The sequence below is a fragment of the Leopardus geoffroyi genome, chromosome C1 (assembly GCF_018350155.1).
Source record: "Leopardus geoffroyi isolate Oge1 chromosome C1, O.geoffroyi_Oge1_pat1.0, whole genome shotgun sequence".
Taxonomy (NCBI): domain Eukaryota; kingdom Metazoa; phylum Chordata; class Mammalia; order Carnivora; family Felidae; genus Leopardus; species Leopardus geoffroyi.
In genome coordinates this window covers 19,369,829-19,480,247 of record NC_059328.1, presented here as the reverse complement: position 1 = coordinate 19,480,247, position 110,419 = coordinate 19,369,829, and the positions used below count along the sequence as shown (strand labels likewise).

At 46.6% G+C, this 110,419-nt stretch overlaps 2 protein-coding genes across 11 annotated transcripts; both read left to right on the top strand.

Moving 5' to 3' along the window:
- Nucleotides 1-3,784: 3,784 nt before the first annotated feature.
- On the top strand, nt 3,785-70,475 carry PAFAH2 (platelet activating factor acetylhydrolase 2). Of its 8 annotated transcripts, XM_045476139.1 has the most exons (12): nt 3,785-3,900; nt 11,047-11,187; nt 12,138-12,291; nt 12,857-12,953; nt 18,931-18,999; nt 19,641-19,782; nt 20,765-20,878; nt 25,127-25,218; nt 27,060-27,230; nt 28,953-29,107; nt 51,529-51,647; nt 70,311-70,475. In XM_045476139.1, exons 2-12 carry the CDS (start codon nt 11,098-11,100, stop codon nt 70,458-70,460), a joined length of 1,353 nt encoding a protein of 450 aa, XP_045332095.1. In that variant the 5' UTR covers nt 3,785-3,900; nt 11,047-11,097; the 3' UTR covers nt 70,461-70,475. The 8 variants fall into 8 exon arrangements, with proteins under 8 accessions (XP_045332095.1, XP_045332102.1, XP_045332098.1 ...); XM_045476142.1 differs by lacking the exons at nt 51,529-51,647; nt 70,311-70,475 and adding an exon at nt 36,323-38,462 and having other exon boundaries at nt 3,789-3,900; XM_045476138.1 differs by lacking the exon at nt 3,785-3,900 and having other exon boundaries at nt 11,028-11,187.
- A 10,774-nt stretch (nt 70,476-81,249) lies between these two features.
- On the top strand, nt 81,250-87,084 carry STMN1 (stathmin 1). 3 transcript variants are annotated; one of them, XM_045476147.1, is made up of 5 exons: nt 81,250-81,322; nt 83,009-83,081; nt 83,571-83,743; nt 85,840-86,031; nt 86,568-87,084. In XM_045476147.1, exons 2-5 carry the CDS (start codon nt 83,069-83,071, stop codon nt 86,637-86,639), a joined length of 450 nt encoding a protein of 149 aa, XP_045332103.1. In that variant the 5' UTR covers nt 81,250-81,322; nt 83,009-83,068; the 3' UTR covers nt 86,640-87,084. The 3 variants fall into 3 exon arrangements, with proteins under 3 accessions (XP_045332103.1, XP_045332104.1, XP_045332105.1); XM_045476148.1 differs by lacking the exon at nt 81,250-81,322 and adding an exon at nt 82,258-82,580; XM_045476149.1 differs by lacking the exon at nt 81,250-81,322 and adding an exon at nt 82,296-82,319.
- The last annotated feature ends 23,335 nt before the right edge of the window (nt 87,085-110,419 follow it).

The window sequence follows — 110,419 nt, the reverse complement described above, 5'->3', positions numbered from 1 at the left end:
AACAGAAACAATTTCATAGAATGTCAATATCAGACAAGGCCACTCTGTGTCCATGAGGGACTAAGATACAAACAGGACCACTCCATACTCATGTCTGAACAAAATATGGACATTGTCCAAGCCACAAAAAACACCAACCATCCCCCTATTCTGGCTAATAAAAGGGACTATTGCTTCTTACTAATGACAGCTTTTACCTTACTGAACTCTTGCCCTCCTTCTAGATAAAATTAAGATCGCTGGTCATAGAATTACCCCTACTTTCGAACAGCATCCAATCCAGAGCAAAGCCCTCCTTCCTTCAAGCCTCCTTGAAATTATCTAGCAAAAGTCCCGATTCTAAGTCTTTCCTGATACCCCTCTTTCTGAGAGGGCCCACAGTTCCTTTTCATGTATTCTCTCTCTCATTGCAAGGAGTAACCAATTTATTCAATTACAGGTGTGTTTCTGGTGGTCTTTGACCGCAATGGCATTAACACAGGTATCATCCAATGATGGATCATTGAGCATAAAATATCACTGTCGGGATGCCTGGGTGGGTGGCTCAGTCGGTTAAGCATCCGACTCGATTTCAGCTCAGGTCATTTCTCACAGTTTGTGGGTTCAAGCCCCGCAGTGGGCTGTGCACTGACAGCAGGGAGCCTGCTTGGGATTCACTCTCTCCCTCTCTCTCTGCCTCTCTCTCTCTCTCAAAATATATAAACAAACTGAAAAAAGAATATCATTGTCAAAAGTTACAAAATGTTGCTCACCCCAAACTAGTTGATGAAGATAGAACGAAAAATAGTGGTTCCCTTTGGGGGATAAGTGGTTATAAACTGGGAAGGGACATGAGGCAACCATTCAGGGTATTGGAAATGTTCCACATTTCAAACTAAGTGAGGGTTACGCCAATTTTTTTAAAAAAAATTAAGCTGGACCCTTAGTATTAGTGCGCTTTACGCACTTTATTGTATACATATTATAGTTTGATTTTAAAAAGTGTTGTCCAACAACTTCAGCGGGGGAGGGGGGCAGGAAATCCAAACTAGTCACCTAAATATCAGTTTAGTAACTTAGCAACAAGGAGAAGGCTAGAGTGGGATGGTGGCCAGCTGGAAGGAAAACATGAGCCGTTGGAGGACAGGAACTAGGATAAAAGCCTAGAAAGTCAAATGCTTGCTAAAAACTTAAAGCATTTGGGTTGTTTACCCCCGAAAAGACTAGATTGGAAGGAAATGCAATGGAACTCAAGTACTTTATTTTGCAACAGGAGTTTGGGCCCAAGACAGATCTTCCTAACAGTGACCAAAGAGGTAAAGGAGGCTGTGACGTCCCTGTCCCTGGGAAGTCTAAAAGTCAGTTGCCCAGCAAATACACCCTCCGTGGCCTGGTCTGGGAGTAGGAGACATAGGAGGTGTGAGCTGCCCGTCTCATGATTAGGGACTCTGGTTAGTCATGGCTGTGCTGGGCCAGCTGAAGAGCACTGATTAATGCCAAAGAGAGCATTCTCGGATCTACACTAAGCTTTCAATACTCTGCTGTCAGTGCCACCAACCACAGCTTTAATTAAATCCAGGGCTTAATTACCACGGTGCGAGACTACCATTACTCTTTCCTGATGAGTTTATCTTGGCTCCTGGAAGGATGGTGATGGCGACAGTGTGTCAGGAGCAGAGGTGAGCCTCTGAATAGAAGAATTGAACAGGGACTCTGGACCCTGGTGACTAGAGGGTATGTGAGATGGGAGCCGGGGCGGGTTGGGGTGGTGGTGGGGGTGCGGAGGGTCACCTGTAGGACTCAGCACCTGACCTCAGAGAGCTCACAATTTCTTGGAGCGTTAAGACCTCCCACCTAGGAGATGGCACCAGGCAGTGTGAGGTAAGCCCCCAAATGAGAGGCGCACACGAATGTCCCAGCAACTGAGAATGGGCAGAGGTCCTTTGGGGCTGGAGGAATCAGGGAAGCTTCGTGGGGAGGAGAACCTAGCGGGCCATTAAAAGAACGGGATTAGACAAGCCACCAGACAGGGCAGCACCCAGTGGAGGGAAGAGCACGACTTGAAGTGTGGAGGTAACAACAAAAGCCTGGGACATCTGAAGAATGGCGAGGGGGTGCACATAGCACATAGCGGGAGGCAGAGCAGAAGAGAGGAGAGCCCTGCCAGAGAAGCATGGGCAACACTTCTGGGGAAGTAGTGGGGAGCCAGGTCGGGGAGGGTCTCCAATGCCAAGCTGAGACAGGGAAACCGAAGGGACCCCTTCAGACAAAAAGCTGTTTTTTAAATTTTGCCTCTTTTGGGCTTCTATTCTCGCTAGGACCGGTACCCCTGCCCTGCACAGGCCTTATTGTATGTCCTCCTTGTAGGGACAAAGAGGTAATGATATCTTTGGAGTCCTCTAGCACAAAAGATAATACCTAAGGCACTACTGGAAAAGCCATCATGTGCATATTTCAGACCACTGGCACTAGGCATCTCGACACCAAGACCCCTGGCTCTAAGGACTGAGTGACTTATGATGGACATCTGGACCCTGTCCTTTTTCTGACCAGTTCTTAGAGGTCTGAGAGGACACGGGTATCAGACCACAATTGTCGATAAATCCCCAGACCCCAAGCAAACACAAGACTCATGCTCCTTTCCTTTCCGAGTCTCCCAGATGCTCTGTATCTGTTCTTCCTATATCTTCAATCAACTGCTTTTACCTCCTGCTGGCTGGAGGTTGATTTCCATCCTGCATGGAGCCAAGGATCCTCTTGGCTAGTCCTGCGGGACCCTCTTGAGGTCTTCAGACCCTGCCTGCCTGCATCAAAGCTAAGAAGCTGGGACCTCGTTCAGAAAGTAGTCTGAAGCCGTTGAAAGTTTTTAAAGTTGCTTGAATGATCCAAATTTCTTACAGAAATTTACAAGACTCAAGGATGTGGCATCCCTCACACTCTTGTGTTACTGAGTGTAAAACATTCTTCACAATCCCTGTGCTCCTGGCTAAGTCCTGTTCCCTCAGTTCTTAATTTTAACATAGATCTCTAAGAAGCCTTGCTGACACCATCCCATTTCCTCCAAGCCTGGACAGGTGCCCCTTTCGGGGTTCCCACACCCCCCATTGTGTCCCCCATCAGAGCCCATATCGCGGTGTTGTAAATTGATTTGTCAGACTCTTCCACTAGACTGTGATTTCACTGGAGGCTAGGGACAGTATCTTATTCACGAGTGTGTCCCTAAGAACCAGCACGAGAGCAGCAAAGCGATGACGGATGGAAGGGCTGGGCTGAGGGTGGGGAGTATCCGTGATCACTCAAGTTCGCCCCTATTCCATGTCAGTGAGTTTCTGGAGGACAATGGAAAAATCACAATTGTCAACAGGTTATGGATTTGGAGCCAATGTGCACTTAATTTGAACGAGCAGTCTCATACTCTCACGGGAAACAGAATTGGGGGGGAGGGGGGAAAGAACCAGAAAAAGCTCCGACCCTTCTCCTCCCCTCCTCCTTCCTTGAGAATAAAACGGAAGCCATTGCAATTTCTAGGCACGCCCGGGAATTATTTGAAGAATGGTGAGGCGGAGGGTTACTAACCGGGACTACAAGCAGTAACCCTCCGCGCGGGTCTTGTAATCGTGGTGGCGACGCCTCAGACCACCAGGGGGAGGAATCGGACCGCATCCCGGACCTTGGGAGGTTTCATCCAACGAGGCGGGGGCTGCATAGAACTCTGGGGATTGTAGTTCTAGAGTCGTAATGCACAATCTCGCGCGGTGCACCTCGGGAGTTGTAGTTCCGGACAGAGAAGCGGGGAACGCTTTAAAGCGCCAGTGGTGAGTTCTGGAAACTACAATTACCAAAGGGCTACGAGCTCCAGAGTAGTTTTTAGTTCCCGTCAGTTGACCTTCTGGGCTACTTCTGAGGGGTCAACTTGACTGGGTAAGTTGGATTGGAGAAAGCTCTTGTTCTGAACTGAGATGTGAGCCAACTTTTCCATCCTCCAGCCGGTTTTGGGGGCTGCTCGTCCCAATCTGAGGAAGTCCGCATTAATCCCTCATCCTTTTCTGTTTCCTGTTCAGACACCTCCAGTATCCACCCGCACTCTTCACCCTCCCACTGTCATCCTGTTCCTTCACTCCCAACGGCCCTGGAGTCCCACCCTGAGCTCTGGTGCTAGGACCCCCCCCCCCCCCCCCCCCCACGACCCCTCTCTGAGCACACAATGTGACCTCCCTGAAACCTGGGCTTCTTTATGCTCCACACCTCCTGTGTGCTTTCTCTCTTACACTCACTTTCCGGTTTTGCATGGTAGTGGAAGGAGGGTCGCCATTCCTTCTTCCTAGTGGAAGAGCCCTGGACTCCCCCGACCCGGGGTCTGGTCCACCTCGGCAGCTCACTCGCTGTGTGACCTTGGGCACATCAAGCAATCTCTCTGGGGCTCCGCTCTTCATTGACACAGTGAAGATGGCAATCGCTCTGTCGGTCTTAGGGTGAGGCTGTGTTGTGGAGCCAATAAGCTAATGTGTGTGAAAGGGCTTTTTAAACCGTAAAGCCTCCACAAGCGAGAGAGGTTATTTTTATTATAATTGTTAATGCTCTGGACCCCTCTTATCTTGGCTCCTTTTCTATCTCTGCCCCCTTGTTGCTCAAGCCTGCCTCTTGAGCACTTGGTGTCTCCATTCTCTAAGAGCAGGATGTTTCCTCACTTCCTCCAGAGCCCAAAGGCCTTTAAGGAGCTTAGAGCTTTGTCTGAAAGGAAGCCCCAGAGAAGTGTTTCTCGTGGACTGTGTCCTGAAATAGCCAGTGATGAAAAGTCCACACAGCTGGCAAAAGGGTGGTTGATTTCTGCTCACTGGAAACAGGGCCCCAGCAGATGGACAGCTGCATTGTAGGCACTGTCCATTCCTTCTGGGCTCTTGTGGGCCTTTTTAGTACACTGTGGTTTGGGCTTGGGTGTTTCTGACCCCAAAAAGCTGGGAGGAAAGAATCCATTTTGCCAAAGGGCTTAATCCAGAAAAAATTTCTGAAAGAGACCTCGGTTGGGTATGGCGAAAGAGAGACATGGCATTATTCATTCATTTTTAACATTTTTATGGGCACTTGAAACGTACCAAGCCATAGGCAATTATCAACTTTCTTATTTTAATCTAACTAGAAGTGACTTCATTTTACTTATAAAGAACTTAGGCTCAGAGGTACCATCTCTGGTTCTAGTGCCTTGTACATTTCAGGTGCTTTGTATACATTATTATAATATACATTATTTCATTTAATTCTCGTCAACAACTTCATGACTACTATTATTTCTATCCTATGGGATAAATTATCAGAGGCTTAGAACTTAAGGAACTTGCTCAAGATCACAGCCAATTAAGAATTGGAATTCAGACGGTCGCCAAAGCCTTTTTTACACTATACCATATAGCCTTGTTTTTAGGTAGAAAAGACAGATTAAAGAATTGAGGGAGTTTAAATCAAAGCCAAATAAAGAGGCATTTATTGGGTCCTTACTACATAGAGGAAGCCTGATGATAGATGGTTTGGCCTACAAAGAAGTATAAAACACAGCCTTTATCTCTAGTATATCCAAAGAAATGAGGCCTAAGTGTGTAAAAAACTAAATCAGATTCATTGGATAAATTAATTCTTGCGAGTAGTTATATGCAAGGCGCTACATTAAGCCTTGTAACCAGCAAGAACATGCTTCTAGGTGGCCATGGGGATTCAACTAAGTGAAATCTTAGTCATTTTCATTTCATTAATATACAGTGGTGGGCTGGAACACTGTATACACTTAGTAAATATTTGTTGCATGCATACATCTCTGAATAAAAAGTCCTGTGTTCCCTCTGGACCAGAGGTTCTCACACCTTGCTGATGAGAAACATGGGCAGCTTTTAAAAACTGACCTCTGGGAATAAGGACCTTAAAATCTATATTTTTGAACGTTTCCCAGGTGATTGTGATGATAGGTTCAGGAACCTCTGAACTAAGTTCTACCTGAACTGTTCATAGGCAAGTCACTGATCGGAAACTGCTAGAATAGGCGGTAATCCAAGAGCTGTCCTAAAGCAGCCCATGATTGGTTACCAGGTGAGGGATGTGGACAGTGCTTAGATTTGAGAGGAGGGAAGGTGGAAGGACTTGGGAAAGCACAGAGAACCGGGGATTTCTCTGGGCCTTGATGGATGGAACAGGTTTGCATGGGTAGAGAGGCTTCTAGACAGGTTCCACCTTGAATTGTTTGGATGAGCTAAGCAAAGCAAATTAGAGACACCTGGACTAATTTCCTTGGAAAATTATATGGCATTTATTGGAAATGACTCTGGATACTTTGTGTGGATGTCTTGTAGGCAAAATTGGATTTTCCCATCCCCCCCCCCCCCCCTTCCTTGGACATCAGTTAATGTGAGCCCAGGGGATGCAGATTCATTTTTGGGTATGCCTCACTCTGGCCAATTAGCTTTCATTTGTATTTATTTCCAAACTTAATGACCCCCCCCCCAGAAACTTTCCAGGACTACCAGTGAGTTCTACTCCCCCATCTGTTTAGCAGTCTAACTCCGCTTATCCTGATTTCCAATCCCAAGCACTGTTCTTTACATGCAGAAAGACCAACATCTTTTCCCGTAAGAAGCTAGTATCATTCTGGTCACCCAGTCCTGAAACCTGACTCATCTTTGGCTCTTCTCCCTCCCTTGCCTCCACAAATCCACTCCGTTGCCAAATCCTGTTGTTTCTACATTTCACTCAATCAACACATATTTCCTAGATACTTCATAAGAGCCAGATACTATACTGGGCGCTTTAAATACATTATTTCATTTGACCTCCCTAGCAACCCTATGAGGATGGATAGCATCCATGGGGAATCAGGCTTAGTGAGATCAGATGCTCCACCCGAGGTAAGAAAGCTAGGCAGCAAAGGAGCTGGGCTCAAACTTGGCTCTTTCAGACTTAATATTGGTGATTTCCACAACTTCATTTCCAGAGTGGATTCCAACTCTTTAGCCTAGCACTTGAGAGACTGCTACCCTCCATATCTGTCACACGTTTCTTTTGTCACCTCGCATCCGTCACTAATGACTAGCTGTTTCTCACGTGTGCTTTCTTACCTCTGTGTTTTAGCTCAGGCACTTTCTCCTCCTTGAAAATTAACTTTTACCACCTTCTCCCGCCCGCCACTGGCAAGCTACCAGAGTGTGTTTTCTTCTCAGAACTCCTATGTCTATCTGATCTTCTTATCTGACCTTCTTTGATGGCAGTTAGAACTTGGAGCTGCTTCATTGTCATGTGGGTGACATGTGCCCTGTTTCCCTGCAGAGGCCCACCATTGGTTACACCCTTAACGACCAGGGGAAAAGCTCAGGGTATGAGACATGCTCATGCACATGCTCAGTTTCACTCTGGCTAACTGGTGCACTGACTACATCAGGAGCTCAGTTTCTTTCTTTCTTTTTTTTTTTTTTTTTTTTAATTTTTTTTTTCCCCAATGTTTATTTATTTTTGGGACAGAGAGAGACAGAGCATGAACGGGGGAGGGGCAGAGAGAGAGGGAGACACAGAATCGGAAACAGGCTCCAGGCTCTGAGCCATCAGCCCAGAGCCCGACGCGGGGCTCGAACTCACGGACCGCGAGATCGTGACCTGGCTGAAGTCGGACGCTTAACCGACTGCGCCACCCAGGCGCCCCAAGAGCTCAGTTTCTTTTTAAAAAGAATTGGATTCTGGGGTGCCTGGGTGGCTCAGTCGGTTGAGTGTCCGACTCTGATTTTGGTTCAGGTCATGAGCTCGCGGTTTGGGAGTTCAGCCTTATGTTAAGTTCTCTGCAAATAGCACGGAGCCTGCTTTAGATTCTCTGTCTCTGTCCCTCTCTCTCTCTGTCCCTCACCTACTCGCACTCTCTCTCTCAAAAGTAAACATTTGGGGGCGCCTGGGTGGTTCAGTCGGTTAAGCGGCTGACTTCGGCTCAGGTCTTGATCTCGCGGTCCGTGAGTTCGAGCCCCGCATCGGGCTCTGTGCTGACAGCTCAGAGCCTGGAGCCTGTTTCGGATTCTGTGTCTCCCTCTCTCTGACCCTCCCCCGTTCATGCTCTGTCTCTCTCTGTCTCAAAAATAAATAAACGTTAAAAAAAAGTAAACATTTAATAATAAGTAAATAAAAAGAACTGGATTCTACTACTACAGAGTAGTAGAAAGAAAATGACTTATTATATTCCAAAGGTAAATAGAATGACGTTAGGATTATCGGTTATTGAGTTTTCCACTGGACCAGACAGTTGGAAGTTGGCAACCAGGAGATCTGTGTGTAGTAATAGATACACTTGTGATGTTGAACAGTTCAGTTAACCTCTTAGGACCTTGATTTCTTCTTCAGCAGCACATGTATATACTGGGGAGGGTGGGGGAGGATTGATGGGAATGGTCTCTAAGGTCTCTTCTTGCCTAGACATGCTTGGACTTGAACTTTCTTTTTTTTATAATTTTCTTTTTAACATTTACTTATTTTTGAGAGACAGCACGAGTGGGGAAGGGGCAGAGAGAGGGGGGGTTACACAGAATCCAAAGTAGGCTTCAGGCTCTGAGCTGTCAGCACAGAGCCCGATGCGGGGCTCGACCTCACGGACCGTGAGATCATGACCTGAGCCAAAGTCAGCTGCCCAACCGACTAAGCCACCCAGGTGCCCCAGGACTTGAACTTTCTGATCCATCCCAGAGTGTCTTAAAGAAAACAGAATAGTGTAATGACCAAAAATCTGGGGCTGGGACTTAGCGTATCGGTTTAGATGCTTTTGGTTCAGGCATTAGAAATCTAAAGTCAGTTTAAACAAAAAGGGGATTTACTGACTCATGTAACTAGAAAATCTAGGAGTGAGTGGGTCAGGCCTTTCGTGTATAGTCTAGAGGGTTTTTTTTAGCAACTGATAATTTATTAAAGAGGTTGATTTAAGCGTCTGCAATGGTGACTTCAGCCTCAACTCCTGGCTCAATACTGATGGAAGTAATCCGCTTAACAGTCTCAGAAGGACTGTGCAAATCAGTGAGTCGTTTGTGTATCCTCATCTGAAAATGATCCCAAGTCTTAGAACCTTCACCACAAGTTTTTGTTGTAGTGATTCTCAGAGTCTTGGTAGACATCCAAACTGGTCCTTTCACTTTGAGATTCTTTTCCTTTGCGCCTCTGATCAAGTCAGCACATACCTTCTCCAAAGACTTTATGTTGCGGCTGGTTAGAGTCATTCTCATTTGGTGAATCGCCACCTCTGGTTCCACGGGTGTCTTCCCAGCGTCTTTAAAAGCCATGGCTGCAGTGCGGCTTCCTGAGCAACTTGGTGAGTCAGGAGCAGGAGCAGGGCCTCCAAAGCTCTGCTGTAGCTGCGGCCATGTCTTCCTCAAAGGGTGAGATTCTTTTTTTTTTTTTTTAAGTTGATTTATTTATTTTGAGAGAGAGAGCGTGCGCACATGTGCACATGAAAGCTCATGTGAGCAGGGGGTGGATGGAGGCAGAGAGAGAAGGAGAGAGAGAATCCCAAGCAGGCTCCACGTGTGAATGCAGAGCCCCGCACCGGGCTCCGTGTCACGCACCTCACGAACCACAAGATCACGACCTAAGCCGAAATCAGGAGTCGGATGTTTGACTGACTGAGCTGCCCCTCATTTTAAGATAAAGATTAAGAGAGTCTTAATGTCTTCACAAATAGGACTCGCGTTTCTCCGATTTGCTCAACTCTGCTATCCATCCTCCTTGGGTAGCTTCGTCCTTGAAGTAGCAAAGCAGCTCCCACATTCCAAGGCTTTGTATCTGCACATCACTCTCACTCAAAACAAGAAAGAACTTTTCCGTCCTCAGGGATCAAAAGTCCGGAGCTTTGCTCTGAATGGACCAACTATGTCATGTGCCCACTTTTCATCCAGATACCGACCAGGGGACACCAAGGGCTGATCGGGCAGCCCCGCCCAAGTCACACAGGAAGGCAAGATAGAATGCATGTTGAGAAGCTTGACCATATTCTCCACTGTTAGAGCCACACTGCTCATGATCAAATTCTGGCTCTGTTAGCTGTATGTTCTTGGGTAATCTACCTAACTGGCAAACTCATCAGTTTCTTCATCTCAATTTTTCAATTAGTAATATAGCAAAGCACTTGGTGTCATTCCTGGCATTCCGTAGGTGTAATGATGACGATGTTGCTGGTGATGATGAGGTTGCAGAGGGACAGAAGCCATGGCATTAGCTCCTGTTTAGGGAGCAGCCAAGCTCCTGGAATGTGGGCTAGTCCGAAGCACGCACACCTGCCCCGTTCAAGGCTCCTGTTTGATCTCCTGCCACATCATACTCTTCCCCTAGCGCTGTCCTTTCTTGCTCTGTGTAGAAATGCTTTCCTTCCTCTCCCCTGCCTCCAGATCTTGCTCATACCTCAAGGCCCAGCCTAAGTGCCTCCTTCATAGTCAGTAGTGTAGGTCCGTGCTTTTGCAAACCTGCAACTGAGTCTCCGCACAAGCAGGATCAGTAGGGGTTAAGAGCTCGGGTCTGCATTAGACAGACCTGGGTTTGCTGCCTGGAAGCAGTATAACTTGGGAAAGCTATTCAACCTCCCTGTGCCTTAGTTTCCTTATCTGTAAACGGGGTCTTCATAGGACCTTCCTCAGAGATTTGTGGAGAGAATGAAGTGACGTACTGTATGTAAAGAGCTTAGTTCAGTGCTGACACAGAGCCAATAATACATCTTAGTCGTCGTTATTCCTAGCCTCATGAGGACACAGCCTGGGTTACATTCTACGCAGAAGTTACTGCTGTGCTGGGCACATAGTAGGTGCTGAGTGAGCCCTTGGCAGTGGGTTTTGAGAAGCATGGAAGCTCTCTTTCCTTTCCCCAACCATCTCTTCACCCTGCCCCCAACAACAAAGCAGCCCTTAAACCCTGGCAAAGTCAGGGTAGCACAGTGGTTGGTGTGGAAGACTGAACGAGTCCCTGACAAGGAGATGGGGTGATAAGGAGCAGTGGACACGGGTGGCAGATGACACATAGAATCAACAGGAAGCTAAGAGGAAACCAGCAAGAGGCTCTTCTATGTTCCACCCTCAGCCATCAAGTTCAGCGCTGCCCAGGTCGTTGTTTGTCTCAGCTGGTGATGAAATGGGGGTCAACCAGTCCGTGGGCTTTCCCCCTGTCACAGGACCCCACCTCGTAGGCTGCGGGGATGTGATGGAAGGTCAGAGTCTCCAGGTAAGCGTCTCCGGCTCTGTCCGCACACACCCCTGCTGCTTTTTCCTGCACCATGACTTAATAGCCATTCCGAAGAAATAGAGAGCTGGTCTGGACTTGGTGATAGAGCCCCCAAGTCTGTCTTCCCTGACCTTTTTCTTCATCTCTCCAGTTAGAAACCTCTCGGTAGCCAGAGATGGGTTCTTTTGCAAGGCTAGCAGGAAAGGGGGTGCGGGCTCTGGCTCCAAGGGCAGCTCTCGGGCTTGCGGCCTTATCTTTAGAGCAGATGCCTGATGCTGGGAAGGTCTTCAGTCTCCTGCTAACCTGAAGGTATGGGAGGAGGAGCCGTGGGCCATGTGCTGTTGGCCTTTGACTCCCTGACCTGGGTTGGAAGACATGCTCCTCTCTCTTCTCTCCTGCCTTCATCCATTTTCCCTCCTGCTTTGGTTCCAGGCTTTCCCTCCAACAGTTCCTAGGTGCTTCTCTGCTGGCCCTTAGACTCCCCCTCTCTCTTGAGAGAGGCACGTACTTCCTGTTAAGCCCTCACCTATTCCTGTGTAAAATGAGTGTGTTGCCGCTTCCAGAGAACTGCCCTGGGTGATGCCCCCCCCACCCCCACCCCATCCAGCACGAGGGCTAATCTCACTCCTGGGGCTCCTCCAGGCCTGGGCTCAGGGCCAGAATTGAAATCTTTCTGATCCAAGCACTGAAAATATTTTGGTGCTCCCAGATGTAACTCAAAGTATAGTCAGCTAATTGAAATCACATAAGCCTTACATGTACGCTAAAAATAAATTTGCTCCTTTCTGGATTTTCTGGGTGCGAAATTCAGGTGTATGAATTAGAGCTTAAGTTCCCCATTTTGGTGCCCTGCCCCGCTGGCACCTCAGATACCCTCTGAGTGTGTCTGGTGGGAAGTCTAGCAGAGTCAGGCTTCTTGCTCTGAGCAGTTGCTCTCTTCTTTCCTACAGGGGAGCTTCTTTCGACTCTTCTATCCCTGCCAGGAGTCAGAGGAGACCACGGAGCAGCCCCTGTGGATCCCCCGCTATGAGTATTGCACTGGCCTGGCCGATTACCTGCGGTTTAATAAGCGCTGGGGGGGTTTGCTGTTCAACCTGGCTGTGGGTAAGGGCTGGCCTCCCCGCCCCGCCCAGATGCTTTCCCAGCTTCTTGGTTATGTTTCTAGGAGAGATCCCTAGGCGCCCACAGTACCATTAGTTTGCATTTTCCAGCCCTTTTGTCGTGGGGCGTGCGTCAGCCATCGCAGTGTGGAGAATTGGGAGAGGATTATATACATAAGAGCTTTGGTTATAGAGTTAGATTGTCGTGGATTTGAATCCAGACTTTCTCGTTTACAGTTCTTCCTTAGCTCTCCTCTCTCTGGGGAAAGTCACACTGAGTCATCTACTTCCCCCAAAGGCCCCACCGTTAAGAAGTCTACCCACCGCCTTGGCACCTCAGGGGTTGTTCAGTATTTGTTGCATTTATCTTCCCATTTTCTATTATATTTGTGCTTGCTAGGGAAGAAAAGGGGAAAGAAAAGGTGACTGTTTGCCCTGGACTGCTCAGGGGCAAAAGGTGGTTCTCCAGTGAGGAGAGGCATGTGTCCCCACGCATGCCTGTGCCCAGGCTGCCCTTGGGAATACAGATCTGGGGCAGCCAGAGATTCTATAGCCCATGTCTCTGCCAGGATCTTGTCGCCTGCCTGTTAGCTGGAATGGCCCCTTTAAGACAAAGGATTCTGGATACCCCTTGGTCATCTTCTCCCATGGCATGGGAGCCTTCAGGTAAGAGCTTCTGTCCCCCAGAACTTGTCATATTCCTCAACCAGTGACAGCAGCTGAGTCTGAACTTCTTCTCAAAGGGCAGAGAAACAGACATTTCCACCTGCCAGCTGTCTTATCTCCCATCTGCTTCCTTCCACCTTCCCTTAAAGGCCTTTCCCAAGCCCCTTCCACCTGGTGGAGTCTTTCAGCAGGCTTCTCATGTTCAGCATTTATAATGAAATAAACAACTTATTTTCTGTTCATATTTATTTAAACAGAAACATTTATAAATAAACACTTTTAGTCCTCTTTCTATATAACAGCACGGAAGTATTAGGAAGGAGCTTAAGCCTTACAGAGTAATTTCTTCACTGTATATGGAGGGACAGCTCTGCCATGGCACTGATGTAACAGTAAGACGGGCTCACTCCCTGCACGCCTGGAGCTCAGAGCCTCACCTGTGAATCTCCGCCACACCGCCGCCGCCCCCCCACCCCCCACCCCGTGGGAGCCTGGGACAGTGGTAGAACTCTCTGAGCCCAGATTTCATCATCTGTCGGATGGGGATGCTGCTCCCACAGCGTGGTTTGTGAGGATTCAGTTAGACTGGCACCTGGAAGTGTCCACACACGCAGTTCTCTGTTTCCCTATGTCGAGGAACCATGGGATGGTGAATGGTAAGATCTCTCCTACCAGACTTGGGTAGGCTCTGCCTGAGTTTTATAAGTCAGTATCCATTCAGAATTCTTCCTAGGAACCCTGATTTCTACATCTTGCTGTGTTACATAGCTTAATAACTATAGTCTGTGTGTTCCTGTGTAAGTTTGTGAAGATTCTGTCTATAGGTTCATTATCAACATATAAGTCTGGCTTATGTCCTAGAAGGTTACACATCTCAAAGGCATCTGTTTTTGCCTCTCCATTCCCTAAACCATTGTCGACACGGTAGCCAGGGAGATCTGTTTTAAAAGCAGATAGGACCGAGTCATTTCAGCACCTAGAGCAGTGCCTGGCAGATGGTGGGTGCTCAGTGAATATTGTTAAATAAATGAACAACTGTCGCTTCTGTATTTAGACTTTTTAATAGTCCTTTGAACTTAATTCAGTTCTTGCCATGGCCTTACGTGGATGCAGGTCCCAGACAAAGTTTCCAGCCTCAGTTCTAACTACTTGCCTCACTCTGGCTCTTGAGACAAACTGATCTTTCACTTCTATAAAAGCACTGTGTTGTTTTCCGCCTCAGAGCCTTTATCTGTGCTGTGCTTTGTGGCTGTTTCCGTTGCCTGAAATATTTGCTGTTCTGCTTCTCTCTTCCTCCTCTGGCCCCCCAACCCCTTCATCTTTGCCTGGCTAATTCCAAATTAACCTCAATGTCTAGTTTGGATGTCACTTTTAGGGGCACCCATCCTAACCCCTGCCTTATATTAGTTTAATTTTTTCAGTAATGTACTTTCATAAGGCAATATCTAGTGCTTCTCAGTACTTATCATAATTATAATGAATTAACTACATGTGATTTTTTTTTTTAATTTTTTTTTTAACCTTTTTTATTTTTATTTTTGAGACAGAGAGAGACAGAGCATGAACGGGGGAGGGGCAGAGAGAGAGGGAGACACAGAATCGGAAGCCGGCTCCAGGCCCCGAGCCATCAGCCCAGAGCCCGACGCGGGGCTCGAACCCACGGACCGCGAGATCGTGACCTGAGCTGAAGTCGGACGCTTAACCGACTGAGCCACCCAGGCGCCCCACGTGATTTTTTTTTTTATTAAAAATTAAAAAAAATTTTTTTAAATTTATTTTTGGGAGAGAGAGAGAGACAGAGTGTGAGCAGGGGAGGGGCAGAGAGATAGAAACACAGAATCCAAAACAGGCTCCAGGCTCTGAGCTGTTAGCACAGAGCCTGACGTGAGGCTCAAACTCGCAAAGTGTGAGATAGTGACCTGAGCTGAAGTCGGACACTTAACCGACTGAGCCACCCAGGTGCCCATGTGTGATTATTCTTTAAGGTCTGTCTTTTCTACTAGATTGTAATTTCCCTGAAGGCAGAGACCATGTCTGTCTTCTATCTCTTCCAGTGCCTAGGACAATACTTGGAAAGTAGTAGTTTCCCAACAAATATTCACTAAGTGAATACAAGGGCTATGTTTTGCTAGGTTCTCATTCATTTAGCAAATATCTGTTGAGCATCTGTTCTGTGCCAGCCCCTTGGCATGAGAAGGTGAGTCCTATGGAGATAAACATCAAGGAATTGCATCTACTAGGGGAGCCTAAACGTGGACTCTCACAGCTAGCCCATGGCAGGAAGTGGAGAGTAAATTTGGAGATGCGGCTCAAAAGGCAAATAGATGGTTTTCAATGTTGCTTTTTTTTTCAAAACTTTTTAAAAACATTTTTATTTATTTTTGAGAGACAGAGAGAGACAGAGCATGAGTGGGGGAGGGGCAGAAAGAGAGAGAGACACAGAATCCGAAGCAGGCTCCAGGCTCTGAGCTGTCAGCACAGAGCCCGACGTGGGGCTCGAACGCACGGACTGCGAGATCATGACCTGAGCTGAAGTCGGACGTTTAACCGACGGAGCCACCCAGGTGCCCTCAATGTTGCTTTCTTATTCAGTAAATTCAGTACCTGCCATATGCCGGGGCTTGTGCTGAGTTTGAGTATTCAGTAGTGAATAAGATAGAGTCCTTGCCTTCAGAAAGACTGTAGTCTAGCAGGGAAAAAAGTAAGAAACATCCTCATTAGCTCACAGGTATTTTATACAGACAGCAGGTGAGCACATGACTTTGGAGAGTGGTCTTTTTGGTCTAAGAATGTGTATTGAGACTTCACCCCTCAGTTGACCTGGGTGAGCCAATTATAAATACTCATCAATAACCAGAATGAAATTCCTAGAAAAAGGTCGCCTGGGTGGCTCAGTCAGTTAAGTGTCTGACTTCGGCTCAGGTCATGACCTCATGGTTTGTGAGTTCGGGCCCCACATTGGGCTCTGTGCTGACCACTCAGAGCCTGGACCCTGCTTCAGATTCTGTGTCTCCCTCTCTCTCTGCCCCTCCCCCACCCACGTTCTGTCTCTATCTCTCTCAAAAATAAATAAACATTAAAAAAATTCCTAGAAAGGGGCGCCTGGGTGGCTCAGTCGGTTAAGCATCCGACTTCGGCTCAGGTCATGATCTCATGGTCCATGGGTTCAAGCCCCGCGTCGGGCTCTGTGCTGACAGCTCAGAGCCTGGACCCTGCTTCAGATTCTGTGTCTCCCTCTCTCTCAAACCCTCCCCCGTTCATGCTCTGTTTCTCTCTGTCTCAAAAATAAATTAAAAAAAAAAAAAAACATTAAAAAAAAATTCCTAGAAAAAAGGCAGGGAGGGAAAGGGACGTGGTTTCCTTTTGTTGCCTGTGTGGTTAAATTCAGGATTGGAAATCCTTGCAGACCTATGGCTTCCCATCACAGGGAGGAGTATGTGTATTTAAATGTTACCTGTTTATTGGGGTGCAGTTGGTTAAGCATCTGACCCCATTTTAGCTCTGGTCGTGATCTCACAGTCATAAGATGGAGCCTCACATTGGGCTCTGCTGAGCCTAGAGCCTGCTTGAGATATATTCTCTCTCCCTCTCTCTCTCTCTGTCTCTCTGTGTCTCTGTTTCTGTCTCTCACCTCCCTGCCCCTCCTCCCTCATATGCTCACACGTGCTCTCTAAATAAATAAACACACAAATACATAATGATGTGCCATTGTTCCTTTGGTTTCCACACAGTCCTGTGAGGTAGGTGGGGGGTGGCTGGGGGGGCGGGATGCGTATTTTACACATGACCAGGCAGGCTCTGAAAGGCAGACTTGCCCAAGGTTACACAGTTTGAACTGGGAAAGGATCAGAAATCTCTCTGGCTCTGACGTCCAATGCACTGCCTCCCTTGGAGAAGTGAGAGAAGGTGAAAGTCGATTTAATGTCTGTCCTTCCTGACCTTTCTGAATCAGTTAGGATCCAAACAAGTTGTATTAACAGAAAAACTCCAAATAACAGTGACCTAAGCAATATGAAGTTTTTTTTTTTTCTTGCTCAGATAAAACAAAGCTAGAGGTAGACAGAGATGATACGGTACTTCCACAGTTAAGCAGAGAGACTTCTTTTATCATCTTGCTCGGCCATGTGTGGCTTCCATTTCTAAGGCTATCTGATGACCTCAGGTGGCTGCTTTTGCTCCTACCGTTGCACCCACATTCCCAGCAATAGGAAGGGAGAACTTGCCTGAGAGTTCTGTACAACACACTGTCTAGTCCCATTGACTAGATCTACTCTGTCCATTATAGTAGCTTTTAGCTGCATGTGGCTATTGAACATTACAAATATGGCTGGTCTAAACTGAGATGTGAAGTGTAAGGTACACACTGGATTTCAAAGACTTCATATGGAAAAAAAAAAAGAACTTAATAGAATATTTCATTAATTCAGACATTCTTTTTATTTAAAGTAATCCCGGGGAGCCTGGGTGGCTCAGTCTGTTAAGCATTTGACTTTGGGTCAGGTCATGATCTCGCGGTTTGTGGGTTTGAGCCCCATGTCAGGCTCTGAGCAGCCCGGAGCCTGCTTGGGATTCTGTGTCTCCCTCTCTCTCTGCCCCTCCCCGACTCGCACTCTGTCTCTGAAAAATGAATAAATCTTAAAAAAAAAAAAAAAAAAAAAATTAAAGTAATCTCTACACCCAGCGTGGGGCTCAAAGGTTCAAACTCATGACCCCAAGATCAAGAGTAGGATGCTCTACCAACTGAGCCAGCCAGGTGTCCCTAATTCAGACATTTTGATTATATGTCAAAATGATAATGTCTTGGCTCTATTGAGTTAAATATAACATATTATTAAAATTAATTCCACCTGGGTATTTTGTGTTTTTTTTGTTGTTGTTGAGTTTAAAACATATATCAGGGGGCGCCTGGGTGGCGCAGTCGGTTAAGCGTCCGACTTCAGCCAGGTCACGATCTCGCGGTCCGTGAGTTCGAGCCCCGCGTCAGGCTATGGGCTGATGGCTCAGAGCCTGGAGCCTGTTTCCGATTCTGTGTCTCCCTCTCTCTCTGCCCCTCCCCCGTTCATGCTCTGTCTCTCTCTGTCCCAAAAATAAATAAACATTGAAAAAAAAAAATTTAAAACATATATCAGGGTGCCTGGGTGGTTCAATCAGTTGAGCTGAAATCAGTCTGTTGATTTCAGCTCAGGTCATGATCTCACAGTTCATGAGTTTGAGCCCTGCATCGGGCTCTGCACTATCAGTACGGAGCCTACTTGGGCTTCTCTTTCTCTCTCTCTGCCTCTCTCTCTGTCTCTCAGAAATAAGTAAGTACACATTAAAATATATATCTACTAGAGAATTTTAATTATTTATGAGGGTAGTATTATATTTCTATTGCTGGGCTAGAACTTAATTCACACAGTTAAACCTGGCTGCAGGGGAGGCTGAGAAATGTCATAATTGATGGCATAACTATCTTGAGCTGAAAATCAGATTCTGTTACTAAGGCGGAGGGAAAAGTAAGTCTTTAGAGTAGGCAGTGAACAGTGTCTGCCATATTGCTTTTTTTCTGGGAAGTTGGAGGACAGACCAAAAAAATCACATGCTAACTGACAGGGGCAGATTTGCATATTACAGAAATAGCCAGAGTGTCTGTCTTCGAGGATCTGACCAACAAATTTGGGAGACATACAACATATAGACAATAAAAATGCAATTGTCAAAGTAGCCAAACTGTATTGGGGGGTGCTGGAGGAGATAAGTCAAGGTTCATATGGGGTTGAAAACGTCATGGATGGATTTCCACATGCTTCTTGGAATCTTGGGGAGACAAGTGGTATGCTGGCCGGAGAAAGTACCTTGAGGAGGGCTATTCCAAAGGAAGCTTCCTCCCATTCAATCTTTTGAGATGGTCACTAGCCAAGTATGGTTGGATTGGGGGCTGCAGGTGGGCAATTCTTTTGACCACTTCTCTCTTTCTTCCTTCCTGCGTCTCTAGGACACTGTATTCAGCCTTCTGCATGGAGCTGGCCTCCCATGGCTTTGTGGTGGCTGTTCCAGAACACAGGTGAGGGGACGGTAGTCATAACGAAGTATAATAGATTGGATGCCTGCCTTGGGCTAGGATATAGGCTAGACCCATATTGAGATGGTATTTTTAGTCTTCACAACAACCACGCAAAGCAGGTATTATACTCATTTAAAAAAATTTTCTTTTAATGTTTTATTGTTTCATTTATTTTTGAGAGGGAGGGAGAGAGAGAGAGAGAGAGCGCGAGCGCGCGTGTGCTCATGGGGAAGGGGCAGAGAGAGAGGAAGACACAGAATCCAAAGCAGGCTCCAGGCTCTGGGCTGTCAGCACCGAGCCCGATGCGGGGCATGAGCCCACGAACTGGGAGATCATGACTTGAGCTGGAGTCGGTCACTTAACCGACTGAGCCCCCCAGGCGCCCTTATACTCATTTTAAAGGTGAGGAAACCACGGTTCAGAGGTTCACTTGCTGAAGGTGACACTGCTAAATTGGGGTTCAAACCTATCAGTCTTCAATTTCAGGGTTTTTCTCCTCTCCTGTGTATGCCCCCAGATCTTTTTTCCCTCCTGGCCAAAGGATGATCCAGGGTATCTTGGCAGAAATGGAGGATTTGGTAAAGGGGAGAAATAAGCTGAAGAGTGTCTTCTTGGTGTCTCTGGTGGCGTGTGTATTTCAGGGACGGGTCAGCTGCGACCACCTGTTTCTGCAAGCAGGCCCCAGAGGAGAACCAGCTCACTAATGAGTTGCTGGAAGAGGAATGGATCCCTCACCGTCAGATTGAAGAAGGGGAGAAGGAATTCCATGTCCGAAATTACCAGGTAGGCTTGTGCCAGTTGGGGAAGGGAGAGTTTACCTGTCTTCCTCCTACTATAGTCACTAAGAAGACTTTTCACTAACCTTCTGTCCTGAAATCTCAGCCATAGTGGGTCTGAGCTTGCCACATCAGAGAAATGGGGTATTAATCAAGACTTTTACAATTGCAGGTGACAGAAAGTCCATTTAATCTCGTTAGGCCAAATGGAGACTTGATTGGCTTATCCAGGCAGTTGTAAGTGGGGCAGGACCACGGGAGCCAGACAAATACGGTCAAGACCTTTCTTTCTTTCTCATCTCTGCTCTGCTGGTTGGTCTTGTCTGCAAACTGGCTTACCTTGTGAGGTTAGAACCATAGCTCGTGACAGTCTGAGCTTGCGTATGTTTCAGCTCCCCATCTGAGAGAATTAGGCTCTTTGGGGGTTGTCTCCCAGTCGTCATACCTGCCTCAAGCTGCAGGTTGAAAATGAAAAACCCTGGAGGGAGGCTCCTAGACTGGGGAGAGATACCCAAATGGGAAATTCCCATCAGAAGTACATTGACAGGTTTGAGGGGAGTACAGTCCTCAAAGGTCAGGGTTAGCCGGCAAAGTAGGAGCAGATAAGTGCTAGACAGACAAAAGCAATAGATGTATGTTGTTAATAGGCAAGTAGAATCCAGTACTAGGTTGATTCAAAAACACTCTTGCTCCTTTTGTGTTCAAGGTGCTTTCATATGTGTTGTCTTATTCGGTCCTCTTGACACCCCTGTGGGGAGGTGGGTAGAGAGTTTGTATGGCAGTGCTGACTGCAGTGAACTGTTAGGTGGCGCTTATGTGAGCTGCTAGGAGGTTGCTGAGCCTTTCTCAGGATGTGGAACCCACAGTGCTTGCTGACATGTGGGTGGGCAAGCTATCCCTGCATTCTTCCTTGGCTCTGTCGGAGAGTGAGATCCTTGCTGGATGATTGTGCGGCGTTCCAGCTCCCACCAGGACTGTCTGTGTTGCAGGTGCATCAGAGGGTAAGTGAGTGTGCACGGGTGTTGAAGATCCTGCAGGAGGTCACTGCTGGGCAGATCGTCCTCAACATCTTGCCTGGCGGGTTGGATCTGATGACTTTGAAGGTATGGCAGCCATCGGTATGACCCTGAGCACACATATTCATCAGGACTTTTTTGGTTACAAATAACAGAAACCTAACTCATTAGCTTAAACCGAAAGAGAATTTATTGACTCAAGTGAGTGGGAAGATCCAAGGCAGACAGGCTTCAGGCCAGTGTAGCTAGATCCAGGGTCTCAGACATTGTCATCAAAGCCCCGGCACTCTCTCTACCTTCTCCTGGCTCAGTTCCACTCTGTGTATGTGAGCTCCATTCTCACTGCACACCCCCCCCATTAGACAAGAAAGATGTTGCTGGCAGCCTGAACCTGTGTTTTTTTTTAAGTTTGCTTATTTATTTTGAGACAGAGAAAGCACAAGCAAGGAAGGGGCAGAGAGAGAGGAGGACAGAGGATCCGAAGCAGGCCCTGCGCTGACAGTAGAAAGTCTGACACGGGGCTCAAACTCACGAACCACGAGATCATGACCTGAGCCGAAATCAGATGCTTAACCTACTGAGCCACCCAGGCGCCCCACCCCAAGCGTTTTTTCAATTCAGCTCCAGATTTAACAGGAAGAGAGATTCTGTTGCCTCCACTATTCTGGGAAGGCCGTGGCCCTGCTTAGGTTACTTGTCCCTTCTAGATCTATCACTGTACCAGAAGGACAGTTGTTAAGTGGGGCAGATAGGTTGGCCTGCCTCGGTTCTACCCCCACTTCTGGGTCAGGGGAACCTGAGCACCAGGACTGGCAGCCCTACAGGGCCACACGGATAAGGAAGAAATGTTTCGGTCCCCAGAGGAAGGGCTGTCGAGCCACAAACAACCTGCGTCCACAGCAGGCTAATTCCTTCCCTCAAGGGGATCTCAGAAATCCTCCCAGGAGGATAGAAACTGTCTTGGCTATGGAATTTGCAGCCTATGAAGATACATTCCCAACCCCCCTATCTTTCCCACCTGATTTCAAAAATAGCTCAGGCTCTATTTAGACCACCAAGAAATCACACAAAAGCATGAAGAAAAAAATAGTTTTTCTACATTTTGATGTCTGTCCTTCCAGTTCTTTTATTTATCTATTTATTTACTTATTTATTTTGAGAGAGAGGAAGCCTGCAAGCAGGGGGAGGGGCAGAGGTAGAATCTTAAGCAGGCTGGTGCTCAGCACAGTCTCCATCTCACAATCCTAGGATCATGACCTGAGCTGAAATCAAGAGTCGGACACTCAACTCACTGAGCCACCCAGGTGCCCCAGGCTTTCTAGTTCTTTTTGAATGCATAACATATACGTATACATTTTTAAAAGCAATAATGTTATCATTTAATACAAGCTTTTGTATGGCCTTTTTTTTTTTTCACTTAGCAAAATAGTCTGAATGTTGTCTTATGCCAGTGAATATTTTCTAGGGCATGATTTTTAGTAGCTGTGTAATATTCCATTGCATAAGTGAGAATGGTGTATGTATATATATAAAAAAATAACAATTACTGCCTATGAGTACTTACCGCGATGAGAGCCCTTCGCACAAACTTACGCGGGAAGTATTATCTCTTTGCATAGAACGAAACCAAAGATCAAAGAGACTATCTACCCAAGGTGACACAGCTAAGTAAGTGGTAGGCTCAGGCTTCAAACTGGGGCTTTTGGATCCCAAAGCCTGTGCTGTGTGCCCCAAAACCTTACTACAAAGTACCTTTTAGGGGCACCTGGGTGGCTCGGTCAGTTGAACATTCGACTCGATTTCAGCTCAGGTCGTGATCCCAAGGTCATGGGATTGAGCCCCACCTCGGGCTCTGCACTGAGCATAGAGCCCTGCATGAGAGTCTCTCTCTCTCTTTCTGTCTCTCCCCTCCCCCACCCCTCTCCCCCCCACCACTCTGGCTCTCTGTATAATAAAAATAAATGAAAAGAAAATACCTCGTAAAGGCTCTAGTAGCATCTTCCAGGGCAGAGTATCTGCCTGGATGCGTTGGCAAGGCAGAGATATGAAGCGCTTTACCAACTATTTGATGTATGTCATCAACCCCCACTAGACAAGCAGGGTCCTGGGCACTGAAGTGCAGGGCTGCACGCCTGTGCAAAAATACAACAATCGAACTAAACTCCAGCCTGCCTAATGTTGGTCTTAGGCTCCTAAGACCAACATTAGGCAGGCTGGAGTTTAGTTCGATCGTTGTATTTTAGAGAAATACAGAATGAGAAAAGCTAAGAACGTTTTCGTCTATCAGATTACGATCTGAAAATTGATTACTCACTCTTGGCCAAACTGTGGGGAAGTAGAGACTACAGATTGCCCCATGCAGGAGAGTTTGGCGATACTTATCAAAAGCACAAATGCACATATTATTTGACCCAGCAGCGTCCACTTCTTGGAATTTATTCTATAGATACTTGTACCCATGCAACATGATGTACGTACAAGGTTAATCATTCCACTGTTGTTTGTAATAGCGAAAGCTTGATAGTATCCTAAGTGTTCTCCAGTAAGGGAAGTGGTTTAATAGATTATGGAACAATGGATGTATTAGTTTTGGGAATGTTAATTGCCGTAACTTGTAAGTCCCAAATCTCAGCAGCTTAACACAATGGAAATTTAATTCTCTCCCACGTAAAGTCAAAAATGGGTGCTCCTGTGCACGAGCTATCTCAGGGATCCAGGCTCCTTTCAGCTCATAGCTCTACCCTCTTCCACTTGTGAAACCCAACTCCACTGTGTGCAGTAGTTCAGGAATTGGAAAGGGTGTAGAGGTTTGTATGAAACACTTTTTATGGGCCAAGCTTGGAAGTGGAGATATCGCTTTCGTGCTCATTCCGTCGGCTAGAACTTGGTCCCAAGGCCACATCCAACTGCTGGGCAATAGAGTCTAGCTGTCTGTCCAGGAAGAAGACAGATTTGGGGATCAGCCAACTGTCTATGCCATGGTGAAACCCATTGTAGTTGTAAAAAGGATAAGGAAGGTCTTTATGTACTAATATTATTATGTACAAAGGTAAGACACAATGCCACTTGTATAAAAAGGGGGGGGAAGTATAGAGTCACATTTACCTGTATGCATGTAAGTAAGCTCTGCAAAGACACTGAAGAGACTTACCCGTGTAGGGATAGGTGTTGGGCAGCTGTGGGAAAAGGGAACGTGGTACGCGGGTGACTTTGCTATATACTCCTGATTTTAGGGATTTATAAATATATTAACCTATTAAAAAAAGCTGAAGTGGCCACCAGCCAAGTTGTTGGTCGGAAGGTACTGAGCAAGGGGGGAGAATTTGGATACAGAGCCTTGGGTTAGAAATTGGGGAGAGCAGGGGAGAGCATGGGAGCTGGGCAGAGGCTGGACAGCAAAGGCTAGAGAGATTTTCCGAGCCCCTTAGCAGGCAGCTGCAGTGGCTTTTTATATAACCAAGCCCTGCAGGCTTCTGTGGACAACCAGAAATAGATACTTGCGGAGCATGTTCGAGCAACCAGACTCACTGCTAGAGAAACGTCAGGACAGATGCCCAGAGGAAGGAGAACCTGAGTCTGTTTCTGGATGAGCACGCCTCACTTCAGAGGAAAATGACAGGTGGCAGGAGCTTTCTGTTCTGTCCTCGGCTTGGTGCACGTGTCAGCCTGTTGGACTGGCTGTAAGGCAGGGGTCTACAGGCCAGAGACAGTTCTTGTTCTTAACGTGCTCTTACACTGATGGGTCAGCGTGGAATCACATCATTTATGCCCATTCATTTATGCGTGTGTGTGTGTGTGTGTGTGTGTGTGTGTGTGTGTGTGTATATATATATTTTTTTTTAATGTTTATTTTTGAGAGAGAGTGAGAGACAGAGCGTGAGCAGGGAAGGGGCAGAGAGAGAGGGAGACACAGAATCCGAAGCAGGCTCCAGGCTCTGAGCTGTCAGCACAGAGCCTGACATGGCACTCGAACTCACAAACCACGAGATCATGACCTGAGCTGAGGTTGGATGCTTAACTGACTGAGCCACCCAGGCGCCCCTGTTGGTATATATTTGAATGTCTCCTCTGGTCCGGGTGTTACAGGCAGTATGATTACAAAAACAAAGGTGGAAAACATAGTTTTCAGAATTCCTGACTACAGAAAGCTGTTCAGCCTGGGGATTGCCTGACTGGCTGCTCTCCGCTGAGCAAGAGGTTCTTAACGTGCAGGTGGGAGCTCACCCACTGTACTGTGCCTCCACATCACTCTCACTCTTTGCCTCTTGCCTCTGAAGAATTCCCGGAAAAGCAACCCCGCGTTTCTGATTTGGCTCAGTTCTCTGCTTTCCTCAGGGCAGCATCAACATGAGCCGCGTGGCTGTGATGGGACATTCATTTGGTGGGGCCACGGCGATACTGGCTTTGGCCAAGGAGACCCAGTTTCGGTGAGTTTCCCAGCGATGCTTCTGTGAGCACACAGTATTCATTCAGCGTGTGTTTGTCACACAAGAGTTATATACTAGGCACTGTTTTGGGAGCTGAGGGTTCAGTGGCGAACAAGAAAACAGGGTCTCAGATTTCATGGACTTATGTTATTGTGGGAGGAGATGGACTAATAAACAGTCAAATCCCCAGTCCCCAAGTGTAGTGAAGCAAATAAGAGGCCGATATGCCAGAGTAATTGGAGGTTTTTTGGAGAAAGTGACATAAACCAAGACTTAACAAAGAAACTAACCATATAAAGGTCTAGGGGATCATTCTAGGAAGAGGGAACAGCTAATGCAAAGGCCCTGAGGTAGAAAGAAGCTTGCTGTGTCAGTGTGGGGGAGGCACAGTGAGTGAGGGGAAGTGGCTCAAGATGTGATCAGAGAGATAAACAGGGGCTAGATCACAGGGCCTTTTGGCCACAGTGAGGGTGTTCGATTTTATTCCAGGTATGATGGGAAACCGTTGAAGGATTTTAAGAAGAAAAAAAATCTTTATTTATTTATTTACTTATTATTTCATTTTATTATTTATTTATGTATTAAACTAATTGCTACACTCCACATGGGCTCAAACTCATGACCCCAAGATCAAGAGTCACATGCTCTTCCTGCTGAGCCAGCACCACCCCCCTCAACCCCGCCCCGAGAAAAGTCTTATTTGCACTTGTAAAGATCCCTCTGGCTACTGTGTGAAGAATGGACTGTAGCAGGACAAGACTGAAAACCAGGAGGCTAGTTAGAGGAAAGCTATTTCAGAGTCAAGGTCAGAGGTGGTGGGTTTTCATTAGGACAGAGGTGGCAGGATGGAGAGATGTGAATTGAGTCAGGATATTCTATTTTAGAATTTTCAGGACTTGGTGATGTATGAGGTGAAGGAAAGAGGAGTCAGGTTTTTCATTTTTGTATACATCATCTGAGTGGGAGATGAATGTCCTTCCTTGATATGGAGAAGACCGGAGGAACTTTGGCGGTGGGGTGCTAATCTTGGGGCCTTAGTTTTGCCCCAGGTGACAGATTACTGCTTGCCACACTGGCCATGTCTTTGAGTTGTGGCATCGAGGAACCTTTTCCTGACCTCCCATGCCGTACATGCTGTGGGCTCACATAGCTCCTTGTGCCGTCAGGGCACTGAGCTGCATTTCGTTACCTTGTCTGTTCTGTCTCCCTTTCTAGACTGGGAGCTCCATGAGAGCAAGAACTGTGTCATTTATCTCTGTATCCACAGCACAGAGCTAAGCACATAGTAGGTACTCAGTGAATGTTGAATGAATGAAGTACCTTCTTTTTTTTTTTTTTTAATTTTTTTTTTCAACGTTTTTATTTATTTTTGGGACAGAGAGAGACAGAGCATGAACGGGGGAGGGGCAGAGAGAGAGGGAGACACAGAATCGGAAACAGGCTCCAGGCTCTGAGCCATCAGCCCAGAGCCCGACGCGGGGCTTGAACTCACGGACCACGAGATCGTGACCTGGCTGAAGTCGGACGCTTAACCGACTGCGCCACCCAGGCGCCCCGAATGAAGTACCTTCTGAGTAACCCAGGTCAACAACCTGAGTAGATCCAGGAGAAGGTCTGACCCTTGCTCTCAGTGAGTTTAAAATCTAGAAGAGTCTTTGGTGACAGGTAAAACTGATCTCTACCCAAGATCCCAACTGAAGTGTCTGGGCCCTGGTACCCCCTTCCTGGCTTTCTGAGCTTTTGTCCCCCTGAAGGGAAGAACCCTGCCCCTTCCCCCTCTACCCTAACTACTCTTACCTGGGTTTCCGCATGGCTATTCCAAATGTCTGGTTCCATGACAGGTGTGCTGTGGCTCTGGATGCTTGGATGTTTCCTCTGGAACATGACTTTTACCCCAAGGCCCGAGGCCCTGTGTTCTTTATCAATGCTGAGAAATTCCAGACAGTGGAGAGTATCAACTTGATGAAGAAGATATGTGCTCAGCACGAGCAATCCAGGATCATAACTGTCCTGTGAGTAAGCCCCAGGGTCATGATCCCCAGTGTCCTCGCCATTTGCTACCTAGCTGTGGCTCTCTTAGTTTCTTCTACGTTATCCGTAAGTTCTACCCATCAATACAGCACCTGGGTACTTCCTGAAGTGCAAAGCCTTATTCATTCCTTTAGGATTTCCTATCTGTCCCTTTCCACTTAGCTCTATCTACAGCAATTCCTTTATTAGTTTATATGACTTGATGACAGGATTTACCTGTTGCTTTCTGGAACAGAAAGCAACTCTTTCCCTGGAGAGGAAAAGTGTGGGTCGGGGTGGACTCCAGAGATCTCGAACCTCATTTGGGAATTTTACCGAGTCTTTTGAAGACTAAACGTAGTAGCCCTTTGACGTTCAGGAGATAGGCCTCAGGAGACCTTGAATACCTAAATTCGGATACCTTCCGTAAACCATCTATCTTCTGCCCAGGAGAAACCATACTCTTCACTTCCATTGCTAGCACTATCAGATGGTTTTCTTTCAGGGGCCATTTTTCACAGAAAGAAAATTTTTTGAGTGACTTTCACATACGTACCGTAGCTCGTAAGTGGCACACAGTTCAGGTGCAGGGCTGAAGGCTCACTGACAGATCTCTGACTTGCTTCCACCCTGCACTCAAGCCTGACAGAGCCTAATAGCGCAGGCGTCAAGGATCCCACGTTCTGTCTTGGCAAGACGACAAGTAACTACGTGTCACGGGCCTTTGGAATCACTCAGGTAGTTGAAACGCTAAGTCCGAAGCGCTGGAATGCTAGGAGTCTGCCACCCTGGCTCATCTTGGCGGGGCTGTCTCCCCGAGGGCCAGCCCTCCCTTTGGCTGTTGATCTCATGGCAGCGTGACAGTTTCCCCAAGCCAGTCAGATTGAGGGTAATGGTGGGAAGGGAGGTGAGAGCAGTCGGGAAGGGGATGATTTAACTTTTGGCAGTGTATCTCTTCTTAAACCGAGTGCTGGGTATCCATTATGTTTATTCGTTACACTTTTTCGTGTGCCTTAAGTAACACATTTTTTTTTTTAAGTCAGCTTTTCTGCATGATACCAACCAAAGTTTGGCATTTAGGTTTTCTTCCCTCATTGAATTGATTAGGAAATTGAGTTGGGAGCAATAGCCCAAAATGAACCTACCGAGAACTTTTCACCTTCGAATTAAATGTATTTGATATCAAAGAACTTAAATTCTAATCCAGAAACCCTCTTTTATAAGCATTTGTCCTCACTTGTCTGATTACTTAAATAAAGACAGGGGATTCCTTTTCCTGTTTACTTTGTGGTACATTTCTGAAGAAAGAGGAGCTGACATGTTTTGTGAATGTTCAGGAGTCACGTGAAAGCCATGGTGTGGTGGTTTGTAATGACATAGGAATGGCCGGTGTGGCAGACCTCGCTTCCTCACCCCTGCGCCTGCCCGCTCCAGCTAACTCCACCCTTCCCTGCACTGTCAGATGTTGTGTTCTAGGGGCCGAGGCAGCTTTGAAGCCAGGCACCCCTGTGTTCAAATCCTAACCCTGTCCCTTGCTAGCTGTGTGACCTCAGGCAGTTCCTTTCCTCGGATTCCGTCAAAGGGGAAATGCTTCTCGTACGAGACTCTTGTGAAAATTGAGATAATGCACATAAAACAGCTCGCACATGGTGAATGCTTAACAAATACTAGTTATGCCTTAGCCTCCAGACCCATACCGGTTCCTTGTTCCTCTTTTCCTCTAGTGGTTCTGTTCATCGGAGTCAAACTGACTTTGCCTTTGTGGCTGGTAACTGGATTGGTAAATTCTTCTCCACTCAAACCCGTGGGAGCTTGGACCCCTATGAAGGTCAAGAGATTATGGTGAGGGCCATGTTGGCCTTCCTGCAGAAGCACCTTGGTAAGGAGAGAACTGGGGTTTATGGGGAAGCCATGGGGTCCCTTAGATTTCCCTGCGCAGTGGTCTATACCGACATGTCCCAGATCAGGACGATTTATGGCACAAGGAAAACCTGAGCGAAGGAGAGGGTTATGTAGAATTACAGAAAGAACACTTAGCTGAAAGTTCGGAGACCCTGACTCTGTCTCTTACTACCTGAATGAACTTGGCCTCATCATTGAACTCCTGAGCCTTGGTTTCCTCACTGTAAATCGAACATTCACCTCTCTCTACTCCATTACTTGGGTCCTAACTCATTATCACTCACCTCATGTGGATCGTGGAGGTTATAATGATAAATGGGCTAAATTCGTGGAAGTGCTTTAAACAAAACAAAGCACGGAAGGCCTATGACCAGTGTCATATATCACAGACCAGCTAAATGGCAAGGCCTGTAGAGGTCATCGGTCCATCCTCCCACCCAGAGGAGATGGCCCCTTCCCTGCCATGTGGAGAGTGCTTCTCTGAGGGTCAGCCCTCTCCGCCTCTCCATTTTAAGACTGATACTCTAGTTAGGCTTGTTTTGGTTACAAGGACTAGATATTGACTCAGTTACCTCAAGAAGAAAAGGGGAGTTTATTGATGAGAGTACACCCAGCCAGGTGGGAAGCAAAAAGTTACAGGAACCCAAGTAGGACTGGCCTCTCTCTCTCTCATCTCTCTCATGGGCTTAGCCTCATTTCCTCTCATGACCTCTCTCTTTCTCTTGGCTCCAGTCTGTATTTTTCTTATATTCTACTCTAGTTTTTCTCTTGCCAATAGCCTCTGCTTGTTCAGTTGCTGGTCCCTCATAGCTCCAGTCAGCTCGAACCACTCATGGCCGCAAAGATGCGGCCTCCTCCCATCTTTGGCTCCCGCTGCTCGCTGCCATGTTTCCCCGCATTTCCCAGACCAGATTCCCAAGAGAGACAGCTTGATTCTACCAGCTCATCTTTACCTAGCAACATATCGTAGGCCACTGTCCAGCTTAGGCCCAGAGCTCTCTGGATCAGATGTCCCTCTCTGATCCACCAACTGTTGTGCTAGCACAGTGTCCTTCAGAAGGGGGTCAGGCTGGCCTGGGTTTCCAAGGTTCCGCCTCACCCCAGCCGAAGACCAAAATGTCCTACTTTGTGACTCCTCCCACTTGCCCTGATCATCCCCTCAAGGGCTACCCAGAGGGGCCCCCGGCCCCTTGCACATGGCAGGTCTTCAGATACTTTAAGTCCCCTATGGTGTCCTCTCTGAGTTTCCCGGTCAGTAAGCTAAATGTCCCCGGTACCTGCGCCTGTTCCCTGTGCAGCTCCCCGTGTGGCCATTATTATCCCCTTCGGATGCACTGTTTGTCACCACACCTGGGTGGTGCCCCGACTTGAGCAGCTGGTTGCGGTACAGCAGCACCGTCACCTCTGTGCTCTGGACACTAGACTTCTAGTTGCGTGGCCTGAGTGCGTTCACAATTCCAACCGTTGCCTAACAAATTCGGCTTGGATTGAGTTTGCTTTTAAAACACATCTGTTCTATTATGAGTTTATTGACTTTTTGAACCTCCGTTTGCATTTCAAAATTTATGCCTGTTCATTTTCTCTTGCTCATTGTGTGAGCCATTATGCCTGCCTGGGTTTAGAGACTTCCAGGGTTAATAGAGACCTTGGAGCACCACCTGTCACCTCGTAGGAGAAGAATGGGTCCATGAGTCTCGACTTTAATGGAGACTGAGTACATGGTCCTCAGTCCACTTTCCCCATTTCCTACTGGCACCATGTCATTAGGTAAGAGCTAAATATGACAGGGGAGCCTACCATGGCGTGATTGGTATTTCCGCCTTTAATACCAATGTCTGTTGAGCTAAGGTACTTATTACGGAGACCACCAGAAGAGGAGACGGAAGGGAGGCAAGCCTTACACTGAAGGGAGATTACTGAGGATTTGCATTATGCCAGGCTTTCCACTGAGTACTATAGATTCAGTATGAGGTATAATCCTGAAGATGACCCTCTCCGGCAGGTACTTTTATTATTAACTCCATTTTATAGATGAAGATAGGAAGCTTAGAAAATTTAATTTGTCCAAGGTTATCTGGTTATTGAGTGGCAAGGCCAGAATGCAGCCTAACTTGTCTGATTCCCAAGCCCACGTACTTAGTTGATGCACTGTTCTGCCAGTGACTGATGACCACGATATATGTGCTCAGTCTTGAGGAGATGCAGAGGGCAGGCGCCTGGCTGATGGAAGGGAACAGACAGCCGAGGAAGGAGGCTCCCCAGACAAAGTGATGCTTGTCTTGAATCTTTTTTTTTAATTTTTAAAAATGTTCTTACTTGTTTTTGAGACAGAGACACACACACACACAGAGCACGGGTGGGGGAAGGGCAGAGAGAGAGGGAGACACGGAATCTGAAGCAGGCTGCGGGGTCCGAGCTATCAGCACAGAGCCTGATACGGGGCTCAAAGTCACAAACCACAAGATCATGACCTGAGCCGGAGTCAGAGGCTTAACTGACGGAGCCACCCAAGCACCCCTGCTTGTCTTTAATCTTAACCGATGAGTACAATTCTCCAGGCAAGAAAGGGGCAAGGATCTTCTAAACAGAAGGCGCAGACGCTTGTATGGTCAGTTTTGAGAAACTGTGTTTAGAGTGTCTGGCTCTCGGGGGCACCTGGGTGGCTCAGTCGGTTGAGTGTCCGACTTTGGCCTGGGTCGTGATCTCACGGCTTGTGAGTTCGATCCCCACGTCAGGCTGTGTGCTGACAGCTCGGAGCCTGGAGCCTGCTTCGGATTCTGTGTCTCCCTCTTTCTCTGCCCCTCCCCCCGCTCACACTCTGTTTCTCTCTCTCTCAAAAATAAACATTAAAAAAAAAAAAAGTATCTGGCGCTCAGGATAGTGAGTTGGTGGAACATACAGGCAGAGAAGTGGGCAGAAGCCAGAGGAGAAGCCATGTACTTGCTGAAATGAGAGTGGATTTTATTCCCCTGGCAGGGGACTGTCATGATCAGACTTGTGTGTGCGAGCTGGCTGCATCATGGAGGACGGGCGATGGGCCTGTCTGAAGCTCTGGCTTAAGCAGACGAGAAGAGATGACACAGGGTCCGAAAACACAAAGGCTCTCACTTGGAACAATTAGCTTTGCAGCGGGAGAAAAGCATTTTGGTGGCCACACAATACATTGGCACACGGGAAACTAAGCTGAGTTGTAGTGAGCTGACCCTCTTCTGGCTCCTACAGAATACCTCTGGGAGGGCATATGCCACTGATCCGGGGATATTCTTTCTCTTTATTAAAAAGATTGGTGCTTCTGGGGCACCTGGGTGGCTCAGTCATTTAAACGTCTGACTCCCGATTTCGGCTTGGGTCATGATCTCACGCTGACAGTGTGGAGCCTGCTTGGGATTCTCTCCCTCCCTCCCGCTCGCTCGCTCGCGTGCGCGCGCGCGTGCACAAGATAAATAAATAAACTTGGGGCGCCTGGGCGGCTCAGTCGGTTAAGCGTCCGACTTCGGCTCAGGTCATGGTCTCACGGTTTGTGAGTTCGAGCCCCGCGTCGGGCTCTGTGCTGATAGCTTGGAGCCTGGAGCCTGCTTCGGGTTCTGTGTCTCCCTCCGTCTCTGTCCCTCCCCTGCTCATGCTCGCTCTGTTTCTCAAAAATAAACATTAAAGAAAATTTTAAAAATAATAATAAATAAACTTTTAGGAAGATTGGTGCTTCTTTCCAATGAACTACAGGTAGCTTCTGTCTCCACCTAGTGCCCCTCTCTACCGCTCTCCCAGAAGACTATTTCACATCTTCTCCTTTGCGAACCTCTGACACCCTCCCCTACCCTGTCTCTCAGCTGATTAACTTCGCCTCCCACCTCACTGAGAAAATGGAAGTAGTCAGGACTTCCTCGAAATCCCAGCACCTCGTCTACCCACCTTCATGCCTATACTCAGCTCTGCAGCCGGTTCCTAGAGATTCCCAGTCAGTTGTCTAAGGCCACCCCTCCACTCACGTACCAGATTCCCTCCTTTTCCATATGCCGGCAGTTTGTTCCTCTTTATCTTCCATCATCAGTTTTTCCCTCTCTTGCTTCATTTCACCCTGAAATTTCTCTTTAAAGATACCTCTCTGGGAGGTGCCTGGGTGGCTCAGTCGGTTGAGCTGCGAGTCTTGATTTCACCTCAGGTCATGATCCTAGGGTCATGGGATCGAGCCCTGCGTCAGGCTTTGCCCTGAGCATGGAGCCTGCTTAAGATTCTCTCTCTCTTCTCCCCTCTCTCTCCCTCTGCCCCACTTGTGCTCTCTTTCTCTTTAAAAACTAAAAAAATTTTTTTTTTTAAATTAAAGATCTCTCTTTTGACCCCATTTTCTCCCCTCTTTTCACCCCTTTTCCCTGTTCCTCCTAACAGCAAAACTCGCTTTCTCTGGTTCTTGTGTTCGCATTCTCTCTTTTTTATGTATTTATTTAGTTTAAAACATTTTTTGCTTATTTATTTTGAGAGAGAGAGAGAGAATGGGGGAGGGGCAAGGAGAGGGGGAGACACAGAATCCAAAGCAGGCTGCAGGGCCCGAGCTGTCAGCACAGAGCCCGACGTGGGGCTCGAACCCACGAACCGTGAGATCATGACCTGAGCCGAAGTCGGCCGCTCAACCGACTGAGCCACCCAGGCGCCCCTCACATTCTCTCTTGAACCCATTCCAGTCAGGCTTTTGCATCCCAGTTCCCCATGAAAACTGCTTTTGTCAGTGTGGCCAGTGACCCTCACAGCCTCCCATCCGGTGGTGAACTCCATTCCTCGTCCCCTGGCATGCTCAGCAGCTTCTGACAGAGTCGGGGACGCCCACCTCTGTGGACCCTGGAGTTTGCTGCCAGGACACCCCATGGTGGGGTTTTTCCCCTGCCTCGACGTCTGTTCCTCTTCGGTCTACTTTGCTGCTTCCAGGGCTCAGGGCTTGGACCTCTTCTCTACTTGTGTCCCCTGATGTCATCCAGTCTTGCAGCTTTAAGCGCCATCTCCATGCTGGCAAGTCCCACCTTTCTGTCGCCAGTTTAATGTCTTCCATGAATGTCGCCATTTGTCTAAACCCACCACTCAACGTTTCTACTCTCTCGCCAGCCAAACCTGATTTCGGCTGCGGTCTTGCCCTTTGAGTTACTCAAGCTGTAGTCCTCCCTCTTGTCTCTGCTCTCACATCCCCCTTTCCAATCTTTCAAGAATCCCCTTGGCTCTGCCTTCAAATTACATGTGGAATCTCATCACTTGTCCTCACCCCCACGACCGCCATCCTGTCCAAGTCGTCTCTCACTGAAATCCCTGTGAGAGTTTCCTGAGTGGCCTCCCTACTGCCACCCGTCCTCCCCACACGGTCTTAATCGAACAGCCAGAGTGATCCTGATAGAAAGGAAGTCAGATCTTTCATACCCCTGTTCAGAATCCTCCAATGGCTCCCCATTTCTCTGAGGGTCAAAAGCCAACATCCAGCATCCTGCTGGGCCCATGTGATGTGGCCCTCTGGTCCCTCCTGACCCCCTCTCTGCTGCTCTTCCCCAGGCCTCCTTCCGTGGTGCTGCATAAGCCTCCCGCACTCCAGGCACTCACCCACTTCAGGGCCTGTGCACTGCCGTTCCCTCTGCCTGGAATGGAACACTGTTCCTGTATAATCTCGTGGCTTCTTCCCACCTCCTTTAAGTCTTTGTGCAAATCTCACCTCAGTGAGGCCCACCTTGACCACCCTTTTTATTTTTAATTTAATTTAAAAAATTTTAAGTTTACTTATTTAAGTAATCTCTACACCCAGCGTAGGGCTAGAACTCACAACCCTGAGGTCAAAAGTGACATTCTTCCATCCAAGCCAGCCAGGTGCCCCTGACCACCCTTTTTAAAACATTGTCCCTTCCCTGCCTCCCCTTGCCCCGTCCCCCAGCCACCACCACTGCTTCTCTTATCTCGCTCTATTTTGTTTCCCATAGTATTTATCACCACTTCCCATCCTATGTAATTTCTTATGTTTATTGTTATACCTACTAGATTACGAGCTCTATGAGGATAAGGATTTCTATTTGTGTGTGGATGTATTTTTAGCACCAAGAACAGATTGGCACATCATGGGTGTGCTTGATGTTTTTTTGAGTTAACGAATCTGTAACACTTACTTGTTGAGGACCTGGTCCATGCCAGGTCCTTGGCAGGGTGCTGGGGATCCAAAGATGAAGGAGAGTGGTCCCTGCCTTCTGCCCCAGCTTTTGTTTGTTTTGAACAAAAGCACAGTGAGTGCCTGTTCGGCTGTGCCCCGCTCCCTCAGCCTGAGGCCTTGGATCCTTTGTGACTGTTGCTGCTGTGTATTTAGACCCATCTGCCGGGGCGCCTGGGTGGCTCAGTCGGTTGAGCGTGTGACTTCGGCTCAGGTCATGATCTCATGGTCAGTGAGTTCAAGCCCTGCATCGGAATCTGTGCTGATAGCTCAGAGTGAGGAGCCTGCTTCAGTTTCTGTGTCTCCCTCTCTCTGTGCTCCTCCCCCACTCGTGCTGTGTCTCTCAGAAATGAATAAATGTTAAAAAAAAAAAAAAACAACTTAGACCCATCTGCCCACGATCCCAGGGCCCTCTCATGAATCATATCCAGTTGTGCTGCCTCACGATATTGCCGTCCTGTTCTCTCCTGCCCTGTATCGAGGTGGCCCTGAATTTGCACCCACGGGCTAGCATGCAGAAGACTTCTTCCTGTTCAGCAGCTTTCCTGAGCTCGGAAATAGGCTTTCCGTTTTCTCACCCTTTCTGACCCAGGTGTGAATTCTGTCTCTACCACTGATCAGCTGTAAGGACCTTGGGTGAATCGGGTAGCTTCTGTGAGCCTCAGTTTCCTCAGCTGTAAAATAGGGCTAATATAGTACTTAACTCATAGGGATATTGTGAAAAAGAAACAGTGCATGTTTGGCACAGTCTGTAGAATGAATTATCCTTCAGTAAATGCTGCCTTCTGTTACTAATTATTATCATTACTGAGTTGTTATGGGTTAAGCAAGTCGTTTATGAAGCACGTGTATAAAAGCACTGAACGAAGCACAGTTATACTGCGGTCACCATCACAGCCACTGTAATCAGTCCTTTTGGTATCCCCGGTGCTCCTCTCAAGGCTGACCCACTAAATCCATGGTAGCTACTCTTTGATCTAACCTGGCAAAGATTGACTTGACCGTCCTGTTTTTTTCCCCATTCAGACCTGAAAGAGGACTATGACCAGTGGAACAGCCTCATTGAAGGCATTGGACCGTCGCTCATCCCAGGGGCCCCACACCATCTGTCCAGCCTGTAGGCACAGCTGGCCATTTGTGAAAGGTCACTGAGCTGAGTTCCCATTCGGGGCCTGCCCAGGGACACCCGTAGCCTCCTATCGAGAAGTGGCTGATGGTGACCCTTCTTCGCAGATTAAGAGGATGAAATCACACTGCTGATTAGATAACTGGGTACTTTGATCTTGGACTTGTTGATCTCAAACTCATGCTGGGGTGTGGATCACTTACTGATTGGCAAACTGACTTTCTGGGAACTGAACCCTGATGGTGTGGGGAACAAGCAGTGGGGTAGAGTTGGGGGGGGGAGTGCTTCCAGCCCCAAGCTCTATTAACCCAGTGGCCTACTCCCTCACCTCGGGCCAGTGTGGCTTCTGCAGTGGAAGGAAGGAAGCCGAAGGATGGAGTGAAATTTCCACCTTCAGGACCTCTAGCCCAGCCTCGCACTGTCTCCTCCCACCTCTCTGCCTTCTCCCTCCCCAGGGCCACTTGGTAAGTTCTGATCACTTTAGGTAACTTCCTAGGATAGAGACCACCATTTTCTGTTTAGTTTCAAGCCTTCTTGTTGCATGAAACATCAGGACTCAGACTTGTGAGCCCACGGAGGAGGGCAGAAGCATTGTCCTCACAGCCTAGGGAGGGAAGCGGAGTCCACACTGGTATCGCAGAAGTTTCTGGATGTCATGGACTTTTGCTAAAAATGTATCTTGACAAGAATCAACACAAGTTGGTTGAGATGGAAAAGATAGATTAACACCATTAAGTGGCCTTTTGAACAGGCCCTTGCCACAAGAGGGAGGTAGTTTGGTTGGTTAGAATTCAGGCAACCACCCCTGGAGTGGTCTAGGGACTCTTTGGTCTTGCCCCTTACGTCAGATACCATGAGCCTCCAACTTGCCTGGAATCTGGGTGCTGTAGTCTGTTTTCTGGCTCTGAGGCCCTAGCCTCAAATGTAAGTCAAGATATAGACTGAATTTCCATTCTGTTCCATTTATAATATGAATGATATTAATACTCATGTTTGCCTAATGATATGTTGGAATATTTTCTTTATTTAATCTGCATTAGAGCAAGATGGCGAGCCATCTGGAAGTAACTTTTCCTTCTGTCTTTCTTTGTTCACTTACCACTTATGCCCATGTGGAAAAAGACTTTAAAAGGAAAGGAAATCTTCCTGGGGATCGAATTCAAAGTTGTCTGGGAACATCAACCTGAAACCCTCCTCTCCACTACTCTAGACTTCATACCTCAGCCCAGGTAGTAGGGGACCCCAGATGAGGCAGGAGCAAAGGGGAAATGCATCTACACAGTAGGTCCAAGGTCAGTGCCACCAAAGCAAGCTGGGACCATGTCTTCCATCTTGTGACAGCTCTTCTCTCTAAGATGTGAAGCGTCAGCTCCCCTGAGGCTGTGGACCTTGGGAGGATCTACGAATTCCAGTGAGACAGAGCATAAGGAGAATATCATTTAAGTGCTGGGCTCTAGAATTCTGTATCCTGGTTTTGAGTCCTGACTCTACCACCACTGAGTAAATTTGAGCAAATTATGTTCTCTTTCCTTTCTTGGTTCCTGAATTTCTAAAATGGGGATCTGCATCATGAATTGTTAAGAGGATTAAGTATAAAGATGAGTGACCCAAGGCTTATTTAAAAGTATGTTTCTGGGGCACTGGGTGGCTCAGTTGGTTAAGCGTCCGACTCTTAATTTCTGCTCAGGTCATGATGTCACGGTTCTTGAGTTTGAGCCCCATGTAGGGCTCTGCACTGACAGCATGGAGCCTGCTTGGGGTTCTCTCTCTCCCTTTGCCCCTCTCCCCTGCTCTCCCTCAATCTCTTTCTCAAGAGTAAATAAACATTTAAAAGTAAATAAATAAAAGTATGATTCCTACTTTCCGAATATGTGAGATTTTTGTAGTTATCTTCTAGCTGTTGTTTTCTGGCTTAATTGCTTTGTGGTCAGAGAAAATAACCCATATGGTGTTCATCCTTCAGGATTTGTGGAAACTTGCTTTTTGGCCCAGTATAAGGTCAGTTTTGTAATTTAAATGATTTAAAAGACTATATATAAGAAGTTTTGGCTTGCTTTTTTACTCAACCACACATTATGGACTTCCTTCTAGGAGAATGCATACAGATATTTAATAGAGCCTTCCAACCCCCGCATGGGGACCAGAGCCCCTCCGCACTCGCAGAACCAGTATCTACTGGTTCTTGAGCCTGGGGCTGGTTCTGCAGATGCTGAGGGGCCAGTTCTGGCAGCATGAGCACATGAGACCCAACTGCTATCTTAGGCAAATAAAGAATGCAGATATATTTTGTAGAGAAGGTTCTCAGAAATTGGATCTATTTCCTCCACTCAGTTCATGTTCTGGTAATGACTCATTTATCCAGCAACGTTGGAGTAGGTGAATTTTTTTTTTTTTTTTTAATTTTTTTTTTTCAACGTTTATTTATTTTTGGGACAGAGAGAGACAGAGCATGAACGGGGGAGGGGCAGAGAGAGAGGGAGACACAGAATCGGAAACAGGCTCCAGGCTCTGAGCCATCAGCCCAGAGCCCGACGCGGGGCTCGAACTCACGGACCGCGAGATCGTGACCTGGCTGAAGTCGGACGCTTAACCGACTGCGCCACCCAGGCGCCCCTAGGTGAATTTTTATATAACTGAAAATTATCCTGTAAGCTACAGAATATAATATTGACTTTTTTTTTTTTTAAGTAATCTCTACATCCAACACGGGGCTTGAACTCACAACCCCAAGATCAAGAGTTGCGTGCTCTACTGACTGAGGCAGCCAGGCACCCCTAATATTGACTATTTTGAATATCAGTCTACCAAAAAGATAATGCAGTTACTTCTTAATGTGAACCGACCTCCTTTAACTTTTTAGGATGTTTCTATTAAGATAAACCAGATTATATGGTAGTAACAAGCAACCCCAGACAGCAACAAAAGTTTATTTCTTGCCCATGTTCTTGTTCTCTGTTGGTTGGCTAGAAACTCTGCCTTGTGTCTTTTTTACCCTCATAAGACACAGAGGATCTATGAATTCCAGTGAGACAGAGCATAAGGAGAATATCATTTCAGTGCTGGGCTCTAGAATTCTGTATCCTGGTTTGGGTACAGTGGGGACAGTGGAGCTGCCACTGTCTGAAAGCGTCCTTTGCTGGTTGCCATGGGCACCCATTAGCTCTTGAAGCTTCTGCCCAGAAGTGCCACTCACTATTTCTATTCACGTTTCATTAGCCAAAACTAGTAATCCGCCCTTACCTAACATCCCATACCACACCCAGAGAGACGACCTATCTGTGACCAGGTCTAATGTGTGAGCAGTGGCGCACCCTTATCTGTAAAGATGTGGATAGCTGTTTGCACCTATCCTGTGTGGTCCCCAGCAGCTGTCCTCCTCGTTCTTTTGGTTGCTTTTCAGAGTTTGTGCTTGTCTCCCTTGTAGTCAGACTGCCAGCCATCACTCTTCGTTGCCTTTCTTGTGCCAACCCCTCTTGAGATTTGTGACTTGTGGTCAGCCACATTATTTACAACTGTCTAAAGTAAAACTAGGTAGTCCCAGAGGGCTTTAGAGACTTCTGCAGTCAAAACGCACTGCCTTTAGCCCTTGGACTTTATAATCCTTCCTTTGACTGCCCAGAAGGGATATCACAAGGCCTTTGGTCTTTTGTCCTGGTTTTTTGTTAGCTCCCAGGGTATCAAAAGACACCAGATAAATGGCCTTTAGAGAAGTAAGATGATCCGGCATATTATTTGGCATTTGCTGGTAAATTACATGCTAGCGAATCCTTTCCAAAAGCAAAGATGTCTCAGATTTCTCTTGTGTCTTGTTTCCCATCCCGTTATTCAACTACACCCATGGAAGCCTCCTACTGGTGTTTTGTGAAGTCTCTGTGCAGGGCATGGTGCATCAGTGAGGAGGGAAAGGTAGTAAGCACAGACTGGAATGAGAGTCCTCATCCCTCCCGCTTCCTGGACTTGCCAGGCTGAGGCTGGTCGGGCTCTGGCTGTGCCCGCAGCACAGCCCCCAGGTACGTTTCTAGTATACGTCCTGACATGCTGTCTGCTTGCTCATCCTCAAGAGGACTACTAGGCTCTTGAAATGTCAGTCGATGAACTCCAACTCCATGTGTTGGCCTTGTGTGGGACTACATCTGCTCCCCTTTTCTTCTGGGACACCACTTACCCCTGGGCCTGCAAACTGACAGAGGGAGGGACAGAAGAAGCCATACTCTGTACTCAGGACCCATCCTCCTTAAGAAGCTTACTTTCTGTCCCGTCACAACCGCACACAGATACCAAGTGTCCCTGGCCATTGCCGCGTAGCAAAGTAGCAGTGATGAGGTTCATCATCACAGCCTGGGTTAACGGGCCCTTCCTGTGAATCTAAGACTATGTTCAGGGCTTTACATGTGTCATCTCACTTCTCACAGTAACCCCCTGAGGTGAGGTGCTATTGGCCTCATTTCATGTATGAGGAAACAAGAGCCTTAGAGAAGTGACTCAATCAGCAATCACAGCAAGAATTTGGCAAAGCTGGGATTTTGGCGTCAAAAGCCAAGCTCCTAATCACTGAGCCGTACTGCCAGATACACATACCCAGTTTTGCACCTGCTTCTGTCTTTTTAAACTGTCAGGGTATGAAGAATGCAATTTCATGAGAAATTGAATCAAAAATATGAAACTCCACGGGGCACCTGGCTGGCTCAGTCGGTGGGGCATAGGACTCTTGATCTTGGGGTTTTGAGTTCAAGCCCCATGCTGGGTGTAGAGATTACTTAAAAATAAAATCTTGGGATGCCTGGGTGCCTCAGTCAGTTAAGTGTCTGGCTCTTGATTTTGGCTTAGGTCATGATCTCACAGTTCGTGGGTTTGAGCCCCAATTGTGTTCTGTGCTGACAGTGTGGAGGCTGCTTGGGATTCTCTATCTCCCTCTCTCTCTCTCTCTCTCTCTCTCTGATAAATAAATAAACAAACAAATAAATAAATAAAATTTTAAAAATCTTGGAAAAAAAAACCCCAAACTCAAAAAAAAAAAAAAAAAAAAGTCAAACTCCAGCAATTTCTATATGACATGTATTTAGATTCCATGACATCCGCAGCATTATTTGTTGAGAAATGGGTTGGGGGAGAGAAGTGCCCTTCACTGAGGACTGTGGGTGGGTCAGGTGCTCAGTTAGTTTGATTTATGAGGAAAACAGTTCAGGTGTTAAGAAGATGGTCTTTGAAATCAGACACCCCCAACCCCAGTAGCCCTGTGACTTCATGCTGTTTATTCGGTGAACTTTGTTTTCCTTGTATGTTTGCATGTTTGCAAAATGAGAATTCTAATAGTATTTACCTCTGGGAGTTGTGGTGATAATTAAATGAAGTTAATGCATGTAAAGCGCTTAGCCCGGTATCTATACGAGGGCTTAGTGAACATGACCCGTGACTGGCATTGTTTTCCTTGCTCCTCCTCCCGTGTCTGTGAGGTCAGGTATCATTTGCCCTTCGCTGAGTGGACCCCAGTGGTCCTGGTCTAAGTTCTTACGCCAGCCTGTCCGGTTCCCCAGGCCCCTCCCTTGCAAGAAGCCTGCTCACTGCCACCCAGCTGCTTCCACTGTGTGAGGATGGATCCACTGGATGAAGAGACAGTTCCATTCTCTTTGCCCCGATTTCCCTGCTCCGCACATCAAAGCTCAAAGCCCACACTGCAGTTCTAGCCTCTCTTCACCACCAGGGAGAGTCTCCGCTCCTAGGTTCTGGTTTGGGTTTGAGTTTCACACCTGATCATCCGAGCACACAGGTCTATGCACCGGCTGTAACCCAAAGGTGGGCGAGTCAGAGGTCTGCGTAGAGGTTAGTCGGAGGGAGGAGGACCTGGGGGTGGGAGTTTGCGGCAGAGGCTAGTTGCAGGAATTATCGTCTGCCGTGTTGGAGGCGGGCGTGAGGGGGTTAAAGCGCCCCGTGACCTCCTCGGGAGACACTCCTCCAGCTCTCCCCCCTCACTGCCTGCTCTGATTTCCCCCCAGGTTCTCTTGTGTCCTCCCACCGGCCGGTTGCCAGGACCTTTGAGGCTAGTCTCCCGGCCGCTCACCCCTGGACTCATTTTTACAGTCTCCTGGACTCCAGTCTCTTTCCCCCTGCGTCCTGTTGCCAGATCCGCCGACAACACTACTTTTGTTTCAAAACGCCAACCTGGCAAGGGGGTCTGATGGGAAGAGGACCAAACGGCTTGTTTGGAGCCCAGGGTTTTTGTCTCGGCTCTCAGTCACCGTCCCTCTTGTCACCATCTCTCTTGTCACCGTCTCTCTTGTCACCGTCTTTCTTGCTCAGCGCCTTTCCTCTTGTGACTTCAGTTTCCCTGCCTGTAAATTGGGATGCAGGGTGGTGGGTGTTGATTTGGCTGATCCCTGAGGCCCGTGCAGTTGTGCTGTTTCCTGGCTCCGTCACGGAGTGGATTTTCCCGTGGGATGACATCTCACCCCCTCATCGCGCCTGGTCCTGCCCTGCCCCTCCTGTCCTCTGCTTCTTACCACGCACTTTTCCCACAGTCCCCCTCAAGTATGTGCCCACCCATTCCCCAGACGAACACGCATGCCCTTTCTCACGATGTTTTCCTCCCAGTCTCCTCCCTGTACATCCAAGTACTGCTAATCTTTTAGGCCCCATTTGAGCTGCTGCTCTTCTGTGAAAGCCTTCCTGCTTAGACTCACCTAACATTTGATCTCTTGGCCTCCTGCTCCCCAAGAGAAACACATCTGTGCCATATTTAGTATTGCAGTTAATGACGTTATTCCAGGAGTAGGACCCATCTGTTGCGCAGGACAAGCATCCTCCTGTTGACTGACATGGGGAGCAGGGATCACCGTCCCCTCCCCTCTTGTCCCCCTGATCAGCAGACTGCTTGTTTCCCAGGCAGACTTGGGAACAGCTGGTGTTCACCCAGCCCTCCGATGCCTCCAGCTGCCCCTGCTTCCTTTTCTTGGGGTTTTCCCAGATCCCAGGTGTGGGGCCCGGGGCAGACCCAGTGGCACTGCGGGCGAGGGCAGCTGGAGCGAAAGGAGATATGGAGATACTTGGACATGTAGCGTTTGAGAGTTAGAAGGAGGGCAACACTGAGCACAAATCATACCGATACTGAAAATGAGGGAAAGTTTGCCAGCTTATTTTTCCCATCTTGCTTTCACCTAAAAAAAGAAGCTGCTCAGAAACACAGTCCTCCTCAGCCTGCTAAGCCAGATGGTCCCTAGATGCACAGCCTGCCAAGAGTGCGTGCATAATTCTTCATTTTCATGGTGTCACATCCAGGTCTGAATCCAGACACTGACACTTTCTTACCATTTGATCTGGAGCCAGTGAACCCTCCCGAGCCTTTATTTTCCTATAAAATGGGGTCATTAATGTCTGCCTTGCCCACCTCAAGATTCGGGGCGGTGGGGGGAGGGGTTCAATATAAGACATAGGGTGCTTTGTAATTTACAAGGCACTAGACAAATATATGTTGCTATTAATAACAAAAGTGCCATATTTTGTTTTTTGCCAGTGTGCTGCTATATAATGAGCACGTATTTTGTGCCAGATTCTATGCTAAGTGTTTTACATACATTGTATCGTTTAATCCTAACACCATCCCTGTAAGGTATTACGTGTATCCCCATACAACAGATCAGGAAAAGGAGGTTCAGGAAGGTGTACTAGCTCAGCCACAGTCACCCAGCAGGTAAGTAAGTCCTGGGGTCAGGATTGGAACCTAAACTGTTGGGTTCCAAAGTCAGTGCTCTCAGTTTCTGTTCATCCCTACCTCACAAAGAGAAAGCAGTTCTGTACTATCCTATATAGGTTAAAATAAGCCATGATTTGATCTCCAGTAAATGCCCTGAACAGTTGGGTCATACAAAGACTGATTTTTGGGGAAGGTCCAACTGAGTCCTGATGGTACACCTTTTCTAGCAGTAGAGATGGGCTGGTTCCAACAGTCCATCCATCATCTCTCCACCTCATATAAAGTTAACAGTTCAGAGAACAAACCCATTAGTTCTGTACTCTATAAACCATGAAGCCAACCAATTGGCAGAAAGAAAATTTCTAATCTCTAACTTACATACTGTAGATCAGTGAGTGTCAGCTCTAGATGTACATCAGAATCACTTTAGAACTGCATAAAAATACAGATGGCCTAGCCATGTCTCCAGAGACCCAGAGAAGCTGATCAGCAGGTATAGGGTGGGCTCCAGGTGTGTGTGTGTGTGTGTGTGTGTGTGTGTGTGTGCGCGCGCGCACTGCGATAAGCTCCAGGGGTATTCCTGATATGCAGCCTAGTTTGAGAACCCCTGTTATGGCTTAACACTATTAGCCTATCTTTCACTTTGTTCTGGAACACGAGTAATTACTAGCTGAAAATATAGAATCATTAAATTTTAAAACTGGAAGAACCTTTAAATCTTTTGGTGCATGAGGAAACCAAAGCTCAGGGAAGTTCAGCAAGTAGTTGGAAGATTTGAATTAAAATCCAATTCTAATGTAATATCTGAATTCTAATGTAAATATCTGAATTCTAATGTAGTGCTTTAGATGCCTCCACACATGCCAGAGTTTTATTGGATTATTAAGAAAATCTTCCGGGGCACTTGCATGGCTCAGTCGGTTGAGCATCTGACTTTTGGTTTTGGCTCAGGTCATGGTCTCATGGTTTGTGGGATCGAGCCCCGCAGCAGGACCGCTGTTCCATTCACAGCTCATGGAGACTGCTTGGGATTCTGTCTCCCTCTCTCTCTGCCCCTTCCCTACTGGTGCTTTCTCTCTCTAAATAAATAAATAAAAATAAATTAAACATTTAAACTGGCAATAAATTAAGTTTTGAAGAGAAAGAAAGAAAGAAAGAAAGAAAGAAAGAAAGAAAGAAAGAAAGAGAAAGGAAGAAAGAAAAAAGAGAAGAAAGAAAATCCTCAGGACCCACTCACCATGACATCCATGATTTCCAGAAGTCATACCTTGGATTTTTTGTGTGGGGAAGAAGCATGGCTGAAAGGTCTATGAGAATCAACTCGGATAGCCTTTCTCACATGTGTTCATTCACGCTACAATCACTTACACGGCTGTACATGGTTGTCTGTGTCCTCATGGGACTGAATCTAGAGGGTAAGAACGTCAAGTCAGCAGTTAGGCCCTGTGTCACGAGTGCTATAATAGGGGAGATCTAAGGCTCAGAGCAGCACAGGGTGATTAGTTCAACCTCAGCAGCGGAGAAAAGCTACAAAACCCTCGCAGAGTATCATTTACTTGAGCTTGGTATTTGTATTAGTTATCTATTGCCGCATTATAACCCCAAATTTAGCAGCTTTGCACAGCAAACGTTATCTCACACTTGACGGCTCAGGAATTCTGGAACTGCTTAGCTGGGTGGTTCTGGCTTAAGATCTCTCGTAAGGTTGCAGTCAAGATGTCAGCTGGGATTACAGTCATCTGAAGGCTTGACTAAGACTGGAGAATCCACTTACAAGCCGGCTCACTCACATGGCTGTTGGCAGGAGGCCTCACCTCATGGAGCTCTCCATGGGGCTGCTGCTCAAGACATGGCAGCTGGCTTCTCCCGAAGTAAGTGATCCAAGAGAAAGTAAGATGGCAGCCACAATGTCTGTTATGTCCCATCCTTAGAAGTCCTACTCCATCGTATCCACAGTATCACATGATACAGGCCAGGCCTATTCGGTGTGGGAGGGGACCGACAAGGGTGTAAACACCAGGAGGTGGAGATTACTGGGGGTCATCTTGGAGGCCAACCACCACAGTATTGAAGATGAATGGAATCTTCCAGATGGGCAAGGGAAAAGGCCTTCCAAGCACAAGAAGTAACATGCAAAGGCACAGAAATATAAATAGCAAGGCTTAGCATATGCAGGACATTGTAACTGGTTTGAAGAAAATAGGTGAGAAATGGAGATAAAGGGGAGCTTACTGAAGAAATCAAGGCCTTCTATGTCAAGGGAAGGAGTTAGGCCCTTATCCTCTCTAACTATCCAAAATTAAACAGAAACATCTAAACTTTAGCAGCCCCAAGTAAGTTCCCATCAACCTAAATTGCCTATTTATAAATTTCCAAACCGAATGTTGATGCCAACATTCTTACATTAACATAATCACTCTGGAGAGGCTTTCCCCCCCGCTGCTTCACACTTTCGTATGTGCATTTCTCTATTTCTGCATGGTCCTCCCGTCCAACAGGAGAGTATTAATTAGGAGCATGGCCTTCTGTGTCAGCTGGACCTCTGAATTTGAGTCCTGATGTCATCACTTATTAACTTGTCGGCTGATGGAAACTCTCAGGGCTTCAGCTAACTCATCTGAAAAATGCAATCATATCTACCTCAGAAGATGCTCGAGGATAGCAAATGAGATCATGCCTGCCAAGACCTCTCCTCAGTGCCTGGCACGTAGTGCTCAATAAATGTTTATTATTATCCAGCATTCCAAATGACATTTTTAAAAGTTTATTTATTTATTTTGAGTGGGGGTGGGGGCACGGAGAGAACAAGAGAGAATCCCAAGCAGGCTGCGCACTCAGCACAGAGCCCAATGCAGGGCTCGAACCCATGAACTGGGGGATAATGACCTGAGCCGAAGTCAAGAGTCAGATGCTCAACCAACTGAGCCATCCTGGCACCTCTACAAATGACATTAAAATTTTTTGTTATGTTTTTATTTATTTTTGAGAGACAGAGACAGAGACAGAGCATGATTGGGGGAGGAGCAGAGAGAGGGAGACACAGAACTGGAAGCAAGCTCCAGGTTCTGAGCTGTCAGCACAGAACCCAACGCAGGACTCGAACTCGTGAACTGTGAGATCGTTACCTGAGCCGAAGTCGGACGCTTAACTGAGCCACCCAGGCACCCCTCAAATGACATTTTAATATTCTGTTGCATCAACCGGCACCCTTTTGTTTGGGTCTGCTTAGCAGGTGCCCCCCATTGCCAGGGTTTTGAGCCATTTTTAGTTGTTTTTAGCTATAATAGTTTACATTTTTTTGTTTAAATCGGTGGGGTTTCTCTTTAAAGTTCTTTCCCTGATATTGTTTTTATCCTTTCTTTCTTTCTTTCTTTCTTTCTTTCTTTCTTTCTTTCTTTCTTTCTTTTACAAATTCTTGTGTCGAGGGCTGATTTTCGATAGATCACAGCAAGGTCCCTAATATTTTAGATGTAGAAGTTGAAGATTGGAAAGATGAAATAACTTGTCATACAAAGGTCTTCCTGCTTGTTAGCGTCAGAGCCAGGAACAGGGCCAGTCCCAGACACCCTGAGGCTTACCCTTGTGTTCTTTCTCCCCTGCCACCCAGACCGCATAGTCCCTGGAGACTTGAAGACAGGCCCTTCTTGCCTTCTCTTCTCCAGGCTGGGTGATTTGGCTCTCCCAGTGTGCCCTCTGACATCTCCTCTCCCACCCTTTCATCATCCTAGAGGCCCCTCATCAACCCACTATAATTGGAGCAGCATCCCTGCTGGTCCCCTGAGGCATGGGAGCAGACGATGACTAATGCTTTGGAGACCAGGACTCATCTCTTGGCGCCTCTGGATCTCTGTTGGTTGATGGTGTGCATTCAGATGGGGATGGGGATCCTGTCTGACTCATACCCCTCCCTCCTACCTGGAGCACTGTCTGATTTCATCACATCCACCTTTCCAGAACAGGTGGAGGGACCAGAGAGACCATTCTCTAACTTACCCCCCTGGTATGTACAAAATGAGGAAACAGGCTCAGTGACACAGGTTGACTAGTAGCAGATCTGGGACTGGGACCCAAGCCAGGACACTTCCAGTGTGATGTTGGGGAGAGGGCTTTGGAGCCAGGCAGGCCTGGGCATGAAACCCAACTGGGTGAACTTGGGCAAGAGAGTTAAATGATGGCCAATTTCCTCTTCTGTAAAATGGCAATACCCAGCTCAGGGATGTGATAAGGAGTGAATGAGATAACTAATGTAGAGTACGGAGCCCTGTGTGCAATAAATGGTAGGTAGTCAGCAGAGCACAGTGCAGTTAAGAGTTTGGGCTTTGGAATCAGAGAAACTATTCAAATCCTAGACACCCGTTCGCGAGTTGAGCTGTGTGATCTTGGACGACTTATTTAACAAGAACTAACATTAAATTTACTTGTTGCAGGCATTATGCCAAGTGCCTTAGAGATATTATCTCATGTGATGTTCACAACAATGTTATGAGATGGGTACCATCAGTATCCTGTTTTTTTTTTTTTTTTTTTCAACGTTTATTTATTTTTGGGACAGAGAGAGACAGAGCATGAACGGGGGAGGGGCAGAGAGAGAGGGAGACACAGAATCGGAAACAGGCTCCAGGCTCTGAGCCATCAGCCCAGAGCCTGATGCGGGGCTCGAACTCACGGACTGCGAGATCGTGACCTGGCTGAAGTCGGACGCTTAACCGACTGCGCCACCCAGGCGCCCCAGTATCCTGTTTTTATGACTGAAGACACTGAGGCATGAATCAATTTAGTAATTTTACCTCACCGTCCTGTATTTTCTGATTATTCTCTAGCTTAAGTTCTTTCCTGCCAAACACACCCATCTTCTTCCCTCAGTGCTGAAGAATTCTCTCCCGCTTTTGAGCTTTGGGACATGCCACAGTCTCTTAAAAACCCTCTCCCCTCTTCATCAAGTTCCGTTCCTTCCCTCCGTTCCCGTGTTGCTGGTGACTCTCCCCCTCTACAAAACCCACCCTGCAAGCCGCACTCAGGCTGCTCCAACATCTCCTCTGCCCAGTCAGCTGTCAGCGCCTGGGATCGATTCCGCAGGGTTGTTAAGTGCTCGTTGTACACACTGGTCCCTCTTCACACAAAGGACTTCACGAAGGACGAGCGTCCCCAGCAATTCAATTCAACCAACATCACACCTGCTTGTGTCACTGCTGGACCGTGTTGGGTACTGTCCTGAATGTTAAACCAGGCTGACAAATCACATACTGCTCACCCCTGCTCTATAAAAATGAAATTCAGATTCACACCCAAAATGCAGAAGTCTGAAAATATGCATAAATGTGGAATTTGGGCCAATACTCATTGGGAACACCAGTAAGTTGGTGCAACCACTTTAGAAATACTGTACAGAAGGGCACCTGCGGGGCTTAGTTGGTGGAGCATCGGACTTAAGCTCAGGTCATGATCTCACGGTTCGTGGGTTTGAGCCCCACATCGGGCTCTGTGCTGACCACGGGGAGCCTGCTTGGGATTCTGTCTCCCTCTCTCTCTGGCCCTCCCCTGTTCACGCTCTCTCTCTCAAAAATAAATAAACATTAAAAAAATACTGTACAGAGTCAGAGATGCACCTACAATCAGCAAGTCTATTCCCAGGCAAACCTGAAGAAACCCTTGCTCACGTGTATAAGGGAACACACACAAAATTATTTCTTGCAGCACATACATGTTTCTTCATAACAAAATGTATTATTTCCTAAAAAGCTCCAACTAGAGTTTTGGTGTTTTTTTTTTTTTTTTTTTTTAAGATTATTTATTTATTTTGACAGAGAGGGAGAGAGAGAGAATCCCACAAAGGCCCCAGACTATCAGCACAGAGCCCGTCTCAGGGCTCAATCTCACAACCGTGAGATCATGACCTGAGCGGAGGTCAAGATGCTTGGGGTGCCTGGGTGGCTCAGTCGGTTGAGCATCCGACTTCAGCTCAGGTCATGGTCTCGCAGTTCGTGGGTTCGAGCCCCGCGTCGGGCTCTGGGCTAACAAACAGCTCAGAGCCTGAAGCCTGCTTTGGATTCTGTCTTCTCTCTCTCTCTCTCTCTCTCCCTCCCTCCCCTGCTCATGCTCTGCCTCTGTCTCTCAAAAATAAATAAATGTTAAAAAAATTTTTTTAAAAAAGAGTCAGATGCTTAACTGACTGAGCCACCCAGGTACCCTGAGCTCCAACTAGAGTTTTAAAAAATCATGAAAGTACTGAAGTTTTTGAAATCACATTTCATTAAAAAAAATTTATTGTAGTAACATATACATAGCATGAAATTTACTCTTTTAATCACTCTTAAGTGTACAATTCTGTGGTATTAAGTGCTCTCACATCGTGCAACCTAAAAATCCTGTGTTTCTTGCAGCGCCTGGCTGGCTCAGTATGTTAAGTGTCCGACTTTGGCTCAGGTCATGATCTCATGGTTCGTAGGTTCGACCCTCTGTCGGACTCTGTGCTGACATGTCAGAGCCTGGAGCCTGCTTGGGATTCTGTGTCTTCCTCTTTCCCTGCCCCTCCCCCACTCATGCTCTGTCTCTCTCGCTCTCAATAATAATAATAATAAACATTAAAGAAAAGTGTTAAAAAACCCGTGTATATTAATGAGCACGGGTTTAAATACCTAGAAGGTAGAACCTAGTAAATCAGGAAACATCTATGTGGTTAACAAAACATTGAATAACCTGTTTTAATTTATCCTGGCATTAAACTGCCCTTTTTTTCTTGTTGACATAAAAGATATGTGCTGTTATTTTTTTTTTTTCTTCCTGATCCTTGTCCTTCTATTTCTACCCCAACTTTTTATTATGAAAAATTTCAAGGGGCGCCTGGGTGTCGCAGTCGGTTAAGCGTCCGACTTCAGCCAGGTCACGATCTCGCGGTCCGTGAGTTCGAGCCCCGCGTCAGGCTCTGGGCTGATGGCTCAGAGCCTGGAGCCTGTTTCCGATTCTGTGTCTCCCTCTCTCTCTGCCCCTCCCCCGTTCATGCTCTGTCTCTCTCTGTCCCCAAAATAAATAAACGTTGAAAAAAAAAATTAAAAAAAAAAAAAAAAGAAAAATTTCAAATAGAGGGAAAAGCTGAAATCATAGTACAGAAAAACACCTGTAGGTCCACCACCCGGGTTCCCTAATTTTGAGACTCTTGTTCATGCAGTTTATAAAATACTGCCTTCAGAGGTCTTTTGGGTTCATTCCTCGGTTTCCTGTATCCCATTCAGGACCATTCCTTTCTGGGATTCCTTTTTCGTTTTGTGTGAGTATGCATGCCTCTTTGAAAGTTCTTTGAAAGGGAAACTTGGGGTCCTTGGGGGACCTCAGATGTATGTTAATTTGGCTGGGGAGACAATTCTACATACAAATTCACTTTTTCCCTTAGAACTTTGAAGACCCCACTCTTTGGTCTTCCAGGATGCAGTACTGTTGGTAAGAGATCTGATGCCAATCTACGTCTTGATCCCTTATCTCTGGGAACTCTGGAGGCCAACTTTTATCCTCGGAGGTCAGATGCTTCACCACTATGTGCCTGGGTATGTATCTCTTTTTGGCTGAAAGGCAATTATGAATAAAGGACTTGGTTGATTAGTACAGATAGATGGATGGTGTAGGTTCCTCTGAAGCATGGGAGGTTTTTTTTCACAGAGGATCTCTTTCCTGTGTGGGAGGTCTGACTGTGGGCTCTGATAAGTGGGCAGGGCCTATCAGAAGCAAGCCTCCCTTTAGGCAATCTTGGAATCCCCGGCATTCTAAAATAAGGAGTGGAACAATGTGTTAACTGATCTGTTAGTTGCAACGGCCAGAAAACAGGCATGATCCAGCTTAAACAAAAACAATTTACTGGCTTACAGAGTTTGAAGTGGGGTTGTTGGCTATCTGCATGGTGTCAAGATGGCTGCCGACAGCCCCCTGACTCCCATCATCTTTATCTACAATCTTTATCCATGTTTGTCCACAGTCCCAGAGGAAGATCCTGGAGTGTTCTCTCCCAGGGACCGTATTATTAGACTCCAAGGAAGGGATTGACTCTGCTTGGATTCTGTATCTTAGACAGATCTTAAACCAGTCACTGTGGACAGGAGATAGGTACTGAAATTGGCCAGGACTGACCCATGGCCCACTTCTTATGCCTAGTGCAGGCCTGACATTGTGACTGTTTTCCAGAATCATGTGGGATGGCAGAAAGCAGGCAGCCCCGCAAAGGGCACAATTCCCGGCAGGTAGACCACCCATATTCTTATAAGGATTCTAGGGCATTTCGTTGCCAGATGGAGTTGCCTCTTCTTTTCCCTTCTGGGACCTCTGGCTTTTTCACTTAAGCACCCTCCCTGAGATCTCTCGTTTTGTTGGGAAATCACTTCCAGTACCTTTAGCAGATTTGAAAGCAGCCATTCATCCCTGGAAGGCATTGGCACAGCACTATCATATGAGGACATCTACCCTAAAAATCACATCATTAAATTTATAATTTTTAAAAAATGTTTATTTATTTACGTTTGAGGGGGGGCGAGCAGAGAGAGAGGGAGACAGGGAATCCCAAGCAGGCTCCATGCTGTTAGCATGGAACCTGACATGGGGCTCAAACCCATGAACCGTGAGATCATGACCTGAACCGAAACCAAAAGTCAATTGCTCAACTGTCTGAGCCACCCAGGAGCCCCTTTCCTTTTCTTTCTTTTTTTTTTTCTTACTATCGAGTGGTACATGCAAAGCAGACATCCTCCCTTCCACTCTGCACCCCACTTAATGCCAGCTCTCACTGCAGTGGAGAGGGGGTCAGAGACATGGTAGAAATCAGGAATGGAGTCAAGGTCAGGGGGGGCATGAGAGTCAGGGGTAGGTGAGGGTGTGAGAGAAAGTAAGGATTGGATATGCCTTTCAGAAGCTACTTGGTAATTTTTATTTGTTTCAAGCTTTTTTCCTTAAGTTTATTTATTTATTTTGAGAAAGAGAGAAAGCATGAGCAAGGGAGGGGCAGAGAGAGAAGGCAAGATAGAATCCCAAGCAGGCTCCAAGCTATCAGCACAGTTCTCTTCAGTCTCACCAACCGTGAGATCATGACCTGAGCTGAAATCAAGTGTCGGACCCTTAACTGACTGAGCCACCCAGGTGCCCCTGTTTGTTTCAAGTTTTTATTTAAATCCCAGTTAGTTAACATACAGAGTAATATTAGTTTCACAACTAGAGTTTGGTGATTCATCACTTACATACGATACCCAGTGCCCATCACAAGTGCCCTACTTGGTAATTTTTAATGATAATTTTTATTTTGACTGTTCTGTCATTTCAAAGTGTCCCTCATATCAAAGTGGCTTTGCCAAGCTGCCCTGCTTTGAGGCCCGGTTAGAATGAGACCCAGATAGCTGATTCCCAGGCCAATACTCTTATCAGATAGTGCACAGTCTCCTTGCAGAGAGGGGCCAGACCTCAGCAGGGCGGATTCCAGCCCCAAGCTCTGCTCTCATTTGTCCTGCGGGTTACTGCCTGAGCAGATGTTCCACCCATCCTATGTTTGGCTCCCCGCACCCCCTCCCTCTTCCTCCTGGGTTCAGATCAGGAAGGCGAGTGTGGAACAGGCAAGAGTGAGCTAGCGGGCTGCTCCTGCCCTCTGCCCCTGGTCCTCTGTCTCTCCAGCCTCCTTGTCTCCCATAAATAAGGCTGACCCAGAGGATGCCTTCACCTCCTTGTTGCACCCTGTTCAAAACTCGGGAGCTACAAGGCCTGTAGACCTCCTCTATACTGCTGCCAGTGCCTGGGAAAGCCATAGGCCACAGCCCCTGCGGCCCTTGGAGCCCTGGATAGAGCCCCTGCCTCCCCAGAGAGCAGTCCCTCCTCGCAGTAGGGTCTCAACCTTGAATTGAAATTTTTGGTTTTAATTTAGTTTCTCTTCCTTTTTTGCCCTCTTGTATTTTCCTACACACATACCCCAGCACCCCCATTCTTTAAGTAAGAGATGCTGTCTTAGTTTGGGCTGCCATAACAAAATATCATACACTGGGGGGCTTAAACAAGACACATTGACTTCTCACAGTGCCAGAGGTTCGGAAGTCCAAAATGAAGGTGCCAGCTGATTTGGTTCCTGGCCTGCAGACATCTGCCTTCTCCCTGTGTCCTCACATGACAGAAAGGGAGCCGTCTCTCTCTCTCTCTGTCTTCTCTTCCTAGAGCCACTAATCCCATCATGAGGGCCTCACACTCAGGACCCCATCTAAACCTAATTACCTCCCAGAGGCACCACTTCTCAATACCATGCCATTCCAAGTTAGGGCTTCAACATATGAATTGTGGGGGAACACAAACATTCAGTCCATAGTAGATGCTTATTGTAGAAATTTTTGACAAATACAGAAAAGTAAAACAGAAGAAGAGTACAACCTATACTACCGTGTAAAGGTAAACAGTATTTAGAAATTTCTAGCATATTCCTTAAAGTATACATATCAGGGGTGCCTGGGTGGCCCAGTCAGTTGGGCATCCAACTTCTGCTCAGGTCATGATCTCACGGCTCATGGGTTCGAACCCCATGTTGGGCTCTGTGCTGACAGCTTGGAGCTTGAAGCCTGTTTCAGATTTTGTGTCTGCCTCTCTCTCTGCCCCTCCCCCATTCACGCTCTGTCTCACTCTCTCAAAAAAAAAATTAATAAATAAACAAAAAAAAATTTAAATATATATATCATATGTACAACTCTGTATCTCATAAGCATTTTCCCATATGAAAAACTCTTTGTAAACATTTTATAATACTTACATATTCACCATTTTATTTATTTATTTATTTTGAGCCTAACCCATGGCTTGAGCTCACAACCCTGAGATCAAGAATCAGATGCTTGGGGCTCCCGGATAGCTCAGTCGGTTGGGTGTCAGACTTCAGCGCAGGTCATGACCTCACAGTCTGTGGGTTCGAGCCCGCATTGGGTTCTGTTGCTGACAGCTCAGAGCCTGGACCCTGCTTCCTATGCTGTGTCTCCCTCTCTTTCTGCCCCTACCCTGCCCACTCTCTCTCTCTCTCTCTTAAAAATAAATAAACATTAAAAAAAGAATCAGATGCTTAACTAACTGAGCCACCCAAGTACCCCTTGTATTCACCATTTTAAATGACTGAATAATATTTTATCCTACGACTATACCACAGGTTATGTGAGCAGTCTCCTGATGTTGGGTGCTGAACTTACTTTTACTTTGTGTTACTGTAAAAATTAACATTATTCCTTGTGACAGAACTCTTTTGTCTTGGCTATGGGAGTGGCTCCACAACCTACATGTGATAAAGTTACATAGAACAAAATACACACACCCAAATGAGTGCATGTAAAATAGTGAAATCTGAATAAGGTAGGGATTGCATGAATGCCAGCATCTTGACCCATGATTATATGAGCTTTTTTATTGCCGTAGACCGAACGTGTCCCGTGTCCCCTCAAAATTCGTATACTGAAACTTAATCTCCAGTGTGACGGTCGGTGTTAGAAGGTGGGGCCTTTGTGAGGTGATGAGATCAGGAGGGTGGAGCCCTTGTGAATGGGGTTAGAGAGAGATACCAGAGTTCCTTCACCCGTTCTGACATGTCTCTGCCTTGTCGAGGATACAGCGTCAAGGCAACCACCTCTGAGCCAGGGAAAGGGCCCCCACCACACCTGTAACCTGCCAGCGCCTTCAGCTTGGACTTCCCAGCCTTAGAATTGGGAGGAATAAATGTTTTTTAAACGACCCTACCTATGGTGTTTTTGTTATAGCGGCCTGAACAGACGGAGACAGTTACCGCTGGGGAAAACTAGGTGAAGGGAATAGAGACTCTCTCAATATTATTTCTTATAACTGCCTGCTAATCTAAAAATTAATTCAAGAGAAAAGGTTTTAGGGGCATCCGGCTGGCTCAATCAGTAGAGCGTGTGACTCTGGATCTCGGGGTTGTAAGTTCAAACCCCATGCTGGATGTAGAGATTACTTTAAGAAAAGTAAAGAAAAAAGAGAAGAAAAGAAAAGAGAAAAGAAAAAAGAAAAGAAGAAGCTTTTAGGAATCCACTGTAGTAGACATCTTCTTTGTGTGCATATATACATCTCAACTTCTAATTATTTCCTGTGGGTAGATTCCTATGAGAGAAATTACCAAATTTGAAAACTTGGTCGAAGATACGAACTCTCAGTCCCGGGACATAGAAGACCTATCTGCATGTCCGCAAAGGAGGAGGGGTTAGCCATACTCACAGACTGTTCTATAAACCCAGAATGCTAGTTCACTATTTACAATGAAAAGTGTGAGCGGAGGGGACCAGACTCCCTGTCATTTGGCCAGGGCTTTTGCTGCCTGTAGACCCTCCACCGGCAGAGCCAGGGGAGTTAGGTGACATGATTCAAATGTTAAAGATATCAAGCTAAGGCTTACTACACACACCTCAGAAATAGGGCTGAACCATTGCTACCAGCGACAGACAAATGGGTTCTTGGGCCAGGGGCACCCCTCCCTTAGCAGTGCTTGAATGGGGACAGCCTATATTTGCCTTCTGTGCTCCTAAGGTTGATTAACCCCTGTTCCAATTAGCACATTGTTTCTTTAGGCATATGATTCTATTCTAGCGAGTTACAGCCAAATCTTGTTGACCCCAGAGCCCTTCTGTCTCATTAAGGCACTTGTTCATAACCCCTTGTTCAGTAGACCTGGAAGCCTCTGGAAGGCTCTGGAAGGCTCTGGAAGGCTCCTATCCCCAGTGAAATTGCATGCAAAATTTTGAGTGTATGGTCAAATGTGCATTTTTCTGGAGAGAGAGTTCGTTACATTCATCAGATTTTCAGAAAAGGATATCAGCTTAATAGTGAACATCACATGGCCCCCATGTTCTAGGCCTTGTACTCAGGGTTTTACATAATCTCATGTTATCCCCACTGAGTCCAAAAATTTGTCTCAAGTTATCAGTCTGGGCATGCTAAAGAACCTCTGTTTTCAAGTGACTTTGTATATCTTTTCTCTGGTACAGTTGCTATCTGTCCTACAGGGAAGTCTTATCCACCCCCCACCCCCACCCCTACCTTTTTTATCTTCCTAAATGAAGAAAAAGTTATTGGCAACAAGCACACCCACGATCCATGCCAGACGACGCTGTGGAACAGCTTTGTTGATTCTTCCTGGAGACTGAGCACCACTGTCTGTGTCAGCATCTCTAGTTACCTGTTTTATTTTCTTATTCACCGATCCCTGTGTGCACTCGAATTAACTTGTGAGCTAGCACCTCACATCTACATCTCACCCCCCTTGCCACCTTGAATGCCATCTTCCGCTCCCCTTCCTTCCAAACGGCAGTCCCGCTGTCCGTTTACTCTCCCTTTTACTCCATCAGAGTCTAGAACCCTTAGGTTTTCTAAAGGATCATTGGGTTGCTTTTTATCAAAAGCAGTATGCATTTCGATGCTAGCTTTCCAATAGAAAGTCAGGCAAGAGGCTTTTCAACATTCACTTATACACTGAATATTCATTAATTCAGATACTGTTCTGGGCACTAGGGATATGGATAAAAATCTTGGCTTTCGCCAAGCCTAGTTTTCAGGGGAAGAGCACGGACTAAAACAAATAAACAACTGAAGATATAGTAAGTCAGATGTTTTTTGGGTTTTTTTTTTTTTTGCCTTTTTTTAAAGACGGAGAGAGTGGGGGAAGGGCAGAGAGAGAGAGGGAGAGGGAGAATCCCAAGCAGGCTCCATGCCATCAGCACAGAGCCCCACGCGGGGCTCCATGTTACAAACCATGAGATCACGACCTGAGCCGAAATCAAGAGTCAGATGCTCAACCGACTGAGCCACCCAGACACCCCAGGTCAGATGCTTTTAAGGGCTGAGAAGAGAAATAAAATAGGGGCAGGGCCTAGAGAGTGCCAGGGACAAGGCACTGCATGTTTACTTGGGGTACTCAGGGAAGGCCTCATTGAGAAGTGACAGTCAAGCAAAGGCCTCTGTGGTGTAGTAGACAAAATATGGGTTTAGGGGTCAGACGGGCCTAAGTTCAAATCCTGACTCTATACTTCTAAATGTGTGACCTTGGTCTAGACCTTAGCCTGGGCTTTAGTTTCTTTATATATAGCATGCAGATACTTACGTCTGCTCCATGAGAATGCCGTGAGATTGGAGCAAAATAAGGTATATAAAATGTCTGGCACCAAATACATGAATGGGAACCACGGTCATAGCTTTTGCTACATGACCTTGAGGGCCCATCCAGTCAGGGTTTCCTTTAGTTTTGGAGGGTCTTACTTGGGTCCAGAGTCCCAAGGCAGGGGCTGGAGACTCCTGCCTCCCTGAGTCCAGCACCAAGATGAGGTCTGAACCTTCTCTAGTGAGGATTTAGATGCAAATCCTGCCACAACAATAATGTGAACACTCCTCTCTGAAAAGAGAGGCTTTTTGTTCTCAAGGAAGACCCTCTCTCTTCCCTGCCTGACAAGGGTGTGGTCTGCAATCCTTTCTCGGATTGCAAAAACCTCCAATGATTCGACACCCTAGATCTATTTTCATCTCTCTACCACTTGTTTAAAATAAGGAGCTCATTGCTATTCTGCCCACGGCTGCGTCTAAATCATAACTGGGCTGGGAGTTGAATACATTTTTCTCTCTTCTGCTAAATACGACTTTTATCTTTCCGAGCCCACAAGCCCTCAGATGACAGTGTCTGCTTCAGCAGTCCGGGCATGGGCCCCGGGGAAACACACAGGTGAGGGACCCCCCCACCACTCCCCCAGCTCACAGCGAGCTTCCCTCCCCATGACCTGTTTGTCTCCCACTGCAAAGTCTCCCGCACCTGGAGCTAGCCAAAGCCACCTTCCAAGCTGTCACCTCCTCCTGTTTTCACCGTCCTTCGTTCCTTGGTGGGGGCGGAGGCTTTGTGAGCCTTTGAGTCTCCAAGTCTGTCCTGTGAAGGCTTGAGACTCGGCACCCTCGGGACTTCTGTCTCCCTTTTTCTGACTCCTGTTATATAGGAGGGAGAAGCTGAGCAACATGAGGAAGTTATGGAACTCCAAAACAATTCCATAAACATGATTTAAAAGAGACTTTTGACTCCGAAAAGAAATGATGTCATGCTCTAAATTCAGCCTGAAACTCGTGTTTTTCATCTCTAATCTCTCCCCATCTAAGTCTTAACTCCTCCCGCATACCTCCTTTCCCTTCAGCATTATTACCATCATCTTATAGACCATCAAATCAGCCCCACTGGGGAGGGAGGTGAGTGGCTTGGACCAGATTAGGATGTGAGGCTCCCCTGAGGACAGATGAGCCTGAAGTGCCCCTCGACTGCCTCATTATTTTAATCATTATGAATTTTTCCTTTTCAGTTAGCCCCCGTGCACTTGTGATAAACCCTTGCCCCCACCACTGCAGACATCAAGAAAAAGGGGTAAGTGTCCCTTTCTGTTGCTGGGGAGACTGAGAGTACCTGGGACCCCAGAGAGTCAAGAATACAAGATAGAGAATCAGAGCCAGCCTCTGCCTTAGCTGCAGAAATGGCCCTCTGAAAAAAAGAGTTTTTCCAGCAGTGGAGGTGGAGGGTGACGAGCCTATGACAAAATGGCAAGACAACAGCCTCTGAAGCTGGTCCGCCTCTCTTCAATCCTGAGTCTGCTATTTATTGGCTGTGTTACCCTGGACAAGTTACTTCACCTTTCCTGAGCCTCAGCTTCCCCATCTGTAGATGGGCATGATAATATTTCTCCCTGGAGATGTTGTTGTAAGGATCACGTGAGATGATACATTAAAAAGTGCCTAGCACAGCGTGTGACAAATGGTAGCCGTAATCACCAAAAGCCCACAGTGTGCGGACCCTGTGCCGGTCACCGGAAATAGTTACATGAATACGGCAGATATTTCGTCTTTGGGGAGTTGATTGTCCTGTGGATAGAACAGGCGAGCTAATGTTTACCGCACAGCACGATGGGAGTGGCGCTGTCTGCGCGGTGAATAGAGCTCCCCCGTGTCTGCAGGTGACATTAATTGTGCGAGAGCAGAAACTGAACCCATAACCTTACTAATGGAAATGGAAAAAAAGTAATGATAATAGCAAGTCACAACTGGCCATTTCCAGGCAGAGGGTGTAAAATCACAGTCACGGTAGCCAGTGACTTCTTTGTCTCCTCTGCAAGTCTTTACAATATCTGGTGATGAATAACTGAAGAGGTGAGTGTGGCTTTTCTAGGGCCTTAATAAAAGTAACTGTCCCCCTGGGGCGCCTGGGTGGCGCAGTCGGTTAAGCGTCCGACTTCAGCCAGGTCACGATCTCGCGGTCCGTGAGTTCGAGCCCCGCGTCGGGCTCTGGGCTGATGGCTCAGAGGCTGGAGCCTGTTTCCGATTCTGTGTCTCCCTCTCTCTCTGCCCCTCCCCCGTTCATGCTCTGTCTCTCTCTGTCCCCAAAAAATAAATAAACGTTGAAAAAAAAAATTAAAAAAAAGTAACTGTCCCTAAGGCCCCGTGCATACCAGCTCCTACTCCGATGAAGCCCGGCAGAGCCAGAACTGGTATGGGCTCCCCACCCACCTTTTAGAGGGGAAAACAAGTAACAAAATGGCCAAATCGTGCTTTGGAAAGAGGCTGCTGGCTAGAACCCGGTGAATCTAGTAAGCAGATCACCAGGGTGCCTGGCTGGCTTCGTCCACGGAGGATGTGACTCTCAATCTCGGGGTGACTCTCGATCTCGGGGTTGTGAGTTCCAGCCCTGTGGTGGGTATGGCAATTACTTAAAAATAACTAAATAAAGTGATCTCAAAATAAGCAGGTCATTTGTATGAGGTCAAGGAATTTAGGAAAATGCCTTTTTGCAGGTTTAGGTTAAAGTGGAACCCTCTACTCTGTCCTTCCATCGATTGACTGTAGGACATGGCAGGAGAGGTGGGAATGATATGACAGAAGGCAGTTTGCCCTGTCGCTGTGCCAGTGACCTCCACCCATACATAGAACTCCATCTGAGGGAATGTCCTTGCATGGGTTCAGACTTGAGGCCTTGTCCACTCTTCTTTGCCATGTTATTTTTGTCTTTCCCCCTCACATGGGTATGATACCTCAACAGAGTATAAATTCTCTTCAGTTCTGGAAACCCACAGATTCTACAATAGCCCTGTGAAGCTAGCACCTGTCAAACGAGGGGCGCCTGGGTGGCTCAGTCGGTTGAGTGTCCGAGTTCGGTTCAGGTCATGATCTCATGGTTTGTGGGTTTAAGCCCCACGTTGGGCTCTGTGCTGTCAGCTCAGAGCCTAGAGCCTGCTTTGGATTCTGTATCTCCCTCTCTCTCTGCCCCTCCCCTGCTAGCTCTCTGTCCCTCAAAAATGAATTAAAACATTTAAAAAAAAGAAAAAAGAAAAAGTAAATGACTTACGCAAGATTAAACAGCTAAAAAGTGGAAATCCCAAATCTGGAACCCAACTCTGCTGGCTGTGAGTCCAGTGCTTCCATGGTTCTAGATGTCTCCTTCCCGGGGGCCATGGATTTGGTCTTCTTCTAAGAAGGAGAGGGTCCCCCAGAGGGCTGAAGATCCACGGCCGTAAAGCTCTCTTCCTTTTCCCGATACCCCCTCCCATGTGGGAGGTCACAGGGACATCAGGAAGCCAATGGTGTGGGTAGATGAACCCCAGCTTCAGATCAGAGTCAGGAGGTCAGCTCTTCTCCAGCTCTGAGCCATCTCTCTTGTGACCTTGAGCAGGTCACTGCACTCTTCAGAGTCTTGGGGTCCTTCTCTACTGTGGGGAGCCATAGCCCTCTCCCTGTCCACTTCTTGGGTATGATGAGACTCAAAGTAACAAGTGACCTTAGAAATGCTTTGAGGGGGCCTGGGTGGCTCAGTCGGTTAAACGTCTGACTCTTGGTCTCCTCTCAGGTCATGATCTCATGGTTTCGGGAGTTCAAGCCCCATGTCTGGCTCTGCAGTGGCAGCTGGGAGCCTACTTGAGATTCTCTCTCTCTCTCTCTCTCTCTCCTTCTCTCTCTGCTCCTCCCCTGCTCTCATGTCTCTGTCTCTCTCAAAATAAATGAATAAACTTTAAAAATTTCTTTTTTGGAAAAAAAAAAAAAAAGAAAGAAATGCTTTGAGAGTATTAAAAGCACGGTAACAAATGCCAGGCATGATTCTGAACATCTTCATGCAAAAAATGAGGTGTTCTTTCCCATTGTTACTTTTCATGCATTCACTCAGTGCTAGAAAAAATGTTTATAGACTACTTCCCCGTGCCAGATACTGCACTAAGTACTGAGGACCCAAGGAAATCTCCAGGCTTTGAGGAATTCAAAGGGAGAAGAGACAGACGTAAACAAAGAATTATGGCATAGACGTGAGGACCTTATTTTATTTTTTTAACTTTTATTTTTTTAATGTATGTTTATTTTTGAGAGAGAGAGAGACAGAGAGACAGAGCATGAGCAGGGGAGGGGCAGAGAGAGAGGGAGACACAGAATCTGAAGCAGGTTCCAGGCTCGGAGCTGTCAGCACAGAGCCTGACGCGGGGCTTGAACTCACAGACTGCGAGATCATGACCGGAGCCGAAGTCGGACGCTCAACCGACTGAACCACCCAGGCGCCTCTAGACACGAGGACTTTAAACTGAAGTCCACAGTCGAGGAGACCTCTCAGTGAGGGGTCCTAAGGTGCTGTGGAATCCAGAAAGGGGTGTGGTGAGTAACATTTGGAACCAGAGGAGGCCCCACAGAAGGCAGATGAGTAGGAAGGTGATGGGGGTGTGTGCGGAGGGGGAGGGGCAGCGAGCAGAAATAACGGGATGATGTGCGAGAAGAGTATGTGAGTAGTTTAGCACGGTTGGAGCAGGGGCTGTTTGAGGAAGTGTGGTAGCTATTTCTCACTGTTGCAGTGGGGCCTAGGAGTCGCCTTGGGGTTGCCTCTGTGGCGTGTTCAGCTGGTTGTGTCACTGTGTATTAGGTTGCCTTTCCGGGTTACAAGAAGCCCATGTAAATGAAATTCAGTGACGGAATTTTGTTACCAGGTTCCACTGGAGGAGGAGAGGTTTTTGGTTGCTGTTTTCTACTGTCTCAGCTACTGGACATGCCCAGGATCCCTGGCTTCCAAGTCAGTGCAGTGCTGTTCAGGTTACAGCCCGAGCTGTTGGGTCCCATGAGCACCTAGTGTCGGTGGTTCCTAGGAGAAGGAGGCTGGTTGTGCTGGTCTGCTGCTGCGGGCATAACTCGCCTCCTTACGCAGGGCTTTCAGCCAAGCCACCATGGCGGGAGTTGGTTTCCATTGGGCTCAGCATATACCAGGCCATCTGGTCACCATCCACTATCACCTTGTACAGAGAGAACTCCACAGGACACCTTCCTCAGATCGGGCTGTGAATAGGGCAGGTAACTTAGCTCTCCAGAATTCATCTCGTGGATGGCATTTAATCTGCACAGACTGTGTTATTTCTTCACGGAGTCCTTTCCAGTTGGGACCTTAGGGTCCAAAGTTACCATTTCATGATTTTTTTTTTTTTCTTTAATTTATCCTGCTCTTGACCCGTTTTCCCCTATGAAGACCTGTGTGGATTTCTCCCTTGAACAGAAGGTGTTGGAGCTGAGGAGGAAGCTTTAGAGATCACAGTCCAACTTACTTCACAGATGGAGAGAGTGGGGCCCAGAAAAGGCAATAGACTTGCTCAGAGTTGTACAGCAAGTTAGCTGCAGGGTTAGGCCCAGAACCAGGTCTTCTGACTCGAGTCAGATTTTTTTGGTTGGTATATAAAGGTGCTTCCGTGCTATTGAAGTGTTCGTCAACCCATCTGCTGCATACAAGGCAATATGCCATATCCTGGGGAGAGACCGCTGTATAATCCCTGTCCTCTAGGAAGCTCACAGGCAGGCCAGCAGAGCACAGTGCAAATGGAAAAAGATAGCTGTTTGATTTTAAATGGCCCTGGGGGAAGCCAATATAGTTAGGCAAATTTTACTATATCCAAGGGAGAGATCTGGAAAGCTCTGAGTACCTGCCGAACCCTCCATGAACTTCTGAGAGAGGTGGTCATCAAGATATTTTGCTTCAAAAAGAAAAGAAAAAAAAGATTTCAGTCTTGTGAGAACCAGACAGGTCACAGCGGAACTTCTGGACCAGCCATAGGCTAGCAGAGAGTGGCAAGGAGCCTGAGGGAATGAACAGGAAAAAGATTAGGAACCTCATTACCAGCGAACCTGTTCCCTAAGCCCTCTGTTCTTACAGACCCGTACTAGCAGCCCAGAGCAGCTAGGGAGCGGGACGGGGGTCTCTGAAACACGAATCACCAGTGATTATAAGGCCATCGGGCAGGAGGCTGCGTGTCTTTCCTCTAAGTGGGACAGGTTTTATAAAGGACGCGTGGAGTAGTTTTTCTGGCTGGCCCAGTGTCCTTCCCATGCGATGGCTAGGGGATGCTGCCATGAGAGGATCCTGGGAGGGGCAAAAGATTGGCTTGCAGAAAGACAAGTTAAAACCCTGCTCCAAGGGAAGCTCCAGAGCCTGGACCCTGGCAAATTAGTCTTTTGGCCTGGTTGCCATGGAGACAGACAGGCAGCAGCTGCGCTGGGAAAGGGAACAGCAGCCTCACCAGCATCTAGGATTCTGAGACAGCCATGGAGGGGGAGGGGGCTCGACACCGCCCTTTCTTCCCCAGATACAGAGGCTCCTGTCTGCCACTGAAGCGCCCAGACTCACAGGATCTGGTGAGTTGCCACGGTCATAAAAGGAGACAAGGCGGTGCTGGCTCCTGAGACGCCGCTTTTCTGGCTTCTAGGCCAGTGCCCTCCCGCTGCACCATTTGTCTCCTGCTCAGCTTTTGGAGCAAACAGATCTTCCAGTGCTGAGCTCCTGGGCTCCGGAGGGTTTCCAAGCCTCCCTCCTTGGAGGGGATAAGTCATTAGAGGTGAAGCCCAGAGTGTTGGCCACCCGAGGCCAATTTGGCCCCATGCTCTGTCACAGTCTTTCTGGAAAACCTGGCAGAGGCTGTCTGGGGATGGGACCAGCCATTGTCTGGGAAAGGAGCTTGAAGCCGAGCCTGGAGGGAACTCGGCAAATGATGGGGTTTATTGTTCCCTCATTTGATGCTACACTGATATCATTAATTTATGGCTCCAAGCCCTGTCCTCCCTGCCCTGGTGGAAACAGTCCTCGGCTCTCCCTTCCTATGGGTTATCTCTGGAAATTGGAGGTGGGAGAGAAGGGGCCTGGGATCCAGGTCGCCTGAGTCCACTTTCCCAGCAAAGCTGCCAGAAGGTTGTGTCGCTGCGTCTCCGTTTCCTCCTCTTAGGTAAGAGGAGAAATGAGCAGGGTATTGTCTGGGGCTTTGAGTGCCTGGGCGGTGCACGTGACCAGGGTGGTTACCTAAGAGAGCAGAGCCCTAGAACAGGGACAGCGGAGCTGGAGAAATCCAGGGGCTACTGCCGATCAGACAGGGCTTTCAGTGTTGCTGTTTTAATTATGAAGGTAGCCCACGTGTGGGTGTAAAGAAAAAATCAGCACATAAAGTATATAAAGTCAATTGAGAAGATCACCCATCGCTTCAAGCGCCAATACGTCACTCCTGCTGAAAACTGCTGGTGATTTTATTGTGTATTTTTTAGAGCTTTTTCTATGTGTATTGCTTCCCCCCTATATTATGTTTTAATTACACGAGTGATTTACAGGAACAGGTGTTTATAAAAGACACAAATGCCACAGATAAACGTAGAGTCCAAAGCATATTCCCTTCCCCAAGGACAACTTTTGGTAAACTTTAGCATCCTTCATGCATGTATGTACCAACAGCACAAACACAGAGTTTCAGCTTTTCTTCCTTTCAAAAAAATGCAATCATAACATCCATATTCTTCTGCAAGTTGCCTTTCCTGCTACAATAACATGTTACCCTGTAGATTTTTCCACGTTTCATATTCTCCATTATGGATGTTCTGTGCTTATTAAGTGGTCTCCTCTGATAGACACTTGCGTTGTTTATAATCTTTTGTTATTAATATTATGCTTTGTGCATTTGTGCACCTATTGATGTAGGGTTCATTTCTAGAGGTAGAATTGTTAGGTTAATGTGTTAGTTTATCTTTAATTTTTCTAAATACTGTGGGGATTTATTTTTAAGGTGTTTTTTTTTTTAATTATCCAAGAATGCTCATTGCAAAAAAAGTGGAAAAGTATAGAAAGCCATTTAGAGAGAAAACATCACTCACAGTCCCTCTACTCATTTGCCACAATTGCCTGCTTTTTGGCATGTTTGCTTCCAATCAGTTTCTGTGTCTTACTATTGTTACAGTGACCAGATCAGATCATACTGCAGAGATAATTTTCTATCCGGCATTTTTTTACCTAATGTTACAAACATTCTCCTGTGTCGGTAACATATTTTTGTCAGCATCCTTTTTTTATGATTTCATGATGGACATTACATGTACATACTGTAATTTTCTTAGCTCTTCCTCTATTGTTGGGCTTTTCAGTTGCCTACATATTTTTCACTGTAACACTTCAGTGAATATCTTTTTGTACAAATCTTTGAAATGCAATGATTTCCTTAAGCTAGATTCCCAAAAGGAAAATTACTGGGTCCAGAGGAAGGATGTTAATGAATCTATTTTCAAGTGGAATTTTGAATTGCTAATATTCATACATGGAACAAAGGTCCAAAGGTACTAAAAGTTAGACAATGAAAAAAAGTCTTTATTCTACTTGGTCCCCCCAGCTGTGGTGTTCCCCCGAAGGTGGTTTGTTGTGTATCTTTCTTAGGAAAAAAAAAATATATATATATATATATATATATGCATATACACAGACACGTATTATACATACACGTGTATACACACATGTATACATACATATATATTCCTTTTTCATTTAGAAATAGCATATCAGAGCTATACTTTTATACTTTTCTCTCTTCATTTAATATTGACGATTGTTCCATATATAAAAAGGAGAACTGCCTCATTTTCTGAAAATATTGCATAGAATTTCTTTAAATGGATGTGCCACAATTAATTCTATTGAAATGGTTTTAGGTTAGTTCCCAGCTTTTGCTATGGGAGCTGTGCCGTAATGAATGTCCTTACATATACACACCATTTTCACCACGTGCCAGCACATCCATCAATAGAATAGATTCCTTTGAGTGGAATTGCTGGGTCCCTGGAAATGTGCATTTGACATATATCGCCAGCTGGTGCTGTCTCCCTAGAAGATGCCTATTTCCTCATTAAAGGGCAAGGACAGTTCTTCAAGCTCTTGATCCAAATGGCCAAACTACTTTCCAGAAACGTGTTACCTATTTGCTCTCTTGCCAGCCATACATCAGCCCTCCACGCCCTCCTCCCACTGAGTAAAAATAGCATGCTGATGTTTGCAATGTCTGTGCTCCATTGTCATTTTTGCCAAAAGGATCTGTGAAAGACTAGCAAGAGTGAGCAAATAGTTCATTTTTAAAACTTGTTTAAAGTGGATGGGTTTATGTGGTAGTTTTTAGGAAACAATAAAGCATCATGCAATTATGAATTGACTATTACGAAAAACATTCTAATTTGCTTGGGGGGGGGGGACTTGTATAACCAAAACAAATTTTAAAACACAGGATCTGGGAGAGTTTCCTAATCCCACTCTATATGTGTGACCTGGGGAAATTGCTTATCATCTCTAAGACTAAGGTCTTAGAGTCATCTGGAGGAGGAAATGGGATAATGCACTCAGCACAGTGCTTGGCATCTGACAAGGGCTCACAACGTGGTAGCCAAGAAGAAAAGTTTGCTAAGGAAAAAACACCAATCTTCCAAGTAATGCCAACTGTGAGAGGAGGGAGCCTTCCAGGCTCTGAAAAGGAGGCTGGGCGGTGCCAGCTTTGTTCTTTCCCGCAAATTCTTCCTCTGGTCTTTCCTGCCTTGAAGAGGAAAAAGGGAAATCTGGCCACAGGCCCCTGGGGAGGCACACCTCACACTAGCACTATCTCTTCAGAGGGGCTGGGATCTGGGACCTCACCCAGATTGCCCTTGTGCACCTCGGAGGTCCGTGCATCCTCCACGGGGGTCCCTGCCGCAGCCGGATCGGAGCCCGGGAAGTGAGAAGTGCTGACCCAGCCTTGCATTTCTTACTCCGAGCTAACGGCAGGCGGTGGCTGCCTATGCCTCCGGGGGTCCAGCGTCTCAGAGCTGCCCCGGTGGGCGCGGCTGCGTGCTCGATGGCTTGGGAGGTCCTTGGGACTTGTCAGTGCCGTTCTCTGCAGCGCGCTCGCTCCGTTCCAGCCAGTCAGGCGCTGCCTGCAGGGCCCGGCCAGTGCCAGCCCACCCTCAAGGTGCTGCAAGTGGCAGGGAGGGGTCGCTGGGGCTCGTGCTGGGTGCCGCGTGCCGCGGTCTGCTGGGCGAGCCTGGGATGCGGGGCTGCCTTCGTGGGCTCCGCACCTGCCCAAGTCCCGGGAGGCTTGGCCTCCCCCTCCCCCGCCCCTCCTCCCCGAGCAGGGCTGCTGCACTGAAAAATCAGCTGCTAGAGACGCCATTTCTGTCCCCACCCTTGTCTGGGCTGGAAGAGCCAATCACTGTCGTCGTGCGGAGCTGCAGGTAGAAACTTCCCCGCGTGGGAGAGCAGATCCGTGCCGCACAGTGAAGCCATTTTCTGGGAGGATTTGGAGTCATTTCCACTCACAGCATAGTCGCCATGCTGGAGAATTTTAGCCATTCCCTCCCCACCCGCCTCCTTACACCAGCCTCTCCTTGATTTTCCGGGGAGAAGTGACAGTGACGATGCTGTGTGGTGAAAAGACTGAACTCCGTGGAACCAGGGGGAGTGTGGGGTCGGGTCTTGGCCCTGAACCGTAACCTGCACTCTGACCAGAAGAAAGCAATACAGCCCCAGGCCTGTCTTCTCGTCTATAAACATAAAGTTAGACCATGTCAAGTATTGGTGAGGCTGTGGGGAAGCGCGTTTGTACCCTGTGCTCTAACAATTCTATTTCTTGGTTTCTACGCTAGAGAAATACTTCCACGGGGTGTGTTGGGCAAGCTGTCCATTGCAGGATCATATCTAATAACAAAGCACTGAAAACCATTCAATGACCATCAGTAAGGAAAGTATAAATAAAACAGTCTATTTTCATAATCAGTCACTAGATTGCAGTTGGAAGGAATACATTGGATCTATATATTCAGGGACATGGGCAGAGCTCTAAGATATTAAGGCAGAAAGTTGCAGAATAATGCATACAACATAATACCATTTTGCAACATATCAAACACAATTGTGGTATATTCAAACATATATAATGCATTAAAAAAAAAAATAAAAAGATACACGCCCAGCTCAAAAGAGTGGCTTTCTTTGGGGAGAGGGGCAAGGAGCTGGGAGAGCCAGTGGAGGTGAAAGGGAACTTTAGCTTTCCTTGTAACATTCTAATTTTTCCTTTTAAAAAAAAATGACAGTGCATTCATATATTGCCTAAGGAATTTAAAACTATGTAGTCATAAAGAAAACACTGAAAACAAATATGTCAAAATGTAAACAATGGTCAATTCCAGGTGATGGGGAATGGGAGTAATTTTGGGGGTTTGTTTTAGTTGTAAAAATTCAGGGAAGGGGTTGAAGAGTGACTGTGTGACCCCTCAAATCCCTCAGGTCAGAGACTCTGCGATCTTGTGATTCTAGGTCAGCATCCCTAAAGTCCTGGTCCCACCCTGAAGGGTTTTCAGGGGCTCTGGTGCTCCTGCCCCGCCCGTTCCCAGGCATGGGATCCACTCTCACCTGAAGGCTGGAGCCAGGGCCGAACACTGGCAGTTCACTGCCCTACAGGACTTACTCTCTCATCTGGACATTTCGTTGCCCTGTTTCCTCTAGAGGCAAATTCTCTCCCATAGCCCTCAGAAGGAGCCAACCCTGCCATCACCTTGATTCCAGACTTCTAAGTCCCAGAACTGTGAGACTGCCATTTAAGCCTCCACCCAGCCTGTGGCTCTTCGGTAAGGCAGGTCCCAGGGAAGTAGTAGACCCCACCCATCCTGATTAGCTGGAGGCTGCACTCTCCGGGGACCTGAGTTGGCAGGTGCCCATGCGGGGAGTGGATTTGAGGCAGGGGCAGGAGGAAGACCAAGGAGGAGGAGGCTGCTGTGGGGTCGGCCAAAGCCCGGCAGTGCTGATACTTACTAATCGATGCAAGAGCTTAGCAATAAGCCCGTGAAGGTCTATAAATCAAGCCGAGCTCCAGTAATGCATCAGCTTGTCTTCCCCTTGTGTATTTTCTCTTGCGCAGCATCCCACCCTCCTCCTGACACCTCAGCCACCCCCACCTCCCGGGCTGGAATTCTACCCGGTCTTCACTTTCACCCGCCTTTCAATGGGTGTGATTGCAGCAGGCTTGATTTCAACTTCCTGTGACAGCTGTAACCTCTGTTCTCACTGAATTGCTAAGACTGCTGATAAATGCCAACTGCTTGGAAGTTTTGTAAGTAACCGGGAACATGTTCCCATGCCAGGCCATGGAGAAATGGGCTATGGAATGGTCCAGAAATTCAATGAATTAAAAGTAACTAGTAACTCCCCTCTGTCTTTAGGTCTACCAATGCCCATTCAAGAAAAACACTAGATCTGGGTGGCCCAGTCGGTTAGGCTTCCAACTTTGGCTCAGGTCATGATCTCACAGCTCGTGAGTTCGAGCCCCACGTCAGGCTCTTGTGCTGACAGCTCAGAGCCTGGAGCCTGCTTTGAGTTCTGTGCCTCCCTCTCTCTCAGCCCCTCCTCTGCTCGTGCTCTGTCTCTCAAAAATGAATAAACGTTTAAAATATTTTTTTTAATTTAAGAAAAAAGGAAAAGACTAGATCTTATGAAATGAAAGCCATCCTCCTGGCCCCATGTGGGAGGAACAGTCCCTTTACTTGTCGGAAGCCCCAAAAGCCCAACAGAGAGCCAGTGTGCTCACCATCCCCACATCATCTTTCTTGCTCATCTTTTGATTGTTTGGGAAAAGGTTGGTTAGAAGAAACAATAGAAAGCAATACCCGCCCCCCCCCCCCCAGGCTTCACATTAAAAGACATGTCACTGGCTGAGGGGACATGCTGTGCATACAAACTGGTGTCCTGAATTGGATCCTGGAACACAAAAAGGACCCCGATGGGAAAATGGAGAATCCAATTAAAGCTAGCCACGCAATTGGTAGTATTGTACCGGTATTAATGTTTCAGTTTGGATAAATGTTCTGTGATTATGTAAGATGTTAATGTTAGAGCAAGCTGGCTGAAGGGTGTATGGGAACTAGGTGTATTTGTTCTTTGCAACTCTCTGGAAATCTGAAATGATTTCAAAAGTAAAGCTTAGGGGCACCCAGGTGGCTCAGTCGGTTAAGCATCTGACTCTTGAATTCAGCTCAGGTCATGATCTCATGGTTCTTGAGATGTGAGCTGTCAGCACAGAGCTTGTGTGGGATTCTCTCTTCCTCTTTCTGTCTGTACCTTCCCTGCATTTGCATGTGCATTCTCTCTCTCTCTCTCTCTCTCTCTCTCTCTCTCTCTCTCAAAATAAACTTAAAAAAAAAGCAAAAACTTAATCAGGGCACCTGGTTGACTCAGTCAGTTAAGCATCCCCCTTTGGCTCAGGTCATGATCTCATGGTTTGTGAGTTCGAGCCCTGCGTCCAGCTCTTTGCTGACAGCTCAGAGCCTGGAGCCTGCTGCAGATTCTGTCTCCCTCTCTCTCCAACCTTCCCCTGCTCACACACTCTCTCTCTCTCTCTCTCTCTCTCTCTCTCTCAAAAATAAATAAACATTAAAAAAATTAATTAAAAAAGTAAAAACTTAAAAACAAGTAAAAAAAATTTTTTTAATGTACTTTTTGAATCGCAAGACTCTAGACCTCAGGATATACTCTCAGTTATACGTCTGATAATCAGCCCTAAATGTTGTTTTGTTTTTTTTTTTAAACATTTTTAAAATTTTAAAAAATTATTTATTTTTATTTTTGTGAGAGAGAGAGAGAGAGAAAGAGAGTGAGTTGAGCAGGGGGCAGTGAGAGAGAGAGAGAGAGAGAGAGAGAGAGAGAGAATCCTAAGCAGGCTCCACAGACAGCACAGAGCCCTACCTGGGGGTTGATCCCACAACCCTGGAGTCATGACCTGAGCTGAAATCAAGAGTTGGACGCTCAACCGACTGAGCCACTCAGGCACCCCCTTAAGAGTTATTTAGTGGTCAAGAAGACTTCAGCCCAAAGTTTCAATTTTTGCTGAGTGTCTATACATGGCACTATAGGGATACCAAGAAAAAATCATATATAATCCTGCCCTCAAGGAATGCGTTCTCTAGTGAGGAGGACAAAGATGTATATGGATACACTCAATACCAGGCATAGTATGTGGGAGTCAGAGAGATTAATCAAGACCTTGAAGGTGGGGAGAATTTCAATAGGGACAGAAGCCAAGGGATTCAAGGCTGAGGATTAGTGTCAGCAAAACACTGGAACATATTAGATGTATAACTTTTCATGGAGCTGAGAATAGTCCAGTAAAGCTGAGATTTGGAGGGGGGAGAGTGGGAGGGTAGAGGTTTCAGAGACATGGGAGTACATAAGATCAGTAAGGAGGACAAAATTCTTCTCTGTTTTTAAAATATAATAGTATATGTTCACTTTAAGAAGTTTGGAAATTCCAGAATAGTACAAAGAAGAAAACTAAACTCAGTTGTTATTTTACCCTCCAAACAAAAATTTTGGTGCATTTTGCTCCCACTTGAGTTCATATCGTACACATGGTCGGGTAGACTTTGTTTACTCCATTAGCACAATATCACCGGCAGCCTTTCCCCATCTCATTAAAGAAGATTCTTAAAGCATGAGGGGAGTCCACCTGCTTCCTTAGGCAAGAATCCTTCTTGCATTCCCAGCAGCTGACTGACAAATCTTCATCTGGATACTTCTCATAGCAAGAATCTCCTTCATTCTTACGAGGTCCATTCTGTCATTAGCTAAGTCCTTCCATGCATCTTAATTGTACTACCCTCTAACTATCCTTTTTTCAGATAACAGATCTTCATCAAGAACCAAAGAGTCTCAGAGTTTAGTTGATCTTGAGTTAGATTGCAGTAACCTCATGGAGGGTCTCAAATGCCATGCCAAGGATAACCCTCGGACTATAAATCTAAGGGAGTCTTAAAAAAAAATTCTTTTTTTAGATTTCAGGAATTTTGATGTTTCTTCTATGATGTGCCCCAAAGTTTTTTGGTTTTGTTTTTCAATATTTATTCGTTTTGGAGAGACAGAGAGACAGAGTATGTGTGGGGGAGGGGCAGAGAGAGAGGGAGACAGAGAGTCCGAAGCAGGGTCCAGGCTCTGAGCTGTCAGCACAGAGCCCGACATGGGGCCTGAACCCACGAACCGTGAGATCACGACCTGAGCCAAAGTTGGATGTTTAACCAGCTGAGCCACCCAGGCGCCCAAATGTTCCCCAAAGTTTAATTCATCGAGTATTTTCAAGCAGAAAAGTGGCATGATCGGAGCCATGCTTGATGCTTAAAACTGCAGCCGTCACTTACTGAGGGTGTGTTATGCATCCGACACAAGGCTAGGAACTTTACGTTTAGCATTTCAGGCGGTGGTTCCTGAGAACAACCCTATGAAGTTGGGGCATTTTCCCGATTTCACAGATGATGAGACACGGGCCGAAAAAGGGAGAAGTCATCCGCCCAAGCTCACACAAGTAGTAACTGAACAGTTACCTGCAGCATCACTGAAAGCACCAGATTCAAATTCCTGTGGTGACATGAATTAGCTGTGTCACCTCGGGCCAATGTCTAACGTTCTGGGGCCCTTTCTCCTCCGTCTGTCAAGTACTGGAGTTAGCCAGCTAAAACAGTTTAGAGTGATAGCTCAAAGCATAGACTTGGAACCAGGCTGCCACAGACTCGGCACTTCTGGGTAGCCTAGGTGGACACGTGATTTAATCTCTGCAGGCCTAGTGCTAACATTTGCCAGACCCAAGGCAGGAGGATAAAAGAGAAGGCCACATACCTTAGGTGTAAGTATTTAAGAGTTATCACTAATTCTTTTTTAATGTATGTTATACCCTTTCACCTTGATAAATATACCTCCATAATAATCTAGAATGCCAGGGTTTGAGTTGAGAATTCTTGGATTCCTTGGAGTTCCAGGTCAGAGTGTAACAGAGCCAGCCCCCTTTGCTTCCTTTTCCCAGCTCCTCTTCCTGGCCCTCATGCCCAGGTTCTGTCCATACCCCTTCCAAGTAGCCAGTCCTGCCTGCACTCAGGCAGGGAAGTTTGCACTTGGGAGGATGAACCAGGGAAGGGGCTGGTGGAGGGGCTGAAAGTGGCCTAAGGCCATTTGGAAAGGGAATTCTAGAGTCCCAGAATCTCAGAGTGTGATTTAGAAGGGTTGCCCAGGCTCCAGAGGGGCTCATATCCTTGGCCCCAGGGGACTGCTTTCCTGTGGGAAAGGGCACAGCTGGAGGGTCAGCGTGCGGCCCTTGAACGTACAAGGCCTAGGACAAGGACCCTGTTTGACAGGTCTAAGGAAGATATGGTCTCTCTGTGCCTCAGTTTCCTTTAGGGTGATCAACTCATCCAGGTTTGCTTGGGACTTTTCTACCTTTAGCACTGGTAAGTCCTGCATCCCAGAAAAACCCCTCAGTCCTGGGCAAACTGGGACAGTTAGTCACCCTTGCTTCCTCAGCTTTATAGTTAGGCTAATACTATTTCATAAGATTGATATAAGGGTTAAGTGAGTTATCACATGGGGAGTGTTTAGACCAGTGTCTGACTCATGGTAAGCATTCTAGAAATATGTAAGCTATCACCATTTTTCCAATTATTTTTATTGTAAGAAAATACACGTAACATAAAATTTACCATCTTAACCACTCTTAAGTTTTCAATTCAGTGGTATTAAATACATCCATAATGTGCAGCCACTATCTCATCCATCTCCATAACTCTTTTCATCTTGTAAAACTGAAACTCTGTCCCCACTAAACACTAACCCCCTAGTCCCTCTTCTCTAGAAGCCCCAGAGACCATCGTCCTACTTTCTATATCTCTATGATTGTGACTACTCTAAGCTTCTCATGTAGGTGGACTCGTACAGTATTGGTCTTTTTGTGACTGGTTTATTTCACTTAGCTTAATAGCCTCAAGGCTCAAGCATGTTGTAGTGTGTGCCAGAATTTCCTTTTCTGTTTCAAGACCGAATAATATTCCATTGTATTGATAGACCACATTTTGCTTATCTGTGTATCCGTAAATGAACATTCGAGTTTTGCTTTCATGTTTTAGCTATTATGAATCATACTGCTGTGAACATGGGTATACAAATATCCCTTCAAAACCCTGCTTTCAATTATTTTGGGTACATACCAAGCAGGGGAATTGCTGGATCATATGGAAATTCTATTTTTAGTTTTTTGAGGAACATCCATACTGTTTTCCACAGTGGCCATACCATCTGCCATTCCCACCAATAGTGTTCAAGGGTTCCAGTTTTTCCACATCCTCTCTGACACTTGTTATTTTCTGTTTTTTTTTTTTTTTTTTTTTTTTTTTGTTTTTTTTGTTTTAATGGACATGAGGTGGTATCTCCTTGTGGTTTTGATTTGCATTCCCCTAATGATTGGTAACACTGAATATCTTTTCCTGTGCTTATTGGCCATTTGTATGTCTTCTTTGGAGAAATGTCTATTTAAGGCCTTTGCCCATGTTTGGATTAGGTTGTTTGTTTTTTCATTGTTGAGTTCTAGGAGCTCTCTCTTGTACTGGATATGAATGCCTTATGAGATATATAATTTGCAATTATTTCCTCCAGTTCTGTGGGTTGCCTTTTTACTCTGTTGATATTCTTTTGATGCACAAAATTTTAAATTTTCGTGAAGTCCAATATTTTTCCTTTGTTGTCGTCCCTTTGGTGTTACATCTAAGAAATCACTGCCAAATCCAATGTCACGAAGCTTTTCCCCTGTGTTTTCTTCTAAGAGTTTTATAGTTTCAGGTCTTATATTGAGATCTTATACTGAGGTCCATTTTGAGTTGATTTTTGTATATGGCGTGAGGTAAGGGTCCAACTTCATTCTTTTGCATGTGGCTATCCAGTTTTCCCAGCACCATTTGTTGAAAAGACTGTCCTTTCCCCATTGAATGAGTCTTGGCATCCTTGTCAAAAGTCATTTGACCATATATGCAAGGGTTTATTTCTAGACTCTCTATTCTATTTCATTACTCTATATGTCTGTCTCTATGCCAATACCACACTGTTTTGATTCCTGTAACTTTGTAGTAAGTTAATGAAATGAGGCAGTGTGAGTGCTGCAGCTTTGTTCTTCTTGTAGCTATTATCATTTTAAAGGTTCCATTCAACTAGAAAACAGGAAGATTCCATAATGAGTCTTGGGTGAGAAAAAGGGAAGAGTTGAGTCTGACTGAAGTTTGAAATGTGGAGGGTAAGTGGCTAGCAAAGCCACTAACTAACTGGAAAACCATAAGGGTTAGAACACAGAGTGAGAAGACAGGCAGGGGCAGTGATACCTTGGTCATTCCACCCACACATTTAACATGGGTACACTTTATCATATTTCATTGACTCAAAAATGCCACTGATGGGGTGCCTGGCTGGCTCAGTTGGTGGATCACGCGACTCTTGATCTCGGGGTTGTGAGTTTGAGCCCCACATTGGGTACGGAGCCTATTTTTAAAAATGCCATTGATTTTAAGACACCATTATTTTATGTCCCACTAAGAAAATATGCTATCAGTAATTATGACATGCTATTTACTGACCATGAGGCGTAACCAATTTCAGAGATACAAAAATGAGAGGGAAAAAAATACATTTTCGAATTAATTAAGTAAGATACATGCCAGGCATTGTGTCAAGCATCGTGGGAGGGGAGTGGGATACCACCAAGAAAACGACTGTCTTCAAAAAGCTTCCAGTCTCACAGTGACCCCTGCAGACATTTCTACCACAAGACTGACTGGGAGGAGTACTACCACGCACGCACCAGAGCTGTTCTGAGATCAGCTGCTGCTTGTCAAGTATTTATAGGAGTTATTAATATAGACAGAATTGACAGTCACGTCTTTCTTGGGATTTCTAGTCCTCCCCCTCCTTTTCCCTGATGCCTGAAATTTCTAGGGACAAAGCCTTTCAAACCATTTTTGAATGAACGGAGACAATGAATTAAAACACCAAATGGTGAGTGTTGAACTAGCATGACTCCCGTGGAAGGCAATTCGGCACATCCAAATTACGAAGGCGTTTGCCCTTTGCCCTTGCGATACTACTCTAGGAATATGTCTTCCTGATATACTCACCTATGTGGAAAATGCCATGTATGCAAGGTATTCATTACAGCAGTGGTTGAAACAGCAAATAATTGGGAATAACCTAAAAGCCATGGATAGGGCACAGGTTACCTAGATTATGGAACATTCATACAGTGGATCCCAGATCAAGGAAATGCCTGATGTACGAACAGGGAAAACATCCCTGACGTGTATGTATGGTCAAGTGAAAAAATGCTAAGTGTGGAACAGTTGCAGTTGACTACCATTTGTATTATAAAAGGGGAATAAGAATACACATCTACAAACTTGTTGAAGAGACTCTAGGATACATGGGAAACTGACAACAGTGGTTATGGTTGGGGAGCGTTGGTGAATTTGGCAGATGGGGACAGAGAAGGGAGGAGGACTTTTTTACTTTATTTGTTTCTTTATTTTTTAACGTTTATTTATTTTTGAGACAGAGAGAGACAGAGCATGAATGCGGGAGGGTCAGAGAGAGAGAGAGGGAGACACAGAATCTGAAACAGGCTCCAGGCTCTGCACTGTCAGCACAGAGTCCGACCCGGGGCTCGAACTCACGGACGTGAGATCATGACCTGGGCCGAAGTCGGACACTTAACTGACTGAGCCACCCAGGCGCCCCAATTTCTAAACTACATGTATGGGTTGTCCAAAATGTGAAATTAATTGAATTTTTTAAAACACCACATAGGAAGAGTTAACCCAGTAACTGATTCCCACCAAAGGGTGGGAATTCATTCATTCATCCATTCATTCACTCATTCCATAACCTATAGTAATCAAGAAATGTCTCTAGCATTAACACTTAACATGTGCCAGGCATCATGCTACATGCCTTCACGTACTTTATTTCATTCAGTCCTCACCACTCCTATATGGTACAGGTGTCTAGCATTACAGAAGAGGAAGCTGAAGATGATAGAGGCTGTTCTTGCCTAAAGCCAACAGTGAGCATCCAGATCCCAGCATCCTGGGCCAGGCCCAGTTCTGTGCACAAGGGATGACAAGACAAAGGCACAACCCTGCCCTCTTGGACTTGATAGTCTAACGAGGGAGACAGGCATGTCAAATGGCAGATTCACAGGCAGGGCTTGAACAGGGTTAGAGCACAGTGCCTAAGGATAAGGGGACAAAAGGAACAGAGAAGCTGGGGACAAGGAGAAAACCTCTCCCACAATGCCCTTTGCCAAGGACAGGCCCTGTAAGCAGCGCTGGAACCCGGTGGCACCCGAGTGAGAGGCCACCTCTGTAGCCTCAGAACCAACAATGAACAAAGGCTGCGGTGCTGTGTAAGAACAGAGGAGATCTGACAACGGCCCGGCTCGTTTGATCCGTGTAGACATCCCATCTAGACTTTGAAGCCTGAAGTGCTCTCCTTTAGCTGTCTACGCAGATCAAATAAGCTGGATGACTGCCATATCTCAACTTCACTTTCTGCTAATCCATAGTCACAGCCAGCTAGCTCCACAGCAATCCGACCGAACCATCTGAGCAGAGGCAAAAATAATTCTCATGGGCAAAGACAGACAGCTCCAAGATGCGAACATTAACTCCTTGCTACCGCTTCAGGAGGGAGTGGCTTTTGAAGTTAGTTTTAGCAAGCTTGCAAGAAAGGAGCTTCTGCCCCTCTCCAAAGTGAAGGGGCAAAGCTGTTTTCTCTCCTTAGGGTTGAAAGTCCTTCCTATTTCAGGGCTCACATTTGCACACCCATAGGAGTTGACAATTAACAGCTGTGGTCCGGATCTCAGAGAAGCAGCCCCACCTAAGAAACAGGGATCATCTCACCACACAAACACCTTTTTATTCACAGGATCATTAAAAGGACAACCGTACCCCCGCCCCCTCAGTCCTCAAGCTGTAGTGAGGAGCTCAGGAAATCCTTGCCACAGAGATGGTGGCAGGGCTAGGCATCTGACAACAAACCCACAAGCTGAGTAGCATCGTTACAAAAGATTAAAAAATCTACATGAGTTCTAACATCTTCGTTCCTAGCTGTGGTTTCCATGGAAATAGACATCTGCTCTAGGGAGAAAGCAAAGGTGGGGGGAAGCAGTGTAAGTGCTTTAAAATAATCTGTGTTTTGAAAGATTTTTTTTTTCCTGTCACAACATTAATAGTCAGAAGCGTAAGATTTTTGCATGGCAGTTTCTTATATTAAAAGAAAAAATGCATCAAATGGGTGGGACCTTCCTCTGCAAACCTCCAGTTCAAGTACAAAGACTTCATGAAAGGCTGGTTCCGGGGGATAATAGACCTCTTGGCCTTGGGTTCTGTGCTTATTTGTGTTGCCTGCCAATCTGTCACTTTTCAGTGAGGTCTTATCCCCACCCCTCTCCAGCCTTTCTAATGATTTTTGAGATTTCACTCAGAAAACTGACAGATGGAAACACCTGGCCGTTTTGTGGCTAAGTTTGGTCTGAGAGGGAGAAGCCTTTCAGGGCTTAGAATCTGAATTATTCCTGTTCCTGCTCACATGCTAAGGGAAAACCACTTAGATTGGGGGCGGGGGAGAGGCTGACCCCACACAAGGGCGATTGTTGGAGAAAATGCCACAACAAGCATATTTCAGCCAACAGCCAATTGCTAATTGTTTGCTTTGTGTGGGGTGTCTGCTGCCTGTATGATCTAGTTTTCCTTGTCTCAGGCACCTATTGTATTTATCTCTAGTACATCCCTAGGGACTAGCTGGACATGGAGAGTCTTTCAAAATTAGGGCTGTTGTTTCAGCAGTTAGTCATTTTCGTTTCTTGGTATGGGAAAACTGAACCCGTGGATTCATGAAATGAAGGTGTCCTTCTGCCCAATGAGGATCGCAAAGCAGACACGTTGGTGTTATGACCACCACCCGAATCCCAAAGACACAGCCTTGGTCTGGGGAATGGGAGGAGGGATCTGGAAACCATGTTCATTTTATTTTCCTTCTGGCCTTTTTGTGGGAGGAGGGAGGCCAGTCATTCTAAGATAGCTCCGGTCAATTTCCTTTGTAGCTCTGCTGTACTTCTCATCTAACCAGGCCAGGAGGAACCGTGACCTTGTGGCTCCCCCTTTTGTTTTGATTCTTTAAAAGGGCCCAGCACTGCACTGGGGAGCACGTGCTCCAAGAACAAAAGCAACACTTAACTGCAGTCTGTGTAGTCTAGAACTGCGTTTGCTCTTCCTTCCCTATCATCAGGCAAAAGGCTAGGCTGAACAGATGGGAGTCTGCATTTAAGCAAAGGAGATCAAATTCCAGAGCCTCACGCCTTTCCCCCACTGTTCTCTGGTCACCAGCTCCAGGACCCGAGCATAGTAGGGAGAAGGCACACAGTGAGGAAGGGCCACGCCCAGGACCTGTTAACTGAGTGGGTAAGGGATTATGATGATGTCACAATGCAGGTTACATGCGGGTTTCGAGGTAGGGCGCTGGGTTGCAGAGGGCCTTACAAGGGCAGAGAGTGGCATTGTCCTGTAACAAGGGCTTGGGTGTCTTAGGTGGCAGCAGGGGGTGTAGCACCGGAGAGGCCCATCGCTGTCCGAGCGTTGCCCTTGGGGCGATGCGGGGCACGTGGCTCAACAGAGGCGGAGTCCAGTCGGCCACCCTCTGAGAGGTACAGAGGGACCCCGCCCCGCCCGGCCCCGCCCTTTTCCTAGAGATTGGAGGGCTGGTTCAGACCCAGGCTAGGGGCCATCGTATAACCCTCTTCCAAGGCCAGACAACCGCCCCGTCCCCCTGCACACACCGGGGAGACCCCCAAACGCGGCCAACCCCTCGCATTGTCCGCCTACCCGGCCAGCCTGAACTACACTTCCCGAGGTGCTTGGGGGTCCCGAGGGGCGGGGCCACTGGGCTGGGGGGGAGGGGTCGGCACGTGCCGCTGCTCTCAGCCAATAGGAAGCCCGGTCGGGAGGTCACGTGCCGCTGTTTGGCGCTTTTGTGCGCGCCCGGGTCTGTTGGTGCTCAGAGTGTGGCCAGGCGGCTCGGACCGAGCAGGTGGGTGCGGGGCTCTTGGAGGAGGCGGCGGGAGGCTAGGGGCCAGCGAGAGGGACGCGGCCGACGGGAGGGGCCGGGCCGTGGCAGCGGCCCCCTGCTGGAGGGCGGCGGGCGTGGCCGCGGGCCCCAAGAGGGGCTGGCGGGCGGGGGTCGCTCCGCTTTGTGTGTGGCTCGGGCGGAGTCTCGGCTTTGTCCCCGCTCCCTGGGGGCGCGGCTATCGTGGGGAGGGGGCGCGGCCAGCTGGGCAAGTCTTTGGTGTTAGCCCGGGGTGCAGTCGTGGAGACAATAGGGGGCGTGGGCCTTCGTTTGCCTCCTTCCTTCCCTCTGCAGTCGCGGCCCCACTGGGGTCCCCATTGTTTGAAGGGGCGGGGCGGCTCTAGGGAGCAGCGGTTTTAGGGCCAGACTGCCGGCGACTAGGGCCTCATCCCCTCCCCGCTGTCGCCCTCGCCCAGTGACTAGGGCCGAGCCGGAGAGGCTGACACCCCACGAGAGCAATCCTGTTCTCGCGGCGAGGGGCACAGACAACTAGGCTGGAGGCAGGTTGGGAGGGAGTGAAGGGAGGAGGTGGCGGGCCGATGGCGGGGCTATCCCACGGCCAGTTCCCCGGGCCTGCCCCACCCGCCGAGCTGCTGCAGGGGTGGGGGGTGGCCTCGAGATGTTTTTGGCGGGAGTTGGGGGGGGGTTCGTCAGCGCGGGGCTAGCCCGGGAAGGGCGGAGTTACCCAGATAGGACCGTTAGCCCCGCCCATCCCTCCCCTTCCCACGCGCGCGGGCTCCGGGGTGTTGTGAGTTCGGGGAGATTCGAAAAGGCGCGGGGAGGAAGGGGGCGGGGCCAGGGGCCGGAGCGCAGGGCGTGCTCTGATTGGCCGGGGGCGGCCACCCGCTTTTCCTCGCTTTGACCGGGCCACGCCCATCCTGGGTCCGGTGCTGCGTCTCACGCTCTGCCGGGGTTAGACCGTTTCGTTGCCTCGGATTTTAATTTCCAGCTGTTGGAATCTGTAATCTTATGTCTTCTTACCAGGCTGGGGTCTACAAGGATAATGACCTTAAAAAAATCAGGGGGGGGGGGATGTAGAATTTTTCATGATATAAGGCAGCAAATACTACAACCTAAAGCCTAGAGGTTCATAAAACTGATTAATTTTGCCCGCTGTTGGATAAGGAGCTTAGGCCCCAAGAACAATAGGAGTTCAACATTATTGGTTAATATTAGCTTGGGCGTTTTGTTTTCCACCATGGCAGACACAGACAAAGCAGGGGTGGGTATTTCATTTGCACAATGAGTTGTAGGCAGTATTAAGATGGCTCCGGTCTCACTGTTGAGTTGAATCTGGAATATCTTCTCGCTGATTGCGGGGGGGCGTGGGAGGGGTATTTTAGAGTTTATAGGAGAAAAATATATATTGTGACTTAACCTTGTCTAAATTTTAAAATCGCGGAGATGTTTTTTGAACAGGCAAGCTCAGTTGACTTGATTTTCTGAAACCAATGTTCTATTTAGTTCAAATTTACCAATGTTTCAGTATTTTCTAGATTTTTATGATTTTCTAGTTAATGATGTCTTATTTAATTCCACAGTAGTGATTTTTCTGACACTGATTTATGTGGATGTTATTTGAGGTCCCTTTGGATCAATGACCTAGAAATGCAAAGAAATTGATTGCATGCTTTTAAAAATCGTTTTCAGGGTTTTCCTTGCCAGTGGATTGTGTAGAATACACTGCCAGTCTCTTGTCTTCTGTTCACCATGGCTTCTTCTGGTAGGTAATCTATTTGGAAAAGCTGAATACTGATGGGTTTAGGATTTTATAATAGGAGATGGATTCAGGCCTCAAGCCATTAATTTGGCAGTTGTGTTTTGGTCTTATAAATAAAAACCCATTTTATAAATCGGAGAATAAAGAAGAAAAAATATCACTTGAATATACTGAGAGCTTGTAATTGTTTCACCATTTGATGATTTGGCTTGGTCTAGAGCAAAATTGTGGAGTTTTGCACAAGTCTTTCTTTTATTTATGAAAGTGATTGTCAAGCACTGATATCTCAGAATGGTATTTATTAATCCAAAGATACTGAGCTTTGGTTTTCTGAGAGGTGGTATTTACGTAATTTCTTGCCTGCAAACGGAAGCTTCATCAGCCCTAAATCTTTTCATTAAATTGATTTAGTTTTTAGAAAATTACAGGATAGTTTATTAGAATAGGAAAACCCCATTTTTCTGAATACGTTATAAATATGATCAAATCCAGATATCCAGGTGAAAGAACTGGAGAAGCGTGCCTCAGGCCAGGCTTTTGAGCTGATTCTCAGCCCTCGATCAAAAGAATCCGTCCCAGAATTCCCCCTTTCCCCTCCAAAGAAGAAGGATCTTTCCCTGGAGGAAATTCAGAAGAAATTAGAAGCGGCAGAAGAAAGACGCAAGGTAAACATCACAATTCACAGAGAACAGGGTATTTATTTATGTAATGTGGCAAATCAGTTTTATTTCCATAACAGGACAAAAACAATTGTAGCTAGATGTGATTATTACACATCTGTGTAATTATACACTGTGTAAATTACATATGCCAGGAAGAAGAAAAGGCCAGGCATCACTTACTGAACTCCTATTATGTACCAAGTCCTTTACTTCTATTTTTCTTTAATACAATGACCCTAAAGGGTAGATGTCTGAAATACTGAAAGGAGAAAATGGTCTTGGGAATGTTGTCATTTTCCCATGTCCTGTAGCTAGTGAGTGTCGTAGCCAGAATTCAAGCCTCTGTTTGTCTGAAACCAAAGTTCCTGCTTCTCTCATGCTTTCTCTTTGAAAAATAGATTTGTTGGTGCATGATTTCTTTTTCTTTCCCTTTTTTGGGGGAGGGAATTAGTTTGGTGTGGTTTGTGTGTGTTGTGTCTGTGGGTTTTTTTATTTTGTTTTGCTTTTTGAGAGCTGTACAATAAAAACATTTTAGATTGCTGGTAATGTGATTGTGTTGCTCCACTGGCGTGATGATATTAGGGCAGTTTTTCTCTTACCTAAGCAATTCTGTAAAGTATCCATTTTCAAAAAGAAATCCGAAGAATCAACAAGTATGGAAATGCTTGTTACAGAAAAATTGAGAATCACAAAAGTTTATGCATAGAAAATTAAAAATATTCGTTATCCTACTTCCCAGAAATAACCATTGTTAACGTTTTGGTGCATTTCCTTCCATCCAATATTATTCTTTTCATGAAGAACTTTATATATAAATTCCCATTTCATTCCCTTCCAACAACCCTGATTGAGGTGAGTGGGTTTAATTTTAAAATTAGGGAGGGGCGCCTGGCTGGCTCAGCCAGTACGGCATGTGGCTCTTGATCTTGGGGTGGTGAGTTCAAGCCCCGTGTTGGGTGTAGAGTTTATTTAATGAAAAAAAGTTTTGTTTTTTTTTTTTAATAAAATTAGGGAAAGTAGGCACAAGAAGGTGAAGCGGTAACCTGCCCCTGACCAACACAGTTAATACAATTTGAAGTCTAACACATCTAACCACATACACACATACACAGGCCCCTGTTTAAGCTGCTGTAACATGCACCATGGACATTTCAGTGCTACATGTCATGTATATGTGCACTGACCCACGGTCAACCCTGCGCGTGATTCATTTCTCCAGGAAGAGTGGCAGTGTGTGCAAGGCTGGGTCCTCTCTACCTGTTTCTCTGTGCAGATAGAGTTCGTATGGAGGTTCATGGAGTTTTTGAGTTTGTGGAGGAGATGCGGCCAGTAGCTGGACAAAAAAAAAATAAGGAGTCGACCCCAGCCCTGTCGTCACTAGCCCGTGCTTTTATGCAGTAACTGCCTAAATGTAGTGGCACTTCCCCTGACTGGGGTTTTGCAGAAGAGAACCAGTGGCAGGTGCTCTTCGGTTTTTGCGCAAGTCAGTGATACTTCCAAGCACATCAGAATCTATTTGGTAACAAGCCATTCCGAGTCTGTTGAAGGAGGCACACTGTGGTAACAGAGCTCCAGTGGTCTGGAAGTGAATGCAGCTTCTAAAGAGAAAGGCTGATAAGTTTTTACTCGAAACAGAACTCTCTCTAGTAATCTGGGGTCTTAGTCTTAAATTCCCTATCATTCATAGATTTTCTTTTTATCGATATGGTTGCATTTTTTCATAATAAGCTAATTTTCTTTGGGTGGACTTTCAAGTTCAAGAGCCAGATTCTTTACAGTACAGCTCCTTTGTCGCGTGCACATCACTCAAGTCCTCTTGCTACCATTAAGCAGTAAATCTTACAGGGATTCCCTTAAAGAACAGTAGTGCAAGACTCTGAACCAACCTGGGCAGTTTTCCAAAGTAAATACAAATACCAGAAAAACAGTATGGTTTTCACCGTATTTTGAGACCGATAATTCAGGCCCTTGACTTAGGTGTTATTTAAGGAGATTTCATTTTCTGTCTCTCTTCAGTCCTCCCGATTAATCATTTCTTTTGTCATTGTACCTAATGCTAAACAAACGTCCGAGAGTCTAGCCTCTTACACATTTTTCAGTCCCACGAAGCCGAGGTCTTGAAGCAGCTTGCTGAGAAGCGGGAGCATGAGAAAGAGGTGCTTCAGAAAGCGATCGAGGAGAACAACAACTTCAGTAAAATGGCGGAAGAAAAGCTGACCCACAAAATGGAAGCCAACAAAGAGAACCGAGAGGCACAGATGGCTGCCAAACTGGAGCGCTTGCGGGAGAAGGTTGGTGTCCCAGCCTGGCTTTGAGAGGGTCAAGAGCTTGAAGTCTGCCCCAATGAGGTGGCCTGAACCAATGGCCTTGATCTAGGTGGTTGGTGTCTCTGTCACCAGTTTCAGGCCCTGACACATTAAATGACAGGTATCTTATTTTAGAATAAGGTGGAGCAGAGCTCCTGGCTGGCTCAGTCAGTGGAGCGTGCGATTTTTCTTGCTCTCGGGGTCGGGGTTCAGGCTCCACGTTGAATGGAGAGATGACTTAAAATATAGAATCTTTAAAAAATATATTAAAATGAAATAAGACAGACTATGCAATAATTTCCAGAATAGTTGTACATTCTGTGGAAGAGTCGTAGGAGGCTCAGTCATTAGGTTCCCCGAGTGACCCAAGGAAGCTGGAAGATCATGTTTAGAATTCTAAGTATGCGATGTGATTCCCACTGATACATAATACACGCCCTGATGCTGCCGTTGGGACTCTTGGGGTGAGCGCCTTGGCAGGCTTTCGAATTCGACTGATGACGAATGCCGTTTCTTCACAGGACAAGCACATCGAAGAAGTACGGAAGAACAAAGAGTCCAAAGACCCTGCTGATGAAACTGAAGCCGACTAATTTGTTCCGAGAACTGACTTTCTCCCCTTCCCCTTCCCAAATATCCAAAGACTGTACTGGCCAGTGTCATTTTATTTTTGCCCTCCTGACAAATATTCTAGAAGCTGATGTAGGACTGTATAGGTAGACCCAGACTGTATGATGTTGTTTTAGGGGCTAAAGGGGAGAAACTGAAAGTGTTTTACTCTTTTTCTAAAGTGTTGAAGTCTTTCTAATGTAGCTATTTTTCTCGTTGCATCTTTTCTACTTCAGCACACCTGGTGTGCTGGGTTAATGGCTAGTACTGTATTGGCTCTGTGAAAACCTGTTTGTGAAAAGAGTTATGTAGTGGCTTCTTTCAAACTGTTAGATGCTGAATATCTGTTCACTTTTAAATCCCAATTCTGTCCCGATCCTCCCAGATGCTACTGTACTTGAATGGTTAATAAAACTGCACAGTGCTGTTGGTGGCAGTGACTTCTTTCTCTCCAGGTAATAAACTGTGACGTGTTAGAGACCCTCCTGGTTGCTGTTTGTTCCAGATGGGGCCTCTGGCCTCCAGAAACACCCCGTGCACACATCACCGAAAGTTCTTTGCCCCGGAGTGGTCCTGCTTTGTCTTCTTCCACAATCCTCACTGTGTTTTGATGCCCCGCCCAGATCAGCTGTCCCGATGGTCTTTCAGATGTTTATTCACAAACAAGCTTATTTTTGTTCCCATGTCCCTGTTAAAAAGGCAGATTAAGGCATGGGCTTCGTGGGCTTTCTAGAGAAGGCTTCAGAGGAAATCTGGAGATCCTAGTTAGAGGTATTTGACAGTGTATTTGCTTTATGTTACCAGTGGGGTGGGGATGTGCCCTCCAGTGCTTTACTGCCGAAGAAGCCATGACTCCAAAGTGGGAATATTCGTCTAATCCTCTGCGCCCATGTAGCAACCTTCTGGGAAGAGGTTAAAGGGAGCCTTATTTTCTAGAGTAGCGTTTGATCTGAGTGGTTAAGGTTCGCAATCTACTCCATCTTGTATCCAGAGGTTATGATATTCACCATTGTCAGAGCTTTGCTTCTCAACTCAGGGAAAGCCTTTGGCAGCTTTCCTTGGTGCTATTTGGGAAATGGCCTTAATTGCCTAAGATTATTTGCTTCGACATCTGTATAAAAGCCCTTGGAAGCCACGCATCTGTAGTGAGAGGTGAGACCGTGCCGGTGGCCAGACTGCAGGAGGGTCTGCTGGTTGCCTCGCACGTGCTTCCTTGGCTCTGGCTTTATCAACCGGGGAGGCCAGTGAGTGAGCCAAGTTTATACTCAAATTGGGAAGGATTATGAGCGTTTGTGATGCCTTGAATTGGCTTCCAGATTTACTTAGACCAAGATGATCAGTTGTAGTTCTGGGGGGAAAAGCTGAATTTAAAGGGTTATGGCCACGTGGGGCAACACAGGAACAAGATCAAGTGGAGTTTAGTAGAACGATAGTTCAGACAATAGGACAAAGTGAGGCTTGTGCAGGGACTCAGCGTTGTTCATCCTCAGCCTCTGGCACGGAGCAGTTAGAGGTTGGCACGGGTGACCTGGTGCCTGGAGGGATCTTTTAGATGCCGGTTTTGCGTAACTGGGACATAAAGACCGTGTGAAGATAGAAATTTGTGTTGACACTCGGCATCCTACAGATGGCAGTGAACTTCGTGTTCATATAAGACCGGTAGGGAAGGGAGCAGAGCTTAGGAAATAGCCTGAAAAGAGTCCAGATGGGCTGAGGGAGGATACCCCACCCAGTTCCCACCAACCCCGTGGTGGCTCTGACTTAATACCACAGTGGTCCTGAGTTCCCACCTCGTGACAGTGATGCGTCACAAGGAACTGAAGGCCTGATGCTTCTTACCATGACCTCAAAAAATCCTGGCTTTCTGGTTCACCTCTGACCTTCAGAGAGGCACTTCGCCCTGGGCCTCAGTTTTCTCCTAAAATAAATATAAAATAAAAATAAATTTAAAAAATAAAAATCAAATTAAAATGAGAAGCCTGAGCTAGGCTAGTGAAATCTTTTTTCATTCAAATTCTAGGCCTACAACTTGGAGGGAAGGAGCCGTGGGTGCCTGTGAGTGGGGAGTGCCTGAGCACTTCCCCAGCCTGGGCGTCCTCTATCCTGTCTTCCAGTGCCCATCCCCCAGTGGGGCCGCCTCCCCTGACAGCACTCCAGGCCAGGCGGTGTGACCTCAGCCTGGGGGCTGTCATCAAGGAGCACGCTCCATTCCTTTTAGCTTGAGTGGAAACTGAAGCTTGTCTCTTCCTCCTGGGACCTTTGTGCTTAGACATGGGATGGGCAGGCCTTGGTGGAAAAGAGATATTTGAGGGGCGCCTGGGTGGCTCAGTCGGTTAAGCGTCTGACCTCGGCTCAGGTCATGATCTCGCCGTTTGTGAGTTTAAGCCCCGCGTCCGGCTCTGTGCTGACAGCTCAGGGCCTGGAACCTGCTTTGGATTCTGTGTCTCCCTCTCTCTCTGCCCCTCCCCTGCTCACGCTCTGTCTCTCTCTGTCTCTTGATAATAAATAAATGTTAAAGGAAAAAAAAAAATGGAGCTTTCCCCAGGGGCGCCTGCGTGGCTCAGTTGGTTAAGCAGCCGACTTTGGTTCAGGTCATGATCTCCTGGTTCATGAATTAAAGCCCTGTATCAGGCTGTGTGCTGACAGTGCAGAGCCTGCCTGCTTCAGATCCTCTGCCCCTTTGTCTCTGCACCTCCCCCACGTGCTCCTGCTCTCGCGCTCTCTCTTTCAAAATAAACTTAAAGAAAGGAAGGAAGGAAGGAAGGGAGGAAGGAAGGAAAGAAAGAGAAAGGAAGGAAGGAAGGAAGGAAGGAAGGAAGGAAGGAAGGAACGAAGGAAAGGGAGGGAAGGAAGGAAGGAAAGAGAAGAAGGAAAGAAAGAACGAAAGAAAGAAAGAAAGAAAGAAAGAAAGAAAGAAAGAAAGAAAGAAAGAAAGAAAAAGAAAAAGAAAAGAAAAAAGAAAAGAAAGAAAAAGGAGCTTTCCCTTTGGGCGGAAGGTTGGATTAGGTGCCCAGGAAGTTCGAACCATGTTTTGACCACTGAGGTTTCTCCCCACTGAGCCGAAGTTCAAGGCCCCAGAAACACTGCTGACACTTCAGTCCCTTGCCATTTGCCTCCTGCCTCTTGGGCCAGGTCATTCAGAAGGTCCAAAGGGCCTTGTGACTGAGACCTCTGCCCGCCGAAGCTGGTATTCTGCACTGAAGGGGCATGGGGAAGATTTTCTGCCTTGGTTTATACATGCCTCCAGATTTTTAAAGCTTAGTTAAGGGTTTGAGGAGCTCAAAATGCAGCAGCCTCAGTGCAGGGGGCTCTCGCCCATAGCTGGAAAGGCCCAGTCTTCTCCCGGTATGGTCAAGAGCAGTACCTTCCCTGTCCTTGGGCACCAGATCCTACTGTGAAGTGGACAGAGAGGATAAGAAACAGAGGCAAAATAGCCAGATGCCCATGGCCACCACCTCAGCAGAATGGCGGTTACCAGGGGACTGAGCCTCTGTATGTACAGGAGGCCTCCCACTGCCCTTGCTGGCAGGAAGCCCCAACATCACTGCGGGGGGGGGGGGGGGGATTCCCTGCCACACCTAGGCCCCCCTCTTGTGTGCAGCAGCTTATTATTTGCCTGATCTCAATGAGTCCCCAGAACAACCCTATGACATTATCTTACCCACTTTACAGGCAAGAAATGAGGCAACTGAGACTCAGATCAGGTGATTTGCCAAAGTGACATACCTAAGGGTGTGGGGTCAGGAATCAAACCCTAACTTTTAACCCCCAGCTCTACTGCAGCACCTTACATATCACAAATGAATTATTAGGCAATTATTTGTTTCGAGTATGCCTCCCCAGCTAGAATGAAGGGTCGCAGAGAGCAGGAACTGTGCCTGTCACATTCACCGCTGGATCTCTGGCTCTGAGACTGGCATACAGTAGGAGGTTAATAAATCTGTGCTGAATTAAATCATGATGAGTGGACCAGTGACTCTTATGGTCCACCTCGGGGCACTTGCTTTGTCCTCTTCTTGTGTGGACCCCAGAGGAAGTCATTCCGATTTTCTAGAAGCACAAGATGGCTCTGCCCTGGTTTGCAGATCGGCCTCCGAGGTGCCCTACACTTAATGGCATCCTTTCAGATCCAAAGGCACAAACCCGTGGCCTGCAGTCAGAATCATCGGTCTGCAGGCAGGTTGTGTTCAGCATGTGCTGCTTAAGTTTTTGAATGAGTTGACAATTAATTCCACTAGAAAATTTGATTTCAGGCTTATCTTGAAAAACCTGGAAGATCTGGCAACCCTGGGCTCCCAGTCCCGCCCAGACACAGTCGGCCGGCTCTGGGCAGCTGCTGCCACCTTGAGGTGGGATGTGCGCACTACAGCAATCGGTCCTCTGGCCCGCCCACTTCTGTCCTTGACCGGACCCAGGGCCCCGCTGTAGGCCTGCCTTTGCTGTCTCTGACACAGATGACAGCAACTCCATCAGTCAAACTTTTTTTTGGTAGGTCAAAGGTCCAATCGGTACAAAAGGAAATACAATAAAAAGTGACTCCCCTCCCTCTGATGTCCCCTAGCTCTGTCCCCTGAGGCCACAGGTCCCTAACTGTCCCACAGTTGGGACAGTTGCACTGGGGGAAGCTGCACTTCCCTTAGCACAGTCTCCAAATGCTTGCTGGCACCTCTGAGGGGCCAGACATCAGCTGGGCAGCAGAGTCACATGACAAATTTTCAAAATAGACTCTGGGACCCTTTGGAGGTAGAATTTCTAAAATTGGAGTCTAGGTGTCTAGCTTTTTTTTTTTTTTTAATTTTTTTTTTTTTTTTTAATGTTTATTTTTGAGAGACAGAGAGACAGAGCATGAGCTGGGGAGGGCAGAGAGAGAGGGAGACACAGAATCCGGAGCAGGCTCCAGGCTCGGAGCTGTCAACACAGAGCCCGACGTGGGGCTCGAACTCACGAACCGTGAGATCATGACCTGAGCCAAAGTCGGATGCTTAACCGACTGAGCCATCCAGGCGCCGCTAGATTTTTTTTTTTTTAGAGCCCACAATGTTTTCTGTTCCTCAGCAAGACAGAGACCACCGTACTCAAGGTGTACCATCCCTAAAACAGTTCCCACTCTCCAGTCCCCCAAAGTCTGGCAGAGATGGACCCAGAGCTACAGCCATCGAGGCCACTGCTCAGTTGTGCAGACTGTACCCTGCCTGGGGGCACTCAGCCAGGGCCTGAAATCTGGCCAGACCTTCACACCAGGCCACGTTACACCACCGCCCTCCCAACCCACAGAGGAGCGGCACCTCTTCTGAATTTACCATGTCAACCCTTCAATGCAAATCCAGGGAGACGTGCGTTATGCAGATGGGGGCTCCTCAGTGCAGCTGTAGGCCCAGGATGACTTCCTGTAAGAGGTGAGGCTTGGGCCACGTTTGGTCTAGGGGTTAAAAGGAAAGAAGGCACTCTTCTGCTCTGTACTTCCCTCACCCCGTTCCCCACCCCAACCCACAGCTGCCTGTGTGTATCAGGGGCCACTGATAGGGAGATCTTAATAACAGTGTACAACGAGAAGGCCCTAGGAGACCGACTAAGGTATAAGGAGGGCTCCAGCCATAAGTCAGACCAGCATGCTTGGCCTAAGGCTGCTTGGGGTTAGGTGGCTTGGTATCCGGAAGTGCTTGCTTGAGGAAGCAGGGATGTGGGAGGCTTGTTCCTTCCGGCCACAGTCCACCCTTCTCTACGGCCTCAATCAGCGCTATCAAAGAGTGGCCCTCGGACCACTGCCAGGCCACAGGCTGCTACTGGGCTGCAATGAGATAATACAGACATTGAAAGTAAGCATTTCGAAACTTTTATGACAATTTTACAACGTCAGTCGAAGACTATTAAAGTTGAGGCCGGTATTTTGCATCTTTTTTTACTGTATCTAAAAAAATTGTAAAATCTACATAACATAAAATGTGCCATTGTTACCATTTTTAAGTGTGCAATTCAGGGGCGTTAACACATTCACAATGTTATGCAACCATTGTCACTGTCTAGTATATTTCTTTACTTTTACAAAAGTGTGAGCTTTCTGCAGATAATTTTTTTTTTTCTTTTTTAATTTCGTTTGAGAAACACTGACCTGTGGGTTTCCCAAAGCCTTGAAGGTTTGGGCACCTGATTGCACAACTTGATACAATGTTTGGCTTCATTTTCCCAACCTGTCGGGTTGAGATTTCCCCCCTGGGAAGTGGCAGGGGCTGAGGTCCAGGCTCCCTGGACAAGGGGAGTGGAGCCATGGGCACCACCCTGGAAGGGAGGAGAAAGAAGCTTCCGTGCTGCCTGGGGCTGGGGCAGGACCTGGGCTGTCCCCGGGACAGGGCAGCTTCTGAGCGCCTGTGGCAGGAAAGGCGGATGAGAGGCCTCAAGGCTTTCTGGGAAGGCAGGATTTCCTCCTGACTCAGCTGGGGGAGGTGCATTTGCTGAGAATCCCAATAAAGTCAGCTCCAGCTGGAAAAGCCCTCAGCGACCTCTGTGTCTGCCCTCCTTGTTCCGAGAAAGAGCGTGAGGCCAGAAAGAAAAGACTTGCCCCAGTTGACGATCAGTCAGTGGTGGTCCCAAATGCAAACCTTTCCATTCCCAGGTAGAAGCAGGGCAGGGGTTCCCGGAGTCACACGGAATGGGGTTGAAGTTCCAGCTCTATTGGCTCCCCAGGGACTTTGGGCATCCCACACTCATCAGTGAAATAGGGATAATCCGTCACAGGCTGGATGAGTATTGAGGCTGGGGACAAGTTTAACGAAGCACAGAGCCTGGTGCTCGGGTGATGAGCTGTCTCAGTCCCCTGCCTCTCCCTGTCCCTCCAAGCCCACTCTGCAAACTGTAGGGCCTTCTCTGTCTTCCATGTCCCCTCACTGCAGCTGGGCGGACAGAGGAAGGCAGACCCTCTCCAGACTGTGAACAGGGAGCTCCTAATCTACTGCAACTGGCCTTCTCTGAGTTCTTGACTCTTCTGCCAACTCTTTGGACATCTTGGAGAAATGTTTGTCCTTTCTGGAACTCAGAACCTTTGTAAAATGAGGGAGTTGAACCAGAAGAACTCAAAAGCCCATTTTGGGGAGAGAGTACTAAAGTTTGGGATGCTTTACATCTCTGTGTCTTTTCAGGTACAAACTCCCAGCACGTTAGACCCTGTCAGACTGGGCTGCCATGGGGTTACCAGCCACCTGCTTTTTTTTTTCCTTAAAGTTTATTTTTTTTCTTATTTAAAAAAATTTAATGTTTATTTTTGAGAGAGAGACAGACTGCGAGCAGGGGTGGGGCAGAAAGAGAGGGAGACACAGACTCCGAAGCAGCTCCAGGCTCTGAGCTGTCAGCACAGATCCCAACGCTGGGCTCAAACTCACAAGCCACGAGATCATGACCTGAGCTGAAGTTGGACGCTCAACCAACTGAGCCACCCAGGCACCCTGCTTAAAGTTTATTTTTATTTATTTTGAGAGAGAGAGAGAGAGCAAGCAGGGGAGGAGAAGAGAGGGAGACAGAATCCCAAGCAGGCTCCATGCTATCAGCACAGAGCCCGATGCAGGTCTCGAACCCATAAACCATGAGATCATGGCCTGAGCCAAGATCGAGTCAGATGCTCAACCGACTGAGCCACCCAGGCGCCCCGCTAGCTACCTGTTTTTGTGTTGCCTCTCTGTCACTCTTTCCTGTCTCTCTTTTCTTTCTCTTTTCTGGTGAAGGTTTCCTGAGCACTTAACCATTTTCTGCGCACCATAGCTTTTAGGCATTTCACATGTTTCATCTTACCGAATCCTTAAAGCGTCCTTGTGAAGTAAATGCTATTCTTATCCTATTTTCCAGACAAGAAACTGAGGTTCAGAAAACTTTCGTCACAAGGGTGCTTGGGTGGCTCAGTTGGTTGGGTGTCCAACCTCAGCTCAGGTCACGATCTGACGGTTCATGGGTTCAGGCCCCGCATCAGGCTCTGTGCTGACAGCTAGGAGCCTGGAGCCTGCTTCAGATTCTGTGTCTCCTTTTTCCTCTTTCAAAAGTAAATAAATAAACACTTAAAAAAAAAAAAAAAAAAGAAAGAAGGAAAGAAAAGTTTCATCACTGACCCATAGCTGGTCAGTGGCACAGCCAGCAGGTGGCGCACCCAACACCATTCCCCAAATGGTCAGGTCCCATCCCAGCCTGTATTCTGTGTGGGTTCAACATGGCCCGTGCCCACGCTCACTTTCTCCCTCCTGTTTTCCCCAGGCGGACTCTGACTCCCATCTCAGACACGCTCCTGCTGGCAGGATCACTTGGGCAGTCAGGGAGGACGGTTTGGCTGTTGGTGGGAAGATGATCGCTGGTTGGTTCCAGTTTCTGACTCCTATCTCAAGATACCGTGTCTTCTAGTCCCGACCTCCTGCCTCTCCTTTCTCTTTAGGTGTCCCTAAGACAGTACCCAAAGCAAGCCTCGCCATTCATTCATTCATTTATTTACTGAACAGATACAAGCATTCCTCCTACATGCCGGTAACAGTGCTAGGCCCTGGGGACCCAGTGTTGCACAAGGCAGACAAGGTCCTTGTCCTCATGAGCTTCAATTCTGGTATAGGAGACACTATATATATATATATATATATATATATATATATATATATATATATATGAGTGCTATGGGGGAAATGAAAAGGGTTGATATAATAGACAGTGACTGTGGCAGGGCTTGAGGGTCACTGCAGATATGGTGGGTGGGGGGCCGTGTGTTCCTGGCAGGTAGAATGGCGTGCAAAGGCCCAAAGGCAGGAACCAGCAGATGTGAGGAAGGAGCATAAGCGAGGCCCATGTGGCTGGATAAGTGAAGAAGAGGGTCCGGTGCAAGGAGGGTGGTCGGGGCCCAGCCATGGAGGCCTGTGGGCCAGAACGAAGGGTGGCAATCCATTTTACAAGTGATGAAAAGCTGCTGGGGCTTTAAGCAGGGAGGGATGGGATTGGATTATGTTTGTAAAGGATCCTTCGGCCACCGTGAAAAAAGTGGATTGCGGGGAGCAGGAGTGTGGGAGAGAGAGAGGAGGGTGGCTTGGATGGGGGTGGGGTCGATGGTATGGAGAGACAGTGACAGATCCAGGATCTCTGTGGGCGGAGGTTACAGTTTCACTGCCACCGCTGAGAGAGAGCTGGCGTGTGGCAGGGAGGAGAGCTGCACCACATCTGTAGGGATCTGGAACAAGAGATCCTACAGGCCCTGCTATGTCCTCCTCCTTCCCCTCCCTGGAGTAGGACTGTGAGCTTCTGATGGTCAGGCGTCACCCTGGGCAACAAGAGGTCCACGTCTCCAGAGCGTCTCCTCCAGCCCTCCTTCCTGGGCTCGGAGTTGTTTAAAAAAAAAAAAAAAAAAAAAAAAAAATTTAACCGAGCCCATTTAAAAATCTAATTGGCTGTATTAAACAATTTATGAATCAGCATCCCATCTAGCAGGTAGAGGAGAACGCCAAGAAGCTGTTGCAAAGTGGTTTTTAAAAGCAGGGAGGGGCAGAAAAAAAGGAATTTACTAGCAAAGAATGTATTGTCTTAGGCAAGGTCACCCTCCTAAGGGGAATGGTAGGGAACACTAGGGGTTACCTCCTCCCTTTGACCAGGAAATTCCACTTGGGTTGGTTAAGGGTTACATTTCTGGGAGATCGAAGCCGTTGTTAGGTCAGGCATTAAGTCATGGTTTACTGACGTGGGGCCCTAACATAAGTGACACCATTCTGAGCCTTTTTTTTTTTTTTTTAAATAGTTCCTCCCTTTTGGTCAGACTCTCAGCTTAACTGAAAGATGTGATCAAAATTTAAGACATTAGCACCATTCTCAGGAGTACTCTGTGGTTCTTGAATCTTTCATTTCTCTTTTGGTGCAATAATCCCAGATGGTGACTTTTTTTTCCAGATCGTAATCTGTGATATGGTTATGACCTTGAGTTCACAAAGGAACATTTGATGACAAGTCCACAATCTGAAGGGCAAAGTTCGCCCCCTTTGTCGCGTCCTTCCAGGCCAGGGTCAGAATAAAGGAAAGAAAGGAATGGAGAAAAGGTTGCATGTTTAATGTATGAGGTCTCGTGGGGTCGAACCCACAAGCTGTGAGATCATGACCTAAGCCGAAGTCAGACGCTCAACTGACTGAGCCACCCAGGCGCCCCTCTATTATTTTATTTTATTTTATTTTATTTTATTTTATTTTAAAATATTTATTTATTTTTGGGAGAGTACAAGTGAGGGAGGGCAGAGAGAGGGGGACAGAGGACCCAAAGTGGGTTCTGTGCTGACAGGCTGACAGCAGCAGGTCCAATGTGGGGCTCGAACTCACGAACCGCGAGATCATAGCTTGAGCCAAAGTCGGACGCTCAACCAACTTAGCCAGGTGCCCCTACAATTACCCTATATTTTTAATAGTAAAACTAACTTGCATTAAACATTGCCTGATTATTTATATGTCTGTTGCAGGAATAATGCTTGGCCATATAAGGTCTCTCTTCTTTTTAAAAAGTAATCTCTACATCCAACATGGGGCTCAAATTCATGACCCAGGGATCAAGAATCATATGCTCCGTGGACTGAGCCAGGAGGCATCTTGTATGTAAGATCCTTTTAAAACTTTTTTTCTTTTTAAATGTTTATTTATTTTCGAGAGAGAGAGCATGAGCAGGGGAGGGGCAGAGAGAGAGGGGGACAGAGGATCTGAAGCAGGCTCTGTGCTTGACAGTGTCCGTGAGCCTGATGTGGGGCTTCAACTCACAAACCACGAGATCATGACCCGAGCTGAAGTTGGTTGCTCAACTGACTGAGCCACCCAGGTGCCCCAGAAAACCAGTGATATTTTAAAAAATTTCTTTTAAGTTTATTTATTTTTAGAGAGAGAGAGAGAGAAAGACAGAGAGAAAGAGAGAGTGTGGGGAAAGGCAGAGAGAGAGAGGGAGAGAGAGAATCCCAAGCAGGCTCTGCTCAAACTCACAAACTGTGAGATCATGACCTGAACGGACGTCGGATGCTCAATCGACTGAGCCACCCAGGTGCCCCAAAACCAGTGATCTTTTAAACAAAAGTCATAAAAATGATCATCTTCCTCAGTTCCTTTGGTTCCATGTTATTAATTCTCACTCTGTTTGACTCCATTTTTCCACTGGCTTTGGAAATTCTTTTTTAGGTTAGTTTTATGATCTGAAAGTTCTCAGAAATCTGTATTCCAGGGTATTTGTCCGATTCCTTTCCATGAATTTCTCTGAGGATGAAACACATTTGCAGGAAGCTTTTGCAAAAACATCCGAGTAAAACAATTAACTGTCTGTAAATGTCAAAAAACTTAAAAATGGCATTGTTAAAAGTCTAGTTAAAGTTTGTTACAATCTAATTGATAATGAAATTTGGTTATTTCTGTGACACATATTTTAAGATAATAGCTAGAATTATGACTGATAGCATTATACCAGGGCCTATGGAACTTGAGGAATTGTATGCAATTTCTTTTTAAAAAAATTTTTATTTATTTTTGAGACAGAGAGAGACAGAGCATGAACGGGGAAGGGTCAGAGAGAGAGGGAGACACAGAATCTGAAACAGGCTCCAGGCTCTGAGCAGTCAGCACAGAGCCCGACGCGGGGCTCGAACCCACATACCGGGAGATCGTGACCTGAGCCAAAGTCGGACGCCTAACCGACTGAGCCACCCAGGCGCCCCGCAATTTCTAAAACACGTATATGAATAACATTGACCCACGCGGTACAACCAAAAAAGGGTTATCCTCATTTACTGGACAGTGCTTCCTGTTAATTCAACGTGCCAGATAAATCTGACTAGTTTAAACTCTCTCTTTGTTTGAGATGTTTTAGGGGTTCCCTGAAAAATCCCCCAAGTTAGCTAGAGGTAAAAATGACTTTGTTTAGAATTTGACTTCTGGGACATTTGTCCAAAAAAAAAAAAAAAAAAAAAGCCTTTGAGACAGCGTTTTAATTGTTGTTTCTTGTTAGTGGTCTTTGTAAGAGTGTGGAAGGATTCTTTTTTTGATGACGTTGAATCTGTAAGTTTCAGGTGACATGTGAAACCTTTTTAAAGATTTTTCTCACAGTTTGAAAAACTATTAGCCAGGATCATGGTGTAATAAGACATACTGTTTTTCCTTTAAAAAAAAAAAAAAAATGAAGTGCTGAGACGCCTGGCTGGCTCAGTCCGTAGAGCTTGCCCATCTTGATCTTGGGGTTGTGGGTTCTAGCCCCACGTTAGGGGTAGACATGACTTAAAAATAAAATGTAAAAAGATTAAAAAATTAAAAAAAATGTAAGTGCATGTGTAGAGCTAAGGAGCTGTTGTACGTTTATGATTTAACAAAATAATTCTAAAGGAACAAAATGAAAAATATAGGAAAGGTTTTAAAACATGTGTGTCAACTATACTCAAATTTAAAAGTTAAAAAAAAAAAGGTTTAAAACACTTGGGCAAACAAGATCATAGGTCACTGTGAAATAATACTTAGTTATCCATTTAACCAAAATGACAACGTGTAGACAGTAAAAAAGTTAAATATTTGTAAAAAGCCTTATCTCTTTTAGTATCGAAAGGATTCAGGGACACCTACTTGGCTCAGTTGGAAGAGCATGGGATACTTCGTCTCAGCATCCTGAGTTTGAGCCCCACACTGGGTATAGAGAGTATTAAAAATAAATGGCTTAAAAATATATATATATAAAGGGGCACCTGGGTGGCTCAGTCGGTTGAGCATCCGGCTTCGGCTCACGTCATGATCTCGCGGTTCGTGAATTCGAGCCCCGCGTCGGGCTCTGTGCTGACAGCTCAGGGCCTGGAGCCTGCTTTGGATTCTGTGGCTCCCTTTCTCTCTGTTCCTCCCTCGCTTGTGCTCTGTTTCTCTCTCTCTCTCTCTCTCTCTCACATTCTCTCAAAAATAAATAAACATTAAAAAATTTAAAGAAAGAAAGAAAAAAAGGAAAGAAAAAGAAAGGAAATAACAAGGGCACCTGTGTGGCTCAGTCTGTTGAATGTCTGACTTTGGCCCAGGCCATAATCTCATGGTTCGTGGGTTTGAATCCCTCATAGGGCTTTGTGCTAACGATGTGAAACCTGCTTCGGATTCTCTTGTCTGCCTCTCTCTCTGCCCCTCCCTGACTCATGCTCCCTCTCTCCCTCTCTCTCTCTCAAAAATAAACATTAAAAAAAATTAAGAAATCAAATAATAAAGGGGAGCTATAGCACCAATGGAAGATTTACAGTTAATTGTAGATTCTACCATTCATAACAATTTTTGAGATGCTAAGTGTGTTTCAACTCATGTTTAATGATACTTAAATTGTGGGAATTTTAACATTTGTTCCAAAATAGCAGAAATTGTAAAAATTGTGATTTATTGGAGAAAATACCATTATTTGTATATCTGACATTTAACCTTTTAAATTAGGGAGTCTAGATGCTTTTGTCGTATAATATTAATACAGTGAGGCGCCTGGCTGGCTCAGTCAGTAGAACATGTGACTCTGGATCTCAGGGTTGTGAGTTTGAGCCCCACGTTGGGGGTAGGGATTTCTTAAAAATAAAATCTTTGGGGCGCCTGGGTGGCTCAGTCGGTTAAGCGTCCGACTTCGGCTCAGGTCATGATCTCGCGGTCCGTGAGTTCAAGCCCCGCGTCGGGCTCTGTGCTGACCACTCAGAGCCTGGAGCCTGTTTCGGATTCTGTGTCTCCCTCTCTCTCTGCCCCTCCCCCGTTCATGCTCTGTCTCTCTCTGTCTCAAAAATAAATAAACGTTAAAAAAAAATTTTTTTTTAATAATAAAATCTTTCCTATTAATACAATGATTAGTCTCTTGTAAAAGAAAAGGAAAACCGGCAACAAAAAAGTTTTAGTTGATGTTATCTGCTTGTGAGGATCAATCACTTAGTATTTAAAACCGTAAGGCATTGCGTACTTTTCTTTCAGAACACGCAAGTCCTTTCCTGCGCCTTTATGCCTGTGGTAGAACAATGAAAGAATGAAGAGCTTATTGATATGTTCAGAGTTATTGACGTTAAGTGTCAGTGCCAAGAGCTGGAGACTCTACCTGTTGGAGGGAAATGCTCTTTAGAATATGTAAAAATGAGTGGTAACAGTTAATTTTTGAAAAATTAGGTAACAGATGCTTTTACTGCTCAATTGAACAGTCAAGATGTTTCTATCATCCCTAAGGCACTGGCTGGCACCCATTACTTTCTGATTTGAGTGATAAATAATTGGTAATAGTGTCATAACTATATGGCGTTCTACAGCACACCTCGCTGTACAATATTTGAAGTTTTCTTCATATTGATAATACTATAGGTTAATACATACTGATTTTCCCCTTAACTTCTCCACATTAGCTTTTTTTTTTTTTTTTTTTTTTTTTTCTTCTTTTTTAAGAAGGCTTCACACACAGTGCAGAGCCCTACTCGGGGCTTGAACTCACAACCCCGAGACCAAGCCCAGAGATGAGTTCAAGAGTTGGATGTTTACCCGACTGAGCCACTCATGCGCCCCCTCCACATTAGCTTTTTAAAAACAATTTTTTAGGGGCGCCTGGGTGGCTCGGTCGGTTAGGCGTCCGACTTCGGCTCAGGTCATGATCTCACGGTCCGTGAGTTCGAGCCCCGCGTCGGGCTCTGTGCTGACAGCTCAGAGCCTGGAGCCTGTTTCAGATTCTGTGTCTCCCTCTCTCTCTGCCCCTCCCCTGTTCATGCTCTGTCTCTCTCTGTCTCAAAAATAAAAATAAAAAACGTGAAAAAAAAATTTAAAATAATTTTTTATTCTTTAGTTTCCTGGATTTATACCTTAATGTTATAATGAGTGAAAATATAGTTCAGTTTGATAATGAATTCTTAGTGTAACTTTGTTTTTTTTTTTTTTTAATTTTAAGCAGGTTCCACGCCCAACATGGGTCTGGAATTCACAACATTGAGATTCAGAGTCAGCTTGACCGGCTGAGCCAGCCAGGTGCCCCCTTAGTGTAATAAACTGTTTTAAAAAACTTCCTCAAGTGGGATATCATACGGGAACTGTAATTTCTCCCCTTAATGCAGAACTCAATGCACATGAAATGGACCCAATGAGAAAAGAGCAAGCAAAATTTCTTTAGACATAATACATAATTGGCTCATGTAATGCTTGCTGAATATGCTTACTGACAAAACAGAAACATGTTCTAGAAGGGGAGAATGTGGTTTTGTGCTGGTTTTTTAAAATACTGGTTAAAGATCATAAGGAAGTGAAGGGGAATGTAGAAAAACAGCAGGAAATTATGGCTGTATGGCTTAGCAATCAACACAATGTGTTTTTTTATTGTTGTTTTTAATGTTTTATTTTGATTATGAGAGAGACAGAAGAGAGAGAGTGCACAAGCAGGGAGGGCCAGAGAGGGAGAGTGCTGAGAGAGAAAGAATCCCAAGCAGGCTCTGCGCTGACCTCACAGAGGCTGACGTGGGGCTCGATCTCACGAACTGTGAGATCATGACCTGAACAGAAATCAAGAGTCAGTCGCTTAACCGACCGAGCCACCCAGGCGCCCCCACTTTTAAGTTTTGATATATATGCTTAATATCCATTTTGTTAAAGTGGATTTGTTTAAGCCAGTAGTTAGGGCACAACCTCAGACACCAGACATGTAGATCTGAGTCCCGGCACACTGCTTCCCTGGTGACCTCTCCGTCCTTCGGTTTCCTCCCTGGGAGGGTGATCATGACAGCTGTTCCTGGGGTTGTTGTGGGGATTAAATGAGTTAATACATGTCACACGACTTAAAAAAAAACCGTCCTTCGGTTTCCTCCCTGGGAGGGTGATCATGACAGCTGTTCCTGGGGTTGTTGTGGGGATTAAATGAGTTAATACATGTCACACGACTTAAAAAAAATTTTATTTTTTATTTTTTAAAATTTACATCCAAGGGGCGCCTGGGTGGCGCAGTCGGTTAAGCGTCCGACTTCAGCCAGGTCACGATCTCGCGGTCTGTGAGTTCGAGCCCCGCGTCGGGCTCTGGGCTGATGGCTCAGAGCCTGGAGCCTGTTTCCGATTCTGTGTCTCCCTCTCTCTCTGCCCCTCCCCCGTTCATGCTCTGTCTCTCTCTGTCCCAAAAATAAATAAACGTTGAAAAAAAAAAAAAATTTACATCCAAGTTAGTTCGCCTATAGTGCAACAATGATTTCAGGAGTAGATTCCTTAGTGCCCCTTCCCCGTTGAGCCCATCCCCCCCTCCCACAACCCCTCCAGTAACCCTCAGTTTGTTCTCCATATCTAAGAGTCTCTTATGGTTTGCCCCCCTCCCTGTTTTTATATTATTTTTGTTTCCCTTCCCTTGCGTTCATCTGTTTTGTCTCTTAAAGTCCTCATATGAGTGAAGTCGTATGATTTTTGTCTTTCTCTGACTAATTTCACTTAGCATAATACCCTCCAGTTCCATCCACGTAGTTGCAAATGGCAACTTTTTGATTGCCGAGTAATACTCCATTGTATATACATACCACATCTTCTTTATCTGTTCATCCGTTGATGGACATTCGGGCTCTTTCCATACTTTGGCTATTGTTGATAGTGCTGCTATAAACATGGGGGTGCATGTGTCCCTTCGAAACAGCACAGCTGTATCCCGTGGATAAATGCCTAGTGGTGCAATTGCTGGGTTGTAGGGTACTTCTATTTTTAGTTTTTTGAGGAACCTCCATACTGTTTTCCAGAATGGCTGCACCAGCTTGCATTCCCATTTTTTTTTAAATTTTTTAATGTTTATTCATTTTTGAGAGAGACAGAGACAGAGACAGAACATTAGCAGAGGAGGGGCACAGAAAGAGGGAGACACAGAATCTGAAGCAGTCTCCAGGCTCTGAGCTGTCAGCACAGAGTCTGACGTGGGGTTCAAACCCATGAACCGCGAGATCATGACCTGAGCTGAAGTCAGATGCTTAACTGACTAAGCCACCCAGGCACCCCATATGTCACATGCAGTGCCTGCCATATAGGAAATGCTCAAACGTTTGCTATTGTCACTTATACGTCAAAGCAATTTAGTAGAGTTCAGTTGCCATTTAGGTGGGATAAATCCTCATATTTAGGGCATCCATCATTTAAATGGTTTTAACACTTGCTTTCTTTGTGGTTTGTAATCAATAAACTAAAAACTGAATGGTTGTTCGTTCCAATATTTATGCAAGTGCTTCGTGGCCATGAAATTCCGGACAGTCTGTGCTCTGTGACTAACATGTCTGTGACCTAAGGCAAATCATGGCTCCATTTCCGCTGTAACTTTGTGGTTCTACAGTTGTTACCCTCTCATTCTGCTGACGTCACCATGGTCTCACTTGCTGATGGCACAGTGCTCATGGGACAAGTGACATTGGGTGCGAGCCCCAAGTCAACTAAACATAATTAGCTTCGCTTTATGCTTTGGCTACACTTGTCCCACACTTGGACTTGAGGTCTTGTACACGTGTGCCACTGGCCACACACCACATAGTTTGGAGCCCTCAAAAACTTTAGTGAATAAAATAAGATAGACATTCTACTTGGGACAGTTCAGTATAGAGTTTAAGTTTATTCTTATCGACTGGCTTTTTCAGACCCTAGTAATCGCAGCTATGGCTGCATAGTTGATTGTTTGTTGTTGTTGTTGTTGTTTTAGGTTTATTTATTTATTTTGAGAGAGAGTGTGAGCATGAGCAGGGAAGGGGCAGAGACAGAAGGAGAGAGAGAATCCCAAGCAGGCTGTCTCTGTGCTGTCACCATGGAGCCTGATGTGGGGCTTGATCCCACGAATCATGAGATCATGACCTGAGCCAAAATCAAGAGTTGGACGCTTAGCCAACTGAGCCACCCATGCGCCCCTTTAGTTGATTTTTTTCTGATCGTTAAAATGTATATAGAGTTCTTTTTAAATGCCACGCATCTCTAATAGGCACACATAAACATATAAACAGAGGGCCTATAATTATTGTTTGAACATTTTTAGCCAGGCGATAAGTATGATAATACAAAACTCCCTAGTTGATAAAAGAACAGTTGGATCCCAATCGATTTTCCATGAGATGGAATGAGTTAAAGTTACCTGCTCAGACGGCTAAAGTTTTTTCTACTAATATTTGTGGAGAAGACACATGATTTTTCGTTTGTCTAAATTGCAAATGACTTTTCCCCATTAAGTCTTCCTTCTGAGAAGAATTATATCCCTGAGGTTTATACTTTTAACATTTTCATCTCAAAGACAGAGGGAAAGAATGCAAGTTCCTCCAAAAAGGATTTTGGTTTCCTAAGGCTAATAATTTACAAGCCTTTTGAGACAAATAGAGGAGGTCTAGGGTTGCCTAAAGGACTAAGTGAGTTCTGAATTGCCTCTAGAGCTGTGTTTCTAGTTTTATAAAGATTTGTAAGATAAAGACAGTTGCTTTCGATCCCTCAAAGGATTGGATTGTAGCCTAGATGTTAAAGAACTGACGAATGTTGGAATTTTTTTTTAATGTTTATTTATTGATTTTCAGAGAGAGAGACAGAGACAGAGAGAACGCAAGCTGGAGAGGGGCAGAGAGAGGAGAGAGAATCCCAAGCAGGCTCTGTGCTGTCAGTGCAGAGTCCAACGCAGGGCTTGAACTCATGAACTGTGAGATCAAGACCTGAGCTGAAATCAAGAGTCAGACACTTATCTGACTGAGCCACCCAGATGCCCCAGATTTTTTTTTTTTTTTTAATTTAAGCTTTCCCTTGGTTGCTTAAAGGAATAGCAGTTTACCAGAAAATCCCTTAGTCTCATCACCTCCAGGAGGGGCTCACCAAGGGCTCTTCTTTGAAGGGGGATAAGGAGGTGTCTGTTAAGCCATTAACCTAGCAGACTTTTGTGTAAAGGCAGTTCAGACAAAGGATAACTAGAATGAATGTTCAAAGAAAGGAGTATGGAGGTAAGCAGTAAGAATGACTTCAGTCTTACATATTACGTTCCTCTTGTGTCTTTTGATTTTTTATCAGTTTTTTGCATAAACTTTCAATGGAGTTGAACTTTTTGCTATTCTTGGTCTTTGTTGTTGTCTTTTTTTTAATTTAAACTTATTTATTTTTTACTTTAGAGAGAGAGAGCATGTGAGCAGGAGAGAGGGGCAGAGGGAGAGAGAGAGAGAGAGAGAGAGAGAGAGAGGGAGAGAGAATCTTAAGCAGGCTCCGGAGCCTGACATGGGGCTCAATCCCACGACCCGACCCTGGGATCATGACTTGAGGTAAAATCAAGAGTCAGATGCTGAACCTACTGAGCCACGCAGGCTCCCCCAAACCTGGCTTTTAAGTGTACTTCTTAATGATCTTATTTACCTGGAACATTCCTCATAAAGGCCATTGTAATTCTAGGTTGTCATTCCCCTGAGGGCTGATAGCAGTTTGGTTGAACCTTAGCCAAAAATGGAGTTTAACCCATATCTCCATATCTCGCCACCAAAGAGGGACAACTCACATATCTGTCTGGCCTTATTTTCGGGTCCTCCACCTGATGGTTACCAAGCCAAGTTCTTTAGGACACAAAACAAGCTTAGTAAGATTTTGCCTTTTTTTTTTTTTTTTTTAATTGCAAGATATTTATAGCTTTTGGGACCATAGGTTTTGTTTGTTTGTTTGTTTTTTAATGTTTGACTTACTTGTTTTGAGAGAAAGAGAAAGGCAGAGAGAGAGAGGGAGAGAGAGAATCCCAAACAGGCTCTGTGCTGCACAGAGCCTGACGTAGGGCTCCATCTGACAAAGAGATCATGAGCTGAGCCAAAATCAAGAGTCAGTCACTTCACTGAGTGAGCCACCCAGGAAACCCCATAGTTCTTAGATATAAAATAAACAGGTGTGCTGGAAGGTGCTATGTTTAACCCTTTGGATTTCAAAGATCCCATCTTATTTATTTATCTTTTTCTTTTAGCTAAGCCTTTACTTCATGTGCACACTGACAGAAACCAACAGTAGCCCAGGAAATGGAACCGTGGACACCGCCAGTAGCCAAAGAACTGGGGATGGGAAAGGATTGAACCAGCAGACATCAGAGAATGGAGACTGTTGGGCTGATCCAAGTGAATGGAGGACTATAGCTGCTATCTGCAGTTCCCAGTGTGGAATCTGAGGACAGAGCCTCGGTCTGGGGTTTAGAAGTTCCTGCAGATTGGCCAATAGAAGGCCTATGTATGCCACCAGCAATTTCCAGAATATACTAAGCCAGCAGACTCCAGTAAACAGGGACTGTGGACTGGAATGGGGGAAAGGGATTCCACACAAGTGGAGAGCTACAGACTGAACCAAGGGCTAACGACTGGTGCTCTGTTAGATTCTCCTGTCAATCTAGACTGACCTGTTAACCCTGGCCTGGAAGGTCCGTTAGATTGGGAGCTCAACACAAAAAGAGTAGTGCTCAAACCAAGAGGAGCTTACCAAGGGCCCTAGGAAATGGTGAGAAACACAGTGAACTCAAAAGGGTTCGCTTTGGATCCCACTCTTGCCACCAAATCTGTTAAAAAACAAAATTTAACCAAGTAAATTGGCATTATTAAATAATTCATTAATATGGCAACAACTCATCTAGCAGGTAGAGGGGAGCTCGCAGGAGCTGTGCAAAATGGAAGATTTTTTTTTTAATTAAAAAAATTTTTGTTTATGTTTATTTATTTTTGAGTGAGAGAGAGACAGAGCATACGTGGGGAAGGGGCAGACAGAGAGGGAGACACAGAATCCCAAGCAGCCTCCAGGCTCTGAGCTGTCAGCACAGAGCCTGACGCCGGGCTTAAACTCACAAACAGCGAGATCATGACCTGAGCCGAAGTCGGACGCTTAACCCACTGAGCCACCCAAGCGCCCCCATTTTTTTTTTTTATTTAATTTAATTTAATTTAATTTTTTTTTTTTTCAAAATGAAAGGTTTTTAAAGATTGGGGCGGGGAGAGGGGGAAACAGGAATTTGTTAGCAAAAAATGCATTGTTTTAGACAAGGTTGCCCTCCTAAAGGGGATGGTAGGGGTCTATTAAGGGATTACCTCCTAGTATTGATCAGGGAATTCCAGTTGGACTGGTTAAAGGGTATATTCCTGGGGCATTGAAACTGTTGTTGGGTTAGGTGTTAAGTCTTGGTTGACTGAAACAAGGCCTTAACATTAGTGACACCATTTGGGGCCTATGGTCTTCTTTAACAGAGTCCTGTGGCATTTCATGGAATCAGTCTTCATTCAGTCTTGAAGTGTGATGTTGACGTCCCAAAAGACCTGTATGCCCATGAGGCATTGCCAGGGTACCAACAGAATGCAGGAAGAAACCATAGCCATCAAACAGGGCTACGCCTCTGGCCCTAAAATCTAAAATCCCCTGCAAGCCGGCTTCCTTGCAGTCTGCTCTTTCCACCTTCCCCCAGATTGTAGGCCATCGAGAGCAGCAGGAGGGTGAATCAGACCCACCCACCATCCTTTGCAAATGCCTCTGAATGATATAACTGCACAGTGTTTATTTTACGAGGTCGTTCCCAAGTGTAACTTTGTTCTGGCCAAAGGTATGCATTTATGCCAGCCTGACCCTGATAGAGAAATATCAGCCCTGGATTGTAAAGCAAGTAAATAAAACAAACACAGAAACAAGCTCCCACCCTGTGGACTCCCCATAGCGCTAAGCATAAAACCCAAAGTCCTCGCCATGGGAAGGCCCCACAGGAAACTCTTGATCTCATGACTTCCACACACCCCCGCCCTCCCCGCCAGCCTCAACACGCCCAACCCTGGCTGAGGCCCTGCCTCAGGGTCATTGTGCTTGCTGTTCTCTGCAAAAATCACACAATGTCGCCTTACCCACTTCTCTGATCAGCTCTTCGAAACTAGCTGCCTCCCTGCCGCTAGCGTCGCTCCGCGTTTCCTTACCCTGCTTCGTTTCATTCACGGTATTCATGTATATTCTCTTCTCCCCATTAGGAGACATGCTCCAGAAGGCCAGAGACTACCCTGTCCTGTGTCCCCGGCATCTGGAATAGGGGCCAGGGCACAGTAGGTGAGGTCTCTGCAAATGCTTGCTGAAGGAGGATGCCCAGCCCCCCCCCCCCCCAATGAACCCTGTGTGGCCTGTAACTAGGAACCGCCCCCCTCCCATTGTCATGATCTCTGTCTCTCCCCAGCTCTGAGGCGCTGCGTCTCCCACCAGCTGTGCCCCCCCTACCTCCGTTGGAAATTTTTACCGGAAGCTGGAAGGACAGCCACGTTCCCCTGCTGCGCTAAGAGGGGCTGAGAGGAAATTTCCACAAACTGTGGCTGGCAGCGTGATGCAGCGGCCAGGGAGTCTGGGGAGGGCCCAGGGTTGCTTGTGAACGTCTGTGCCGGTCCCGTGCCCAGAGTGTGGTGTGCTGTCTGTTCACAGATCTGTTTCCAGATCTGTAGATCAGGAAGGCCATTCGTGCTTACTGCCCAGCAGGAGCTCCAGCTTGCTGGGGCCTGGTCAGGTGCATCCCTGGAGCCAGAAGGATCTTCAGACGTCATGAAGTTCGATCCCTTCCTTTTCCAGATGGAGGAATTGAGGCCCAGAGAGGGGGAAGCAATTTGTCCCCAGTCACAGGGAAAGTGACAGAGCGTGCACTTGAACTCACTGCACCTTCTGGGTTTTTGCTTCTCTTCTTCTCTTCCATTCTTTTTTTTTTTTTTAATTTTTTTTTAATGTTTGTTCATTTTTGAGAGAAACAGAGCATGAGTGGGGGAAGGGCAGAGAGAGAGAGGGAGACACCATCGGAAGCAGGTTCCAGCACAGAGCCGGACGTGGGGCTTGAACTCACGAACTGCAAGATCATGACCTGAGCCAAAGCCAGATGCTTAATTGACTGAGCCACCTGGGTGCCCCTTCTCTTCCATTCTTGCCCTCTTGCCCTTCCCTCCCACCAGTCTCCAACTAATCTTTTCCCAAGTGCCACTTTGGGCCAGCCCGCTGGGAGCTCGGGCTCCCTGGGGCCATGTCACTGCCACTCCTATCAGACCCCCAGAGCTGCCTACCTGTCCTCCATGCACCCCATCCCTGCCAGGACCCCTGCTGCAATGCCCAGGCTGCTCTCCATACCAGTTAGATCAGGGTGTCTGGGGGTGGGATACAGGCCTTGGTATATTTTAAACATCCTGGGTGGTTTCATTTGTAGCAGGGTTTTGGAAACCACTGTTTTAGCCTCGATTAATGGCATCTCCACCTCCTGTCCCAGGGCCCCAGGTTGCAGATCACCTAGTGACTTTTTTTTTTTTTTTTTCTCCAGATTTACTTTCTGGATTCATGGGTCCCATGACCAGTCCTGTGTCCCTCCTGCTTCTGCCCTTTCTCCAAACCTGGGCCTCCCGTCTGCCTAGATTGCCTTCTAGGCACCCACTAAGTACTCGCTGTTAATGATGGTAATGACCTCAGTCTGGCCAAGAGGATCCTTGATGTGAAAGAAGGAAAAGGGCTTTGGGGGTCGAGAAAACTTGGATTCTAACGCTAGCCAGTTCTGCTTGCTGCCTGGGCCTCAGTTTATTCATCTTGAAGGCGGATGGGGTGGGGGTAAAAGTGCCTGCCTCGTAGTCTGTTGTAAGGATCAAAGATCCTATGACTGTGAGGGCCCAGCAGCTCACCAACCAGCTGCTCTGGGAATAGGCTTCTCCTGCCTGCCGGTGGCAAACGATGACTGTTTCCATGGTGGAAAGGAAGGTGTGAGCCTCCCGAAAAGGATCTTACCCAAGGGGTTTCCTCCAAAACAGGACAACTACAGCAGAGCAGGGAATGGGGGGTGCAGAAACCGAGGGGGGTGGTCAGGAGAGATCCA

Coding starts and splice junctions, on each gene's coding strand:
- PAFAH2 (XM_045476138.1), top strand. CDS start 11,032: ATGTTCCACCCTCAGCCATCAAGTTCAGCGCTGCCCAGGTCGTTGTTT. Junction 12,954..18,930: donor CATGGCATGGGAGCCTTCAG/GTAAGAGCTTCT, acceptor CTGCGTCTCTAG/GACACTGTATTCAGCCTTCT. Junction 20,879..25,126: donor TGGATCTGATGACTTTGAAG/GTATGGCAGCCA, acceptor TGCTTTCCTCAG/GGCAGCATCAACATGAGCCG.
- STMN1 (XM_045476147.1), top strand. Junction 83,744..85,839: donor CGGCAGAAGAAAGACGCAAG/GTAAACATCACA, acceptor CACATTTTTCAG/TCCCACGAAGCCGAGGTCTT. Junction 86,032..86,567: donor TGGAGCGCTTGCGGGAGAAG/GTTGGTGTCCCA, acceptor GTTTCTTCACAG/GACAAGCACATCGAAGAAGT.